General features: G+C 39.4%; 2 protein-coding genes and 1 pseudogene across 5 annotated transcripts; all 3 read right to left on the reverse strand.

Annotated features, from left to right (window-relative positions):
- Positions 1–3,787: 3,787 nt before the first annotated feature.
- LOC127624342 (isthmin-2-like) lies at positions 3,788–15,796 on the reverse strand. The gene is made up of 6 exons (XM_052099130.1): positions 15,235–15,796; positions 11,421–11,663; positions 10,344–10,668; positions 7,299–7,439; positions 7,141–7,209; positions 3,788–6,298 (listed from the first exon to the last, which is right to left on the reverse strand). Exons 1-6 carry the CDS (start codon positions 15,367–15,369, stop codon positions 5,781–5,783), a joined length of 1,431 nt encoding a protein of 476 aa, XP_051955090.1. The 5' UTR covers positions 15,370–15,796; the 3' UTR covers positions 3,788–5,780.
- Positions 15,797–17,056: 1,260 nt separating this feature from the next.
- LOC127624259 (serine palmitoyltransferase 2-like) lies at positions 17,057–53,704 on the reverse strand. 4 transcript variants are annotated; one of them, XM_052099001.1, is made up of 12 exons: positions 53,490–53,704; positions 42,897–43,091; positions 42,394–42,548; positions 40,544–40,692; positions 36,656–36,780; positions 35,486–35,579; positions 34,065–34,170; positions 30,073–30,292; positions 28,994–29,120; positions 22,010–22,145; positions 21,741–21,870; positions 17,057–20,058 (listed from the first exon to the last, which is right to left on the reverse strand). In XM_052099001.1, the coding sequence occupies exons 1-12, from the start codon at positions 53,634–53,636 to the stop codon at positions 19,942–19,944; spliced, it is 1,701 nt and encodes a 566-aa protein (XP_051954961.1). In that variant the 5' UTR covers positions 53,637–53,704; the 3' UTR covers positions 17,057–19,941. The 4 variants fall into 4 exon arrangements, with proteins under 4 accessions (XP_051954961.1, XP_051954960.1, XP_051954959.1 ...); XM_052099000.1 differs by having other exon boundaries at positions 42,897–43,094; XM_052098999.1 differs by having other exon boundaries at positions 53,409–53,704.
- A 37,590-nt stretch (positions 53,705–91,294) lies between these two features.
- On the reverse strand, positions 91,295–139,003 carry LOC127623575 (SNW domain-containing protein 1-like; annotated as a pseudogene).
- Between the last annotated feature and the right edge of the window lie 5,176 nt (positions 139,004–144,179).

Genomic DNA, 144,179 nt, shown 5'->3' on the forward strand with positions numbered 1-144,179 from the left:
GCTCTAAACAGAGAGGACTTGTGAAAAAAAGAGACATTACTTCTAGTTGTAAAACATTGCGAATGTGTTTTTAAAGGACCATCCTGTTGCAAAACATATGTCTTGTAAGGACACACCATTGGACCATGCCCAATCCAGTGAGAGAGCCTTTGCTTGGAGATGGAAATTCCTTTTGTTCCATAGCATATAAAGAGCTGATCAGACAGTCTGAACTGGCAAGTATGCTCAACATATGCATGTAGTGCCCGCACAGGGCATAACAATGCAATGAATGTTCCTCATCTGAATTAAATGGAGGAGGAAAGAAGACCTGAAGACCTGTGAGTGCTTTTAGGACTAAAGTTACGTTCCAAGTCGGGACTGTAGCCGGCCGAGGTGGGTTTAATCATCTTGCTCCTTTAAGGAACCTAAGTATTAAATCATGCTTGCCTGCTTCATGTGCATGATACGCAGATAGTTGCCACATACACTTTGAATTTCATGTATGGGGCAGTTTACTGGGTCCTTGCCATGCAAGAGATACCAATCAGTGAACACCTTCCATTTTAGTGCATAGAGGTGTCTCATGGAAGGTGCTCTGGCCTGTAAAATGCCATTCATGACTGAATGCATCAGTACTGGCGTGTGTAGTGTGCCCCGTTCAGAGGCCACACTACCAGGTTCCACAGCTGGGGCTGGGGATGCCAGATTGCGCCTGAGAGGAGAACCCTCCTCAGTGGTATTTCCCATGGTGAGCTGTACAGCATCTCCATTATTTTCGGAAACCATGGTTGGTTGGGCCATTTCGGCGTAACTAATAGAACCGTTTCCTTGTCCTCTACGACTTTGCATATGACAGAGTGAATAAGGCATACCGGGGGAAACTTACATTTGCATTTCACCCGCCATTTGTGTGCCATTGCATTAGTTCCCAGCGGGCTTGGGACTTCGAATAACAGAGGGGACATTGGGCATTCTCCACTGAGGCAAATAGATTGATTTCTGCTTTGCCAAATATTTCCCAAATCCTCAGTACAGTTTGAGGATGAAGTCTCCATTCACCCAGTATCACTCCTTAGCATAGCAGTAGGCCCTTACCATAGTTCAGGAGGCCTGGGACATATGTCGCTCTCAGGGAGACACATCAGTCTCAACAGTGGCGGTGAATGAATTCCACCTTGGCGGTTTATATATGCCACAACTGTCATGTTGTCTGAGCAAACCAGGACATGACAGCTAACTATTTCTGACTGAAAGCCTTTAAGGCTAGAGTTACAGCCAATAGCTCTAAGAGGTTGATGTGCCATGCCTTCCTTGCACCTGTCCAGGTGCCGAAAGTCAGGCGTCCATCTCACACCACCCCCCAACCTGTGTTGGAAGCATCCGTGGTCACCACATTCCGCCTGACAACTTGGGACTTCGAGAACCAGTGGGGACAGTGGGTATTTTCCACTGAGGCAAATAGATATTTCCCAAATCCTCAGTACAGTTTGAGGGTGAAATTCTGCCTTGGCAGTTTATATATGCCACAACTGTCATGTTGTCTGAGTGAACCAGGACATGACAGTTTGCTATTTCTGATTGAAAAGCCTTTAAGGCTAGAAATACAGCTGATAGCTTTAGGCGCTGCATGACAACTTGCCCCAGCAAGACATCTCTCTGGTAAAACGCAGGAGCTGTCCATGGTGCTAAAGCAGCTATACAGTGGCAGGATATAGAGATGCGCATGCACCCTTGGCACCAAGCATGTCGTGGAAACATCGTTTCAGACAGCACTGAAGAGGTCTCATGTATAAGAGACCTAATGGAATGACGGTGAATACTGCTGCCATAAATCCCAATGCTTTCTGAAACAGTTTCAGTGGAAGTGTTCTCCCCAGTTTGAACTGAGACAGACACTGTAGAATGGCTGAAGTAATAAGTCTGTGCGGGCATAACAAAGCCTCTGATTGCAGCAGTAACAGCAAATCGGCGAGGTAGTTCAAGATGCAGACGCTGCTCTGTCTCAGGGGCGAGAACTACATTGATGCACTTTGTGAATGTATGATGAACCAAAGACCATATGAAGGGCAGGACTTTGAATTGATGGGCTGTTCCCTCAAATGCGAATCTCAAAAATATCCTGTGATGTTGTAGAATTTGGATATGAAAGTACGCATCCTTCAGATCTATCGACGCAAACTAATAGTGTGGGCATACATGCGATAAGATCTGTTTCTGAGTAATTATTTTGAATGGCCGCTTTATAAGTGCGGGATTTAAATGTCTAAGATCCAGGATCAGCGGAAGCCCGGAATCTTTCTTTGGAACAAGAAATTAACGGCTGTAAAACCCTTTTTGTGCTTGACAATTTGGCACAATCTCTAGCAGTTTTTCACGTTGAGACTGTGTATTTCGGCTCGTAACACTGGTGCGTCTTGGGACAAAACCGTGGAAGACAGTATGCTGTTGAAACGGGGTGGCCGTTGTGCAAATTGAATCGTATAACCATGTTCGATCATTTTTTGCACCCATTCTGAAATTCCTGTTAGGGCTCGACATGCATACGCGTAATGGGATAGAGGGCAATCTGATTTGATATGATGCAATGCTCACTATAGGGAAGCGGTTGCGCATAATGTGTGTGCATTGAAGTGGAAAAAGCATGCAAGTGTGTGCATTTGCAATGAATCCTGTATTCATTTTTGCACTTGCGCAGTGACATTCGTAGTATATAGAGCTAAATCTGTAGTGGTGCTCTGCTCTTTGAATAGCTCTGGATTGAAGCCTTGCTCGTCCATTTGCCTGAGGAGCTTGGTTTGAAATTCCTGGAGCAACACCATTGTGTGGAGTGCTGATCCAGCTTGTTCCCGCCAATGCGGACGGTTGTCGACATGGTTTGGAAGAATGTATGGGGCTTGATTTCCATGCCCTGTTACTCGCTGGGCAGAGGTGTGCTGCTACCACCTCCTCCACAGTTGCAATTGGGCATAACTGTTTTCTTTCCCATGATCCACATTAAAGAGGATGGCGTCACTGCTTGATCGCGCCATATAAGGTCACGCGCCAGGACTTGGATAGTTCGTAATGAACTTCGGGGAAGAATGGGGCAGATTTGCGGGACACTGCCGTTTGATGGCGTCTGGACTGCTGGAACCATTAATCGAGGCGAGACTGTTCAGGTTCCTCTGGGAGAGACCACTCAAGGTGAAGCTCTTCGACCGCCCTTGTAAGGACGCAGAGCATCATCCTTTCAGTGGCACATGCACATTCCTCGTCCTCGCTGGGGGAGGGGCGGCAGAATCATCCACTGACCACTCGCCTGATGCAGCAAGAGACATAATGACATCATCATTATTATCCTCAGAAGGCCGGAGTTCGTCTTGTGCATTGTGTATCTGAAAGATTGGAGAGATTGAGGGGCTCACGGGGTGTGTTTTCCTGCGAAGATTCCGCCCGCTGACTCGTGTATATCGACGCCAAAGGTAGAGGGCTTCTAGACAAGAGATGATCACTGTCTTGAAGGAAGAAATTCTTTTGGTTTGTATACCTGTTTTATAGTGGACAGTTTCACACCAAAACAGACGGGCTCAAACACCATAGCCAATATTAGAATATTGCCGTTAGTGTAGAGAGGTTTCAACTAGGTTGTGTATGAAAGCACTCCAATATGCATAGCTATGCAATGTCAAGTGTACTGAGTCGTAAGGGATCCCAACTCCCTCCACCCTCTAGCAACTGCCTTCTGGTCTTAACCTAAATTTCTTGTCATTGACATACTACATGTACACATAAAGACAAACAAGCAAAAAGCTTTTTTAAACCCATCTTTGTATTTGTTTTAATAGAATTTGCAACTTGCAAAATCAACATAGAACATCAAGTAATTTTGTAGCTGTTAAAGAGATGTGACACAATTTCCCTTTTTAAGTTAGTGTCCACCATATGAATTCAAAGCATTAGCAAACGTGTGATAAAAATACAATAAATACTGTACAATCACATGCCTACACACTAATACCGAAAATGACTGTACATTTTCATTAATATAACAATGACCATGGGAGGTAATCCCTTCACAACAGTAACACCACAAATACAGATAACATTGCTTTATCACGCAGATATACATTTGAATGAACGTTAAATAAAGTGCCAGCCATAGCATGTGCATACACAGTCTGCATACTCTTGAAAATAATATTTTCAAATAAGAGGTCTTGAGCAAGTATAGCTCCCCTGCAACCATTCCCAACAATGCATGAGAAACAACAGCAATAACAACACAGCAAATGCACATTCGCAAAAATGTGTCAAAAAAGCACATTAGCATCATATAAGTACCACACTGTAACAATCCAAATTCTTAAAGTTATATTCCATGTTCAATACATGTAAAACTTAATTCACAGCATTTGCAACATAACGTTGGTTACAACCAAAAAACAATTTCGACTTGAAAATCTGGGTTTAAGTGAGGCACTTGCAATGGAATTGAATGGGGCTAATCCGTATATGCTAAAATACTCACTATTTCAAAAGTATAGCTACAAGACGTTAAAAAAAAAACATTTTAACATGATTTTATTTTGATAAAATAGATTACTAACCTTTTCTGTGTTAAGTTATACACAATTTTACAGCTTTGTTGCCATAAATATGTAATGCCATAAACGGCAAAACCTTAAAACGACAGTAAAATAGACATTTTAAACAACTTTACAGCTAAAATAATACAATAGTTTTAACAGAAAAATTCATGTAAGTGCTTTTATAAAATTATAAGCTTCACATTTCTGCCTTTAAACCCTACAAAAAAACTTCCATGGCAAGTGTCTCACTGTAACCTTGATTATTATTATTAAAAGGAGGGACAAGTCAAAATAATGTTTTTGTTGTAATAAACATTGTGCCACAAATTTTGTCAATTGAGCTTGAATCGTACTGAATCAGAAATACTTTAATGTTCCAATATTCTATTTATCTCTGCCTTCTAGTTTGCTATCTGAAATTATAGACTCCATTGAAACTCTATTAAAGAGCTAAATGAACATTGATTTTTATGAAGAGATTTCCCCTGAGTTGGCAGTGAAAATGTGCCCATTCACTCTCAAGCATACTCATAAGTCTCTAGAGGACACCTTCATGAAGGGGCTTTGGGAGACTAGTAAAACAAGAAAAACAGTACTAGTTTGTTTATTGATATTATTGGTCTTTGAGTAGATTAGGTGAGATTAAGTGTTTGTTATATGTGATATTTGTTGAAATGTTACACAGAAGGTGCCAGACAAATGTACCTATTGTATTTTTATACTGTAGGTTCTTTGCACTTTGGACATTAATGAAAATCTCAGAAAATTTTGCAAAATGGCTGTACCCAAATACTTTCTTGGATTTAGCTTCCAAAAACTATTTAAATTGATATTGATTTGTCACATTTTTACAGAAATAGCAGCACTGATATAGATATATAAAAAATGAAACATGCTTTACAGCTACTAAATCATTTTTTATAAATTTTTGGATACACAAATAGTGCTGTTACATCAGTCAAATGTCAAAAGAGCCTAGACTGGAAACCATTTTTAAACCATTAGCCACAAAAACTAATCAACATTAAATATGTAGCTAATTGGCAAGAAGCCATGCTTTGCAAACTCAGTTATAGTAGTGCGTCCTGTGAGACAAGACTGGTTCTATACTGCACACATATGCGGCTGGCAAAGAAACTGTATTCTTATTCGTATTTTTTTTTTTTATAAGGTTATGTTGAGCACCATAGCAGAACATAAGGGGCAGAGAAGGGACAGTAGTTTCGTGCCTCAATATTCTCTGGCCTCCTCTAATTCATTCATGAAGATGTCCTGGTGGGGGTTCTCTGTACAATGCAGGCCATTATTGGGTGGACGGACGGCATGAAACCTGCTCCAGTCTCCTTTGCACAGTATCCAGGGCAGTACATCCACCTTGAAATGCAGTTCAGGGGAGAACTCTGTGCTTATTAGGTTGGGGGTGCCTGCCCCCTTGCCTCTTGTAATTAGCTGACCATGGTCATCATAGCAGCAGTGCTGGGCAGCCAGTGTGGTGCCATCTCGTGAGAGAGTGGAGCGCAAGCAGTTCCGCGCAGAGGGCTTGTAGGTGTCCAAGCGTTCTTTTGGGCCACTAGCATCCCTCCATTGGAAGGTCCGGTCATGTCTTGCATCTAGCAGATTGACAATGTTGTTCGAGGCTTCTGATGGATAGGTACAGGGGCAGCTGGGTAATTCCGTCAAGACATGCTGCAGGTAACGCTGAAGAAACTCACTCTTGCAGTTCAACCACTTCTCACAGCTATCAACATCTGCAGAACAAACACACACAAAGAGATCGTACATTTGCTAAATTAAGTATAGGCCTATTTGAAAGCATGTAATTTGCCTAATAAAGGTTTAACCCTCTGTTATGGTGGGGTAAAAACAAAATATATATATATATATTCATTTTGTATATAAAGAATAAACGAATAAGGGAAAAAATATTAAATTTGTATGATTTATATTACAGTAATGCAGTGTCAGGGTGTTTTGGGTGGTTACTAAGAGCATTGCTAAGGTGTTGCAAGGGCATTACTAAATGGTTGCTTGATGGTTACTTATTGCCCCATTAAATAGAGAACATCCCCATATCTCTAGATATCCTGATCCGTAGATATATTTAGGGACCTTTTCAATTGAATTATATGGGATTTTTTGCTCAATTCGCAGAAATGTATATTCTGAATTGAAATCTTTTGAAATTAAAACCAGAAGAATATAGTAATTAAGATCTATGTAGAAGATAAAGAAAACCCAGAAGGTGAGCTATGTATACAGAATTACAATTAGGGCTGCCAAAGTTAAAGTATTAATTTATTAGATGAATTAAATATGTCACATTTATTCATCACATTTGATTAATTTAACATTACAACTGCTTCAGTCTGTTCTGTATGCGCTGAAAAGACTGCATGATATAGTAAATGTATGCACAACAACCGGTGCCACATTTATCATGAAATAATGGAGAAAGACCTTTTAGTGGCTTATTCGTTCAGAAATTGATGACTATTTTTCAAACTGTTTTTCTGAACATGCCCACGGTCTTCCTTTGGTCTGCCAAACTATTGACAGCTCCAATTGCAATAAACCTAAAACTAGTACTTACCCATGCCAAAAGGTTCTGTACCATTCTCCATCTCAAATGGAAAGACATCGCCCACACTGTTCAAATCATCTGAAAATTAAATATATTTAATAAATGGCTTTCAATTAGAAGAAAATAGAGATACATTCCTGAATGCAGTAAACACAAGTCAAACTAACCTGGGCATGGGATGAGGTTACAGCTTCGGGACTCAGTAGATGTGCAGAAATCTCCACAGGAGCGTGAGCGGGTCTGGTTGCCATTGCCACATGTGACACTACAGGGAGTCCATGCACTCCATTCCTCCTCCCCTTTCTCTTCTGACAGGTCAGGAATGATATATTAAAACATGTATAGCAAGCCCCACTATTGTACAGTAATTGCTCAGAATTTTGTTGCAACCTCATCCTGCATGTTTATGCTATAGACATGATGACTGATACCTCAAATCATGTTGTTTGTTAAGGAGAGGTATGCTATCAGCTTTCTTAGTGATCATACTTACATGATTTTTGCTTGGTAGATTGTAAAAAGGTGAAAAAATCAAACAGACTTAAGAAGAGACCTGAACTATATCTTGGGACCAGAATATCAGAGACTTGAGGGTGGGCTATTTTGACTTGGGTCAGTAAACTGACACCTAGCAACCACTCAAAACACCCAGACAATCACATAGCTGAAAAAGACTAAGTACACTTTAGCAACTGCATAGCAACACCATAGCTTACACCCACAATGCCCTAGCACAAACACCACTTGCATTTCCTTCAGAAATTGCAAAAAATGCTATGTTATGCTAGCTCTGACAACAAACCTAATGGCTGCAAGCTGAAAGAGAATCATAACAGGCCTACTGTATGGGTGGTACAGCACATTATCAATTAAAAGAAGGACAAAATACTGTATGTGCTCACCCACTTGTTCTGCATTACAGAGCGTAGATTAGAGACTGGCATCTTTAAATATTTGACTTAAATTTGGGTGGAGTGTTAACGATATTGCACACACACTGATTACAGACAGACTAGTGGATGATGAAAAGGAGGCATAGGCTTAGCGAATACTCTAACTGGCTTTGTACAACTCCCAGATTAAGAAGCCCACAACAGCCACAGGGCTAGTCTTAAAATAGGGGTTAAAGCAGAAATGACCAGAGAAAGGGATTTCTACCCTATCAAACTGAACAGATCTGAATGTTGAATGATGATCTTCCAATCAAGGTGGCCTATAATACTTGAAGAAAACTATATGTTACCTTTTCCATTCATCTCAATGGCAGTTGATCAGATGGCACATGACTCCCCGTTAATACACAACATATAGGCTGCCATGGCTCATGGACTATCAGTTTCAGAAAATGTTTTTCATGTGTTGAACCACATGTCAATGGCAGCTGATAGGGAAAAAGGGTGATGCTGTGAGCCAATTCCTGAACCCCTGCTTTTTACACAGAGTGCTCTATTTTCGTACATGAGTTAGGTGTAGCACAATGTCTTTTATCAAGTTTTTGCACATTTTGCAGTTTTTGTGCATAGGAAATGCGCAACTGGGCATGGTGGAAATGTTCATACTATCTGTGGGCATATACGCGCAAACAGTGGGTGTATTCACAAAAATATATGAGAAGTCCACAGTATGTGTATTTACAGTTGGGTGAATCCACCAGCAGGTGCTACTGAAAAATATGCATCAAAGTGCATGCTAAACACTAAAGTATGTCCCTGACAATTGCAGTCAATACATGATGTTATACAGTGAGCGTTTTTAATTTTAAACTAATCTGATAGAAGTTTTTATTTTTATATCATTCTGAATCATCCTTTTACCAGTCATAAAAAAAACTTTAAACTTTGCCTTATTAAGTATTTTCCTTCACTACTTAGTAGGTATTACATCCTTTTTCCTCTCGATTGTTCAGGGCACCAAACTGTAAATACATAAATCTGCATCTATGCATACAGCCCATTTACACTAACAATCAATGTCTTATGAATAGGCTGTCTTCATTTATCGCTTGGACTGTGTGTGCACGATTTTGCCAACCCACTTAGGCCTAGACTTGGCACATGCTTGTACAAAAATGCCAAAACTTCATGGCCATGCACACTTTTCACATATGACAAACCACATAGCACTGAGCTTGGAACGTAGCAGTCTTAAAATATAGCCCAGACAGTGATGGGAAAAAAAGCAGTCATTTGCCCTAGCATGTTAAAGTTTAAGACTTAAATTCTTAAAGTCTGCAATCTTGTAGGAGCAAAATTTCCCTGACATAAAAAAACTCTACTGTCATGATGATGTAAACTATGTTCTCTTCACCTCCAAGTAGTCATACAAGTGAATGTGTAAGCATGAGACCTGGTCCTAACAAGACTAGATTGAGGCCAACCTTAATCTCTGGATTAAGGACTCAATCACTGTGTCTTTCCTTGACCACTCCAATTAAACTCCCCATCCCTTTTCATTCTTGTCAGCAATGGACTGAACAGCTACAACGCAAAGTGTTCTATTCCCACCATGATACAGACAACAGCCTGGAGAGAAAGACAAAAAAACAACAGAGCATAATGTTATGCATGGCCTTGAAAAGCCTAGAATTCTTGAACAGGCTTAAAAGAATCAGCCGCTGTGGGCTGGAAAAGGGGGGGGGGGTGGGTTGCAGAGTCTGAGGCCCATCCCGCGGGATATAATCGAATGCCCCCTCTCACTCCATTTTCCCGGTCTGCGCTCTAATTGAACACAAGCATTAGCTTATTTGTCCAAAAGAACACGCTGCCATTAGTGAGCGGATCGGGCCCATCTTCAAACAGTGGCCTTCTCTGCTGAGTTGGACCAGTGTCTACTTCAAAGGTCCGGTGCTTACAAATACCCGCCGGCTGAGTGCTTGGTCAGAATCAGTGCTGTGAAACTGCCAGCTCAATGTACTCCTCCACCCCAACCTCTACATCTTTCATTCCTTCAGCCACTTTACAAATAACCTTTATCTGACAGTTCACACTTCAGCTGTCTTAAATGGAGCAAATTCCTCCAGCTATACACCCTCTTGTCTCTCAATCTTGACATCATAGAGCATCTGTGGATTGTACATCTTGTTGCAAAGTTCTGGATGTGCAAATTCTGGTCTCTCATAGCTAAAGACAGTTGCTTGTGTTCTATTCCAATATGAAAGGCTTAAAACATCTGCATTAAGGAAACTGAAATAAGATTCTGATAGCAATGCTCACCATAACGGCTTTGAGCAGGATTCCACCCCTGAGTCAATGGAGCTTCCCAATCACCACCCTCCACGCCCAACCCGCTAGGCAGTGGCTCCCCGCTGTCATACTCCAATGTGTAGTCGTCCTCTTCCTCCACTGCCTGGCCTGTGCCGTCCTCGCCTAAATCTGCATCTGTGTAACCCCAGAACAATGGCCAAAACAGCTTCTTCCCACCCAGCCAGTCCACTGTAGAGGAAGGAGAGGAGGAAGATGTGGGCCAGTCATTGTTCCATTCTTTAATCAGGTCCATCTCCACTTCCACGGGAGGGTCATCAAACACCTCTATGGTCACCTACAACCAATGATGCAAAGTACACAGAGAATTAAATCAATATGGGAGAGAACTTTTGATGTAATCTGAAGGACTTTCACTACACAGCTAATGAAGGAAATGAAGACATATCATGCTGTATGAGTAATGTCACACTTCCAGAATGGAGAACAGTTAGTGACGTAGTCTCTCCAGTGAGTCACTCATAGCGAGTCTCTCAATTTGCACTCAGGCTCAATATCAAATCAAGAAGAATTTCTTTCTCCTCATCTCAAAATGGGATTACTTATGATACTTAATTACATCCCATCAGAAGTGATGACTCTGGATGCTGTTGGAATCCATTTAGGCCAATGTCAGGATTAGACAGGATTAGACATTAGCTTCAGAGAGGAGGAACCCATAATGCCTTATTAAATCCGGCCTTGCATAAAATTACTGGACTCATGCAAAACGTTCCTGCACTGTAGATCTTTAATAAGACTGAGAATTGGAAGTAGAGATAGAGAATGAAAACACAAGCACATATCCTAAAGCATTTCCCTTCTGAAAAGACCAGAATTGTTGCCCACCAGCATACGTTGTGTTTTGAACGATGGTCCCCAGAATGGGATGCTGGTGTCCCCACCAGACTTCTTTGTTAATTTAACCAACAAGACTTTCTTGGTCAGCCAGACCAGACTAGCACCATCTAGCATAAACCAGCCAGGGTTAAGAAGATCTTTTCAGCAGGGTTCACAAGAGATGTCGGACAACTTGAGATACACTCTCACCTGAATGTTTGGGTTTTGGGAGCCTATGTCAGCATTTGCCAGGTCTGGGAAGTTGTTGAGGTCTAGGATAAAGGGTTTGGATTCTTCTTTGGGCTCAGGCTGAGGAAGAACACCTGAAGAGCGATGTTGCGACCACTTGGGTTGGTGATGATGTGAGTCTACTAAATGACTCTGGACCTGGTTCTGCTGGTGCAGGAGATTATGGTCATGGCTTATTTCTCTCAAAGCTGTCTGAGGATGTGCCTGAAAAACAAACACAAAGTGCAACAATACATTTAAACTGCACATTGCATGGCATCTTTTTTGAAAATAATATTATTCAAGGTTACCTTCACTTGTCAAATAGATGTTAATGACCAAAAAACAAATAGTGTGTTGATTTACAGTATGTCATGCATATGGTGATCTCTTGATGTATGCATCATGGATAAATAGATATTTTCTACCTCAACCAGTTGCTTAAAAGCAAGTTACATGTAGCATGTAAGCATGTTAGTAATCTTCAAGTGACAAGAAATTGGCATTCCCTTCTTATAAGTCATCTTTTATCCATTTTCCACCAAAATGTATCCATTCTCAGCCAGTGCTCAGTGTCAATCGATGACGTAATTGACTATATTACTATCTAACCTATCCACAAGCAAACATGCCACATCACAGTCTTTGTTTACAAGTCTTATTCCTCATTTTAAGACATTAATTGTTTTCAGCATTGTATTGGGCAATTCAAGTAGAGACAGCTTTGTTGATTTTAATGAGAGTGATCTAGTTTTATGTGATCTAGTTTGTTTAGTATCAGTCTAACCAGACACATTTGCTGTTGTTCTAAAAACCCACCCCTGGCCTCTGATATCATTGGTTTCTGGTTTGAGACCAGTAGTATTGAGGTGCCATTAAAAAAGCGATTTTTCCAACCCAGAACCACCTTTTCTTTGGTGGAAACAAATGAAATGGTTCTAGAATTGGCTCTGGCATCCACATCAGCACTGTGTTGTTGGAAACGAGGAGCATCTATATAAGTCATTTTCTTAATATCACTCTCCCTTTCCTTCCTGAATCTGTGGTCTTAACAAGAGAGGCCTAGTGCAAGACTAGTTGCTGTTTCCCAAACTAAGGCTCTGAACAAAGACAAACAGACTGAGAATTTAATTTAATATGTGTTCAGATTGGAAACAAAATCTCTTGTAACATCCCTTACTTCTGTCCAAGGCCATCTCATTCTCTGTCCCTGGTCTGGTCTCTCTCTGTATTGTTAATACATTATAAAATCAGCCCCTTCTCCTGGTGGAATGTGGCGAGTCCTTGCAGTGGGCTTTCTCAACATCACAAACATATGGCATGAATTCCAGAATCTGAAACAAAGCCTTATGTGCTAGCGAAAAACATCTGATTACACACAGCCTCCATTGAGCTCTCTGGTGAGACACATGCATCAGATCAGCTCACACACTTTATGTTGGAACATGGGGAAAGCAGCCGACAGTGCAGCCTAGATTTAAGTGACCTCCAATATCAAAGTCCCAGGACCACACCATTTTCAAACCAGTGAAGAAAAACAATAAACAAAGACCCCCCATTCCCTCTCCCTTTGACGACCCTCGCCCCACATGTAAAAACAAAAGAGACATTTAGATATACAAAACCGAGAAGCAGGACCTTAGGTTAGACGTGGCCCCCTTGGACACGCATAGGATAAAGGAGACCAGATTGCAGGAAATTCCACATTAACACAGAAGAGGGGCTAAAAAAAAGTAATTGAAAAGCTGAACTATGACCTTGTGAGAATGAGGGAAATTGAGTGCATCTTCTTTTACCAGTATCATGTAAGGCCTCACTATTGTACTGCTGTACTTCATGGAGTCCCTCCACTGTCCTACCCATATCATGGCCAAATAATGAAAAAAAGTGTAAATCTGTTGGTCCATAAGCAACCTAAATATAATTTTGAACAATTCTTACCCTTTTCTCAGTCACTGGTGAACCACAAACGAAATGCTTTTGGATGTACTTATTCCAACCAAAATATTCATTATATATGACTTTAACTCATGCCCATTTACACAACGGCCCGTGGCACATGAGCACTCTACATTGTATGTTTAACTTTGTGGTCATCAACACGCCAAGTCCATTAGGTTGTGGAACAGCTTGTCCTTGAAAAGAGTTTGGCATTTATTACAAACAATTAATTTCTCCAAATTGTTACAAAGAGACTGACAACTGATACTTGAAGAGTGGATACTTGTAGAAATATCGGCATTAAGTTCTGTTTTTTTTTTTTTTAACCTTAGTGTCATTACCTTGTGCACAAGCGAACCTTCAGCCCAGTTACTTTTCTGAAGCAATCGTTTTATCCCAACCAGTGTTAGGGAGAAACTTACTAAACAGCGATGCAAATAACTTAAAACTTTTCAGTTGTGTGAAAGAAGCTCAGCTATTTTTACAATAGTGGCGTTTTTTAAAGTAACAGCTACATTTTCCGACAAGCAATATACAAAACGCTAAGGGAGCCATGCGAGTAATCATACGCAAACACCTAAACAGTACACTCTCTTTCACGTGTAGCACTGGGGTATCCAAATAATTTAACTGAATCAGTTCTTTCAGACAGTTCATATAAATGAACTGGTTAAAATAAACGTTTCACTTGAATTTAGTATTGGGAACTCATTTGCTGGGAACTCATGCGGACAGTTCATGTAAATGAACCACAGTAGTTCACATATATGATTAATTTACTTGAGCCCCTTTGCAGCCCTTAAGCAGACCTTATATTTAATATAGTAACTAAATATTTAGTTAATTGCTGCTCTTTATCTCTATAATAGATCAAATAAAGGTATATGTTCAGTTTAAGTTTGTCACCCTTATATTTTTAATGTCACCCTAATTAAACGGATAACTACCAGGTGATATTATTTAATTCTGAAGTCAGAACTGCAAACTATTTAAAAAGATTTTCTTCTTTAAATAACTTCAATGTAGTTAGCAGTTGTTGTTAGTAGCTTGTAATGTAACTAATCCTGTCTGTAATGTAGTTTCACTATTTAAATAAAAAAATCAAAGTAGCTTCCCAACACCGATCTCAACACACTGTGGGTTCCAAGCCTGAAACCACACTGAAAATCAGGGATTCAGAATCTCAATTAAACCCGGAAATAAATAGAATGCTTTACAATTTTGAAAAATGTGAATCAAAGAAATGTTATGGGATAAAATGAATGAGAAATGATTCAAGAGTCTGCATCATTTCTAGGTAACTATTTAAATGTAAGCAAATTTGTGATATTGATGTAAACTCCTTTGTACTATTAAAGGTCATATTTCCATGATGCTCTTTGGAACATTCTCAAAGCATGCTGGATCATCATGTTTTGCACAAACTAGTGGAGTCCATGCTATGTTCATGTAGTCTTTAAAGCAAAAGGTTTGCCAAATTCTAAGTCATTATGAAATGTTACCGATAATATAATGTGTTAAATGTAATGTATTAAACTTTGTAACATATTAAATGATATAAATACTAAATATACGCATTTTCACTCACTGTGTTTCTCTGTAGGCTACATTGCTGTTTAAAATTTTAGTTTGAAATGGCACAATGTTAATATTAACACTTCAATACATTCTTTGTCTGATAGAAAGTGTCAAATCAGAAACTTGGCACCCACTTCATACAATGACCCACTTGCACTCTTTGGTCTGTTTGCGCATTTGGATCTTCCAGTGAGTAATCTACCCACTGCATATACGGTGCATATATGGGCAACCTGTATATGGGATGCATCAAGGATGGATTACAACACGGACTCACCTCTACGGAAACTCCGTGTCTGAATCTGGTGTTTGTGCTCTGGTGATGTCTCGTAGGGAAGCTGGTTGCTCGCTCTATCCAAACAGCCAGCAGCACGCTTACAAGCAGCCGAACACATTTACGCGCTCTCGACATTTTGCGCAGTTGCGTATCTGTCCAGTAAACACCCCTTAAATATTCTCAGTCCTGTTTATGCAATACTTGTTTAAGAAGCTCTGCAGATTTGCCTAACGGTGAAGATCTTTTGCAATGCGCAATTTTTCATCTTCATCCAAACATTATCAAAACTCGCACAGGTGTGAACATTTTATAATCCTTGCAAAAACACGTGAAATGTCACTCGAAACCCCTTGGTCCGTTGTGTCTGTCCATGTGGACTGATCGGATCTCTGTTTAAGTATTCCAGCTCTACTTACGCATTACTCTTCAGTGCGCACTGGTGCACCTTCATTGATCTGTTTCAAACTTTCTTCTGCGTTGGCGTTTTCTTTAAGATGAGCACAGAGTCATTGTCATTGGCGGTCCATTAGCCCCATGGTAAATGAAGGTATCTCAGATAATGAAATGGACAGCAAGATGCGCTTGAGCTCATAAGCTGCGTGCTTAATGACGCATCACTGGCAACAGGACTGGTGGTCTGATCTCCATAGGGTCAGTCTATGCCGTGGGAGGAGTAGGATCACTGATACTTTATTCTCACATCCTGTAGTGAAAGAGCTAGTGATGTACGTGACAGGTTCCATTTCCAGTGCGGAAGAAAAATCACTAAATACAACACACTCTTGTCTTTGTGATGCATTGTTAAATTAAATTAAATATATTTAACAAATGAAAACATACTTTCAACGTTATACCTTATAAAAGTACTGCAGCGGAACCTTGGTTGTTGGTACAGTGATGGTATAAAATGATAATACCATTGTAATTTTGGGTACATTTGGGTAGTGTTACTAGACAATAAAATATGCATGAGAAATAGGATCAATATACGTTATTACCGTAATTATGCTATCAAAACAAAAACAAACAAAAAAAAACAAGAGTAAATCGGTGAATCTCAAACCAGTCAATAACAATATCGTGTTTAAAAAATCAAAATAACCCAAAAATCAAAATAAAATGAGCAAAGGATTTTAATTATGTTGTTAAAGGCATAGTTCACCCTAAAATAAAGTCTCTCATCATTTACCCACTCATATGCCATCCAAGATGTGTATGACTATCTTTCTTCTGCTGAACACAAATTGATTTTTAGAAGAACATCTCAGCTGGTCCATGCAATGCAAGTGAATGGTGACCAAACATATGAAGCTCTAAAAAGCACATAAAGGCAACATAAAAGTGATCCACAAGACTCCAGTTGTTCAATGTCTTCAGAAGTGATTTGATAGGAGTGGATGACAAACAGATACATTCTTATGTCTTTTTACTCTCTCCACTTTCACTTCAACATTCTTCTTTTGTGCATATCGCCACCTACTGGGCAGAGAGGAGAATTTATAGTAAAAAATAACTTAAATATTGATGTTTCTCACCCACACCTATATTGCTACATGATAAAATTGATGAAATAATTTTCACTTTGAGAAAGTTTGTGATAACTTAATTTAAAAAGTAAATTTATATATTTGGTAGTAACCATGTAATAAGACACTACTATTTGTAGTAGGAATACCTGTTAGGAATTCCTGATTCTGATTGGTCACTTTTGCCATTCTGATGTCAAACATCTTTGTTGCGACCGATAAATTGTCAACAGATTTCCTACATACCCAAGCTATTTTTTATGCCTCTTGTATTGCTCCATGCTTTTTTTGTACTATGACATAAAATAATTTAAACCCAAATCAATGTCATATACATTATTTATTTTATAAGTATCTGCTTATTACAGCAAAATAAACTCCTTCAAGGCTTTACATCAGATGTGTCACAGGTTGGTTGTGCATAAACAAGCAGACTGTACATTCTTTATTCCATCATTGTCTGGTACACAAGTCTAAATCTGTGAGTGTCAAGCAAAATGTTTAATCTCACAATTTTATGGACAGTTTCCCTCAATAGAGCAATCGGAGCTGTGAGGTTTTTAAGAAAGCTCTAAAGAGGTTATAAAGGTTACTTTAACCACGGCAATGAACAGCAACTGGAACCTGCTGAAAGCTCTTACGATACCATTATTATCTAATTACTATGACATACATTTAACTTGTCTCATAAACATGAAATAAAACAACTGTATTGTTTGACACTTCCAGTTTTTATATTATTTAATTATCTTAAAACAAATGATTAAACAACCACATTCAGTGAATGCCACAATTTCTTATGCAAGTACACAGAAGAAAATTGCGATAGCGCATGTGCATTTGCTGAAAGTAACAACTGAAAATGAGTATGAGACAAACACATTGTGGAATGCCCTTTGGTTTCACAGTCGAATGCAGCTCAGTTGATTTAGTTGTGTCTGTAGAGGCTAATGCATCTAGCCTGTGTCAACGTCATATCTGCATCTCTTAACAGTCATCAGTAGCTCTGAGGTCATATAGTCCCGTGCATTCAGAGACATATATAGAGCTGCCTGTCCGATTAAGAACAAAGACTTCAGAAAACAAAGAAGATAAAAAAACAGAAATTTTCTTTTACATCCGGCATTCGTAAGCCACACCATCATACATACAGACTTAACGGAGTACATCATTTCACATCAGTGACCCGTATTTAGCATTTCTGTGAGGAACACAAGATAAGTATTCTTAAAAATAGATAACATTAACTCTCAACATAAAAATAAAAAGTCAAAAGCAGCTATATAACAATAAAAAGGCAACATGAACATCTCTACGGTGCAGTTTGTAAGCAACAGACAGAAAGAATAAAATGTGAAATATGTCAGACTATGTCTGTTTAAAATGATGCAAAAGCGTGGAAGATTTCTTGGTTAAGACGTCATACACTTAAGACTAAATTGTCAGATATGTGAATTGTCAGTGAGTAACAGAAATTCAAGTAAGACAAATCAGATTAAGATACATGTCATGGAGACATTGTTAACATGTATACAATGAAAACGGGATTTTGAAAAGATTTGCTATGAAGATTTGTGGACCAACACAAAGCTAGTATTTGACAACTGAAATGCAAATATACTATAGATCTGTGTATTAATAAATATCTCTGCCAATCTTTTGATAGATATACATATTGTTATGAATATAAATGCTCTAATTTACAGTTGAACATTAATACATTTTCTCCATAAAAGTATATTTCTCATTAAAAGCTCATTCTCAAAAGAACACAACAGTGTCTTGAACTGTGGAAAAGGTTGGACTGCCTGAAACAAAATACTAATGTATCAAGTTAGTCTTAACCCCCACCCCCTTCAAAAAAGGAATAGTTCACTAATAAATGAAAATTCTGCCATTATTCACTCATCCTCATGTGGTTCCAAATGGTACTATTTTCTTTCGTCCTTGGAATGAACAAAGTTGATATTTTAACGAGTTCATACGGCTCTTTTCCAAACAATGACAGTTCATATAAAAAAAAAAAAGCATCATAAAAGTAGTGAATATGATTTTGTGTTAAATTCCACGAGATAGCTTTGTGTGAGGAACAGGTAAAAATGTAAGGCATTATTCACTAATAATCTTACCCTCCGATGATTCAAATCTCATTTGCACTAATGATCAATTAAAAAATGATGCCTTTAGAGGCATAATACCAGGTTGTGCAAGGACAGTAGGGGTGTAAAGATTCACTCATCTCACAATTTGGTTCGCGACACTCAGCTCACGGTTCGGTTTAGTTCACAATTCTTTAAACTGTGTTAAGAAAGTTTTATTATTATTAGTATTATTTTAAAGGCACATGCAAAACAGTTCCTTTCGTTTAAAATGTAGCTAAAAGTACTGTTCTTAAAAGTGCTGAATGATCCATCAGATATTTATTGGGACTAAAAACATTGTGTGTATTGGATAGAAAAGACGCTAAAATAATAATAAAAAGTCCAATCTCTACGATGTCCATCATCACATTTTAGAACCATGATGTATCGTGCCACGCTAAACCCCTATAGGAAAGCAAAGCCATTGTGGGTCGGTTTGAAAATGATATTTAAAAGCTATTTTGTGATTATATTTAGCTGTTCTGTTCCTCACACCAAGCTAACGTATGGCTTCCGACGACTTGGAATATAGCACACAAGTCATATGAACTACTGTTATGGTGCTTTATGGTCCTTTTTGGAGCTTGACTGTAAAAATCATTGTCCTTTTTTGTTGTATGAAAAAGAGAAGTCTTAAGATTCTTCAAAATATTTCCTTTCATTTTCCATTGATGAAAGAAAGTCATTGCATTTTCTTAAAACGACATGTGGGTGAATAAATGATGAAATTCATTTTAAGGTGAACTGTTGCTTTAACTTTTATTCTGTGTCATACAGGAATAAAAACAGAGATATGAAGTTTCAATTACTGTTGATATTGCATATTGAAATTAATATTGGCTTCTGACCACAGGGGTAAGACTTGAAATTTGGTCGATAGGTGGGCTACAATCATTATAAGCCCACAGAAATGAATAACCATGAAAACGACAAATAAGTTAAACAAACAAAACAGACGAACAAGAAGAACATGTCGCTCTGGGGTGGAAAGCCAAGGTGGAAGTTAGATGCAGTCAGTCCACCAAGAGGGCTGGAAAGTGCTAGTCCTGGTGGCTCTCAAGGTATGAAAAATAGTCGGTCTCATCGCTCCTGAGCCTGTTTTTACGTGAATATTTCAGCTGAAGTAGATCCCCCACTTCACTGATGGCGTTTAAAGCCTGTGAGAGTAAAGGAGAGATGCTGGGATTATTACTGCCTGAACAAATGTTTGCTTAATGTTTATGTACTCTGGTTGACTGTGAGGTGAGTCAGTTTCGGTGACTCATAGAGGAACGTCTGTAGGAACACTGATTAGCGATCTCTGTGCTTGATGTGATTTAAAGACAGCAGTGGGTTGGGTCAGGACAGATCTTACATAAAAATACCATGTGAGCATTGCTTCTCCCTTAGAGCTAGATAGGTGAAGTTAATCAAGAACTAGTCTGAAAGATGTAATAAAATTAAACTCACTCACTCTGCTTCTACAGCTGATGTTTCTTAGTCATGTTACAATACACGGAACAATACCACTTGAGCGGTACTTTTTTAAAAATCTTTCACAAATTTTCTTCTCTCTTTCTCCCTCTTACATTTATTGATTTTTAGGCGAGTCTTACAAAGAAATCTATGTGTCAAATATCATCCTAAAATCTAAAGAAATAAAAGATTTAATGAAATATAATGAAAATCATAAATACATCAGTGCTATCAGTCAAATACTAACATATATAACGTATAAATACAATCGTACCTTACAAAAGTACTTCTTTACTATTTACAATTGTACTTTACTATGTACTATTTATCTTATAATAAATATATATTTTTTCACATTTCATGAGAATGAGATTTTGATTATTTATTTTGCATCCCGGTAATGTGAATGCATATATAGGAAGAGATTTTTATTTTTTTTATTTTAGTAATGTAAGAAAGAAAAAAAATCATAATTTTGTTAAAGGGATAGTTCACCCAAAAATTAAAATACTCTAATTTACTCACTCATGATATCCCATGTGTGTATGACTTACTTTCTTAGAAGCATTAGAAGAAAAATATAAAAATATCTCAGCTCAGTGGGTCCTTAAGATATCTCTTTTGTAGCTCCAAATATCACAGACGGTCAGCATAAATGTCATTCATATGACACCAGCTGATAAATTAATGTCTTCTAAAGTGACACGATCACATTGTGCGGAAAAGGTAAATATTTAAGTCCTTTTTTTAACTCTAAATCATGCTTTCATTCTGCAGCGATATGTGCGTGTGACGCAATTGCATTGCAAGAGCAACGCTGTTTACAAGTGAGGAGGAGGAACACTGTACAGTAGCTTGGTTATTTTTTATTTAGATCTGTATTTATCTGTTTCTTTACTCATAATGGTGTGTTTGTGTGCTCATCCTGGATGTCTCAACTGAGAGGAGAACGTGCGATTATTTCTGTATCACGGCAACAGAATATGTCACACGAGAGACCGCTTGAACTCCACTCTGAAGTGTTGGATTACAGTTAAAAAGTATTTAAATATTGAACTTTTTTTAGCACCAAAAATGATCATATCACTTTAGAAGACATTAATTTAACCGATGGAGTTGTATCGATGATGTTTATGCTGACTGTCAAAAGAGAAATCTCCATTCACTTGCATTTTAAGGACCTACTGAGCTAAAATATTTTTCTATTTTTCTTCAAATGTATACTGCATTTATATGAGACATCCTTAATTGAAATATACAGTATGTAAGTTGCCTTGGATAAAAACATTGCTAAATGATTAAATTAATTAAATTCAATAAAATTTAACACAAATTTAAATGCAGAGTTAATAGGTTTAAGGATGACTATTTTTGTGAGACTCACTGTGTCCAGCATCTCTCTGGTGTGGGCGGCAGAGACACATAAACGTGCTCGCGACTCAATGATGGGTGTGGCGGGAAACCCAACCACCACTGTACCAATGTTCCTCTTTAACATCTCCCTCCCGAACGCTCTGAATAGCAAACATACAAACAATAAATAAATAAAATACCATCAGAGAGCGTCTTGAAGTCTGAATCAATTCAATTTTCATTAAAAACAAAAAGACAACCATCTAGCTAACATTTCAGCACAAACAAAGAGACACTGACCCGATTTTAGCTGGCATATAAAGCATCAAGGGTACAACAGGGGATTCATTGTTCCCATAAATGATAAAGCCCATATCGTGGAGTCTCCTGCGAAAGTAGGTTGTGTTTTCTGACAACTGACGAAGTCTTTCCTGACCTGCATAAAAGAGAAAATACATGTTCAAACCAAATACATGTCATCTGCATGAGAGACAAGTTTCTGACACTTTCCAAAAGTAAATATGTGTGAAATCTTACTATTTATTTGAAAGTCTCTAGATCAAATAGTAGTATAAGCCAGTGATTCTCAACTGGTGGGTCATGACCCAAAAATGAGTAACAGGTCTGCTCTGATAGTCAGGGTGGAGTTTATAAATTCAAACCAAATCACATGAACTGATGCCTTGAAGACAGCATCTCACAGAGAAGGAAATCTTCCCCCTTCTTTCTCTTTCTCACACTAAAGCCTCACAAGGGCTTGAAGAGTTTCCAGATGTGGTGGGTGTGTGTTTGAGGTATAGATGCGGCTTTACAAAGGAATGCGCTGCTAAATCAGTCGAAATTGAATGTTTGGTGCCCAATCAGACAGTCAGCCGAGATGAAATTATAATATGCAACCAATCGCTGAGTCATCAAGGTTAGATTTTAAATGCTGTAAATGTTCATGCAGTCCTAGGAATTCAAAGATTTCCTATGCAAGTATGTGAACGCAAACACCTCTGGCTGTGCAAGTTTGATTTCTCATGCATTTGCATTTTGAAATGTTTCCAAAACGTTTGACGGTGTTATAAAGTGATTCTCACAAAACCTGCCAAGAAAATGCCCTGGTCCTATTTAAAAAATAAAAAAAGATTATTTTACATATGACATTACTTTCATGGCAGTTACGGACATTTAACTTCCTAATTTTCATTACTGCAATGGAAAAAGATAGTCATTTTTAAATTTTCATAACCATAATTATGTAAAAAATTCTATAGTACTCACTTGGTGCTGCCTTTTTTTTTTTATTATTTAGCTGATTTTAATAAAACATAAAATAAAAAATATATACAAATATTTGCTGAGAAAGCCCATCATATAACAATAACTCAATATATAATGATTATACATATTTATATCAATATATAATTATACATATTTATCTTTAAATATTTAAAAATGATATATATATATATATATATATATATATATATATATATATATATATATATATATATATATATACAGTGTGGAAAATAAGTATTTGAACACCCTGCTATTTTGCAAGTTCTCCCACTTAGAAATCATGGAGGGGTCTGAAATAGTCATCGTAGGTGCATGTCCACTGTGAGAGACATAATCTAAAAAAAAATCCAGAAATCACAATGTATGATTTTTTATCTATTTATTTGTATGATACAGCTGCAAATAAGTATTTGAACACCTGAGAAAATCAATGTTAATATTTGGTACAGTACCCTTTGTTTGCAATTACAGAGGTCAAACGTTTCCTGTAGTTTTTCACCAGGTTTGCACACACTGCAGGAGGGATTTTGGCCCACTCCTCCACACAGATCTTCTCTAGATCAGTCAGGTTTCTGGGCTGTCGCTGAGAAACACGGAGTTTGTGCTCCCTCCAAAGATTCTCTATTGGGTTTAGGTCTGGAGACTGGCTAGGCCACGCCAGAACCTTGATATGCTTCTTACAGAGCCACTCCTTGGTTATCCTGGCTGTGTGCTTCGGGTCATTGTCATGTTGGAAGACCCAGCCTCGACCCATCTTCAGTGCTCTAACAGAGGGAAGGAGGTTGTTCCCCAAAATCTCGCAATACATGGCCCCGGTCATCCTCTCCTTAATACAGTGCAGTCGCCCTGTCCCATGTGCAGAAAAACACCCCCAAAGCATGATGCTACCACCCCCATGCTTCACAGTAGGGATGGTGTTCTTGGGATGGTACTCCTCATTCTTCTTCCTCCAAACACGGTTAGTGGAATTATGACCAAAAAGTTCTATTTTGGTCTCATCTGACCACATGACTTTCTCCCATGACTCCTCTGGATCATCCAAATGGTCATTGGCAAACTTAAGACGAGCCTTGACATGTGCTCGGGGAACCTTCCGTGCCATGCATGATTTCAAACCATGATGTCTTAGTGTATTACCAACAGTAACCTTGGAAACGGTGGTCCCAGCTCTTTTCAGGTCATTGACCAGCTCCTCCTGTGTAGTTCTGGGCTGATTTCTCACCTTTCTTAGGATCATTGAGACCCCACGAGGTGAGATCTTGCATGGAGCCCCAGTCCGAGGGAGATTGACAGTCATGTTTAGCTTCTTCCATTTTCTAATGATTGCTCCAACAGTGGACCTTTTTTCACCAAGCTGCTTGGCAATTTCCCAGTAGCCCTTTCCAGCCTTGTGGAGGTGTACAATTTTGTCTCTAGTGTCTTTGGACAGCTCTTTGGTCTTGGCCATGTTAGTAGTTGGATTCTTACTGATTGCATGGGGTGGACAGGTGTCTTTATGCAGCTATCGACCTCAAACAGGTGCATCTAATTTAGGATAATAAATGGAGTGGAGGTGGACATTTTAAAGGCAGACTAACAGGTCTTTGAGGGTCAGAATTCTAGCTGATAGACAGGTGTTCAAATACTTATTTGCAGCTGTATCATACAAATAAATAGATAAAAAATCATACATTGTGATTTCTGGATTTTTTTTTTTTGATTATGTCTCTCACAATGGACATGAACCTACGATGACAATTTCAGACCCCTCCATGATTTCTAAGTGGGAGAACTTGCAAAATAGCAGGGTACTTATTTTCCTCACTGTATATATATATATATATATATATATATATATATATATATATATATATATATATATATATATATATCATTAATAATGATAGATATATAATGATAGATATATAAAATAAAAAAATATTCAGATCATTTCAGTGCATTACAGACATACATTCCTGTAGCAGAGGAGTTAATAATTGATAAGACCATACAAAAAGTGGCTTTAGAATACATTGCATTGTTTACTACCATATTATTGATCATAAGTCAATCATTGGCATACAGTTCACAGCAATCCATTTCACAAGTGAATTTGTCAATCAGTTCGAGATTAATTATGACCCATCAATTTACGCCTACGTCAGACATGCTTGTGTAGCGTCTCGGGTGCGTTGTGTCATAAACATAAAATGTTTAGGTCACTGTGTCACGTTAAATATAGTTTAATACTCAATCTTTAAACACATCTTGAGATCCCCTAGTTTGGATTTGCGCTCCATCAAGTGTTTTGAACGCAAGAACGTAACACATATGTGTTGTGCCTACTGAAGTGTTTTCTTCACTGTATAAACTGCGCATTGCCACACAGCTGAAATTTCACTTACTGCCCTCTGGAGTAAACAGGTGGTACTACAACTTGCATTTCTCAAGAATCTTCCTTATTATGGTCCGGGGGCATGCGATTAATTGCGTTTTTTACGCGTTTGTTTTGTAAAATTAAATCGCACTGAATTAACACGTTAAATTGACAGCCCTAATATATATATATATATATATATATATATAAAAATACAATGTCATTTGATTTGATTAAAAATGACCAGGGCAGGGGGCCTGGGTAACTCAGTGAGTATTGACGCTGACTACCACACTTGAGTCACAAGTTCAAATCCAGGGTGTGCTGAGAGTGACTTCAGCCAGGTCTCCTAAGCAACCAAATTGGCCCGGTTGCTAGGGAGGGTAGTGGTAACCTTGTGGTCGCGATTAGTGGTTCTTGCTCTCAATGGGGCACGTAGTAAGTTGTGCGTGGACCGCAGAAAGTAGCATGTCTCCACGCATGTAGCTACGAGTCTCCGTGTTGTCATGCACAACGAGCCTCGTGATAAGATGCGCGGATTGACTGTCTCAGGAGCGGAGACAACTGAGACTTGTTCTCCGCCACCCGGATTGAGGAGAGTAACCGAGCCACCACAAGGACATACTAAGTTGTGACAAATTGGGCATTCCAAATAGGGGAGGAAAAAATAAATAAATAAATGACCAGGATATCATGACATGTTTTATTGACATATGGCATTAGCGCAAATGGTCTTGTTCTACAGTCAGTTTCCTCTTTCAGGTCAAATACTATTATGGCTAAGCAATGAAATGCACCTTACTGAGCAAGTTAAAATGACATAAACAGTTGTATGTCTATAGCTAGTTATCTGAATATTATTACACAGCTCTCAGTCTGTAGTCTACTCTAATTGGTCAATGGCACCAACACATCCATGTAACAGACCGCTTATTGGGAATTGCAAAAAACACATTTTGCATGAATTTCTTTACGAAACTCTTTCTTTTTGTGTTGTATTAGACGGAATAGGGCAGGAAAAGCAGTCAACAGCATACATGTGAACTTCTTCAATACTGCTTAAAAAGCATCTCAGGATGCACCTGTTCTCTCACTGTGCAGAGCTGTGAATGTGATAAAGGGTGGCTACTTTGAAAAAGATAAAATGCATGTTTAACATTTTGTGCTCACAACATAATTCACATCCTCAAGCATTTGTGTTATTTTGATTGCTGTGATGATTTTACTATTATTCTAAAATGCAATAAAGAATAAGTAGGTGTGTCTAAACGTTTGAATTTTGATTGATAGTGTACATTAAACATTTTAATTTTAGACACCTGTAATCTTTATAGTCCCTTTTGTCATCCTGATTTGCAGCACAGAGGGAACTTTAAAGATAAACTGTGGTTGTTCAATTGTATGATAAAAAATAGAAAAAGATCTTGATAATTTTTTTTACGATCTCCACACGTACACTTAAAGAAAAAGTTCAGATTATATAACTCAAGAATGCAAAATACCTGTCATATTATCAATCACATTTACAACTCGTAATTTCCAAATTGAGGTTAAGGTGAACACATAAATAGAATATTAGTATGTTGATTGCACAGACCAACATAATGAATACTTGCAAAACTTAATTATTTAAAATAATTATCAGCTTTCTCTGAGCAATCGCCTTCTCTCTGTAAATTGTTGCTGCCATCTTGTGGCTCTTTTTGAAAATACGCTTCACAAAGGAATTTTGGAGACATGAGCTCCAAACATTACACTCATTTGATTAGAAATCACAGTACAAATATTATGTATAGCTAGAAGCAATTCTGAAGTTGAGTTAACCTCAATAAATGAGCTGTACTGAATATGATGGCACTTATTCTATAAACATGCCTTGTAACTTTAACTTTCAAGTTTTATTTAATTTCAAAATAGCAAATTCAGAGAAGATCACTAGAATGAACTTCAAATTAATCATTTATAAAATAAAGAAACGCGCACGCGAGCGGGCACATACACAGCAATCATAACGAAGACTCTCCATAGAGAATGATATTTATACTGTACAAACTATAGATTCTATCCCCTAACCCCTAAACCTAACCCTCACAAAAAAACTTTCTGCATTTTCAATAAAACATTGTTTATGTGTTTTAAGTTATTTAAATTATGGGGACACTAGAAATGTCCTCATAAACCACATTTATAGCATAATACCCTTGTAATAACCAGTTTGTAACCTACAAAAAAAAAGTCCTTTATACCACTTAAACCTGCGCACGCACACACAAACGAAGTCAGAAGTTTACATACACTTAGGTTGAAGCCATTAAAACAAATTTTTAACCACGCCACAGATTTCATCCACCCAATTCCAGTGGGTCAGAAGTTTACATACACCAAGTTAACTGTGCCTTTAAGCAGCTTGGAAAATTCCAGAAAATTATGTGAAGCCTTTAGGCCAGGGGTCGGGTACGTATGGCTCGTAAAATAATGAATTATTCGTGTGTGGTATGGCTCTTTCAAAAAAATGCATCAACCAAAAATGTAAAAATTGGCTCCTTAGTGAAAAAAGGTTCCCGACCCCTGCTTTAGGCAATTAGTCAATTAGTGTACCAGTGGAGGTATTTCAAGCCTATCTTCAAACTGCACTTCTTTGCTGCAGCCTCTTTGATTGACATCATGGGAAAATCAAAAGAAATCAGCCAAGACCTCAGAAAAAAAACCTTGTGGATCTCCACAAGTCTGGTTCATCTTTGGGATCAATTTCCAAATGCCTGAAGGTACCATGTTCATCTGTACAAACAATAGCATGCAAGTATAAACACTTCGGGACACCGTAGCAATCATACTGCTCAGGTAGGAGATGTGCTCTATCTCATGTTACATTTTACTTGCCAGTGGCTAATAACAGACGTTTATTGTCGCATAGTGCGCAATTTACTATAGAAAATATATTTAAAGTGACTACTACTAACAGAAACACGTGTTGTAATACTATATCATGTTTGGGTGGGTGGGGACAAAAAGTAAACAGGACTTAGTGCTGCCGTCTTGACATGCGATCCGGGATGCTTTCGCTTCAAGTGTGTTCATGGCGGTTGTACGGCTGTGATAAGCCATTTCCAATTTGCATATCTTACACAGCACCACGTCGTTGGGTCTCCGGCTAAAATACTCCCACGCTTTAGATCACCATGGGCAAGTTTTTTTAGCTGCAGTTTGTTCTTCGGGGAATCCATGCTTAAACCGGGTGATGCCATTTTAATTATTCCATTGCGACGCACCGACGCATGTTATGCAAATCGACGTATTTCTGTAATCGATGACGATGATTACGTCGATGAATCCTCCCAGCCTTACATACCTATAAATAGTAAATCCAGAGAAACGGATAATTTTGCAGTGGTCTCTTAATTTTTTCCTTAAACAGGTAATTATTAATTCAAAATATTTCTTTAACTTATTTCTACAAAAAAAATACAAATATATCACACATTTCAGTAGAAAGTTCAGTAATAAAATGAAGTTCAGTAATAAAATGTCACTTCTGTCCCAGTACTCAAGAATTAGTGGAGGCCAATATAAAGATTGTGCAACTGTTTTAAGGCATTAATTATTAAACTACTCAAACACGGAAATGAACCAGAATAACTCACCCAACGTTGTGCCATCCTCTCCCATAATGCACTTCATGGAAGTGATAATCTGCAGAGTGACGGGTGGGGACATTGACGTAGCGTAAACTCCACTGTGAGAGTGTGAGCGCAGGTAATCTATCAGCTCCTATAAACAAACGAACAAAACAGTATTACTACTTGCATCTGTTAAGTTCCAAATTAAAAGAGAAAATAATCAAATGAGATTAATTATTTTCATTTATAAAGTTTTTATTTCAATTAATTATGCAATGAATAAAAAAAATAGACATTACCACATGGTTATTTACTATAAATAATAAAAATTTAATTACAATTACTAATATATAAACCATTGAAATTCCAGACAAATTTTTTTTTATATTGTGATAATAGCTCATACCATGATTATGAGGTATTAATCTTGGTTAATAATTATAGATACATGAAATCTATAAGTGTGTTTCATGTTTTTGCCGGAAAACCATAATATCAATTGTCACTTCTGATAAATTGTAGTCACTGTGACTCTTATTAATAAAATACTCTCGGTTTAGAGCATGCAGACAAAACCCTGCAGAGAACTTTTTTTGATGCGCATCTAGTATTCCTCATAAATTCAGCAGTAATTTATTTTGTAATTGTGTTTCCATTATAGTTTTTGTGTATTTCTTCTTAGAGTAAAATTATCCACCTCAAGCAAGCGTATACGTTTTTATGCACATTTTAGGGAATTTTTCGCCTCAGTGTTTCCATCCAGCAGTTTTTATGTGATATCCTAAAACACCCATAAATACATAAATATGTTGCTGGAAACCCAGCTAGTGAAGAGTTGACTAGAAATCACAGCGAGAGAGAGGGAATAATGTCACAGTCCAGACTCGAACCTGAATCACCCACATGAGCACTACGGCTGTAAATTGCCCAGCATATGCACAGCATTAATGCTTATTTTAAACTTTTGATGGTTGCTGTACTTTCAGGAAAACATGTCATGATATATGCCCTCTAGAAATCAGAGCATGCTTTCTGTATTATCATACAATTATATTAATACTGGCCCTTTTTAATTTTGGACAGCAGCAGATCTGGCTGCTCACCTTCTTTCCTCCGATGTATCCTCCAGCAGCTCCGAAGCTCTTGGTGAATGTGCCCATCATGATGTCAACGTCAGTTGGATCCAGACCGAAATAGTCCACCACACCTCTGCCTCTTGCTCCTATTGCCCCGATACTATGCGCCTCATCCAGATACAGGTAGGCTTTGTATTTCTTCTTGAGGGCAATGACCTCAGGAAGTCGTACAATTGAGCCCTCCATACTAAACAGAAGAACAAAGGTGTAATATTAAACCTTATTACATGGCTCTCTGGAATACTCTATTCTGATTAATCAATGGCGACATCTAGCGGTCTGATCCTGCTCGGTAACAACCGCACATCGATGTATCAGACCATCAGCTCATCTGGCTTTTTCAAGCCATCGTTCCTGCTTCTCAGACCACTGTGCAAGCTCTACAAGATAGATAATAAAATAATTGCAACTCAAATCAACATTTCTTGTGCTTTTCCTATTTATTTATTTGGCAAGTAGCCTTGTAATAAGATGCATAATGAGCAGTCAGAGATTCATTAATTACTAAATAAAACCCAACAGAACTCAGCTGTTCGGTGATTTATTTCTTCTCACATAATTGCATAATTTCAACGCAAATGAATATTTTATGTTCATGTATTCACTTAGGTTTGTAGCAGTGCAATAAGCCGGATAACAAACTGTCAGCCGGTTGTTATCGCAAAATAAACCCCTTAAGGCCCTGATTACCCACTCAGATTTATTTTGAGATAACAACTGGCTGACTGTACATTATTCCTTACATACTATATCTAAATGTCTTAGATGGAACTAAATGTCCATCTATATATGTCCCACTTCCAATATGTGAAAACAGAGGATGGGCTTTCTGTTTTAATGCTTTTTAAGCTCTCGGACTGTTATATTAGGCATCCAGGCCCCATACGACATTAAAGAAGTGGACTCTTGTTTGTTGCGCTCACACCTAGTGGCAGAGCTGGAGCATTACACAAAAGCAAATCGTCTCAGTTACTGATGCCATTGTAGAAACAAGCAATTCAAAGCTATTCACAATGAGCCATGATTTTTTCTGTGAAGTGTGCAGTACTGGGGATAATTGAAATCTAAAAATGTCTCTACCTAAATTGAATCAGCTTTTATAAGGCCACTGATGTGACAGGAGTCTTAGTCTCATGTGACAGTACATGATTTTAAAAAAATTTCTAAGTATTATTCATTTCTATAGAGGTAACAAAAAAAAAACAAAAAAAAAAATTTACAAAAGGGAAAAATTATTGAACACACATTTTCATTCCTTTTAGTTAACACGGTTAAGCATTCCTACCTACATTATTTTACAGCTTTCTTGATTCATTATTGACATGTTTGTAATGTTGTAAAAGCAAACTTTCATAAAAAAAAAAATCTAAGCACAGCCACAAGCGAAGCTCATTAATGGTATTATGCAGGGTGTAATTAAGTAAAAAAAAAACTAACCCTAATTGAGTAACCCTAACCCCACCCAAACTTCATAGACTTGACGATGACGCGAGTCATGTGAAAGACCCATAACGTGCATAAATATCAGTCACTTTGCTCTGAACAATCACAAAAAGTGACCGATTATGGTTTCAAAATTGAGAATTTCTCCAAAAGGTGAGGAGTTTAGATCCCTGAAATTATCTTTTTTTTTTTCATGCATTTTTTTATTTTGTGGAATTTGATAATTTTCCACGGCACAACTGACAATCTTTCACCACACACTAGTGTTTCACGGCACAATGGTTGGGAAACACTGCCCTAGTAACAGTGAAACTAGTTGTGACCACCTTGACTGAATGTGATGTATTCATTAAAAAATATTATAAATGTTTTTTGTCCTAAACTTTATTCTAAATGCCACTACTTCTACAAATTGGATAGTTATGAAGTGAAAAATTATAATTCATATTGCAATATTACACAAAAGGCTTTTATGTACATGTCATTTATTTCTACACTTGCCTTCATGTTGAAATCAAATCAAAGGGGCTGGATGCTCTGACATTGCAATTCACGAGTGCTTTCTCCCATGCAACAAATATTGTGTGACTGGCAACATTTTTGCAAAATAAAATTATGTTTTATTACACGTCTCACAGCAGTTTTGGTGTGAAATGTCCACTGTGTGGCGTTAAAGCGAGTGAAATGTTCTCCCAAACAGATGATGTTTTTAAAGGGTCAGTTTACCCAAAAATGAGAATCCTCTCATGATTTACTTGCCTTTAAGCCATCCCAGATATGTTTGACTTTTCTTCTTCATCAGAACTTGAATTACTTTAAAATCATTGCTTCCTGCCAGCAGTCGACACATCAGTGACTTAAGCGTTCATGCGAGAAGTCAGAAGTTTTTTATGCATCAGAGGAATGTGAAGTGAGAGTTAGGTCATTTCAAAAAGCAACCCAGCACTGGCCGACGATTCTATAATGATGATTTTATAACATACAAATAAAATATTTAAAAACTAAAAATCCCTCTCCACTTCCCCTCCCCGAGAACCCTCGAAAAAAGCCAAATATCCACCCCACTTCCTAATAAACAAATACCATTTAAAAAAAAAAAAAAAAGCCTCCTCAAATGCCGCCACCCCACAAATCTCCCCACACCACTCCCAAAACCGAGTGTGTCCCAGCTGTCTTCCACCCCCTAAGAATAATTTGTCTGCCAACCATAACTCCGGCTAGGACCCAACTTTTTAAGTGGCTATCCACAAAATTAATGACCACCACACAACCTAAGATGCAGAGTCTAGGGCAAAATTTAAATTGTGTGTACAATACATCACACATAAATCTCTCGACCCTAAACCAAAACTCTTGTATCTTAACATCCTCAAAAAACATGGGTTGTGTCCCAGTCTTCTGAATTGGTTCACCAGCAGGTAGCGGTGTCTTTAATAGAAGAATAGAAGCTGCTGTCATTAAGTCTATACAACCTAATGGTGTCCAATATAATACAAAATCTTAAATGGCATCAGATGCACCCTTGAATCTCTAGATGTAGTCTTGATGTTTTTTAGAATCCTAGCCCACACTCCATTCTCTAATACCAAGATTAAATCTCTCTCCCATAATCTTTTGAGAGAAGTTGAAGCTCCGTCCCCCAGATTCTGAAATAACAGTGAGTAATACACTGATGCCTCATGACCTTTACCAAAAGCAGTAATCACCACAGAGTATCTGCCCCTTTAGGGGGTAGTATACTACTCCCAAAAATAGTACAGAGCAGCTGTAAACACCTAAAGAACTGAGTTATGGGAATCCTGAAATGTTGGACCATATTTTCAAATGATCTCAACACTCCACTCTCATATAGGTCACAGAGCATATTAACCTCCCTCACAATCCACTCTGACCAGCAGAAAGGTGACCTATTAATACGTAATATTGGGTTTAGCCATATGCTCGAGGCAACATTTAAATAAATGTCCGAATTAAACATACCTTGTGCAAATGCGAGATAACAGGGTGTGACTTAACTTCTCCATTTAGTTTAATAGAAAGGTTTTGCAATGGCAAAATAGGGGCAAGAATTTCCTCTTCAATAACAAACCTGAGAACTTAGAAAAGGAATGAATAATTCTTAGGTATAGATCTAGTGGGGTCGGAGATGAATAATAAAATATCATCTGTGTAAAGCAAAAGCTTATGTGCTGAAAAGGTACTTTTTTTAAAACTTAAGTACAATTTCATGTGAATACTTTTTTACTTTCACTCAAGTTTATTTTTGGCTAGATACTTGAACTTTTAATCGAGTAAAAATTTTACTCAGTATCCATACTTTTGCTTACTTTCGTACTTTTTACACCCCGGTTATTATGGTTTACCTTCTGAAATTAAAAAAAAGGACAAAATGGCCAGAAAGAAGGTATGCAAATCCTCCCATTGTATAAACTTTGCACACTACACTGGGTTCCTATCCAAACCTGAGAAAATAAGAGTGCCAAGTGTATAGTTGTACAAGGAGATTTCTGCTGTACCTGTAAATTCCCTCCACTAGGATGAGGATCTTTTTCCAGGGTCGGTGGATTCTGGGCTGACCGTGTGCGATAGCATCCCGAAGCAGCTTCTCCAGACTCTGCATATCTGAGAGTATTGTTCATGTTAACTAATGTTGTTAACTAATGTAAACTTATTGTATTGTAAAATTAATTAGTGTTCCTTGGGAATCAAACCCATGACTTTGGTGTTTCTAGCTCCATACTCCAGTTGAGCTACAGGAACCCCTTAATTAGTAACATTGGCAGTAAATTTGTTAAAGGGATAGTTCACCCCAAAATAAAAATTCTCTCATTATTTACTCACCCTCATGATATCCCTGGTGTATATGACTTTCTTTCTATACCAGCACACATTTGAAGAAAAAAAGTAAATTATCTCTGTAGGTCCTTAAAATGCAAGTGAATGGCGATTTCTACTTTGAAGCTCCAAAAATTACAGACAGTCAGCATAAACGTCATCCATGCGACACTGCTGTGAAATGAATGTCTTCTAAAGTGACACAATCCCTTTTGGTGCGAAAAAGATAATTAAGTACTGTGTTGTTGGGTGAGCAGCGGTACGCGTGTGACGTAATTACACTGGCATTTGAAAAACGGAAGAACTGACACATGTGCGTATAGCTGAGAAGGAGGGATGCTGTACATTAGCTTGACTGGTTTTGGTTTAGATCTGTATTTATCTGTTTCTTTACTCATAATGGTGTGTTTGTGTGCTCATCCTGGAGGTCTCAACTGAGAGGTGAATGTGAGATTACTTCTGTATCATGGCAACGGAATGTCACACGAGAGACCGATTGGACTCCACCCTCTCTTGAAACGTTGGATTATATTTAAAAAGTACTTAAATAATTATCTTTTTCCACACCAAAGCGATTGTGTCACTTTAGTAGACATTAATTTAACCGCTGGTGTCGTTTATGCTGACTGTGATTTTTGGAGCTTCAAAGGAGAAATCTCCATTCACTTATATTTTAAGGACCTACGAAATATATTTTTCTTCAAATGTGTTCTGTTGAAGATAGAAAGTCATACACACCTGGGATATAATGTAAATAATGAGAATTTTCATTTTTGGGTGAAATATCCCTTTAAGTGGTGGTGCTTCTGACAACTTCTCGGCAAGTGACTTTAAGCATGCTAAAACCCTCTATGAGAAGCTGCATCTCTAAATGGATCATCTTAAACATAATTGCACTAAACATATCTACTGTAGATACAAAGAAATATTCTTCATAAACTAGTTATCTGACATGGCTGTTGAACAACTAGATGACTATTCAAATATCTTGACCCATCCATAGTGTATATCAGCATCAAATTCTGCTGTGCATGTGATTTGTATGTAATATCGTTTATTGTTCTTATGTGGACTGTGTTAGTTGTCAGTAACATAAACTTACTGTTGTGTTTGAATACACGGATGGTGGAGCCAGAGAGACGAGCTCCCAGAACCAGAGAGGCATGATTGAGTTCATCACTTAAGATCAGACAGCCCTGACAGACACACAAAGGAACACCATACATCGATTTAAAAGCTGAAATGTGTAACTTTTTCTGTTAAAATACTTTCTATTATCCCAGCTCAATATACAGGGACAACGGTAAAAAAGGTCTAATCAACTAATTATTTTTTTCTTCTTTGTGTCAAAAATAGTCATACACATCATTTATGACCTTTTTATGATCCCTTAGAATCAAACAGCCCATTTTTTGCCACTGCAGCTATAAGAAAAGCCCCCTTTACATGTGAAATGAGTGACATCACTTTAAGTGACATCACTCCGCTAAGACAGGTTGTGCGTTTGCTGTCGAGATAGTTAGTTCTGGTGCTTATGAATAATGACATGAAGCGGTGCATGTCGGTTAGAAATTTTGTCCAACTTTAGCCAGGTTCATCGATGACAACAGTGACTTTTGTTTCATGGGCTGAGTTCGCAATGGCATACAGTACTTCACATACTACTACTTCTGCTATAGCAATGTTCATGTTTATGTATTTGGATTTTGATGTCAGAAAGTTCGGAATGAGATTTTTTCAATAAATGCGAAGAGTTCAGAAATAATTTTTCATTCTCTAAAAATCTAAGAAAATCAGATTCCTCGTGATATGAACCCTTTAATAAAAACAACAAAACTGGCACTATTATCACATTCCTCCCTACAACTTGAAATACTGTAAAAATATCATACATCACAAACCTAGTAACTGAAATAAAATCTGAAATTTACAGCCTGAAATGTCATCTCTATCACTAATCTGAGCAGGATTTCCAGGTTGGGAAAGAAGTGTTTTTGAAAACAAGTTGGAATGTTACTCAACAGTACCTGGATCTGTTGTCAGTCAGTGAGGCACAAAGGCATATTACGTGAATAAGTTATGACAAACTTAATGTGTGAGTCAAAGCACACACTAGAGGAACAGGCAACAAAATTATCCTCAATGTTCCTTCCCACCCTACTTTGTTTTAAAGTGAAAAGGAAAATCTTAGCATTCCATTTGACATTATTTTGAGCTTTTAGTAAAGACCAGAAACACAGCAGTTAATAAACAAGTATAAACAAACCCTTACTTTGCCTACGAGAGCAGGAATATTCATGGAGTTTGTAGCAAAGCCCATTCCAAACACCATGGATGACTCCACCCCTAAAAACCTGGCCACCAGCTTCTCCAGCTCCTCATGCTTGTCAAGATTACCTGCAAGAGAGATTTCAATGATGCAGCTATACAATCACTAATAAAAGACAAACAAAAAGCTTCTTAAAAGCAATCATACTAAGAAAAACAGGATTTTTATTGTTCTTCTATAATTAAAGTTCAGAGTTTAATAAACTATGTAGACTACACTTTAACATTCAACTTACATATATTTATTATTTAAAAAATGTTTTTTTAATAAATAACATTTTAGCAGTGGGCTGCTGGTCTAGGCGAATGAACTTCTGTTTATACACTATATGGCCAAACATGTGTGGACATCCTCTTTTAATTAACATGTGTGGCTATTTCATTAATTCCAGTGAAGACAAATCTAAATGCTACAGCATACACTGGCATTCTAAAGAATTGTGTGCTTCCAACTTAGTGGTAACAGTTTGGAGAGAGCCCTTTTCTGCTCCAGCATGACTATGCCCCTGTGCACCAAGCAAGGTCCATTAAAGGAATAGTTCACCCAAAGTTTTTTAATTCTCTTTATTTACTCACCCTTATGCCATCCCAAATGTGAATGACTTTCTTTCATCTGCTGAAGCTAAATTAAGGGTTTTAGAAGAATATTTCAGCTCTGTAGATCCCTACAATGCAAGTGAATGGGTGCCAACATATTGAAGCTCCAAATATCACATAAATCAGCATTATCCATATGAATCTAGTGGTTAAATCAATGTCTCCAGAAGTGAATTGATAGGTGTGGGAGAGAAACAGATCAATATTTAAGTCATTCTATATATTCTCCACTTTAACTTTCACATGCTTCTTGTGTATTTGGCGATTCACATTATTTGTGCATATCGCCCATAATGGGCAGATAGAAGAACTTCTAGGAATAAAACATGAATTTGTTTCTTACCCAAACCTATAATTTCACTTCTGGAGACATGGATTAAAACACTGGAGTTGTATGGATTACTTTTCTTCTGCATGCAAGTGCTTTTTGGAGCATCAAAATTTGGCACCTATTCACTTGCATTGTATGGACCTACAGATATATATTCTTCTAAAAATCTTAATTTGTTTTCTGCAGAAGAAAGTCAAACACATCTGGGATGGCATGAGGGTGAGTAAATTATTAGAAATTTTTGGGTGAATTATCCCTTTAAGAAATAATGTACAGAGTCTGGTGTGGAAGAACTTGCACTGCACAAAACCCAGACCTGAACCCCAATGAACACCTTAGGGATGAATTGGATGCCAACTGCGAGTCAGGGTCCATCACCCAATATCAGGGTCTGACCACACTAATTCTCTTGTGTCTGAATGAGAGCAAATCCATGCAGCTATATTCCAACATCAAGTGGAAAACCTTTCCAGAGGAGTATTAGACATTAAAACTCCAAGGAGTGGGAATTATTCCAATGTTTTTTTTTAAATTAAATGTTCAACAAACACATACAAATTTTGGTGTTCAGAAACTCTGGCCATTTAGTGTATGTTACTCATGTGATTCTTGCAGGTGTATTTTTCTCTATGCAAGTGGTTCCCCCTTTAAAACGAGATCAAAGCTTTCACAACCAGCCACCCAGCTAAATTTGTGGTCAATAACTACACTATTCATAATCCTGCAGAGAAAGTTCCACCAATCAGAGAATCACGGCTAACAAACAGCGGCAAAAGAGCTCGGCAGTGACCACCTTCTCCTAAGACACAGCGAATGCCACAATGGATCTTTTTTACAGCAGCACCATCTTTGATCTTTGACAGGAATGACAATGAGATGAGAGATAGACAACTTTAACCCTCCGGGGTCTGAGGGTGTTTTGGGCCCTGGAGAAGTTTTGACATGCTTTGACATTTGTGCTTTTTTCAGTTGCTTAGAAACATTAATGGCTAAAGTCTGATAACACTGTATTCAGCACAAACTGGGCTACAATAATACAGGTATGTGAGCAACAGGTGTGTACATGTTTGTATTTTTGAGAAAATAACATTTATGCATGGCTTATATAAATAAACAAATTTTAAGTCATTGAAATAAGGCCATATAACACATACTAAACATTTGTCCACAAGACTTTTGAGAACTGGATCTTATAGCCTAGAGTTATTGCTATAAATTGATCTCTCATTCATACAAAACAATATCATAATTTAACTTTTGTAAGACACTTTTAGTGTTAGAAAGGTAATGTGCAAGGAGGCGTGACTTAACGTACAATGGGTTGTACAGTTGTTTAATGCATTTTTGGGTCGTTCCTCTGAAATTTCTTGGAAAGATATTTTTCAATATTTCTTCAGTTCACAAACACTCCAGACAACATGATTTGTTGAAAATTAAATGTGATTTAGATGTCTTTTAATAACTTTATTCTGTGCATGTAATTGCAGAGACAGTAAGTCTATCCCTCACAGCCTCGTTTTCATTTCTGTTAATAAGGTCTATCGCTCTCCCAACACGGTCAAACTAGACTACTTATTTGTATAAATCTCCATGATTTCCAACAAACTCAAAACATATCATTAAAACACTTATAAATCAACAACTTTAAATTATTGTTTTTATATTTTTATATTTACATCATTACATCAATTGCAATGCTTCATGGGACTGTAGTTCATTCCTTCATGAAAAAACTATGGCTTCAAGTCAAAGTTTGTAATGAGCTGGTTGGTTTGGTTCATGGCTTAGAACTCTTTTATGAAGGACTTTATGAAATCCCTATAGAAAAAACAAAAAACAAAATTGTGTGGTCACTATTCCAGAGGTAATGTACAGTTGAAATCAGAAATTTACATACATACTTTGGTTGAAGTCATTAAAACTAATTTAACCACTCCTCAGATTTCATATTATCAAACTATAGTTTTGGCAAGTCGTTTAGGACATCTACTTTGTGCATGACACAAGTCATTTTTCCAACAATTGTTTACAGACAGATTGTTTAATTGTTTTGATTTTAATTGTGTGTCTAGCTCTCTCTCTCTATCTCTGGTGTGGTCCCTCCTTTTATCACTCTACCCACTGCTTACTGCAGTCAGAAACAGGTGTTAGACATTATAGCGCTCAGGTGTGTCCCCTTACCACTTTCTCTCGGAATGAACGCTCGATCACGCCCCTGCCGACACAGCGACTAAAATATGTATGATTTAGCCACTGGCTAGAAAATATTCCGATTTTACTCAGATATTGAGTTGTGTAGCGGTGATGAAGAACTTAAGTACCGCAATCCTTTTAATGAATAAGAAGCTGGCGATTAAGAAGTTGGATTGCAGGATAAATCTTGATAGCGGTGAATGGGAGTGAATTGGAGACCACGGCAAATATAATTTTTATATTTTCAAATTAAGAAAAAAATAGAGCGATGGATTACAACAATCAGAAAAGAGAATATGCCAGATTTACTGTCACTCTCTCATCAGCTGCATAAGAAGCCTCATTGCATTTATTGTAACTCGTTTTGGAAAAAAAAAAAAAAAAAAAATTCCAGGGTTAAATAATACAATGTACAACGTTATTCATTTGCACTAAATAATTTTTTTAAAAATTATAAAAACTTTTGCTAGATTTATGCAGCTAAATAAGGCAGAAACACACCATCACTGGTCTGTGAAATGGGTCCATTCACTTTCATTGATCCTTTTTTCCCCATACAATGAAAGTGAATGGTGACTGAGGCCATATTATGGCCCCTTAAAATTATTCAATCATCTATTAAAATCTAGCATACACATTGCCACACAGAATTGTCTCCTAAAACACCAGATAAATGAAAGTAAATGCTGTGACAGAGTAAATGTTCATTACCGATTTCCTGCCTGGTGCTGCTAACACCCACACCATATTTCATAGTGCACTCTGAAGCAGCAACAGCACATTTGCCGGAATTCTCCGCAAAGCCAAGGTAGTTATAGGAGCCCATATTAATCACATCCTTCACAATCTTCCCGGTGTCTCTGCAGGAAAAAACACAGTACAAAAACTATTTGTAACATGTGTATCAACTGAAACATCTGAAAATGTTATTTTTTTAGATCACATAAAAACCAATATCGTAAATTGCAAATAAGCAAGTAGCTACATAAAGGATGATTATGTCTTAAATGGTCTTGATAAGAACTGGGTTACTGTGACAGGGCGGAGGGCGGGGCCGGGTCGTGATTCTAGACACCCGGCCCCTTATCAGGATAATCAAGCCTCCGAGAGGGATAAAGGCTGACTGCGAACGGTGGTGGGACAGAGCGAGAGAGAGAGCGTTTATGGGCAGCTGTCATCATATGTGTGTGTTTGTGTCTTTTTTGTTTAAGTTCTTAATTAAATATAATTTATATTGTCAAGCCGGTTCTCGCCTCCTCCTTTCCATTAATCTCTTTACGGTCACTTCTTTAGATTAACTCATCAGGTTTTAAGGTCAAATAAAAAAAATATATAATTGACCCTTGCTTTCTTAAAAAAACATCCCTGTTTTATGGTTCAAGTTTCACCAGTGTATATTATTCTTAAAAAAAATAAAAAATTCAAAATGTAATAACTTTCTTCACCTCTGAAAATTATTTTCTTTGCTGATGCAATCAAGATTGTTAGAGGAAAAATACTAACCAATAATATCAAAGTCCACTTTAAATTATGCAATCAAATTTTCCTACATTACATCCTGCTGAATATTCTGTTACACTATTTGAATGTAGGGATGTTGTGAGACCGATACTGGAATCGGAACCAAAAACCGATACCATCTGACGTACGAATGTCATTCCGTAAACATTTAGTACACAAATGAATATCATGATATATCCTAGTGTGATTACTAAACCACAAAGGCTGCAATTTAATGACATAAATATGAATATATAGTTTGCACGTTACGTATTTAAAATGTAAGTGCTTGTGAATGTGTGGAGCCGGTGTTGTGCAGACGCCGGCAGCTTTTAGAGTTCTTTAACTCATACATGGAAAATACCATTATGAGCATTGCACGCTCAGTTTGTAGAAATGACAGCGTGCAGAGCACTAATTCACTTTATAGCACAAAGCACATACAGACTACATACTTAACTAATTAAATTAAAGTTTAATAATTACAGCACACTGGGTTATGTAGCGACCTGTTTTTTCAGAAGTGAGAAGCTTCCGTCAAAACAATTCAGAAACACTTCAAAATAAAAGCCTCCACCAAAATAAATGCTCAATTTAAATGGAAAGTATGACAGAAACATATCACTACAGTATAGCTGTGTAATATTCACTGTAATACTAGTACTACTACTATTCCTAATAATAATAACAAATCAATAATAATTGTGTTATATTAATCAGTTTCTCACATCTGTGATGTTCTGTTATGTAGCACTTTATTTGACAGAAGTAACTCCAGTGTTGTATTTTGGATTGTGTTATGTGAGGTTCTGTATAAAAGCACGTTATTTCATAAAATAATACGATTTTATGCCGAAATGAATTGCTCTTTTTCATTTGGGTAAAATGTAACGAATTAGTTTATTTAGATGCCATATTAATGATACATTTAAATAAAACCATTGATATGGATTTCAGGGGGAAAAAAGTACCAGAAAGAAAGTATTCATAATCATTTTCAAACAATTGGTATCGGGACATCCCTAATTTAATGTGTTGAATGTGTGACTTTTGAGACTTACTCAAAAGTCCAGTTGTAGTCATGTGTGACCCGGTCCACTAGGTCCATCTTTGCCCCTGGGACACTGCATATGGGCCTGTTCCAGTTATCTCTGATCCGCATGTACAGATTCCTGGTGTAGAAGTTTTCAAAGTCCTGGTACAGTGGAACAAAATCCTGGGAACAAAACATAATAGATTACGCGCCAGGACTAACTATAATTGCAGAAGAATGATCCTAAAAAAAATGTGATGGTATTTTGTCATGCAAAAATAATCACCATGATGCTAAGTTATATTGTGGTGGATGCTAGGGCATTGGTGTGAGGCTGCTAAGGTGTTCGCAGTGGTTATTTAATAGCCAAATACAAATAAGCCAACCCAGTCTTTATGATATTCTGGCACAAAGTTTAATACTTCGGTTTAGATATTTGTTAAAAATCCTAACCTTTAATAATGAGTTATAGTATGTGATGCTTGCCTTAGAAACACAATGAACAAACGAGTCTTGAAATTTTAACTCTACCTTCTGTTCTTCTCTCTCTCTGGCCAGGTGACACTTTTCAAACTTCCATTCCCTTAGGAAGTCTCGCAGATATCCAAAAATGGTGAGGATGCCATAGCCCATGTAGGTGAGGACGGCCACGAGCAAAGGTGTCTCCTCAAATGACTCCACAAATGGCTTGTTGTACAGCCTTGAAGTGCATGAAACATGATGGATCTGCTGAAAAAAAAATTTTTTTTAATAAATATTTGAACATACAAAACCCTTTTAGCAACTGTGATTACAAAGCACACATCAATCATCATATTAACATTGTCACTGCACTCCTAGTCCCTTGAGAGCAACTGCTGCTTATTTGGCCTTTCGTGAGGCTTCAACTATAATCTAGGTTAAAATGAAATGTTTTCGTTGTAGGTGGAACATTGATATACTGGGTGCGTTCCAATAAACGTAACTTTTCAAGCACATTTACTTTCATGTACAGGCACAACATGGGAGTGAACAGTTGGCAGACAGGTTTCAAACAATGTGACTTTACAGTTTATAGGGATGGTCCTCCAGTAGTCACTTGGCTTGCTCAAGTGTGTAATATATTATGGTTTGAGAACTTTCCAGCTTCATGGACACATTTGTGGGTGCTAAGGCAAGCATCACTATTATTGCTCATAGGGCTGGGTAAAAAGATGCAATGTGATCATCTCGATATTAATTCTTAAATGGAACATTGATATACTGGGTGCGTTCCAATAAACGTAACTTTTCAAGCACATTTACTTTCATGTACAGGCACAACATGGGAGTGAACAGTTGGCAGACAGGTTTCAAACAATGTGACTTTACAGTTTATAGGGATGGTCCTCTAGTAGTCACTTGGCTTGCTCAAGTGTGTAATATATTATGGTTTGAGAACTTTCCAGCTTCATAGACACATTTGTGGGTGCTAAGGCAAGCATCACTATTATTGCTCATAGGGCTGGGTAAAAAGATGCAATGTGATCATCTCGATATTAATTCTTAAATCCCAAAATCGATCTTTTACTCTATGTGGCAACCCTCTTCAATGAGACTAAGTCACTTCCATATGCAACCAAAATTAGCTAAAACTCTGTGATTAGCACTTTTGTGTAGTATAGTGGCAAAGAAATTTAGCACCATTCAGATCCTTGTGTTGAGAGTAAAAGTTTAGTTTGACACGTTCCATGTGTCCAAAGATGAGATCTGATGTACACAATCCATTTGTCATTGACTATACATCTCTGGCTTTTCTGTTCTTTACAGTTTGTTGATCAAAAACAACAAAAAACTAAACATTTTATTCTAATCACACATAGCACGGATGCAGTAAAGAAGCTATTCGACTCCAACATCATTAATGTACCAAAACACCTCTGTGATACATACATACAGTGCATTCAAAAGTATTCAGACCCCTTTATTTTTTTTTTTCACATTTTGCTGTTTCAGCCTTATGCTAAATGCTTTAAATTATGATATTTTTTTCACATCAATCTACACTCTATACCCCATAACGTCAATATCACATTGACTTAAGGATTCAGACCCTTAACTCAGTACTTCGTTGAAGCACCATTGGCAGCAATTACAGCTTCAAGACTTTTTGGATATGATGTAAGATTTACAACCTGGATTTGGAGATTTTCTGACATTCTTCTCTGCAGATCCTCTCAAACTCTGTCAGGCTGCATGTGGACCATCGGTGGACAGCCATTTTCAGGTCTCTCCAGACATGTTTGATTGGGTTGAAATCTGGGCTCTGGCTGGGCGACTCAAGGACATTCACAGAATTGTCCCCAAGCCACTCTTGCGATGTCTTGGCTGTATGGTAAAGTTAATGTCCTGTTGGAAGGTGAACCTTCGGCCTAGCCGGAGGTCCTGAGTACTCTAGACCAGGTTTTCATTAAGGATCTCTCTATATTTTGCTACGTTCAGCTTTCCTTCAACCCTTTCCTGTAACGCACAGCGTTGAGACTGCATACAATGACAACAAGCTCAGTCCAAAAATGCTGTGACCCTCCACCCCAGACCACGATGGACCCTCCACCTCCAAATCGATTCCGTTTCAGAGAACAGGCCTTGGTGTAACGCTCATTGCTTCAATGATAAACGCGAGTCCGACCATCACCCCTGCTGAGACAAAACTGCAACTCGTCAGTGAAGAGCACTTTTTGCCAGTCCTGACTGGTCCAGCAAAGGTGGGTTTGTGCCCATTGGCAACATTGTTGCTGGTGATGTCTGGTAAGGACCTGCCTTACAACAGGCCTAAAAGCCTTCAGTCCAGTCTCTCTCAGCCTATTGCGGACAGTCTGAGTACTGATGGAGGGATTGTGCATTCCTGGTGTAACTCGGGCAGTTGTTGTTGCCATCCTGTACCTGTGCCGGAGGTGTGATATTCACATGTTCAACTGCAAAAAGGCTACTTGGGTTTTCACACTTGAACCCTCTTAAAAAGAACCAAACTGAGACCCTTTTTTCAGTTCAACCACAAACAAATAAATATATAAACAGAGAAACAAAGTCTTCTTCATATCCAAATGTTACCATCCGCCGTGTACCTGTTTTTGTCCATTTTGTGACAAGGTCTCAGCCCACTAATCATCATCATTAGTTTTTGAAATACAGTCAACTTGAATATTAGGGATGCTCCAATCAGGATTTTAACATTCGATACGATCTTCAATTTTCTTTTCATCTCATCAATCGATGCAGATAATTTAACTTTTATTATCAGCTCTGTCAAAACTGGTTATATATAAGCTTTCTGCTCAATGTCACTGTTAACTAAATTTCCCTGTCAGTAAAACCATAGTTGTTGCCTAGTTTTTGTTGTCAGTCAATAATTCAGTATAGACAAAATATAATTTTAAAATATAAATGTTACTCTTTATTCTAGGCCAACAAAACTAGTAGGCTTATACAAACTATTCTTTACTGTATATAAGATAGTCCTAAAGAATGAGGCTTAATGTCAAACTGAAGTTGAACTGATACCCCATTGGTGTAATTAAACTTAAAGTGAAAGTTTTGGTTATTTTTTCACCATTTAATTTAATTATTTGTATTCATCATTTTATTATATTTAATTTAGAAATGCATTATATTGTAGTAACAAAATATTTGATATAGATGTATTATATGTATGCTCCTTCCTTTTCATTTTGTTGGATGTTGGTAATATTAGTTCCGCTTTCATTCGTTTCCGCGGGGAGTGTAATAAGGGCGCCACGGCCCACGCTCTCTCTTGAGGTAAACAAATGACTGGAGAATGAAAAGATGTTTCTGGACTCTACAGGTGTTACTGTTAATGCAGCAATCATTAAATAAAGATGTTTGAATTATAGCCCATCTTGTATTCTGCGTTGTTATTATTATGATACATGTGCCTTGCGGAGACTGAGATGCTGCTACCACAGATAATAATAAAAAACGCTTCACGCAGGATGCGCCAGTTTAGTGTAAATAAAGCGTTCAGCGCACGTAAGCAAACGGAACCGAACTCAGAGCACTTCTGTTACTCTAAGCATGAGAGGGAGTTGTGGAGCACAGAACCGCTCTGAAAACACTGTAACAACGCGCCAACTTATAGACTGGACAGAGCAGCGCAAATAAACTTTGAAGGGAGCAGACTATTTATTTATTTAATTAAATCGCAGCCCTTTGCAATTTAACAATCGCACAAGGTCATATTGCGGTTTCGATTTTATTTCGTTAATTGTGCAGCCCTAATATATATATATATATATATATATATATATATATATATATATATATATATATATATATATATATATATATATATATATATATATACACACACACACTTAGTTATTAAAACGCATTTAACCACTCCACAGATTTCATATTAGCAAACTATAGGTTTAGCAAGTCATTTAGGACATCTACTTTGTGCATTACATGAGTATTTTTTCAAACAATTGTTTACAGACAGATTGTTTCACATTTAACTAACTATATCACAATTCCAGTGGGTCAGAAGTTTAAATTCACTACGTTAACTGTGCCTTTAAGCAGCTTGGAAAATTCTAGAAAAAGATTTAGGCAATTAATCAATTAGCTTCTGATAGGCTAATTGGAGTCAATTGGAGGTGTACTTGTGGATGTATTTTAAGGCCTACCTTCAAACTCAGCGCCTGTTTGCTTTACATCCCGGGAAAATCAATATCATCAAAGACCTCAGAAAAAAACCATTGTGGACCTCCACAAGTTTGGTTCATCCTTGGGGGCAATTTCCAAATGCCTGAAGGTACCATGTTCATCTGTACAGTACGCCAGTATAAAAACCATGGGACCACGCAGCTATCATACCACTCAGGAATGAGACTCATTTTGTCTCCTAGAGATGAATGTCGTTTGGTGCAAAAAGTGCAAATCAATCTCAGAACAACAGCAAAGGACCCTATGAAGATGCTGGAGTAAACAGGTAGTCAAGTATGTATATCCACAGTAAAATTAGTCCTATATCGAAATAACCTGAAAGGCTTCTCAAAGAAGAAGCAACTGCTCCATCATAAAAAGTCAGACTACAGTTTTCAAGTGCACATGAAGACAAAGATCTTACTTATTGGAGAAATATCCTCTGGTCAGATTAAATAATAATGTAACTGTTTGGCCATAATGACTATCGTTATATACTACAAAGGTAGTATAAATATAGGGCTCCAGATGGTGACTTAATGGTTGCATCGACTTGCTTGTTTCATATGAGAAAAACAAAACATAACAGGACTGTGATGATGCGTTTCCGCCTTATTTAGAAGTGTAAATCTAACTTTTTTATAATAGGAATTTTTGAAATATTGAGTGTAAATGTATAACATCATGCTTTGTGTTATATTACCCTGGAATTAGTTTAAAAAAATGTGTTACCACAGCTGCGAGGGGTTTCTTATACAGCTGTTGAGAGAATGACATTACATTTGTCATAATCCACCACTCTCTATTTTTTTCCTCTGCTGGACAGTCATTGAAAAGTTTTCACTTGCTGTTGGAGCAAATGGGTACATGAAAATAATATTTGCTGTGGTCTCCCAATCACCACTGTCGAAGTTTACCCTGAAATATTTTACTTTCGCGTTCCAAAACACAGATGGTGAAAAAGGTATATTATCAGCCAGCTCAATGAACAGACCAGCTCAGAGCAGTCGCTCACCCACACAGTGCAAATCATTATAAACAACACTGTGAGAAACGTGCTGCGAGACATGAAACTCATTTGAATTTGGCTGTGGAAAAACCCTATGAATACCCTTTTGCCTTGGTGATTTAATGAGTATAAAACCAGTTTAACAGCACAACATTATAAACAACACTGACAGAGCATAAATAAGTTTGTACAATCCACACATCCCCACCCTAACAAAATTGTACCTTGGATTTACTATAGAAACAACTTCCTTTTTAAAATGTTTATTTTGGCAGATGTGCAATGTGTTATATTCATGATAAATATTTGTATATTATTTATTTAGTCATCTTAAATAATTAATTTATGACAATTGTCAGTTTCAAAAAGTTTCTATTTTGTTTTTATATTTTCTAAATGCATAGTATTTCATAACAAAAATGCCATAGTTTTATTTGTTGAAGTTACCAACTATCGTAGTGACAGGATATTATTATTATTACTATTATTAATGGAGCCATGCTTGGTTTTACCAGTAATCTCTTAAAACTATTGAAATAATGGAGGAACTATTGCAACTTTTCATAATTATCATGGACCCAGCAATCAGTTGTTCTAGAATCTGCTCTTTGATTGTAGAAAAAAGTAACTGGCTTTGTTTGCCTTCAGAAATTCAGAGATGACTGTACTAATCAGTAGCATCACACAGAATATTTCAATTTAGCCCTAAATAAATTGGGTAGGCCTAATATATATATATATATATATATATAAACTTTTTTTTACAGATGTTACTGTTGCATCGTCAAAATCAGTGCAATACTGTCTAATGTGCATTTCAGCACAAAATAATATAAAACATATAATAATGTCACAATTTTTTTTTGTTTCTATCATTAATTATTTGTATTTTATATTTATGGTTGCTACCAAATCAGGTGCTGGTGCCACCATCTGTAGAAAAAGGTTCTACTCTGATATTTATATTTTCTTTTGGTGTTTATGTTTAATAAAAATAGTGAAAGTGATTTTCAGAGCGCTTCATCTATAATGATTCTAAGGTCATTACTCCACCAACGTGTGTAAATGTGTGTATATATATGTTAGTGGTTGCAGCAAACAAGTAACCTATGAGATATTGGACTATTTCGCTTCAGGAGTTTAGGCCCATAAAGAAGCCTTTATATTCCTTCAGATTTAAGTTAATCTCCTGACCTCCTCACACTCGCGCTCTTGACAAATTTTTGTTTCCACCTTCATCTCCTGTTGTTTTGCAGGGATTACATATTCTTCAAGTGCTTCTACGTGACAGGAGTGGCTCAACGGTTAGTGTTGCCAACTTGTAGACCCACTAATAAGTGCAAATTATTGCAGGTGCATCTGCATACAAAAGGTTAGAAAAATCAGGCCACTCAGCTGATGACAAAATGTGCATCATGCATCCTATACGCAGATGCCTAGCATTCGCATCTGACAAAAGTACACTTTGGGCTTAAGATTTTAAACCCTAAACTACATATTAAGCTTAAACTTCAGTGTGTAAGTCATCCTGCAACTAAAGGAAGAATTCTGCCTGGCAAAAGACCAGAATATCATAGAAACTTGGAGGTGGTTCTTTTGTCTTGGCCATTAAGTAATCAACCAAAGAACCCTAACAACAAACTAGAAACCAAACAAAGCAACTTAGCATTATGGTATGACTTTTGCACGGGCAAGGCACGGAGAACGACCAATGAAAAACTCAACTGTTAAAACTCACAGACAGTAATGTGTATATAACGACTTTAAATCACTTTGTCACTCAACTACATACACAAGTGCAACAGTTGGTGAAATTCTTGGGTGCAGTTCCAAGCAACAGTCTTGACAGTGATGAGACGTATACCAATTTAAAATAAACATCAGATTTACACAACACAATTTACAAAATTAATATACACATAATTATACACAATACAGTATACAAACAAATAATATACAATACACACAATATAGGATACACAATATACTATACAAATAATAATATTTTATATATATATATATATATATATATATATGCAGCAACTTGGAGTTTCCTGTCGAGTTTTGAGTTTGAAACCTAGCCTAATCCATTAATGACTTTACCCAATCAAAAGAGCAAGCATTTGCCCTTAAGCCCAAAGTACACATCGGTCAAACATTAACAGGATGCATGACACAAATCTCGTCATCAGCAAAATGCTTGAGCACTAAATGCACACAGCCCGATTTTCTAACCGTGCATCTTTGAATGGACAATGCAAGAATTAGTAGATTCACAAGGTGAAAGCACTCACATTTGAGCTGTTGCTGTCACAAAGAAATGCTAGATGTAATCGCCGGTAAATTACAGGAGAAGATGGTAAAAACAACAACAGTAGATATGTATGTCAAGAGCAAAAGTGTGAGGAGGCCAAGAGACACCTGCATTTGTATAACTAGAGTCTGATGGAATAAAAAACATCTTTATGGATCTAAACTCCTGCAGTCGCAGCACGCATGCACCAACCACCTGTGTATATGTGCACAGTCAGATGGAGTATAATCTGACAGGCTTGCATTCGACTGTACACAGATGCGGAGCATTCACATCAAAACCAAAGTATACTTTGGGCTTTACACCCTCCTGCTGCTTATCAACAGCATGTGATCAAAGTCACACATCTCACTAAACTTGTTCCACTCTGAGAGAGGTCATCCATAAAAACAGCTAACAACTAACCCTGCTCCACCAGTTAGGAATGGCTTGATTAGCCTTACAGAAGAGTAAAGCTCACACACAGAACCTTTAATAACAGCATGAGGACTGGTGCTTATTTCAGCTGATCAGCCAGCTCTTGCCATATCTGTGTGCAATATTCATTGATCTGGCAGTGGATGGCCCATGGGCATACCACCTGATGCGAAGACTGAGTCTGGGTTAATACAGCTAAGATCAAATGCCTTATTGGGAAATCCCACATTGCTAAAGAAGACTGGCAATTTTTATACTTGCCCAGTGTCTAAAACCCTGAATCAGCACAATTAAACCACTCCTTCCTTTAACAAGGCAGACACAAGGCTGCTTTAATGTGGTTTGGAAATTTTAACTCAAACATGAAACTACTTTATAGGACGTGTGTACGTGTAGGGTTTTGCTTAGATCACTATGAGCTTTACAAGTGTAATCTTCAATAAATGATGCTGCAAATCCGAATCATATGAGAAAAGATCTTGATCAGGAACCCAGAACAAGAAAAACAAGTTGGACAACACACTCATATTCTTGGATAGGTTGTTGCTTCCATGGAGCTCACAAGTGCCGCTGGGGCAAAGTAAGGTTCTTGTTACATGACTGAACTGGTGGTCGAGTGATATATCAGTGAGGCCTTTAAATCGGGCGATATTCTGACATTTTTCATTATCATATTGGCTGATAAATTTTCCCATTTGGATGATTTTTTTCTTGAGGGCTCTGAGAATTGGCTGCTTGAGACGTGTAAATGACCAGTTCATTTTGTTATGTGCCATCGTGTTACTACAATAATAGACCAGTGTGCAACAGTCTCATTTAAACGGTCAGCAAATCAGAGCTGCGGCAGACGCGTTTGTGCTCGCCCGTATCATTCGCCCTCTCTCTCCTCGACAGTTTCCTGTAACTTTTAACTGTCTTGTCTAATGATTAAAAATGCAAATATCAATAAAGCTAATATCATATACCATCTGCAAATATGCACATACAGTAATTTGTTTAAACTGATGTAATAAACCAGCCTCACACAACTTCAGCAGATTCAGTGTCCTGTGGAACGCTCATAAATCTTCCTCTGAAGCTTGTATTCTATCAGTCTATCCTCAACAGTTAACTGAAACTTTTCAAATGATAAAAAGGCTAATATCAATAAAATCTGTATTATATACAGTTTGCAAATATGCAGATATTTAGCTTAAACAGATGTAATTCACGAACCTTACAAAAATCGAGAGTTTTCTTCCCGTTCCTCTCATTCTCAAATTATGAAGGTCACTCCATGACAATCCAAGCAGGCAATCCAGGCCATTTAAACTGTCAGGAGATTGAGGCTCGTGCTGGATCCGAATGAGCATGCGAGTGCAACTACAAGGCTGCGTCCGAAAACAAGGAAAATGCTGCCTCCTGAGGTTGTATACGGAAGTATAATGAAAATAAGATGCTTTTCAAACCAGTTTTCTTAAGAGTTCCATTCATTCAAAACAGTTGTCCGTTAAGCCATTAACTTATTAGGCAGGAAGTCAGCTGTCTACGTTTTCGGATGCAGCCCAAGGTTAAAGCGCTTCATGTGTGCTATGAGTAAATGTCTTATTCACTAAGCACTGTATGTACAATTGGTTTGATTTGGTATATTTTGAGAAAATGTGATGCTAACATGGATATGCCATCCATGGTTGCTGGACTACTGTGTGTACTGATATTTCCTTCTTCCTAATATATTAAAAATTTCTTCATGTGCAAATAAATAACTTAAATTTTAAATAATATCTGTCGACCACTAGACTGAACACAACACTCGAATTTTCCATGATAGTGTCAATACAAACAGACCAAAAACTGACCCCTTCACCCATGTTAACAATGAACTCATCCCTAATCACAAACAATTCATTCCATCCCATAAGCATTCATCTCAATTATATATAAAAAAAACTAAACAAAACAACAACAAAAAAACACTTAGTTTTCATTAACAGCTTAGTTCTGACTATTTGACTCTGGACTTAAAATGATCAAATACATAAGACAATGATCTTGCTATATATGATCAGTTATATATCAAGATGTGATGTTTGTTAATAATATTAATAAAAGGTTATTGTGAAGTGTTCTTTTTAGTCTATTTATTATTAAAATGATATGCCCAAGTTGATCAATAAATAGTGTAATATAGAAGTATATTAAATAATACTGTACAATTATGGTATAATTATTTACATCGTATTTTATTTTAATTTATACATTTAAGTAATTTATTAAACGTTTTCAATATATTAATACAGATTTATAGATGCACTATTTATTTTACATACAATTATATATAAATAATATATAGTTTATTCATATTATAATAAATAATAAATTATATTAATAAATATATATTTTGTATAATTAATATATTATATTTATTTCTAATTAAAAACGAAGCGGATTAAAAATAATAATGAACATGTAAAATACATCCCAATTTATCCACTTTTATTTCGGCCCTGTAAATATTTGAAGAAAAAAAAACACGATTCACTACTGGGTTTCTGTGAAACGACAGCCCACATAAATGTTTCTAACCCAAATCAAACGCATATTCACAATTACTACATAAGAGAGCCAATGTAAAACTCACAGAAACCGAATTAGCGGATCTGTTACGTGGACACTGAAGCGTGATTCCGGGTGTGTTGAGTGCCGGAGGAGGCGGCCTCACCTTCTCCGCCGGACGGCGAAATCTCTTCTGCGGCTGCTGGAACAAGCAGTGGTTCTTCACAAACCCGTTACCGGCACATTTTTTCGCTTGGCTCGTCCGGTGACAGGTCTCTCCATTCAGAAGCTTGTTACCGGAGCTTAGTGTCATGGTAAGCCGGCTGTGTCTCCCGCTTCACTCGTGTAATCTCACTGGAGTCCAGCAGTACCGTCTCCTCCCAAAACCGTCGACTGACAAATAAATTCCACACCCATTGACAGATTACAAGAAAAGACACGCCCTACAAGCCCATTTACAACCAATGAGATTGAAAAACGTCTTGCAAGGGCACGGTTTATGATTCATATGTATGATCAGAGTCAGACTGACGTCGTTAACAGGAAAACGAACAGAGGACCAACACAAACCTTCAGCCTTTACGTCATATATATCGCTTTTATTGTTGGACGTTAGATAAGGCACGTAGTAATGGAAAATCTGATGTATATAAACATTTCCTCCTCCTAGAATTTTTATTGTTTATTTTTTAATTTTATTTAGGGATCTGTGTTTTGCGAAAAGATACAAAAACAGATCGATAGTCCCTTTTTTTTACACCAAATCTCAATTTTTCTTCTGGTGTTTTTGCCGATTCACATTCTTCATGTTTAATAAAGGCATGTTGAAATATTAAACTTTTAAGCTTGATCTTGAGAAAATCACATGACTGTGGCAATATTTTCTGTTAAATGTCAAAATGTGGTTCATTACACATATCGAGGCAGTCCCAAGGTGAAATGTTCACTGTGTAGTGCAAAAAGCGAGTTCAATTTTAGGTTAATTTTCTATTACGCTTTGTCATAAGAAGCATATGTGAGACTTTTCTCCCTTTCCTAAACCTGAAATGTGCACTCTGTAATTTTTTTACTTGTTTTACTTCTAAAGAAATGAATTGTAATTTTGAAACTTTTGTATAAAATCATGAGCTTAAATGTGAGAAAATACCTAACATATCTAATAGTTCTCACTCCAAAGAGTAGGGGATATGTGCCTTTAAAGCTTAAAACCAATACAAATTTGTACCCTATTGACTCCCTTGAAAGTGGCTCTAACCTTACAGGCTACTGTACAAATTTGCAAAGCATTTCTGTTTATGGTCAAAAACAACAGTCCTTTCCTTCCACTTAATTCCAAGGTCAGGCCTTTTTGGCTGTGTAAGAAGGCAATGTTCACAGAGTTTGCTACCTGTTTAATAATAATAATAATAATAATAATAATAATAATAATAATAATAATAATAATAATAAAAATAAAAAAATCACATGCTTACTCTCAGGTGACTGGAAAGATAAGAAATACACTATGTTTTAAAGGCTTTACTGACATGTAGTAAAGCAAAGTCAATGCCATGAAGGACATACAGTGGTATCTGAAAGACTGAGACCACTGGCTAAAGCTTCTAATCTTACATTTTAATGACAAATTATATGATCAGAATACCAATTTAAGATGAGTTGAAACATAACCATTTCAACTCAACTTGAATTTCGGGTATTTCTTAATATTTGGTGTCTGTTTGCTTTAATGACAGCATGCATTTGAGCTGGCATGGACTGGTTTTCCAAGTTTGAGCAACACCTGATGACTGTGTTATCCAGAATGATTTGAGAATGTTTCAAATAGCATCTTGTGTACGTCAACAGAAGCAAGGAAATATGATGTTTTGCACAAACGAGTTAAAATGACCAATGTCACAGATTTTCTTACATTTGATTAGTGACCTAGAAATGCAGTGCAGAATCTTGCACATTTCTTCAGTTTATAATTTACATTCTGTTTATATAATTTATGTATTTTTTAATCCTAAAACTTTGTCTAATTCCAGGTTTTAATAGGATCCCAGATTTTCAGACTTTGGACCACACTGTACATTCAAACTGCAGAGAAAAAGCCAATTAGATGATGCACATTTTATTTTAACCAAACAACATTTAATTAACTTATGCCTAGATTGTCCAGTGATTAGTTTTACAGTAGGACTGTCCAAGATTCTCAGATTACATGATAAATATTTGACATTACTATAATGCAAGCACATATCTGCAGGTCTAACATATTCCACTTGTCAAAGCAAGAGATGGACCCTGCCCTGATCCCTTTATAATCTCATTGTATGTAACTTTTCTCAGATCTCACGGTGGTAAAGCAGACTGGAACAGACAATTAACATATTCTTAGCTAATTATATACTGCCGTGTAAAGCCGGCGCCACACTAGCAAACTCAAAACAGGGTGTCTCACATACGCACTGTTTTGCAGAGATCTTCCTCTCTTCAGTGGGAGGAATGTCACACTTGTTGATACAAAATGGTGGAGTGGTGACAAACATACCAACTCACCGCAACTTTCTTTCTTTGATTCCCCATCACATGGAGCTCGCCGAAACAACAGGAGGACCACGCGAGCAGAAATCAACTGTAAATGGAGTGATTTAAAGATGTTTTCAGACCTGTAGCTTGCTTGAGTTTTTCCGAATCAGGGGCTAAAACAGTTATGTTGGATTTTCTTCATGGTTTGGTTCGCTTTTACAAGGTTATATTTTAAAATGGAGCAAAACTATAAAATCTGTTATTTTTATCTGTTATTAGTTGCTTCTGCATCTAGTTGCTTTTTAGGAAGTTCACTCAACGGCCATCTTTGGAATGCTCCGGGGCAGCTATTTTTTAATGTAAACAAGCGGCATGCCATTGCAGCTCCTATCTACTTGAATGGGGAAAGATCAAAATCTACAAAACAGTTGGTCAACTTTACGATCAAAGAACAGATTTCAAATCAGTAGTAAAATTTTACTACACAAGTATCATAAATTGCACTCTGAAAGATTACGGGGAAAAACAAAAAAACAAAACAAAAAAAAAAAAAAAAAAACTTAAGGTTTGAGATTAAAATGTATATCTTGGTTACTGTAATCATTTTAAGGCAAAGTTTTGCATTTGCTAAAGTAATCCAAAACAAATTGTAAATATTGACTTTACAGATTACTTAAAAGTAAATGGTAATGTGATTACTTTTAATTAAGTTACTTGTGATTTCAAAATAACTTCTGAATTACTTCCTCATTGATTCACGCAAGTCATGCACCACAAATTCCAATGACTCATTAGTGGGTGCATGCACTTCACAGAGTTCACAGAAATGTAAACGGATGCACATATTAACATCGTTCATGTTGAATATATTCTATTAACATCTATTGGTTTGTATGGACTTATTTTGAAATGTAGTTTTGTGCATCTTGTATTGTCTGTTCCTGGTTCCCTGATTGGCAGTTTTTTGTCCGTCGTGAGGCTGTATAGTTGGTTGGATTAATTATCTAGGTTTTATAGTCTCTAGTCTAGGCATTAAAAGCTGCATTTAGACCCTACAATCTCTGCATTTCCAGACTGCTAATATTACAGAAGAACCAACAACACAGAGAACATGAGGGCATTATATGCATAATGACTAACAAGGTTAACTAGACACAGCAGGAGAACAATCAGGGAGGAAGGTTGTTTAAAATAGTTGGAGATTAAGTACTTAACGTGGCAAGATCAATTCTCTTTACAACTATAAATACAAATATAGCTGAGAGCAGCAATTTTGGGGTCAAGCACCTAAATGGCCTATAAGGCCTACAGGACACATAGTAGGCACAGAGTGGCTATGATGTATATTGCAAATGTATACTGGTTTACGAGTCATCCCAAACAGAGTTTGAACTTTTACTTTTCCGTAATAAACTCAGCAAAAAAAGAAATGTCCCTTTTTTAGGACACTATTTTAAAGATAATTTTGTAAAAATCCAAATAACTTTACAGATCTTTATTGTAAAGGGCTTAAACAATGATTTCCATGCTTGTTCAATGAACCATAAACAATAAATGAGCATGCACCGGTAGAACGGTCATTAAGACACTAACAGTTTACAGACGGTAGGCAATTAAGGTCACAGTAATAAAAACTTAGGACACTAAAGAGACTCTGATAAACACCAAAAGAAAAATGTCCAGGGTCCCTGCTCATCTGCGTGAACGTGCCTTAGGCAGCCTGCATGGGGGCAAGAGGACAGCAGATGTAGCCAGGGCAATAAATTGTAATGCGTGTACTGTGAGCACTACAGGGAGACAGGAAGGACAGCTGATCGTCCTCGCTGTGGAAGTCCACATGTAACAACACCTGCACAGGATCGGTACATACAAATATCACATCTGCGGGACAGGTACAGGATGGCAACAACAACTGCCAGAGTTACACCAGGAATGCACAATCATACCATCAGTACTCAGACTGTCCACAATACTCTGAGAGAGGCTGGACTGAGGGCTTGAAGGCCTGTTGTAAGGCAGGTCCTTACAGACATCACTGGCAACAACGTCGCCTATGGGCACAAACCCACCTTCACTGGACCAGACAGGACTGGCGAAAAGTGCTCTTCACTGACGAGTCGTGGTTTTGTCTCACCAGGGGTGATGGTCGGACTTCAGCTTATCGTCAAAGAAAAGAGCATTAAACCAAGGACTGTACTCAGGAGCAGGATCGATTTGGTGGTGGTGTGTCACATCATTATCGGACAGAGCTGGTTGTCATTGCAGACAATCTCAACGCTGTGTGTTACAGGGATGACATCCTCCTCCCTCATGTGGTACCCTTCCTGCAGGCTCATCCTGACATGACCCTCCAGCATGACAATAGCACCAGCCATACTGCTCGTTCTGTGCATGATTTCCTGCTAGACAGGAATGCCAGTGTTCTTCCATGGCCAGCGAAGAACATTGAGCATGTCTGGAACCTGTTGGATCGGAAGGTGTGGGCAAGGGCCATTCCCCCCAGAAATGTCTGGGAACTTGCAAGTGCCTTGGTGGAAGATTGGGGTAACATCTCACAGCAACAACTGGCAGATCTGGTGCAGTCCATGAGGAGGAGATGCACTGCAGTACTTAATGCAGCAGGTGGCCACACCAGATACTGACTGTAACTTATGATTTTTGATCATGTTGGGCCTCATGTATTCAGATACAAGACAAAGGCAGGCCTAACACAGTCGTAAAGCCTGACTGAGGCCCACAAAAACAAAGTCATAAATCTTGCTGATTAAAAACCACGCCAAAATCAAACAAAGGGAGTACAAAACCGACTACAAATCCCAAGAAGCCTTGCTCACTTTACATCTGTGTGATATTCCAAAGGATCGAACTCAACTCCTATTGGATGAGGCACTCAACAGAATGCACCTCAACTATGATGTCATCAGGAGTAGAAATACCTCGGAAATTGTCTGTACCTTGCTTCCAGTGACTTCACTCGCCGTGCATAGACGCAGTTAATCGAAAGAAGGATCTCCTTCCCTCTTCAATCAAGTTGACGTCGCCGATTTATCCACCAGCCTGCCGAGAATTAGCAGCCGCCCGCAGACAGAGCAAGGAAACGTCCTCCCGTCATCACCCGAGCCTCGAGGAACCGAGTCGGAGTCAAACGATGCATGAACACACGTTCTACATGCGTCCTCACATGATCCAAGTAAGAGGTTAACGTCTGGGCAGAGATAGGATATTTAGGTGTGTTATTCTTGTGGATCAAGTTTATTGTTTGTACAGTTTACGGACCGCCAAGTCCACTCATTGTTGCTATTAATACTCAAGGTATTAATGTAACAAAATGTTATCACAAATGAGATTTTGCTGTGTTGTAATCCAACCACGTTGGACTGTTGTGTTTTTACGGCATCACAGATGAGACCGGCACACTGTGTTTATCCATTAAAGGACCAAAGGCCGCGGGACGGGTTATGAGCCGTTCAACACGTCTCTGAGTGATAAACTAACAGTTGCCTTCTCTCCCACGATCGCGAAACCGGCTTCAGCGCCGCCACTCTTTCTCTGTTGTACTAACCACACACACACGTGCATGTGACCCCTCACAAACATTTGCTAGTAGATAACTTTGTGATAAAGCTCAGCTTTGTCCCCAAGTTATCGCGCAAGCGGAGACACGCTGTAAACGGGCAGACGCCATTAACCGGCTGCTCTCCGGCTCTATACTCTCTGGCCAGAAATCTAACATGACGTACTCTACATGAGAGTCACGTCCGCCATTTCGTGCACCCACACACCATCCTCTCATGTGTTATAGGCTTATTTTGGTTACCATATCTAATCACGTCACTGTTTAGTTTGTAGTTGAATGTCGTAAGTTTATTGACTGCATTGTATTGATTATTAATTGATGTTATATTTTCAATAAACTTCGTTATATTTAAAAGAGAAGTGTTTTGGTTTGTTTTGCATACACATGTGTCAAAGGCTGGCAGGGGATGCCAGTGCTCGAATTCAACCCTTTGTTGTTCCCTTTTTAATCTTGATGATCTGCGGACATCAATTTTCCTAAGAGAACAATCTAATATTGAGACTATTATACTGTCTGGTTATTAGTCCCTGATTCCAGGGTGGAGCCCCATCGACATTAATCCTAATTAATATTCTATTGATTTTGATAATTGACAATTATCTTTGATGATTGTTGAATTTGAAGGATCAATAAGCTAGTGTTAAGTCTAATCAATGTTTAATTCATTTGAATAATTAATTATTATCTTTGATACTAATTCATATTCTATTGAATTTGATGATTGTTGATTTAAAGGATTAAAAAAGCTAACATGGATTCTAATCAATGTTCTATTGATTTGAATAATTATCTATGATAATTAATAATTATTGCTAATAACCAAACCCACTCCTAAACTTTGAGCCCTACAATCACATCAATCTACACTCCATACCCTAAAAAATAGAAGCAAAAAAAAGATTTTTGATAACTTTGCAAATTTATTAAAAAGAAAATAACTGAAATATCAAATTGATATAAGTCTTCAGACCCTTTGCAATAACACTTGAAATTTAGCTCAGGTGGATCCCATTTCTATGGATCATCTTTTAGATGTTTCTACACTTTGATTGGAGTCCACCTGTGGCAAATTAAATTGATTGGACATGATTTGGAAAGCCACACACCTGACTATATAAGGTCTCACCGCTGAAAATGCATCTCAGAGCAAAAACCAAGCTATGAGTTCAAAGGAACTGCCTACAGAACTCAGAGACAGGATTGCGTCAAGGCACAGATCAGGGCAAGGCTACAAAACCAGTTTGGCTGCATTGAAGGTTCCCAAATGGAAGAAGTTTGGAACAACCAGGACTCTTCCTAGAGCTGGCCGTCTGGCTAAACTAAGCAATCAGAGAGAAGAGCCTTGGTAAGGGAGGTGACTGTCTCTGCTCACTGAGCTACCCAGGCCCCCAATGTAAATAATTATTTATGTAATGACCTATAATCAACACTATAGGCTACATGTTTGGGCCTATATTATGACAATTTTAGGGATCCACAACATTGATAATTGAAAAACATAATCATTGCAAAAAATATACATTATATTGGTTTAATAAACCACTTATTTACACAAAGGATTGAACCTTATAAATTAGCATTCACTGAGTTACATGGGCAAAGATGCAAGCCTACAACAAAATTATAATTTTAATTCTAAGAACAAAGAGGAAAAGTATGATAAGAGAGGGGGGAAAACAATACATGTGTAGGTCATTTTGGCTCACAAACATCCTCAAAATATCAATTTATGAATGATTTACATTAAGATCACCGGTTACTCAAATTATTTGTTGTTTCTTAAAGAATTAATAAAATTATGATAGGCCTATATTTTTCCCCTGATAAACACTTTTTATTGATTCACAAAATTGACAAAAAAAGCTGAATATACTATATATTCACAGAATCAACATTTAACATCCAATATTAATCCCCCTCCCAAACCCCAACTACACCCTGAAACTCAACAAACTGTGGACACACACGAATATACACAAAAAAGAAATAAAATTAAATAATAATAATAATAATAATCACACACATTTAAATCTATATTTCTCTCTCCACTGCCCCTCCCTGAGAGCCCTCCAAGAAGGCCAAATAGCTGCCCCATTTTCTATCAAATAAATTCAAGTTTCCCAGACTACTACATGTCTTTTCCTTGAATGCCGCCACCATCCCCATCTCTGTGCACCACTCTTGAATGAGGACACTCCAGCCGACTTCCATCCCCTTAGAAAAAATCTGTCTGCCGATCATAACACTGGCTAGGACCCAATATTTTGTGTGTTGATCCCCTAAATGAATGACCGCCCCATTGCCTAAACTACAGAGTCTGGGGCAAAATAAAATTTCAGTGCCCAATACGCCAAACATAAAACTCTGAACCCTCAACCGAAATTCTTGGATCTTAACACATCATCAAAAAACATGGGTTGTGTCCCCATCTTCTGATCGGCATCGCCAGCAGGTGGGTGTATCTTTCAGACCAAGCCTATACAAGAGGGGGTCCAATAGAATCAATGTAAAATCTTAAATTACATCAGATGCACCCTTGCATCTCTAGATGTAAAATTAATATTTTTTTAATCTTAGCCCACAATACCTCAACCAATGCCAAGCTTAAATCTTTCACCCATAATCTTTTGAGAAAACTTTAAGCCCCGCCCCCCAGACTCTAGGGAGTAATACACTGATGCTTCATGGCCTTTTCCAAAAGCAATAATCATCACTCCAAGAGTATCTGCAGCTTGAGGGGGGTGTATGCTACTCCCAAAAATAGTACAGAGCAGGTGGCACAGCTGTAAATACCTAAAGAACTGAGATATGGGAATCCCAAAATGTTGAGTCATATTTTCAAAGGATCTCAACATTCCTCTCTCATAATGGTCACTGAGCATATTAACCTCCCTCTCAATCCACTCAGCCCAGCAGAAAGGGACTTATTAATACATATTTTGGGGTTCAGCCATATGCTGGAGGCTACATTTAAATTAATGTCTGAATTAAACACTTTTGTCCATACCAAGTGCAAATGCGACTTAACGGGGTGTAACTTAACTTCTCCCATTAGTTTGATAGAAAGGCTTTGCAAAGGCGAAATAGGGGCAAGAACATCCTGTTCAATACAAATCCAGGGAGGGGCTCTCTCAGGTGGAAGTGACCAATGAGCCAAATGTCTGTGACAAATGCATAATAATAAAACATAATCTTGGATAGGCCAAGCCCACCTTTGTCAATCGGTCTATGCAACTTACTGAAATGTAAATCTGGGACATTTACCATTCCAAATGAAGGAATCCGCTTGTCTATCAAATTGCTTGGAATAAGAGAGGGGGACATCTATAGGGAGAGATTGAAGCAGTTGAATTTTGGAATACAATTCATTTGAATAACATTAACCTTCCCTATCATAGATAAATGTAATGAAGCCCACCTGCCCACATTGCTCAAAAACGTTTGGTTAAAGGCTCAAAATTAACTCTAAATCGCACAAATTAGCTGGGAATAAAACACCCAAATACTTAATGCCCTGTTTGGGCCACTGGAAGGCACCTGGTTGAAAAGCCATTACTAGGCAGTATGCTGTCAGAGCCAAAGATTCAGATTTAGACAAATTCACTCTGTATCCTGAGAACTTAGAAAAATAATTAATAATTCTGTGGAGGCAAGGCAAAGATCTAGTAGGGTCGGAGACAAATAAAATAAAAAATAGCACCATTAAGGTCCCTGCACACTTCCTTCAAAGGCCAAGAACAAACAGGTGAGATGTAATTTAGAACAAAATCTGGCCAAAAATAAGGTGTTTTTAAGTTTGTTTCGATGGTTTGTAATGGCTCACTAGAGTGTACTTTCAGGAAAATGTATTCATGTCTGCTAAACATGCCACTGGCCCATGACATCAGAAGTGTGACCTGGAACTCCAACTACTTCCCATCAGTCAGTTAAGATCAACCAACATGAACACAACAGCGTTCCGAGGTCTTAGGTGCTTACCTACATCTGTGCGATCGTTTGTGTAAAGACATTTTCCAAGAACATGTCGTGTGACATTTTAGTTTTGTTTAATTTGCTACAGAAGGAATCATACATAAATACTCTTAAGTGCTCACTCACACATGTTCCATCTGCAGCAGAAATCAATTCACACATCTGTCCAAAGACATACCTATCATCATTATTTTGTCTGTATTCTACCCATTAACACACTTTATACACCCATCTTTGCAGTAGTATCAGTGTCATCATACAATAACCGAGTGTAATCTGTGCATATTATTGCCACATATAGCGTGTTAACGCATTAGTGCAGTGAATGCACAAGGTAAACATTACAAATTAAATATTCTTTAAATCAACATTGAGAGTTTAAAACACCTTCTTTTACTGATTGTGTATAAATCTGCTTCTAGAATTTGGCATTAAGTCATTGATAACACATTTTCATTTTAACACATCCTCATATTTAAATGCGCCTCTCCTTCCCCAGCAGCGTGACAGCTGTGACATCACACGATTTTAGGGTTCCCCCACATCTGAAATCCAAATTGAACTCCTGCCTCTAGTGTACATTTCACCAGGAAACTGCTGCAATACACACAACAAAACATGTACAATCATTGTGAAAAAATTTAGGTATCGTATGTGATAAGGCTACAAAATAGGCTACTGTTTATCTGCATTGTAGTTTAGTATAAATCAGTTATGTTAGTTTTTTATTCGTCAACAAAACTGTTTTCATTTAGTTTACATAATGATAACAATGCTTGTTATACTGTTACATCCCTCCCCATTTAGGGTTGGGAAGGGGGTAACAAGGAAATGATAAGAATGGAAAAATGTATACAAATTAATTTAACAGGCAGCTAAAGAGTGTCCTTGCCTGTCCCAGCGACGTCACAAAGATCACTCAAATCTTAAATCAATCTAAAATCATATTTATTATCAAGTTCACACATGAAAAAGTGACGCTTCAAAAGGGGACCAGACCAAAACAACAAACATACATTTCTTCTAACTTTTTTTTAGGGAGTACTTTCTAACCTTCACAAATAAAATGAACAAAAAAAACTCTTCCCTTACTCCCTCTCTAAACCAAAAACAGGAGAAAACAGGGTCAATAACAAAAGTGGTGTCCTCCCTACAGCTTCCAAAAAAAGAAGAAGAAATAAACAATGAACTAAGGGCTTTCTATGAGTATCAATATCTTAAAATAGGAAACAAAGTATTAGCACTTACTACTGTTACTTCACTAAGCAACAGGTTGTACGATAACAACAGGCTGTACAGTAACAAATGGTAGCAACTACAATAGGTTGAGGAAACACTTAGTATGATACAACAACAATAATAGCACAATTGCTAATTGTCTGGGGCAGGAGAATACCATCTCAGCAGCTTGGAGACAAAAGGCCTCCCCCGAAGTGAGTTCACGCTCCAGCTTGATCCTCAACCTCTCCGTGCAGCAACCAATCAGATCAAGGCAGCAATCAAAGGTAATCATTGTTAACTGGTGTCCATTAACCTTTGCAATGAGGAGAGAGAGAGAGAGAGTGTAAAACACCACAAAACACGGCTACAATACAGACAACACCTACACTCTAAGCAGTACAATTATCACGCAAACAACACTAATAATTATGCTCTGGGACGTAACACCCCCATCACAAAATTTACAACCAATGGCTTGTATATAATTGTTTCATTCACTTAACTGTAACCCATCTCACTCATCATCAGCACCATAGGCTGGGGAGAGTGCATCCTCTACCTTGTTCTCAGAGCCATTCTTGTGACAAGTATCCAGGTTATACTCTTGGAGACACAGGGACCAACGTATCAAACGCTGATTCATGTTGCACATACGAGAGAGAAAAATTAGAGGGTTATGGTCAGTATGTACTATTTTATGTACTTCCCACGTAAACTTCAAAGTTAGAGACATCACTAGCGCCAGAGCCTCCTTCTCGATGGTACTCTAGTTCAGTTGACTTTTAGAGAACTTCTTATAGAAGTAACAGACAGGGTTTTCGATTCCATCTGTGTCCTCCTGCAGCAGGACGGCACCAGCTCCAACAGCACTTGCATCTACTTGCAGTTTAAATGGGAGAGAGAAGTTAGGAGATGATAAGATCGGAGCATTGCAAAAAAGATTCTTGGCAGCAACAAGAGCATTCTCACACAGATGACTCCAAACTAATATCTTCATAGAGCTAAGCATGTCAGTAAGGGGAGATACTATCATTCAAATGTTTTTGCAGAAGCCACGATAGTAACCAAAAACCGGCATAACTGACGCTTAGTACTTGGAGTAGGAAATACCACAATAGCATCAACTTTAGCTGTAACAGGTTTCACGCAACCTTGAACCACTTTCTTACCAAGGTATGTTACCACAGCTTTAGCAAACTCACACTTGTCCAGATTAAGGGTTAAGGTGAGCATTATACAATCCGTCAAACATCCCTTCTAAATTACGGATGTGGATGTAGTATTATTCTAGGTTGTGGTACTAGAATAAACCACAATGTCATCCAAGTAAGCTTCACAGGTAGGTAAACCTGACAAAACCTTTTGCATGAGTCTCTGGAATGTTGCTGGGGCAGTTTGCATCCCAAATGCCATGCAATTTGTACTGCAGGAAGTTGTCAGGTGTTACAAAGGCAGAGATTTCACATGCACGTGATGTTAACGGACTTGCCAATAACCTTTTAGTAAGTCTAATTTAATGACAAACTTGGAAGCGCCGACTATATCCACGCAATCTTCCATTTGCGGTAAGGGAAAAGAATCAGGCTTTGTAATGTTGTTTACCTTCCATAAGGGAACCTAGGTGGTTTGTGGAAATTTTCCCATTCGCTTAGGCTGCCATTGGTCGAATAGGTGGTGCGATGGACCGTAGATTGGATTTGGATCCCCCATGAAAGCTATATAATTTACAAGTCGGCATCTTCTCCATTACTCTCGGAAGGCAGGGATTAGGGGTCAAAGGCACTGTATGTACACCACTAGAGGTGGTCTTGAGTTATAACGGGCATACAGGGGGATGTCCACCAGTGTCCAAGTGTCCACTCCCCATATGCTCCATTATAAGTGTCTACAGAGTGTAATTTTGTCCCCTTACCTACTAGTCTTCCCAACAGTCTTCATCATGTCCACAAAGTGCCTATGGAGCCCCCTTCCACACTAAACTTCACCATAGTCTTCCTCACGCCCACAGAATGCCTATTTGTCCCCTTACCTATTAAATAACACTTTTGCATGCCAGAGTCCCTGGGATGCCCACCAATGCCCATCGTCGCCTCAGTTCATGACGGGCGGTGCCTGGGCATCCCCCAGAGCCATTATATGTTTTTGGTCATTTATGGCACTTAATATTTTTTGGCTGGATTTCATTTGATTTTGCCTCAGATCACACAGTGGGTGCCCGCCCAGTGCCCTTTAAACCCATTTAATTGACTTTCAACCAAAACAGCATTGAAAAGGCCATAGTATGTTGTCAAGGGGCTCTTGAGGTGTCACCGTGTCAAATTTGGGGTCTGTATGAGCCCCCGGACGAGATCCCTGGGTGCATCCCACGTGCAATCTATTTTTAATTAAAATTTCTGTGGACAGAGTATTTTTTTGGGCAAATTATGCACTTTGTTGATCTGCAAGTTTGATAAATACCACTATTTGATTGTACTGGGTGTAAAACAAGTTTTAGTTAAGAAAAGTCTGCTAGTTAGCTCAGAATCGATGTTTTTGCTGAGTTATATAGTAAGTAATAGTAAGTACCAGTCAAATAGTGGTATTTATCAAACTTGCAGTTCAACAAAGTGCATAATTTGCCAAAAAAACACAAAGCCTATTTGAATTAAAAATAGATTGCACGTGGGATGCACCCAGGGATCGTTGGAGTGGTGGTGGCATAGTGGGCTAAAGCGCATAACTGTTAATCAGAAGGTCGCTGGTTCAATTCCCACAGCCACCACCATTGTGTCCTTGAGCAAGGCACTTAACTCCATGTTGCTCCGGGGGGAACATCGGGCCGGGAACATCAGTGCAAACACAAACCTTTGATGTAAGAGTTTCTGGCATTCCTTGAATGGATCACATTTCTCTCTTATTGAATTCGCAAAGTCTGGGAACATGAAAATTCTGTGGTTCTTCCAAGAAAGCCTTCCTTTACTCCTTGCCTCTCGTAACACAAGATTTTTATCTGATGATCTCACAAATTTTGCCAGAATTGATCGGGGCCTGTCTCCTTCAGCAGATCTCCGAGCCGGAACTCTGTGAGCTTGCTCGATTTCCAGCTTATGCCCTATTATGTCGAGCAGACACGGGAAGAACTCGTCTAGGAATTTCACCATATCTCTGCCTCCTTCGTTCTTAGGAATTCCAACAATTCAGATGTCTACGTCTTTTTTTTTTTAAGTCTTTTGAATTCTTTGACATATTGTCCTCATAAAACAGTTATGGATCAGGGTGTATAGAATCTCACTGGTTTATGACATAAAAAGTATTAAAAACTTGCCCAACTTGCCGTTCACACGTCCAACCCTCGCATGGCGCCCAGATTTGTATTTTTGTGAAATTAATTTGCTACCCTGCAGGAAAAATGATCTAAACTAGTGATGGCAAAATGTAATTAGAAATGGAGACCAGTCACAAGAGCAAGTGTAAAATGTATACTTTGCCTTGTACCTTGTACATTCATTTAAAATGTTTCTAGAAAATCTTCATTTTAATTTTAATAAACTACATGGACATGTTATGCATCATCTACCCATCTATTAAAATTTATCCAGGCTCTGGCATCTTTTTTTTTTTATCTTAGAAGAGCTGTTATTATTTCAATTCTTTCACATTAAAATGTAATCTATCCACCTCGTCTCCATCATTTGGATCTCACTCTATTCAGTTTTACTCCTACCCATCTACCTTGTGTTGCCGAGTTGATTAAAAAATATAATCATCTTAGTCAACCAGATTGCATATCCACCCCTCTTTTTTAACGTCTGTCTTCTATTTCTGCACCCATTTTACGGGCTGATTAACAGATCCCTTGACTCTGGCACTGTTCTATCAGAGCTACACACAACTGCTTCACCCCAATCAAGAAAAATTGTAATCCTAAGTAATTACAGACATCTCAAATCTGTGTGAAGAATTGTTGCCTTTATAGATGATGGTTTAATCTCAAATCCTAATTTTACTATGTCAAAATGTTACTGCTGGTCCTATATATCACATTTTTGGGGAAAGTTCCAGTTGTACATTATCTCTAAATGACCTCAGAGCCCTGTCTGTATTTATTGAATGCCCACTGTTATATGTTTACAAAAATGTTGTTGCCTGTGTTCATGTAAAAAAAAAAAAAAATACCTTTCTTCAACTAAAAACAGCAGTAGGCTACATTTTGGCCAATTATTTGAAGTTTTATCAAGTATTTTCCTCTGGCATTGTAGCAATTCACCAATGATGATCAATAACCTTAAATTCAGTCTGACAGACTCATTCGACAATGCGTCAAACACTGATGTGTGATTAATGGTTATAAATATTTCTATTAATAATATGAAACCGTATTCTTCATTATTATTATTTTTATTTCAAATACATCCTAGTATTGCAGGTGCATCTCTCTCTATTATATGGAACCAAGGTCGTAACCATATCTTGAACACTGAGGGGACCAAACCATTTTGGGGGTGGGGGGTCACGGGTGTTGGGGTTACAAATATAATGGTCTGCTTTGAAGGCGCTGAGTGCATTAATTTTCTGAATAAAGGCTTGAAATATGATAAAGGCCTAAAATTGTATAATTTTGGTTTTAAAAGGTTTTTTTTTAAAAGTTCACACAGTATAAGACAAATACTGTCTGCATTTCTAGGAATTTGCCTGTTTCAGTCATCTTTTCTTTTTTGTGCTCTCTCAAAGAAAAGATGACATGGTATAATTAGAATTTATTTTCATATTTGATGTATCTGTAAAATTACATCACTATCTCAAATCAAAATACACAAAATGATTTACTGCCCTCAAGTTGTCCCTCATTGAGTTCTCCCCCCCAGTGAAATCTTAACACAATCTATGAAAAGTTCATATTGAGCATTACAGTGAAGGTCCAAAGAGAAAAAAAAAACTATAATTATTTAAATAGCATACAAGTAGTCCATACAACACCCCAGTGTTAGGGTGTTCATCCTAAAGTCCACAATTATCTCCACCGTTTTAAGTGTGTCCAGCTCAAGGTTGTTTTGACTGCACCAGCCAGCTGTCTGGAGTATAGCTGGGATGATGGTGTTGAAAGCCAAACTGAAGTCCACAAAAAGGATCCTTGCATATGTCCCTGGTCTGTCCAGACGTTGCAGGATATGATGTGTGCTTTCCTTATCTTTAGTTTTTGGAAGATATAGAACACCTCTTCTTCACAGATCTTAAGTGCAGGTTAAGTAGCTGGAGGGGGGAGGAGGGGGGTTGCAGGAGATGTTGGTGTTTGTGTGAAGTGAAGGTCAGAGTGGGTGTGGGGTGTGAGATTGGGCCTTTCAAATATACAGTAGAACACATTCAGGTCGTCAGTCAGTTGTTTGTCCACCACAGGGTTGGGGGCAGGAGTCCTGTAATTCGTAAGTTGTTTCATGCCACTCCACACTGATGCAGGGTAGTTAGCTGAAAACTTGTTTTTCAGCTTCTCAGAGTATCTTCTTTTAGCCACTTTGATTTCCTTATTCAGTGTGTACCTGGTCCGATTGTACAAGACTTTATCCCCACCTCTGTAAACATCCTCTTTGGCCTGACGAAGCTGCCTGAGTTCTGCTGTAAACGGTTTGTCATTGTTAAAAGTTAAAGTTAAGTCCTAGTAGGAATGCACATGTCCTCACAGAAACTGATATATTATGTAACAGTATCTGTGAGCTTGTCCAGATTGGTGTCTGCAGCCCCAAAAACACTCCAATCAGTGCAGTCAAAGCAGACTTATAGTTCCAGCTCTGCTTCATTGGTCCAGCTATTTAGAATCAGAATCAGCTTTATTGCCAAGTATGGCAACACATACAAGGAATTCTAGTCTACATCAATACAAACAATACCAAAAACAGCAGCAAGACATTAAATTAAAACAAAAAAGAACACAAAATAAATAATTATACATATACATACATACACTCACCTTCATACATACCAACATACACACATGTAGTGCAAATCTAATACAATCTGTATATAAAGAACAAAAAACAGTATATTACAGGTGAAACTCTAAAAATTTGAATATCGTGCAAAAGTTCATTAATTTCAGTAATTCAACTTAAAAGGTGAAACTAATATATTATATAGACTCATTACAAGCAAAGTAAGATATTTCAAGCCTTTATTTGATATAATTTTGATGATTATGGCTTACAGCTTATGAAAACCGCAAATTCAGAATCTCAGAAAATTAGAATATTACATGAAATCAATAAAAAAAGGATTTTAAATACAGAAATGTCGGCCCTCTGAAAAGTATAATCATACATATGTACTCAGTACTTGGTTTGGGCCCCTTTGCATTAATTACTGCCTCAATGCGGCGTGGCATGGATGCTATCAGCCTGTGGCACTGCTGAGGTGTTATGGAAGACCAAGATGCTTCAATAGCGGCCTTCAGCTCTTCTGCATTGTTTGGTCTCATGTCTCTCATCTTTCTCTTGGCAATGCCCCATAGATTCTCTATGGGGTTCAGGTCAGGCGAGTTTGCTGGCCAATCAAGCACAGTAATACCATGGTCATTGAACCAGGTTTTGGTACTTTTGGCAGTGTCAAGTGTCAGTGTCAGTGTACTTTTGGTGCCAAGTCCTGCTGGAAAATGAAGTCAGCATCTCCATAAAGCTTGTCTGCTGAAGGAAGCATGAAGTGCTCTAAAATGTCCCGGTAGACGGCTGCATTGACTCTGGACTTAATAAAGCACAGTGGACCAACACCAGCCGATGACATGGCTCCCCAAACCAACACAGACTGTGGAAACTTCACACTGGACTTCAAGCATCTTGGATTGTGTGCCTCTCCATTCTTCCTCCAGACTCTGGGACCTTGGTTTCCAAATGAGATGCAAAATTTGCTCTCATCAGAAAAGAGGACTTTGGACCACTGAGCAACAGACCAGTTCTTTTTTTCTTTAGCCCAGGTAAGATGTTTGACATTTGAAGCCCATGTCCAGGACCCGTCTGTGTGTGGTGGCTCTTGATGCAGTAACTCCAGCCTCAGTCCACTCCTTGTGAAGCTCCCCACACATTTGAATGGCCTTTTCCTGACAATCCTCTCCAGGCTACGGTCATCCCTGCTGCTTGTGCACCTTTTTCTTCCACACTTTTCCCTTCCACTTAACTTTCTATTAATGTGCTTTGATACAGCACTTTGAGAACATCCAACTTCTTTTGCAATTACCTTTTGAGGCTTTCCCTCCTTGTGGAGGGTGTCAGTGATGGTTTTCTGCACAACTGTCAGGTCAGCAGTCTTCCCCATGATTGTGAATTCAACTGAACCAGACTGAGAGACCATTTAAAGGCTCAGGAACCCTTTGCAGGTGTTTAGCTGATTAGAGTGTGACACTTTGAGCCTACAATACTGAACTTTTCACAATATTCTAATTTTCTGAGATTCTGAATTTGGGGTTTTCATAAGCTGTAAGCCATAATCATCAAAATTATATCAAATAAAGGCTTGAAATATCTTACTTTGCTTGTAATGAGTCTATATAATATATTAGTTTCACCTTTTAAGTTGAATTACTGAAATTAATGAACTTTTGCACGATATTCTAATTTTTCGAGTTTCACCTGTATGTACAGAGCAATGTAAGTAATGGCAGAAGTGGATATGTTGGATAATATAAACTAAAATTCAAATTAAACTGTGTATTGCACATCATTATTGCTCAATGGGGCAAATTAATTGTTCATTAGATGGATGGCCTGAGGGAAAAAACTGTTCCTGTGTCTGATGGTTCTGGTGTTCAGAGCTCTGAAGCGCCGGCCAGAAGGCAACAGTTCAAAAAGGTAGTGGGCAGGGTGAGTGGTGTCCAGAGTGATTTTACCAGCCTTTTTCCTCACTCTGGAAGTGTATAGTTCTTGAAGGGGGGGGGCAGGGGGCAACCAATAATCCTCTCAGCAGACCGAACTGTCCTTTGTAGTCTTCTGATTTCGTAGCTGCACCAAACCAGACAGTTATTGAAGTGCAGAGGACAAACACAATGACTGCTGAATAGAACTGTTTCAGCAGCACTGGTGGCAGGTTGAACTTCCTCAGCTGGCGAAGGAAGTACAACCTCTGCTGGGCCATTTTCACAATGGAGTCGATGTGTATCTCCCACTTCAGGTCCTGTGAGATGGTAGTGCTCAGGAACCTGAATGACTCCACTGATGCCACAGTGCTGTTTAGAATAGGAGGAACACCCCATCATTGTCCCCCCTCACCAAAGTCCACAATCATCTCCACCGTTTTGAGCGTGTTCAGCTCCAGGTTGTTTTGACTGCACCAGAAAGCCAGCCGTTCAACCTCCTTTCTATATGCAGACTCATCATCATCTCGGATAAGGCCGATGACAGTGGTGTCGTCTGCAAACGTCAGGAGACAGGCTTAGTAGATTTAAGTTTCTGTCTGTAGGTTGGAAGAAGATGAACCAGACAGTAATCAGAGAGTCCTAAGACTGCTCTAGGTACAGAGCGATATGCATCTTTTATTGTTGTGTAGCAATGATCCAGTATATATATATATATATATATAAAGCTATGTAAGATGCCTACCAGATTACCACATTCATTAAATTCCTTTACAATATACACAGATTATTTATTTGTCTCATGCCTGATATGCTGACGACTGCTCCATTCATGTTTTCATATTCACACTGTACTTGACATATTTTTAATTAAAAACTGTGAATTTCACCACATGGTGAATGGTTTGCACACAAGGAAATTAATGTCGGTTGGTACAACATTTCTATCATAAAGCAGTGGTCAAATATCTTATGTTCAGTTATATAGTGAAATCTTACTTGACACTAACACTTTTAATCTGAACTGCTTGCTGGGATAATCCACGAAGTTCCCGTTTAGCTTGAGTACCGTGACTCCCACCTTCTTCGATTTGATTGGCTATAATAAATTACATTGACGAGTAGTGTTAGACTACTGAGCACGGTAAAGATTTTTAAAACCATTATGTTATTCCTGCAACAACTTGATAACAATTAGACCGCGATGCTTAATGGACTGCAGCAGAACTGCAACAAGGATATCAATTATTGGAGGGATTATTGTAGTTATGACCCTTTCTAGAACTCAATTCTGTGTTTTTGTCCTTTGTACTCACATCATCATTCTCTGTCCCAACGGCGACATCTTGTGGCCAGAGTAGGTAAGTAATTTGCAGGTGGATTTATTCAGTTTCTCAGATGCAAGAGAGTTGAAAATCTTTAAAGATAACAAACACATTGCATTCTGCACCAGTGTCCAGTTTGATTTTCTCAGTCCACGTTTTTAACTTTTTCAACTGTGCTAAGGAACATACTACTGTCAGTTTCCTCGTTTTATTCAAGTGCATGCATCTTTCTTGATTGCTTTCATTAGTTTCTATACATTTTAGCAAAGTGGCTCTTTTTTGCATGCTTTACACATCTGACCACAGGCTGGTTATTTTCTCTGTTCATGTCTATAACCACACCTGCAATATTTTGTATCCTCTTTAGATTCAACCTGCTCTCCTTTTGGTTTGAACTTGCTTGTTCTTTGTTTATAACCTTGTATAAGTCTACTTCTTCAATGAGTGCTTTTACTCGGCTAGACGTGATTTCACTGGCATGGCAAATATCAACAGCTTTAGCTAATGTGAGGTCTGCCTCTCATAGGAGTCTGTCTCTTACTTGATCATCCCGTATTCCACAAACAATTCTATCTCTGATTACAGAGTCATACAGCTCTCCGAACTCACAGTTTTGCTTTGTTCTTCAGATCCGTGACATGAGCATCAATATTCTCAGACGGCCCTTGTGAAGAACGTGCGGCGAATGTAAGGTAGGTTTTTTCTTGGTTTGCAATAGTCTTTGAACTTTTGCTTCAGCATGGCAATTTTATCTTTCTCAACATCTTGAAATTCAAATGTATTGCAAACTTTTATAACCTCCTCACCTGTGACGAGCAAAAATGTGGCACATTGTACTTTTGAACAGATCTGTATCCAAATCTTCCAGTTTTTGGCAATATTTCCTTGGAGACATAAATTTGATGGTGGTTGTATCTGTGCCATCGTTCAGTCCTTTTTTCCCCCACTTCTGACACCATGTAATGTTGGAGAGCTGATGAGCCAGATGACAAGGATAGATGTAAATTATTAGTTATAATATAAATATATGATTTATTAATGATTTATTGCACCATATTACATGCTACTACTTAAACTGAAGCACTATGCATTTACGTAACCTTACATCACTTACATATTCTAACAGAATACATTACAATAACCACCAGTAGTGTAGGCAGATATTATGGTGCGTGGGACAAAAGAAATGATCAATTACATGAGATCTGTAAAGGCTTTATTTATTTTACTTTTTATGTTTAGCTAATTGTTTCCAGGGGTGTATTTAGGACCTTTAGCTACTAAAGGTTATCTGCTTTAAGAATATTAAAAGATGAAAGATGACAATGACAGATACAAATGATGGAATGGGTATTGTTGCTATCTCTCCGTTGGTTTTCTCTGATCGTGTCACTGCATCAAAACTCTACTCTCATTAATGTTGGGGACAGCTGCTGCTGCATAAAAATCATAGCTATAAATTAACACATAATTTGATTAGCAGATGCTATTTATACCCCACTATTATAATAGTGGCAGATATTATTTGCATCCCAACCCTGGTGCAAATAATGGTAGATACAAAGTGCACCCTGGTGCAAATAGTGTCAGATACTATTTACACCCATATTTAAATGTTAATATTGAGAGTACCACAGACACACTATATGAGCCCCTACCACTAAACCTAAACTTAACCTTACCTTAGAAAAAATAACCATGTAGTCTACACACAAGCGGTGACGAGCCACGTGAGTAAGATGAATGGAACGAGTGCAATCGACAGACCCTGCCTCCAGATCAAACCCTTCTCTGCACTCGTCGACATTCATCGAGAGCAAGTCACTGCGATGAAATCAATATTTATATTAATTTGTATATATTATTTTAAGTATTAAAGGAAATATTAAGAGTGACAACAGGAAATCGGATAGGAAAAAGAGTAGGACAAAACACAGATTCGAACCGCGGTCGCAAGGACAACAGGACACATTCACACATCGACTTTACACCCCACGCCACTGCAGCGACACCTACTGTTTGCTTTGTCAAATATTTCTCTGGTTCCACCAGACTATTGAGGTGCAAAGAGCTGCCCTGTGTGGCAGATGGTATTTACACCGGGATGCAAATAGACACTCTACATTTTTTTATTTTAGTTCTATAAATGAACATTCTTTTATCTTAAAAAATAAAGATGGAGCATTTTAACATCCAAAGTTATTTACTTCAGTATTGTTTTTATCTGGTTTTTAAATAAATAGCTAATTAAATAAAATTAATACAATTAATGGCAATCGATTCACATATTTGACATTTGTTACAAATATTTTATGATGGGGAAAATAAAGTGGTTGGTGCCCCTGGACGATACAGTGTAAATAGCTTTGTTATAATAAGAGTTAGTTTCACTAAGAGTTAGTTATAATAAGAGTGATCTAGTTTCACTTTTTGAGCAGCTGTTTTTTATAAAGCTTTGATACTGGCATTATCCAGCCCAGTTTAAAGGAAGGATCCAAGTGCAGAACATCAATGATCATTTATTTATTCAATATAAAAGAAAACAAACATAACAAAACTTACATGTTGGAGAAAACAGAGAACCAAAACAAACTAGAAAAAATACTAAATGAACTAGACAGGGAAGGAAGACATGACGCACGATCACTTGACCACAGGTAAACAAACGAATGAAGTGAAATAATACAGTATAGGACACAATATACTCGTGCCAATAACCAACAAGACAAGAGAATGCATGACAGCGCCAAAAGGACGAGCCATGCACTCTCACATAGACTAGACAAGACACTAAACAAGAGTGTCAGAGCCCAGCCACAAAGACAACAAAAGACAATCAACAGTAGCTGACGAATAGGGGCATGAGAAAATTAACTGAATGCCAATTGGAGGCACCGGCCCATCCAGACCCACCCTTGGCAACAGCAGTGCATTATACATTATAAAACATTACAGGGGTCATAGCCTACTTTTTTAAATACAAATAATTGTATGCTTTTCCCTGAGTTTTACTTGTAATGTTAGTAAAGTTTCTTTGCACCAAAAACAACCATAATACATTTTTTATGACCATTTTCCACATCTCATTGCATCCTCTGAATTAAAGTCTTTTTTTTTTTTTTTGCTGCTGTGCCTTTAAGAAATGCCCACTTTGTTTGTGTAATGAGAAAACAGGCCTCTTTCCAATTGCAATTTGCAACAGATTCAGAAAACCATACAGGCTGAAAGGCACCACTCAATCTGGTAAAGTTTGAGAAAAAGTTCACCCAAAAATGAAAACTTTGTCATAATTTTAAAAAGTTCCCTCATAGTGCTACATGCATGCTATTGTAAATGAACTTCTCTTATGCACTCATGAACAAGCAACATTCGTCAAGATTTCCACTGAAAATTACTTACATATTTGGTTGTTTCTCACCTATCACATGCCTTAAGAATCCCTTAAGAAAACTACTTCTGATTTACTACTTTTTGGGTCCTTTTTTAAAGCATTATTTGTTATTTATTTGGTTTTGAGCTGTCGGGACAGATTTGGTGTAAAATCACAGGTTTATGTCATTCGTTCTTGCGTGTTTATGTCATATCCGTAAGTTCAGAATGAAGGTCTGGCATGTGTGTTGGCTGCGGGAAAGCTATGTTCAGTAAGCCGCAGTTCAGGACAGCATTGGCAGGACATCAGTCTTCTAATGGATGTTTAACTTACTGAATTGTTTGGTGATGTTGTTTAGTTGCTATAATGCTTGGATTTGTTTTTGGTAGGGTTGTTGAAGCTTATTGGTTGTCATGATTTGATTACTCATGTTTACCTTTTTGTTTTGTTTACCTATTTTTTTTTTCTTTTCTTTTTTCAGTGAAGTTACTATAACATGTTTACTAATATTCATGACTTCTGAGTATTTTATATCATTGCTGCAGTTTTGAGGTTCCCTAAGTGTGTATTTGCTGCTGTTTTCTCATTTCTTTTTCCCCAGTCACAGGAATGCACTAGTTGTTGTAACATTCAATAGCCCTTTTAGCAGATAGTCTGTTTAATCAGAGTAGGTCATTTAAAATAGCATCTAATAGCCACTAGACGTACAATGTGGTTCCCCATGAATGTATGCTCATAATCATCTCAAGATGTTTATAATGTCCCAATTTCACAGCACAGTAATGTATATGAAATTGTTTAGTGTGTAACCATCTCTCTATTATAACTTCCAAAGAAGCAATTAAATAAACTGTTTATTATTGAAATTGTTATATTGCATATTTTTCCATATTATTTTCATGTTTAATAAAGTATATTTCAGCCCCATCATTACTGAATCCTTGTTTTGTGTTTTCATACAGTCTTATTGCTTGCAGTGCATAGAAGTACAATACAAACATTAATGTCTAGTGGATAAAAACGTGAATAATCATATTAAATTATGTAATAAAGAGTGTGTTTTATCTTCCTCACAGCAAGTAAAACCTTGGTTATATATGTTTAAATGAATAACGTAATATCAACGTAAAAATAGGATGTGATGACAATCTCAGGCAAAGCAGGTAACCTCAAACCATGATACTCATCCAGTAGAAGAGCAGTGCTGAATCACAACTCGCGTAACATGTTCTTGTGCAAGTTGCTTGCAGTTTTCAGGTTCAAACAAAGATGTCGCTAGAGAGCCCAAATTTGTTTAGTGCAATTTAAAGAATAAAGGTGCATTCAGTAACTTTTGTCTTTGTGTCATCTTGGACACTGACACCTAGCAGCCATGATTAATCATTGAGTGAAAGTGTCAAATAACAAGACGGTTACTGAGATTAAGCGAGCAGTATTCGGCTGGTCATGTGATTCTAGTATGGCAGTACCCATGTGAGAACCCTCTCCATGTAGAATAAAACAGCTTGTGTAATGTTACTGGTATGTTTGAAGTCTTCATTTTAATATTGAGTGCTCATGATTTTCTACATATATTGCAAAATTATAATTCATGTCTTTATGAGTTAAACTTTTTTAATGAGTAAAATAATACTGAGTGCACCTTTAAAAGCATCCTTTTGTGTTCCACATAAGAAAGACAAGTGGGGTTATGAGTAAATGATTACAGAATTTTCATTATTGGGTGAACTATTCCTTTAAGATCAGGCAGAAATCCTCAGGAACCTTGGGTAAAATAAGTTTTCTGTTTGTTTCTAATGCTGGGTTACTTCAAAAGGATATGCAGAGTATTTTTGCAGTTTGATGTTGTATAGAGGTCCACATTGTTGTCACCGTTACTGTACCATATGTGATTTTCTTTTTTATATTTGCAATTTAGTTACTTGTTATGTGGACGCTGCATCTCAAAGATTTTGCAGTACGGTACTGCAGACCCAAGTCAATTTGATTTTTATCAGCTGTTTGACAAGGAACATTATCAAAAATATAAAGGTAAAGTGTAATATTTGAAGTAACAATTACAGATTGTAAAGTTTCAGAAACTGGCAAATACGGCATGTGGGCCAACAAAAGGGGTCCTCCAAAGAGGCCCGTGCCTTGCGCCTAGGCCTTGTAATCCATAATTTCAATACATTTACTTTTTTGGACTGGGATGAAGTTTTGAATTCTGAAATTTACAGCACTGTTTCATTACACATCAAGCTCTTTAACCTCAAAAGTTCAATGAAATTATATCCCTTATGGCAAGGGCGAGTCTAGCCCCTTTTTAGGGGTGCTTCAGCACCCCTAAAAAGGAGCTCGGCACCCCTAAAACTTGGAGTAAGAAATGTTGTTATTTTAAAATTTTGTCCAAAACATACTCCGTAGTTTGTGGTTTAAAATGTATGTGTTAAGGATGAAAATGAAAACACCTCGCTTTCAGGAGGAGGAGACATCCTCTTCTCTTCTACTTCTCCTCTGTACCTGCAACGCTCAGCACGACCGTCATGCAGCGCGAAACACACGCAGAGTGAGAACCCGTTATGTAGTGTTGTGAATTAACTAAGTTGCTCCAAAGCTGTGTCTCACACTTCTTTCCTTTTACCTCGAGTTGTTCCACGGAGTGGTGGTGGTGTAGTGGTCTAATGCACATAACTGGTAAACTGGTAATCAGAAGTTTGCTAGTTCGAGCCCCACCATTGTGTCCTTGAGCAAGGCACTTAACTCCAGGTTGCTCCGGGGGGATTGTCCCTGTAATAAGTGCACTGTAAGTCGTTTTTGATAAAAGCATCTGCCAAATGCATAAATGTAAATGTTCTGATTCCGAAACCATATCGGTGAGTACTGGAGTCAGTATCCTGAATCACCATGGTACACCTGTAATAAGTGTTTATTTTTGGACTATTTTAGTCCAGCGGGTCGCCGCCGCTGTGGAGTAGCACAGGACCTGGGTGACTCATCCATAGTCATAAACGGAGAGAAGTAGCGCCGGTTACAATGTTCTTCCGCAAGACGCATGCAGTTCTGTTTATTAACTGCTAGAGCGTGAAACAAAAACAGCAGCGCGACAAACAAACTGCGTACCTGCGTAGTGCGTACGTGTGTCTCTGTTGGTAAAGTTTATCGTTAATTTGATACTCATTTTAACAATCGGGAGTCATGTAAACATGACATCACGTGCGTCTTTTCTGGTCAGTAAAACAAACATATCACTGTATACCACCAGTATGTGTGAAAACACTCACTGTGGCTTTTTAAATAAATTGTTATTCATTCCTAGATTTATATTTGTTATTTTTCAGTTGTGGCTGACTATCAAACTAGACAATAAAATAAAGTTTAATGTTTTTCTTTTGCTGTATTTATTCATTCCTCACACACAGAGGATTTAACCTGAACCAGGCTTAACTCCTGAACTCCTAGCATTACTCTCTCTCTCTCTCTCTCTCTCTCTCTCTGTGTGTGTGCGTGCGTGCGTGAGTGTGTGTGTGGGGCGCCTACCAGTGAGCAATGGACATACGACAGTTCTTTAAAAGAAAAAAGACAGATCCAGGTGAGAGACTAGGAACAGTCCACAATGACCTGTGTCTTGTTTTTTGTTTTTTTTGTTCTTCTGAAAAGTGTTAAGCTAAAGTAACAGATAATGCAAACCAGCTATCTGTTGTTGTATCAAATTACTTATCTAGGCAATGGTCCCCTGCTTTTATTTTATTTTTTTATTTCAAACCCACAATGGAGAATACAGCTTCTCTTGTGAAAGGAATTTGTGATTTAAAAATGTTTCTAAGCCCAATAATAATAAAGACATTTAAAATGGCACGCCTCTGTGTGCCTTTTGATCATATCCTTAGAATCTGAAAATGGTCTCCATAACATTTTTTGTGACATGACAAACTGACCTCAACTCTCCTGCCTACAATATATTTGTGTATGATTGTCAGTGCCAAGGGAAAGAGAGGGAGATGGAGAAGGAGAAAGGGAAAGGGAGAGCATGCAGGAAGAACCAGGTGAGGAAACAACAACAATAAATTGACATATAGTGAATAGTGGCAAGCAAAACAGTAACTACTCATACTCCTATAATAACTTATTGGCATTAAGTAGCCTATATTACATTTACTTTCTGTAACATTATTTTACACCACATTTCTTCATAATAAAGGAGGAGGAAAACAACAGGGAGAGTCCATAAGGGATGAGAGGGAATTGACTAGTGAAAGAAATGAAGAGACAGAGGGAGTGCAACATAGAGACCACCAAGTCAAAGCAGCAGAGACAGAAGAGAGCTGTTCAGACTTAGGGGATAAGGACACTGGTCCTAAACAGTTAAAGCTGTCTCAATACCCTCATACTCAGTTTGGCACACAAAAAAAGAGCCTTTCATGAACCATTTTTTGTAAATAATTTACAGAAGATGAATTACATTTTGTTGTACAAGTACCTGTTACTTTGTTCAATGACAATAAAGTTGAATCTAATCTAACCAATCTGATGACTGTTGATACTAAAGGAGGCACATGGAGTTAATGGTCAGGAAAACCAGCTGAGTGAAGAAGGTTTTGTGTTTGTTACAGGGGGCTGTCTGTGTGAACTCTCACAATTAAGCTGGTGCTCTGAAAAGGTCTCAAAAAAAAAAGAAAAACAAAAAATCTGGATTTTGGAGTTAGTTGAATCAATGTTAAAATGATAAAGTTATTTTTCAATAGACATATTGTTTATTTTTGTGTGAAAAGAGGGTGGGTGGTGGCAGTGGGGCTCATTGGGTGCTCAGCACCCCTAAAGCTCTGACCCTAGAATCGCCCCTGCCTTATGGAGTATTCTTCAAATTTAGTTTTTTTTAGGTTTTGTGCTAGTGTGTATTTATATATAGAACAACAGTATATACTGAATGTTCTTAAACAAAAAAAATACTTAACATACATTGCATATAAACAGTCAGCAGAGTAGTAAACATACACATTATCATTTATTGGTTCTTTTTTAAGGAGGATTTGTTTGACTGACACAACCATTACTGCCTTTTCTGAAACCTCTCAGACATGCAGCTAAACAGTATTTGAATGATGCTTTGGAGTCTGCTCTAAAAGAACAAAAAACTTTTTGCTCTATTGACAAAAACAAGCAGCCAGGAATGTTGCTGAATGCTCCTCCATGGACAGAAGATAAGAAACCTATTAATCTTCTCAGCTTTTGTTTGCATGCCAAAGTTTCCATTATGACACAATATAATGTGCTGACTGTTTGCTCCTCAAGCTACACAATAGCTTCCAAATGAACCAATTTCCTTAGACTGTCCTCAATGAGAAAGTCATTTTTCTTGCTTCATGCACATTAGAAACCCAGACAACAGATGAGTGAGGACTCATTATCAGCCTGTCCTGAGAAATTACACCCAAAAAAACCTGGACAATATTGGAATCGAGATGGAGGACAGAATGAGAAAGGATTTTCTGATGCATGAGTGTGTTTCTTAAAAATGTCTTTGTAAAGGGGGGTTAATGGGAAAGGAGGAGGCGAGTATGTGGAATCATGACCCGGCCCCGCCCTCCGCCCTGACACAGTCTTATTTACTCCTGGAGAGATTATGAAGCACTATGAAAATGTATAGAGCACATCTGGCCTTCACAAGACTATAGAAATAACAGTTGGGTTAAAATCATGTCAAAAATCAATAGAAAGAAATACTGTAATACAATGTTCCTTCAAAGGACAGTAATGAACAGGAGAGTTTTTTGTGAGGTTTCACCCATTAATTGTTTCATATTATAGAATCAATGCAAGATATTACAACCCAGTCAAATGCATAAAACACAAAATGTATCTTAACAGTTTGAACAACAATAAACAACATTTGAACACATTATAGTATGCATCGATGCAGTTACATCGATGACTATGAAGGTAAGAAACAATAACCAAAAATTAAAGTAACACGCAAGAAACAAAAGTATCTTATCTATGGGTTCAAGTTTTAGTAAAAAATTATAAATTAAACTAGGCTTCAAATCATATTCATTAAGCTATGTAACTTAAACTATGAGTCTTAAACACATTTTTACAGGTATTAATCTTTGATATAAGTATATGTATACAGTACATGCCATAAAATCAGTGTTGTTATTACAATTTGGGCAAACTTTATTGGCAAGAGAAACTTGTACTAAGTGTACATTGTAAGTGCATTATTAGACACTGTACATACAGATATAAACAGTGTTGGGAGGGTTACATTTGAAATGCATTCCACTACAGATTACAGAATACATGCTGTCAAATTTTATTTGTAACATATTCTGTTAGATTACTCAAGGTCAGTAACCTATTCTAAATACTTTGGATTACTTCTTCATCCTGGTACATTTCTCACTTGTTCTGACATAAAAACTCTGCCAGTACAGTAAGACAAAGTTCACATGTTAAAAATACATCATCTGAAAAACCTAAATGTCCTATGTGTATTTTCTCAAAAGATGAATCAAATTGATCTTATTTTAAGGATTTTCAGATATTTTTACAGGAAAACAATAAAAAAATTACAATCAAGAATAATTTTTTTGCCCTAATATCGAAGGTCTTACAAAAAAAATAAAAAATAACAATTATGATACCATGTGAATATTCATGATTAAAAAAATATGATCATGCCTGCTTCCCAAAATCAGTTTCTGTGCTAGGATGTGCAGTTGAGTCAAATGTATATATGCCAGTGTTAGCCACAGAAAGTGGGGGAAAAACCCAGTTTGGCCTATTGTTCAAAAGTGCCTGGGCTTGTTCCTGGCAGGCAGCAGATGACCTAACCCCGCATCCACCCTAATTAGAGCATGTGAGGCTGACTAGCCTGCCAGAACAACTCAGGAAACCTTTCTCCTATCATGTGAAGTTTCAGGAAGTAAAAAAACAGAAGGAACATTAATTAAACAAAATATATTATTCACAGAAATTAACACGTTACGTTTCCAAGCCCTAATTTAAATACATTATTATTATTATGGACCTGCACCCTTGGAACCCCCTGTGAGTTCGATACGACGCTGGGGGAATTGGAGTGCACGTTGCGGCCAACAGGCAAGGATGCTGGGCCATATTTCCCTCACACTCTTGACAAGACAGGCCACCATGGAAGTTGCTGCTCCTCGTGGGGCAGGGCGGAGGGCGGGGCCAGGTCGTGATCCTACACACCCGGTCCCGTATTAGGCTAATCAAGCCTTCGAGAGGGATAAAGGTCGACTGCAGAGGATTGTGCGGGAGAGAGAGAACGTTTACGGACATGTCCGTCGTGTGTGTTTATGTTTGTGTGCTTCAGTTTATTATTAAAATATTATTTATGTTGAAAAGCCGGTTCTCGCCTCCTCCTTACCATTGATCACTTTACACTGGTGCCGGAAACCCGGGAAGGAGGAGGGATATGCTGTAGTAGAGTTCTCGCCACTACAGTCCACCACAACGGAGCAGCCGCAGCCATCTGCCGGGGGACGAGGAGCCCAGCCGCCTGGAAGAGGACGATGGCCGCCGACCGCGAGGGGAGAAGGGGCTCCTAACCGACCGCTTGGATCGGTCAGGGCCGCTGCCAGGGGCGGAGGAGTCCCCTACCGGCCGCTGAAATGTGGTGGGGTTTGAGACCGCCGACCGCGAGCGGGGAGGGGCTCGCTGCCGACCGCCTGGAGCGGGAGAACCGCTGCCAGGGGCGGGGGAGGCCCCTTCTGTTCCCCGAGAATGTGGCGGGGCATTCTGTCCGCCAGGGGCTGGAGGTCTGCCTCTGATCCACCTAGAGAGGCGCGGCTGTCGTCCGATAGAGGGTGGAGGAGTGGCTGAGGAACAAGCTGCGGCGTATTGGAGAACTGCCGAGTAAGAGTTTTTTTTTTTCATCTCTCTCTCCTTTGGGGGGTACTACACTGTTAAAGGAAGGTACTACACTGTTACAGGAAGTACCCCCCAGTTTAATTATTTCTGTTTCCCTCTCCTTGTCCCCTCCCTCGTCCAGGTAGACGGGGATGACCTGCCAGCAGACGGGGCATAGGGCACACCCTCCCCCAGGGAAAGGGGGGGGGGTGTACGTCATGCTGGGGGCTCCCCAGCCTGAGAGAACGAGGGAGGAATGTGGCAGGGCCACACCCGGGACACGGGATACACCCGGTCCGGTATTAGGCTAATCAAGCCTTCGAGAGGGATAAAGGTCGACTGCAGAGGATCGTGCGGGAGAGAGAGATCGTTTACGGACATGTCCGTCATGTGTGTTTGTCTGTTAAAGTTTCAGTTTATTATTAAACCATTATTTATATTGTCAAGCCGGTTCTCGCCGCCTCCTTTCCAATTATCACTTTACATCATCCTTCACAAAGTACCATTTCACTGTGAGGATGCCAGATTCACCTTTTGTTTGGAAAATATTCCCTATGGACACATTTATTCCACTTTTTTTACATTTATGATTAATATTGTTTTCAATAAATGCCTCTCCGAGGCCTGACACCACACCCACTGTGTCTGCCCACTGCCCCTTGCTCACCCCGCTACAATTACGTGTTCATGTATACAGCTTTAAATTAAAAAAAGTATTAGTATACATAGAAATTAACATTAATCAAAATGAATAAATGCTGTAAAACTATTGTTCCTTGTTATTTTACATTAGCTGTTGCATTTACTAATGTTAACATATAGAAATGTATTTTAAAGTGTTACCTACAATTTGAACACAATTTACTTCATACCGCTGGTCAGCACATCCCTGCTGGCAGAGGCACACAACAATGTAAAAAGGATGTTATCTCCTGTTGCTGATTGTCTCCTCTATTGTAAAACACTCACTTTGTCTCTAACACATCTTCTATGGTAGTCTGCAAACACAGCAACATTAACTAAGCAAACTTCACTAAAGCCCCGCTCACAACCCGATCATATGTATTCTCTTTCAAGCATTCATTTCGTTGTCTCACTATATGATAAGCCCCTTATGTGTATTCATCCGTAGCCCTATTCCATTGTGCCAGTGCTTGTTGGCTGGCAGAGATGACGCTTGTGTCTGGGAGTGATCTTGCCATTCCGGTATTCAGTATTTCTGAATACATTTATGACAGTGTCACACCTTTAAGGTGTGACACTGTCATAAAGGTATTCAGAAACCTATTCTTGCTTCACTCCAGAAGCTAACATTACTGTTTGTACTGGCTATTGCCTAGCTTCCACACTGTCTGCTGGCTGCTTATATGATATGTAGTCTACAAAACGACAATCGGATCACTGGTCACCACACAATTGTTTGCAAAACTTTTGGCACAAGAGTTAATTGTTTGTATGCACTCCAGAAAAACAGCTGCAGCAATGCAGAGATCGCTGGTAAGCGGGGGTGATCCACCACAGCTGTACTCCTGTGAGAATAAAATATTGAGATAGGACACTTACCAGGCCTTTCCAGGTGGAAAGTCATGGTTCATGTGAGCACTGCACGTAATTTATGATGCCTTGTCAGTCTATGCCACAGACTAACAATGCAAGCTAGGCTGTTGGGTCAGGATCATCTAGTGTCAGCCAGCAGTGGTTTAGCTAGCAACCCAATTGCAGCCATTCCTTCAGAACTTCCGGCCACGAGCAGTGGCCTTACTTCAGGATACTTCCTCTACCCAAAGAAAGGACTGGAGCTTTCCACCTCATAGATCTTTGTGCTCTGAATAAATACTTTTAAAAAAAAAAACATTCCGAATGCTCACTCATACAACATTCCTGAAGTTGGTGTGCCTTGGTGATTGGTTCACCTCCATAGACCTGCACAAAGCACATTTTCACATTAGCATTTATCCAAACCACAGGAAATTCCTGAGGTTTGCATTCCAGTGGGTGACGTATGAATATTTGGTACTTCTGTTCAGCCTGTCTGTAAGTCCAAGAGTTTTTTTCAAATGCTTTTTTATACTGACTGTTCATACCGCAGGTTATATGTGGACAGATCAGATTTTTTTTTGCTGTTCAGGCTGCAATTGTTTTTGCTAGCACATCTACATTAGTTGTCATAGTGATGATGCAAACTTGTGTATGTTCACTATGCGTGAGTGTTTATCAATGGATGTTTTTCATTATAAAGTATACAAATATGAACACATTCTTCACAGAAAACGGCATAAAAATGGGTGAGGTGGCATATGCAATGTTTATTGCTGCCAGGATTTCCAACTGTCCCATTTTTGCTAGATGTTGCCTATTGTCCTGTATTTTAGAAGGAAGTGAAATATCACGTACTGAAAGCTTTGTGTCCCATATTGAAGCATATAAGGCTTATGAAGAGGACCCCATCCTGTATTGAAGTGCTCAAGTGTCCCATATTCACTCAAGACATTCAATATCTCATCGTGCTGTTGTGGCTCGCTCTTTGGGTGAGTAAAGCCAATGTCTGTATTATTTTAATAGAGGTTTGCACTGCTTTGGCTGGACTGTAACATATCCTGATGAGCCAAAACTTTATGACCACCTGGCTAATATGCTCTTGGTCCTCCGCGTGTAGATCCTTCAAATCCTGTATGTTGCGAGGTGGAGCCGCCGTGGATCAGACTTGTTGGAATAGCACATCCCACAGATGCTCAATCGAATTGAGATCTAGGGATTCTGGGGACCAGGGCAACACCTTGATCTCTTCATCATGTTCCTCAAACCATTCCCGAACTGTGTGTGCAGTGTGGCAGGGCACATTATTCTGCTGAAAGAAGCCACTGTCATCAGAGAATACCATAGTCATGAAGGGGTGTACCTGGTCTGCAATGATGTTTAGGTAGGTGACACGTGTCAAATTGATGTCCACATGAATGGCCGGACCCAGGGTTTCCCAGCAGAACATTGCCCAGACCATCACACTCCCTCTACCGGCTTGTCATCTTCCCACAGTGCATCCTGGTGCCATCAATTCCCCAGGTAAGTGGCACACACTTACATGGCCTTCCACTGCTCCAAGGTCCAGTTCCAATGCTCGCTTGCCCATTGTAGGCACTTTCGACGGTGAACAGTGGTCATAATTGGCACAGTAGGGTGCGATGCACTGTGTGTTGTGACACATTCCTTCCGTAACCATCATTATCATTTTCTGTGACTTGTGAGTAGGTACTTACAACTGCTGACCGGGAGTACCCCACAAGCCTTGTAGTTTAAGAGATGCTCTGACCCAGTCATATGGCCATAGCAATTTGGCCCTCGTTGAAGTCGCTCAGGTCTTTACTCCTGCTCGTTTCTCTTGCATTCAAGACGTTGACTATGAGAATTGATTGTTAGCTTACCATCTAATAAACCCATACCTTGAAATGTGGCCTTCTTAGGAGATGATCAAAGTTATTCACTTCACCTGTAAGTGGTCATAATGTTTTGGCTCATCAGTGTATATGACATTCAATTAAGAAGAGATCATCTGTTCCCCTCATAGACTTCACCTTCCACTGTTGGAGGGCAAATTTTTTATTGAAAATTCTCTTGTAACAATACAACAACCTGGCCGTCATTATTTTTGTGAAGACATCTTTTATCCCATTTGTAATGCTGTACATGCAACACCTGATGAAACTTCCCCGTCGCACACAAAGAATGGTGAAAAACAATCCTGATGGTGAATGTTTTTTTCCCCCGTACAGACAACAAAAATCTAAATGTATATGAGTCAGATTGGCAAAAAAAATATGTTTTTTTTATGCCTGTGTGAGCATAGCCATAGAGCACATAGAAGGACTGGGTTTCAAATTAAACACCAAAAAAAGTGTGTTAATCCTCACACAGTTCATCACATATCTGGGGCTGTCAGTCGACTCAGTGGCATTCAGAGTGTGACTGTCAGAGAAGAGAGTGATGAAATTCACTCCGTGTCTGACCTTGTTTAATAGGGGAAATAACATACCCTTTCATGCTGGCTTCAGACTGTTAGGACTGATGGCCTCAGCCTTCATTTATTTATTTAATCCCCTGGACCGAGCTTCAGCGCTGGGTAGACTTTCTGAAATTAGACGCCTTACGTCACTCTCTGAGGAGAGTGAGGATGACGTAAACAGCTGTGTAAATGCTTTAATTGAAAATGTCAATCTTTCTGGCACAAGGGGTGGGGGGGTTGGGACTCACAAGGGCAGAATAATAAATAGGAAAATGGGATTGGGATCTCACTAATTTCCACATACACTATTTAGAAATGATGGTGGTATTCCTAACCCTGAAACATTTTCTCCCTTTTATTAAAGGGCATTTTGTTCTTGTAAAGGCAGACTTGAATACTTGAATAGGCAGGGAGGATTCAGGTCTATCCCTCTGCTCATGTTGGCATGCAAACTGATTCTGTGGGGCAATGCCCACTTTCTATCCCTGAGGGCGACTTGTTGTGTGACTTCCGGTGGGAGTATTCAACTGTATGAAACAAGCTTTCAACTGTTTTCATGGTTCCCTCTGGCTGCTGTGGTTAGTGTGCTGTTTTCTGGTAGTATTAGTGAGGAGTCTTACCAGATCACCCTCCTTGCGGTGTGAAATGTGTTTTTAACCTTTATGATGCCACTTTTATACGGGAAGGATGGAATCACCCCAGACACAAGTGGGCTGGCGTACTGGAATAGAGCTCTTGAGGAATACGTGGGTTAAGCAAGTAACAAAAGGATCTCATTCATTTTCAATAAGCTGATATGATTGGAAGCATGCACACTCATATCACAGAAGCTCACATACGCCAAGAATGGAGCTGATAGTACTACAATAAACTCTGAAAGCATAAAAAAATAATATAAAACTACATTCATTATGGTTTATACATAGCATATTATTGTGTTACTCTTTAAAAGTGGCAACATTGTGCCATAGATAACCAAATTCATCCAATGAAATTTGACAAATTAATATTTTTTCTAATTAATATTATTGATTAAAAAAAATGGGACATTGGGACCCATTTTTCTGGAAGAGTATTAAAGGTGGTGCTCTTAATTATTGGCCCTATAAATTAATCTATATAAAAGCCCATTTGATCATCTGTATAAATTGGGCTAATGTTTCAAGAAATAAAGTGGAAGAAACAAAAAAACATCTATATAAAAGCCCTTGGGAGTTTATTCTAGCATGGAATATTCAATTAAGAAATCTAAAATCACATTGTGAAAAATAAACTACAGTCAGGTATGCACAACACATGGCATTATAGCATGCAAGAGATTTTCACATAAACTGAACTAAAATGATGGTTTAATCGAGTCTCAGCCTCAACAAATAGAAACAACATTACCTGAGACAACTATTTCTTCGGCCTGGCTAATGAAGTGATGATCAGAAAAGGGGCATCTTTGAGTTAGAGCACTGGCATTTAGAAATGATATGATGAATGATAGCTTGTGCCTCATTACATAGCAAAATTATATTGCAATGCATGTAACAACGGTGATTTTGGATGTGCCCTCACTTCACAGGAACAACTCTGCACTCAGGAACATTTCCCACATTAAATAAAGGTTTACACAAAGAAATTACTTTAGAAAAGGTTTAAAATAATCGAACACTCATATGAGACTCCAGTTATGTCAGTAGCCTAATAAAAGTGGTCAAACTGGATGAGGAAAAACAACATTAAATAATTCACACACTTCAATACGTTTTATTTAGCAAAATAGTTTTGGGATACTTCAGACCACAGAGAACAAATAAAGCACTGAATAAAGATTTACCTTCAATCAATTAAAACAAAAGTTTGTAATGATGCTGTGTCATATGAACAAGTCTTTTAGAAATGCTTTGTAGCCAATAGTAACATGAATGCAACTCATTCTTAAGAAAGAGTAAATCCACATGTATTTTGGGGTAAAAAATCTTACTGGGGAGAAAATAAGGCTACGGTTCTTTATTTGGTCAGGTTTCTGTGCATACCCTGAGATGAAATCCTGCAGGCCCTCGTGCATGCTTTTATACTTCACATGGAGCTGGTCTGCCTCATAGGGGCCGACATATTGATAAAAAAACAGCTGAAAACTACTCTGTCTCAGTAACAGCCCTGATATTGGACACTTCATTCATTCATTCAACATTGGCAACTGAGAACTTGCATCCATGATGCTAGGTGTCAGTTTAAGTCCATGTCGACTACCAAATTGACCAGAGCAACATAAAAAATAAAAATAGATTTTTCATAAAAAATGGCTCTTCGTCATATAATCAAATAACACTAATCTTTCTCTCAAGCGCAGTTGTGGAGCAGCTTCAATTCACTGCAGACTCGGCAGATGAATCCGCAGTGGTCGGAACTGGCTATATAAGACTAATGGAGATAAGTAATTTAAAATTCATTTCACCTTACACCAAAGCTGCTGAAACACTTTTAGGATTATTTTACATTCATTTCACTTTTGCCACAAACAATCTCACCCACAATAAGAAATGTATTAGTGACTTTACAGCACAAGAGTTTAAGCTTGACATTTTGAGTTATCAAAGAAAACACAATTAGCGGAAAATGCTAAACAACTAGACTTAAAGGGAGAAAATAATAATAAAAAGATTTCTTGTAGCATTCATTTTACAATAAAAAAAGGTTGGTCTTTGACCCTGCAACTGTGGATGCAGGAAATGTTCCTCACTCCCTCCTGTGCTTCTTCTCGTGGTTCGAAGACCTTAGAGTGCCCACTAGTAGATGCCCTTTTGGAGCCTCCATGCTGTTTGGCCTCCTCCAAGAACTTATCCAGACATGTCCAAATGTAACTCCTTTTTCACTGTACTAATGTATAATATAATAATTCATAAAGTATTCAGACCCCTTCATTTTATTCACATTTTGTTATGTTGCAGACTTATGCTAAAATGCTTTAAATAATTTTTTTCACATCAATCTACAATCCATACCCAATAATGACAAACGCAAAAAAAAATGATTTTTGATAACTTTGCAAATGTATTAAAAATAAAAAAAACTGTAAGTATTTGGACCCTTTGCTATGACACAAAAATTTAGCTCAGGTGCATCCCATTTCTCTGGATCATCTTTGAGATGTTTCTAGACTTTGATTGGAGTCAACCTGTGGCAAATTCAATTGATTGGACACGATTTGTAAAGGCACACACCTGTCTATATAAGGTCCCACAGCTGAAAATGCATATCAGAACAAAAACCAAGTCATAAGGTCAAAGGAACTGCCAGCAGATCTTAGAGACAGGATTGTGATGAGGCATAGATCTGTGGAAGGCTAAAAAAAAAAAAAAAATTCAGCTGCATTGAAGTTTCCCAAGAGCACAGTGACCTCCATAATTCTTAAATTGAAGTTTGAAACAACCAGAACTCTTCCTAGAGCTGGAGAAGTGCCTTGGTAAGAGTGTTCACCAAGAACCCGATTCACTCTGGTTGAGCTCCAGAGATCATGTGTGGAGATGGGAGAAACTTGCAGAAGGAACTGCAACACTCCATTGATCTGGGCTTTATGGCAGAGTGGCCAGACGGAAGCCTCTCTTCAGTGCAAGACACATGAAAACCTGCTTGGAATTTGCAAAAAAGCACCTAAATGACTCTCAGACTGTGAGAAACAAGATTCTCAGGTCTGATGAAAAGATTGACCTGCTTCAGGTCTGGAAGAATCTGCAGAGAAGCATGGCAGAAAATACCCAAATCCAGGTGTGCAAAGCTTGTCGCATCATACCCAAAAAGACTCGAGGCTGTAATCTCTAATAATAATAATTTGTAGTTTCAATAATGTCCTTTCGTCATTGTAAAGCGCATTTTACATGAGTTAAGTCGAGGCATCAAAGCTCTGTTTAATGCCAGCGTCAAGCGGCGCTTTGCCCACCACATGACAAGCGTTGCAGTAAGTGTCACGGAGAGGCAAATTTATGAGCTTGCCATGCAAGAAAGTAGGAAGTGTGCACAATAAATACTGAAAACATTTATTTGGAAGAGAAAAAAATGGCTATGATTGCAGAAAGTAAAGAGGACTCGTTTGTTTAAGTCTTTATTTAGATATTCAATATCTCTTCATAAATTTGGACAGTTTTAAAATATATATTGTAGCTTTGTACTCTCAAAGACGTGTGTGAAAAACACTTTGGTGTGAAGTTGAAGCTGAGGTTGCGCTGACGCGTCACTTCATGGACTTCAATGTATTCGGTAGCGCTGACGGTAGTCATGTGAAAGCTCAACTAAAAATTGTATTCACTATAGAAATTGAGGTAGTTATCACTTTGTGATGAAAGATTATCCTCCTTTTCTTCTTTAAAATATCTTATTTACAGTGAAGACAGATTTTTGACACTAGTAAGCTGTGTAAAGCTACTAGTTCACATCTAATGTACCACAACTCATGATTTCTGAAGTTGGTCTAATGAAATGTCTTGGGAAGATCTTTTTTTTCGTCAATGTTTCATCAGCGGAACGAAAGCCACAGATCACAATTTATTTTGGGCGGACTATCCATTTAAACCACACAAAAAGGCAAAATCATTCCATAATCTTCAATAATGTTTCGAATGTATTGGTCTTCTTACTGCAAAGTTTAAGGACTGTTACCTTGCCCTGATTAAAGAGTCTCTGGTAATACAGAGCCTCACTGGAAGTACGGGGGTTTGGCTGGCCCAGAGCAATGGCCTCACTGATGTCTCTGGAGCTTTGACCTGAAAGGACAAAAATCACCCTGACATCAGCTAAATGCACATTAATATCTCATACCGACAGCCAGACGCATCACACTACATTACACACGCCTGAAACATTGAGCTGAGGGCGGAGCTCGGGGAATACTCACACGAACATCTTTTGTGGAAAAACCTAAAATTCAAAGGATTACTACTAGAGATTAAAAGCATTTTAATTCCACTAAAAGGCACTGCGTGTAATGTTTTTAAAATATGAAATCAAAAGAGAGAAACGAACACTAAATCATGTACGATAAAGTGGAGCTCTAACATAGAGGCCCATCAATGATTCAGGAGTAGGATGTAAAAAAATGCATGTACCTCTTATCAGGCACGGCTCTGGAGATGTTCCTGTCATGCTGCCTCGCTTTCCTCCTCTCGTTACGGATCTCATCACGCTCACCGACCTCGGTCTCTTCTCCACCTAAGAGAAAAGTCATGATGTCACACATAGTGGTCTCGTTGATGGCTGTGAGAGCATACTGCTGACCCTGCACGAGGGTCATGCTTTACCTGTGTTTGTGACTTAAGCCAAGCCCACACTACAAGAATGAAGCTAGTCTCCTTTGAAGCTAGTCTCCTTTGGGGTTTGTATTCACAGAGAGATCTGTGATAAGTACCAGATGACAGAGCATGCCCGTCACACATTTTCCCCTTGTTTGTGGCAAGCAACGATTTCTGTGTTCTGTGTTAGTGCAAAGTTAGTGCAAAATGACCACAAACCCTTACTCTGTGTAGTTTGTTAACATGTTGTCAAGAATAATATTATATTGCTACGTGTAAGAATGTAAGAGATAATTTCTGGAATGTAGCTTCAGCGACGCACCTAGTCTGCTAGAAGTGTGTAGTGTAGCAAGTATATATTTGTGTGCAGGACAACGAGCGCCTTGTAGTATGGTCTTGGCTTTAACAAAGCCATTCATTCTTACAATCAAGAGCTTTCCTCACCCACACATTTTTTGTGTTAAAGTAGTAGTTCACTATGAAAAGAAAATCGAACTCATATGTATATGAATGAACCCTCTTATCCTTATTTATCAGGTTTGGATCATCATGAGGGTGGCCAAATGCCAATTTTCATTTTTGAATGAACTACTACTTTAAAGGGGACCTATTATGCTAAATTCACTTTATTTCCACAGAATAGTTTGATCTTAACATGCATTGTGAATGCAACTCATCAGGTTCACAAATAATACAATTATACAAAATCTCCTTGAACCTAAAATGTATTTCTATTTCATTATCGCTATTGTTTATATTTATCATTTTCTTTAGATCTCAATATGTATAAGTAATTTTCCACCTGCTGTTGTAGATCAATATTTGCGTGACAGAGAGGTGATAAAAATGTTTGTTTTTTTTGACCACTTCATTATTTTAATTGCTTTTCTGTTTCATTTGAAGTGCAATTTGAATTAGAAAATATCTTTGGTTTAAGTTTTTCATGATTCAATATATTAATTTCATTTTTAAAGCATAATCAGTCAGGCAAAAATATTACAGAGGCCTCAACATCGCTTTTCCACGACAAGTAGGTTTTAAAACGGCAAGTGAAAAACATTACTAGCCCTACCAGACAAGAAGCCTGATTAAAAGGTCAATAAGGAAAACATAACTGGCTATACATTTGAAGACAGAAGTTTACACACACCATAGCCAGATATAATTAAACTCAGTTTTTCCACAATTCCTGAGATTTATTTGGAGAAAACATTCCCTGTCTTAGGTCAGTTAGGATCACTACTTTATTTAAGAATGTGAAATGTCAGAATAATAATAGAGAGAATGAATAATTTCAGCTTTTATTACTTTCATCACATTCCCAGTGGGTCAGAAGTTTACATACACTTTGTTAGTATTTGGTAGCATTGCCTTTAAATTGTTTAACATGGGTCATGCATTTTGGGTAGCCTTCCACAAGCTGTTGCTGGAATTTTGGCCCATTCCTCCAGACAGAACTGGTGTAACGGAGTCAGGTTTGTACCGTAGGCCTCCTTGCTCACACATGCTGTTTCAGTTCTGCCCACAAATTTGGACAGGATTGCCTTTGTGATGGCCACTCCAATAACTTGACTTTGTCCTTAAGCTATTTTGCCACAACTTTGGAGGTATGCTTGGGGTCAATGTCCATTTGCGAACAAGCTTTAACTTCCTGGTTGATGTCTTGAGATGTTGCTTCAATTTACCCATAGAATTTTCCTTCCTCATGATGCCATCTATTTTGTGAAGTGCATCAGTCCCTCCTGCAGCATATCGACCCCACAACATGATGCTGCCACCCTCATGCTTCACAGTTGGGATGGTGTTCTTCGGCTTGCAAGCTTTATCCTTTTCCCTCCAAAAATAACAATGGTCATTAAGGCCAAAAAGTAACATTTTTGTTTCATTAGACTAGAGGTCATTTCTCCAAATAGTAATATCTGTGTCACCATGTGCACTTGCAATGTTTTATGGCACTTTGAGCAGTGGCTTCTTCCCTGCAGAGAAGCCTTTCAGGTTATGTCGATGTAGGACTCGTTTTCCTCTGGATGTAGATATTTGTCTACCTGTTTTCTCCAGCAGTTTTCTCCAAACTACGTTCATCTCCAGGAGCAGTATGATGGCTGCGTGGTCTCATGGTGTTTATACTTGCGTACTATTTCTTGTACAGATAAACGTGGTACCTTCAGGTGTTTGAAAATTGCTCCCAAGGATAAATCAGACTTCTGGAGGTCCACAAATTTTTTTTCTGAGGTCTTGGCTGATTTCTATTGATTTTCCCATGATGTCAAGCAAAGTGGCACAGAGTATGAAGGTAGGACTTAAAATACACCCACAGACACACCTCCAATTAAATACACCTCCAATCAGAAGCTAATTGTCTAATTTTCTAAAGGCTTGACATAATTTTCTGGAATTTTCCAACTTAGTGTATGTAAATTTTCCAACTTAGTGTATGTAAAATTCTGACACACTGGAATTGTGATATAGTTAATTAAAAGTGAAACAATCTGTCTGTAAACAAATGTTGGAAAAATGTCTCATGTCATGCACAAAGTAGATGTCCTAAATGACTTGCCAAAACTATAGTTTGCTAAAATGAAATCTGAGGATTGGTTAAAAGTTTTTTTTTAATGACTTCAACCTAAGTGTATGTAAACTTCTGACTTCAACTGTATTTGTAATATAGCATAGTGTGTCACTTATTACAAAGTTTATATTCTTATTCTGCTATTTTATCATTTGCTGGTGCTCTAGTAATAGCTGAACGCTTTTTGACTGACAGGCGGCTTGTGTGCGTGCGGCGTGCTTTATATCAATGTTCTTACTCAGAATACTCTTAACGTGACTAACACTAAACAGTTAAATACATTTCAAAATCTTGGAGAGGTTTTCATGTATATACCACTTAAAATGGAGTGGTGGTGGTGTAGTGGCTAAAGCACAGGGCTGTTAATCAGAAGGTTGCTGGTTCGAACCCCACGGCCACCACCATTGTGCCCTTGAGCAAGGCACTTAACTCCAGGTTGTTCTGGGGGGATTGTCCCTGTAATAATTTGGATAAAAGTGTCTGCCAAATGCATAAATGTAAATGTAAATGTAGGACTTGTAAATGCAAATATAACCTAATAGACCTGCTGCTGTCTGTGTAATTCATATTAATCAAACATCCATAAGAAAATGAGAAAATTGCTCTTGGCTGGATAACTTTAGAATTATAAAACAAACTTTAGTATAAAATAATTAATGTATTATACATACAGGGAAGACCAGTATTAGTTGTAAAATTCGGTCAGAATGTTTTATTGAATACTTGATCCTACTGTTGTTATGTTTTTTAAAAGCTGTTAAAAAGCACAGTTTTCTTAATTATTTTCGGACCTCAATCCCTTTGAGCACGTCTGAGATCCGTTGGATCGGAGGGTATATGCTAGGGTCATTCCCACAAGAAATGTCTGGGAACTTGCACGTCCCTTTTTTGGAAGAGTGGGATAACATATTACAGCAAGAACTGTCAAATCGGGTGAAGTCCATGAGGAGGAGATGTACTGCAGTACTTAATGCAGCTGGTGGCCACACCAAATACTGACTGTAACTTATGATTTTGACCCCCCTTTGTTCAGGGACACATTATTCCATTTCTGTTAGTCACATGTTTGTGAAACTTGTTCAGTTTATGTCTTAGTTTATGTTAGTCTTTTTATGTTTATGTCTTGTCAAATATTTACACAAGCTAAGTTTGCTGAAAATAAATGCAGTTGAAAGTGAGAGGATGTTTCTTTTTTTGATGAGTTTATTTACATTTACATTTACATTGATGCATTTGGCAGACGCTTTTATCCAAAGCGACTTACAGTGCACTTATTACAGGGACAATCCCCCCGGAGCAACCTGGAGTTAAGTGCCTTGCTCAAGGACACAATGGTGGTGGCTGTGGGGTTTGAACCAGCAACCTTCTGATTAACAGTTATGCGCTACTAGTCCACAAATGATGGAGATGGAGGCTTTTCTTTATTTGACCACCGTGCGTAACATAACTACCATTTCACAATAACCTGCTCCCCTACCCAGCGCAGTTTACATTTCTGTCCCAGAGAATCGAGTTGATTGCACTGGTAAAGCCTAATACTATTAGGTTGGGCATCTGTTGCAATTTTAGCACAAAAAAACACAACTAATAAGAAATTACACGTTTTTAATATGTTACTAATTATAACTAACTAAAAACATGGAGAACATAACTTCTTGCATAATCACTTAATGTGTTCCCAACAGCATTAATTTGTACCTTTGTTACCATGAGCCTTTATTCCAGCTCTCCTGTCGTGGGCCATCTTAGCCAACTCTCTTAACTTTTCCTCTTTCTTTTCCTTCTCCTTTGGGCCATCTTCTTTTCCACTTGAACTCTCATCTCCACAGCCTCTCTGGCCTGGAAACATCACAAAATCAACATCAACACTAGCTATTGACACAGGACATCACCTTGGTACAAAGCTTGGTACACATCACTGATACACTGTTAAATGGGCTAGTCATTCAGACAACCTACTAAATAGTCAATTTTGAAATAAATGAATACTTAGCTACTTTGCTTATCTTTAGAATTAATAAACTATTGAGTATTGTTTTGAGGAGTTTGCTGACCTGAGATCAACATTCTATTTAATTCTAAATGAAGATTCTAGACTCCATTTCAAAACCATTCAGACAAGTGTTGACAGTCTTTAGGATTTATATAGTATTTAAAGTAAACATGAAAAAGCGAATTATTATAGGGCGGGAGTTAAAGGCGTGTAGTGTAGGGAGTTTTTTTAATAATCTGCACATTAAGACCAGCAATGTGCATAAAGAAAACTGGGTCAATTTAGTTTTTATGTTATGTTTTTATAAAACTCAGTAAAAATCCATCTTAGCAATGTGGGATTTAGAGTTGCAGGAATTAGCAGTACACCTTTCTGTCTGTGATGTACAAGCCTCAGCCAGCTTGACAAAGTTCTCATTTATGTGATGGTCTGCAGGCCTCATCCGTCAGCAGCCAAACGCTTGTCCAGTGGAATGGTGCAACCCTGAGATGCAGAGGTGAGAAGTGTGAGAAAGCAGCATGGTTGTATTCACTGTCGGTATTTTAGACCAGAACAACAAACAGCTCAGTAACTGAATAATTCTTGGAGTGAAAAGAAGAGATCTTAGGTTTACTTTTGCGTTCTTCCAGTTGGAAATACAGGGATGAAACTTCCACTCCTGCTGTTCTTTCACTGTCATCTGAAAAGAGAAGGGGTAAAAAGCTTTGAGGTTAGTTGAGATGTTCACAGAATATAGTTTTCAGAAAGATTTCAATGGATTCTAAGAGTAAACAAGGCAAAAGTTCAGATTGATAGTTGACCGAATTCAGACTCCCACTTTTCTGCTTGGAGAGTGCATGACAGGAGCAGGAGGCGATGGAGGTCCACGGGGGATCTTTTTATTGATTCTGTTAGAGAAACATTGAGAGTTCATTTTCTCTGAGATTTCCACTCTGATGTGGTTTGTTATATTCAATGCTGAGAATAAGATGACATACTTGAAGCGTGGGGGTTCCATGGGATCTTTCTGCATTTCCACCATACAGATGAACCTCTGTTTGGCTCCAGAGTTAAATGCAAGTCCTTGCTGGAAGGGTGTGTACCTTTAAGAAATAGAAGGACATTTTATGAGATTTATATATACAAAGACTCTTAGGGATGTTAAAAATCAAGGGTGTTGATGTTAAAATCCTTGTCTTCCACAGAAGGATGTCTTGAGGTAACAAATTAGATGAGGGTGAGAAAATGATACAGATAATAAATTAACTCTTTAAGTGCATCATACAGTGAAACTGCTCTTTCCAAATTTATTGTGCTGGGGCCTGTTTGTCTGCAGCACGCACAGACATGGCAGCCGCAATTTTCTGTGACACCTGTTTCTCCAGAGCTGCTCTGGTCTTTTCTGTACACTACAGCAGGAGGAAACAAGAAACTGTGATTTCAAGCAGGCTTAACTTCATTCGAATTTACAGCCATATAATTCAGAACAAGTTATAGAATTTTCCAGTTAGCACAATGAGGTTTATTTTTGGATTAATTAGAGCACAAAGAAAGTACAAACACTTTTCAAAAGATTTTAGCCTTATTCCAGCCGAATATCGACATTTAAAGGGGTCATGTCATGAGCAATCAAATTTTCCTTGATATTTTGACATAAGAGGTCATTTTACCATAAAAACATACTGTTAATTCCAGAACTCAAAACTTTTTAACATTTATCAAAACATTTATTGAAGTTGCCAAAATGCCCCTATTTCCGTGACTTCCCTACATAACTTGGGGTACTCATTAATTCAAGATGACCTCTACAGCAACAACATCAATGGCTATTTTAAAATCATGGCACCCATGGCCCCACCCACTGGTGCTCACTTGGCTCATAAACTATGGAGGCACAAACCTGCATAAATAATAAATAAATAAATGTAATAATAAAAAATAAATAAAGAAATAAATGTCTTGATAAAACAAATATAATTAGTTTTTAATTACATTTATTCCTGAATTTATTATTGTATGACTTTATACTTTTATTATTTTCTATACTTATTTTTAACTTTATTTTTATTCTTTTTAACTTTTAACAGCTCTCCTAAAACATCAATAAGCACCTCTACTCTAAATGAAAAATACTCATTTGATGTGCAGTTATCGACTTAATTCGCAAGTTGCGCAACTCTCTAGATATATGTGAAGCGTCAGCTATAGTTGTTTTTATTTTATTTTTTTTATTGCAGAACTTATATATACATACATACATACATACATAAACGATCACGGAAATGAAGCATGGTTGTATCTTTTACAATGAACAATCATAACAACAGAAATCAATAGTATGGATTTGCGGACATCAAAATATGTTATATACGCAGAAAAAAAAAGAAAAGCATAAGGTTAAATCACATAATTTATGAAACTTGCTCATTTTGTGGTTTTGTTGAAGAAACAGCTCCCCATTTATTTTGTGATTGTATTATAACCAATAAATCTTGGCTTGACTGAAGCTCTTATGTTTTTAGCCCCACAAATAGCTATAGTTTACACAATATGGCTATGACCTAACGTCACATCAAAACAAGTCAAGAGTAATCGAGCACACGCTTCAATCTACAATAAGCCAATGGTAAGCAGGACCCGCCCACATAATTATCATACAAGAGACAGAAATGTAAGAATAAATACAAAAATAAATAAATGTTGGAATATTTAAATATAGAAATAAATACATGTGGGAATAAATAAATATAAAAATAAATGAATGCATAAATAAATAATAATAAAAAACAAACAAGTGAAAGAATAAAAAAAGTTTTAAATAATAAAAATAAAAAGAGAAAATAATAAATAAAAAGAGAAAATAATAAATAAAGGAAAAAAAGTAATACAAAAATAAATTCAGGAATAACTTTCATTAAAAACTAATTATATTTGTTTTATCAAGACATTTATTCCTTTATTTATTTTCTTATTATTACATTTATTTATTGAGTATTTATTTATTATTTTTGCATGTTTTGTCCTCCATAATAAACAGAGACCGAGAGAAGGACAAAAGGCTTACTGTCTGTGGCCTAACTACTCCTGAACTTGAAAGGGGACCCATCTGGACTATTTCAAATAATTTTTGTATACAAACACATACTACAAATACATCTTTGTTGTCATCTCTCTGGCATGCTTTTAAAAGACACATTGTCAAGTTTCAACTCTGATGATGCATTTCATCACCTGCTGTGGCTCCTTTTGTTTTGTTGCTTAAACTGCTCAAAAAACTGTTCACCTATCAGCGCTATTTTTTAATTGTTGTGTATGTAATGATGCACTAGATGAACGTCTTTGACTGTTTTGATGAAGCAGTCATAAAGTGAGACTTTGCCAAGGAATTGTCACTGGAGGATATGGGGCAGTTAAAACACTATTGGATCCAATCAAAAACTTAAGAAAATAGTTCAATTTATTAATATTTCAAATGTCATGAATGTTTATGATGCTGAAACGCTGTCTACTCCGGGCGTGTCGACACAAACTTTTTGAAACATTTTATTGTGTTGTTGGCAGTAGTAGCGCCAGGGCAAAATGGAACAGGACACCTGTTTGTTTAGAGTTGGAGTGATGCGCCAAAACAGGCGCTTCCATGGTAGACAGCATCATTGATTATATCGTCCGGTGTAGATGGTGTGAGTGTTAACAGTTGTGCTTGAGATGAGTATGTAATATATATGGATGCAATGTTTTGGATGTGCGTTGTTTTGTACTAAATATGACCTGTTAAAAAACACAAAATAGTAAGAACACAACCTCTCAGGCCCCAAGCTGTGATCTTCTGAAAATTCAACAGCACAAAAAGATGAGGCACCTTGTATTTGCTTTGATCTTGCCTGGCAATGGCATCATATTTGATCTTGCCCTCATCATCCACCTGCACGGCCAGAGCATTGGAAGTCCTCTTCTTCCTGCCCATTTCCAGAGGATACTGAGCAACATGGATCTCTGGAAAAGTGCCACCATCTCCAAGGTCCTTTAAAAAGACATTGCATCAACTAAGATTTACAAAGCCATTTATAAAACCATGGTCTACCATAGAATCGCCTGTTGTGGCGCATCACTTCAACATTAATCAAACAGGTGTCCTATTCCATTTTGCGCTGCCACTACTACTGCCAACAACACAAAGAAATGTTTCAGAAGGTTTGTGTCGACACGCCTGGTGTAGAAAGCATTTCAGGATGTTTACATACACAACAATTAAAAATAGCACTGATAGGTGAAAGAACAGTTTGTTGAGCAGTTTAAACAACAAAACAACAGGAGCCACAGCAGGTGATGAAATGCGTCATCAGAGTTGAAACTTGACAATGTGTCAAAAATGTCTTTGTAGTTTATGTTTGTATACAAAAATTATTTGAAATAGTCCAGATGGGTCCCCTTTCAAGTTCAGGAGTAATTAGGCCACAGACAGTAAGCCTTTTGTCCTTCTCTCGGTCTCTGTTTATGAGCCAAGTGAGCACCAGTGGGTGGGCCATGGGTGCAATGATTTTAAAATAGCCGTTGATGCTGTTGCTGTAGAGGTCATCTTGAATTAATGAGTACCAACAGCAGTAGATTGGGACCTCTCCTCTGCCTCCAGCTGGTCCAGGGACAGCTGGGTGGGTGTTGGGAGAAAACTACAAAATGGGGGGCAGGAGCGTTGTCAACTTCTTCATTTGACCATATGTTAGTGTCCACAAATGTAGGTCTATGATCGAGGTTCCCACACTTCATGACAAATGAATTTGCATAAGCTTTCCTGTAGTCCATGATAACTGGATAAGGACTGTGGCAGGGCGGAGGGCGGGGCCGGGTCGTGATCCTACACACCCCGGTCCCGTATTAGGCTAATTATGCATCCGTGAGGTTTAAAGGCTGACTGTAGAGGGCCGTGCGGGAGAGAGAGATCGTTAGCGGACATGTCCGTCATGTGGGTGTTTATGTTGTCTTTTAAGTTTCTCATTAAAATATTATTTATATTGAAAAGCCGGTTCTTACCTCCTTCTTGCCCATCCTTTAACTGTTACATGGACTTTTACTAATTTTGATTCAGATTTAATCGCTGATGAATCATTCAGACGTGTTGTCAAAAGTACTGTTACTTTGGCATGAAGTAACTACTAAAAAACTACTAACTACTCTGGTAGTACCGAGAATTGAGTTTAGTTCACTTGATGTTTACTCACAGCTCTTCTCTTATTAAATCTATACATCACTTTTGTAATTAAACATAGTAATGAATATTAACTCATCTAAATGTATTATAAAAGTACAGTTATGCTATTATTTCAAAATTATATTTCAATTGGAGCCAGTGATGTAAAACGGCATATTTACTGAATATAATACTTACTATTATTATTATTTCTGAAATATCTATTTTCTTTTTTCTGCATCACCCCGAGGAGCATGTTGAACATGAAAGACTCCAGCAAGCATATACACAGCCAACAGTTGCTTAAGCTTTTCAGCGGCAAGTACATTTTGGCAACATTTCAGCTGAAGCAACAAAACCGAATCAAGCTGCTGCAGAATTCATATGTATGGATCACATTTCTGTCTATACAGTTTCCAGTAAATGCTTCAACAGTTCAACCCCATGTACCAGCTTCCAAGTAGAAATTATTTAATGTACACTGAGATTCCTCACATCTATAATGAAACCAGAGACCTCATAATCCAGCATTTCAGAGAGAATCCATTCTACAACTAATTGTACAACTAATCTGTGGACAACTAGAGCTGCAGACAATTTCATGTCTATAACTCTGCAGTACATAACTGAATCTTGGGAGATGCAGTCTCGGTGTCTAGGCTGTTGTGGGCTAAATACAGATCACACAGCTGAGAGTTTGAAGGAGGCCTTTGAGGAGAAATTTGAAGAATAGAAGTTGAAAATTGCAAAGATGGCAGGCATCACAACTAGGGCTGGATATCGTTCCAAATTTTTTTATATCGATACAGATACCTTGAATTCGATACCGGTTCCTAAACTATACGTTTTTCGATACCAATTTTATGAAATCCGTTTTAACAAGATTACAAACATTACACATTACCTCAAAAAAACTTTGTTTTTATTTTTTCAGTTTGTTGACTCTTTTTTTTTTAGCCTTCTGATCTCCCCATGCCAGGGTTGGCAGAGGCAGAGGCTATAACTTTAATGTGAAGAGAAAAAAAAAGAAGAGAATTCTAAACTGTTAATTCAGCCAACCCTAAGGATAAGTACGGTTTAACAAAATAACTAGTTTAATGTGAGGTAAACTTGATCAGTTACTGTCAACCTTAAAGCATTTTTAGCATCGATTTAGCTAACTGTGGCATTCCCAACTGGAGGGAAACGTTAAATTAAACCCAACTATGCCACACTGGGGGAGAGCCAGGGAAATACTCCCAATAAAGGGCACAGGTAAGTTTTACCAATTGAAGGCAAAGAAATAAGCAAAAGGGTGATGTGAGTATCAATACAAAAATATATATTTTATTGACACTTCAGCATTACTAAAAGCATATAATTATAAGTAGTCTCTCTCCCATGAAGCACAATAAATATTTTAAAAAAAATTCTCCAGAGCCAGGCTTAGCTGGAACAAGGCAGGCCAGCCAACTTTGGAGGTCATCCAAACTCACCTCAAATTCACACCAAATTGTCTAACACCACACACACCATAAAGTTGTGTCGGCACACTTAAAACACTTGTGAAGCACAGCACTGAATCAAGGCAGCTAGCCTCCCCTGCTCCCCACAAATACCTCACTGGCTCCTGGAGAAAAGAGAAACACAAATTTGCTCAGGATTACACAGAAATAACAATATACACCACATCAAGAGTATAGTGACAGTGTGGGAAAAACTAACCTGAAATAACAGGTTTGAGGCAGAGACATGCATCAATTTAACAAACAGCCTCTCACACTATATGTGGTCACAAAACTAATATACTCAACCAAAAAAATTAAAAAAAACAAAATTGCCACAAAATAACTTGATACTATAGCAACAAATAAAGAAAACAAAAAAAGACACAGCGCAAAGCACATGCTTATCACTGACATTGATGAGATTAACCCCTTAGGTATTGAAATTTGGTACAGAACAACAAGACATTTTTTGATACTCGATAGTTTAGAGGCAATTCGGTCGGTGCCTAAAATGTATCGAACTCGATACCCAGCCCTAATCACAATAGATAATGCCACAAACAACAAGAAAGCCTTTCAGGACTACATGTGGATTCCTTGATTTGGGCACAATTGCCACCTTGCTGTGAACAAAGCAATTTAAATAAACTTGGTGTCCGCAACACTGTCAAGGCTTCGAAAAACAATATCTGCATTCACCAGATCACCAAAGCTTCCACGCCAGCTGGCCAAAAAGCAGAAAGACCTGTCCTTCCCAGACCATAAACTGATACATGAAACTGAACCCACTCGTTGGAATTCGTCTTATGATATGGTGGAACGTTTTTTGGAGCAGGCTGTGTATGCAGGGCTTGAAGACCAAAAAAATGTCATCTGATGCCAAAAGACACTGATATTACAGTTTTAGGAACTGTGAAAGCAGTTCTTGAGCCACTCTGTCCTTTCACTGATGCACTTAGTGGTGAGAAACATACCACCCTGTCCTCAGTTTTGCAATTAATTTGGAAGATATTTGAATGCCTGTCATGAATAGAGTGACTGCTTTAGCCCAGAGATGAAGGATAAGATAACTGAATACCTTAAGCATCATAATGAAGACTTGCAGCTGCAGCTTCTTTTGAACACTGCAATTGACTGGTCATGAAACACTAAAATACATTTTCTGAGATGTTATGTATGTGTTTCATATGTATGTGTTACACATGATAGAAGACAAAGTATCCATTATTTTTAATTTTAAGACGAAATTGATTAAGTTCTTTTTTTGCGCTATTTTATTTTTTCGGGTTTAAAATCAATATCGAGTCAATGTCACATGATGTGACGTGTCCCTGTACTATAGAGCATTGTCACGTCATCAATGTCTCAAAAATATTAATTAGACTGTGTGGCCTTATCCTATGAGAACAGGTTGTCTCATGATTATTCATTAAACCATGAGACCAGCACTTCATACTCTCAAGAGCCTCGTGTCAGCTGACAGAGTTGATAGTACCGACGCAAGTCCCCCCACGCTGCTGACAGAGGGACAAGATAGTTTATCAATCACTGCCAAAACCTTTTAAATGTTCATGCATCATGCATTTATTAATATGAGTGTTTGAGATATGTGGTGAGGTGGACTGTCTTTGAATGGGGCTCATCTGAGACGTGGTTTACATTGATTGTCCTAGACACAAAAACTCTGTCAATCCATCCATCCTCAATGTAAGTCTGTTAACCAAACATCTAGGAATAAGTCTCAAAAGTAATTTAAGTGTAAAAAAAACATTTACGTTTTTAATAAAGAGAACATATGGCTTGGTATTTACTTGTGCATTAAATGATCAGTGATTCTGTGTACTGTACTGTGAGCTAACAAAACAGTGAATACTTTGTGCATTCTGTTATGAGCAATTGTGAGAATCTTTGATGCTTTTAAGTGCATTAGTGAAATAATGCTGAGTGACTACTGTAGATCAGACAGTTGTGTTCCTTTTTCCCTCACTCCGATGGCTGTATCTTTTGAAAATGTTTTAAGAACTCAACTGTGCTGAAACAGGTGTTGATGTGATCCTTAAAGGGAAAAAACAGACGATGTTCAACATATTTTGCTAGACTTTACCAGCTATACAAATCTTAAAATTTGTAATACTTTATCCTGATATTTAGTAAGAGTTGGCATGGGCAACTTAGATGACAGATTGCTCCCATGCCCTACCCACTTGGGGAGGGAGGGGCCCTTGTTCGGTCCATGCCCAGTTGAGTTGCATTTTTCAAAACAGTTGCGAGACAGACTTGAGCTGAAATAGGGCTGTTTCATGACCCTTTAAGGACAGTTTTGTTTTACTTAAGTATGAAGTCAAACAAAGTCTCTGGGATGAGGTGAGGAAAATTGACCACGGGGATGTTACTTCTATGTCTGGAGAAGAAGGGTCAAGTCAAAGCAGGCCATCAAAACAATTTAAGACGGATCTTAAGCAGCTGCTCTCCAGAAAAAGATGGTGCTACCTCAAGTCAAGCAACACTTTCTGCAAGTGATAAGTTAAATTGTGAGTTTTTGGTGTACAGCCAGTTACCAGAAATCAGTGCAGAAGAGGATCCACTTTTGCTAATGGAAAACAAATATGAAAACACTGCTAGGAAGTATCTGTGCTCTGCTGCATCAAGCTGTTCACCTGAGAGTGTTTTCAGTGCTGCAGGGTATATTGCAAGACCAAGACGCTCAAGACTGACACAGGAAAACATTGACATGTTAGTGTTCCTTTCTGCAAATCTGGAAATGGCAAAACAAAAACAAAAGGTTTGTTCTAAGTACTTTAAATGGTTTGACAACAGGTAAACAGGTAATTGTTTTTTATTTGTTCTATTGCATGGTTATTTGGTTGTTTTTTAGTATTGGAAAAATCTTGAAGTAAAAACCTGAAGTGTTTGCAAATACTTGAAGCACACAGTCATGTGAAAAAGAAAGTACACTCGCCTTGAATTCTACGATTTTATGTATCAGGACATAATATAAATCATCTGGTCCTTAGCCAGTCTTAAAATTAGTTAAATACAACCTTAGATGAACAACAACACATGATATATTACACCGTGTCATTATTTCACAAAAATAAAGTCAAAATGGAGAAGCCATGTGTGAAAAACTAAGTACACCTTATGATTCAATAGCTTGTAGAACCAACTTTAGCAGCAATATCTTCAATTAATAATTTTCTGTATGACTTCATCAGTCTCTCACATCGTAGTGGAGGAATTTTGGCCCACTCTTCTTTACAACATTGCTTCAGTTCATTGAGGTTTGCGGGCATTTGTTTATGCACAGCTCTCTTAAGGTCCCGCCACAGCATTTCATTCAGGTTGAGGTCTGGACTTTGACTGGGCCATTGCAACACCTTGATTCTTTTCTTTTTCAGGCATTCTGTTGTAGATTTGCTGGTGTGCTTGGGATCATTGTCCTGTTGCATGACCCATTTTCCTCTAAGCTTTAGCTGTCGGACAGATGGCCTCACATTTGACTCTAGAATACTTTGGTATACAGAGGAGTTCATGGTCGACTCAATGACTGCAAGGTGCCCAGGTCCTGTAGCTGCAAAACAAGCCCAAATCATCACCTCTCCACCACCGTGCTTGACAGTTGGTATGAGGTATTTGTGCTGATATGCTGTGTTTGGTTTTCGCCAAACGTGGCGCTGTGCATTATGGGCAAACATCTCCACTTTGGTCTCGACTGTCCAAAGGAAATTGTTCCAGAAGTATTGTGGTTTGTTCAGATGCAACTTTAAAAACCTAAGCCATGCTTCCATGTTCTTTTTAGAGAGAAGAGGCTTTCTCCTGGCAATCCATCAAAACAAACCATACTTGTTCAGTCTTTTTCTAATTGTACTGTCATGAACTATAACATGCCTGTAGAGTCTGAAATGTAACTCTTGGGTTTTTTGCAATTTCTCTGAGCATTGCACGGTCTGACCTTGGAATGAATTTGCTGGGACGTCCACTCCTGGGAAGATTGGCAACTGTCTTGAATGTTTTCCACTTGTGAATATTCTTTCTCACTGTAGAATGATGGACTTTAAATTGTTTTGAAATGGCCTTATAATCCTTCCCAGTCAGATTGATGGGCAGCAACAATTGCTTCTCTAAGCTCATTGCTGATGATTTTCCTCCTTGGCATTGTATTAACACACACCTGAATGCTCCAGACCAGTAAACAAATTCTTCTTCGGTTTTATGGCGGGTGGCACCAACATTAAGGTGCATTATCGCCACCTACTGTGTTGGAGTGTAGAACAGAGTTTACCCATTGTGTGAAAAAAAAAAAACCCCTAATTAAATTCTCTTAATTAACTCTGTTTTCTTGAGATAATGGAATAAACTCTCTATTCCATGAATAAGTATATTTTTAAGCTTTATTTCTTGCACTCCCTCCTTTCTAAGTTCCCTTTCCATTATTTCTCGTTCATTGAAATACTTTTGGCAGACACAAATAACATGTTCTACTGACTCTATTCCACAATGCTCACACAGTCCTGTTGGATGTTTATTAATTAATTTTAAAGTTTTATTCAGCATGGTATGCCCAACTCTTAACCTTGTTAAAATATTTTCCTCTTTGGTGCTTCTTTTTCCTATCCTAGCTAATCCTACTTCTCTTTGTATTTCATAAAGTTGACTGTGGCAGCGGGGGCGTGGTCAAGCGCCCGTCCGGGAGAGGAAAGCGGTAAGGGCGCTTACACCTGAGCTAAATTATGCCTAACACCTGTCTCTAATTCCAGTGAGCACGAGGAGAGCGGCATAAAAGCAGACACCGAGCCTCCAGTTGAGGAGAGATGACAAGCCAACTCAGTGCGCTTGGTTACTATTGTGTAGTATAAAAAGAGAATTAAAAGCTTACCTGTTGCTGAACACCTGTTCCCTGTCCTCCTTCTTGTGGGAAGCGTTACACTGGTGCCGAAACCCGGGACTTTGTTCATCCAAGTATGGAGATGGGTCGCCCCGTAGAGTCCTCCCAGCTGACGGAGATCCTCCAGTCCCTCGCGGCACTACACCAGAGCCACCAACAAACCCTGCTTGAGCTCCGGCAGGACCAGGATCGCCGGTTTGTTGAGATCATGCGGGCTCAGGCAGAGGACCGGCACGCCATCCAGAGCCTCCTCAGCCAGGAGGCCGCGCCGGCCACAGCCGCGACCCCGGACACCCGCTCCACGCTGCCCCCGCCCACGTTACAGAAGATGGGGGTAGCAGACGATCCTGAGGCCTTTCTGGATTTGTTTGAGCGAACGGCAGAAATCTGGGGCTGGCCGCATGAACAATGGGCAGCCCGCCTAGTTCCTCTCCTGTCCAGGGAAGCTCAACTCGCGGCTCAACAACTGTCGGCAACTAACCTCCTGGCCTATTCAGACCTAAAAAGAGCCATTTTGCAACGGGTCGGTCGGAGCCCGGAAGAGAATCGTCAGCTCTTCCGGGGCATGAAGTTGGAAAAGTCCGGTCACCCGTTCGCATTTGCCCAACGGCTCCGGGACGCCTGTCGGAGGTGGCTGCTCGCGGGGGACCGCGACGTCGAAGGTGTTATCGATCAGGTGGTACTGGAGCAATTTAGTCAGCGGCTGCCCCAGAAAACGGCGGAGTGGGTCCAGTGCCACCGCCCGGCGTCGCTGGAGGAAGCCGTTCGTCTCGCAGAGGACCATCTGGCGGCGATCCCGAGGGCGGACGAGCCCTCTTCTTCGTCTCTCTCTCTCTCCCCTTCCCTTGTGTCTGCCACTGCCCTCGCCCCCTCCCCTTTGGTCTCTTCTTCTGTTCTCTCCCCAGGGCCCGTTCCTGCCCCGCGCAGGCGTGGAGGGTTCCAGAGACCAGCTTCCCGGCCTTGGGAGAATGTACCCTCCCACTCCCCGTCTTTCAGCCGCTCTCCTCCTCAGGTGGGGGCGCCCGCCAGCACAAGTGCGGCCGCAACGCCTGGGCCGGCCTGTTGGAGGTGCGGAGACCCGGACCACTTCCGGGATCAGTGTCCGCTGATGGAGGTGGGGACGGTGGTGCGGGTCTCCGACGTCCCGCAGGCTGCCCCCTATCGGGCTGGAGCATACCGGATTCCGGTAAGGATCAGGGGGGGTATTTACCAAGCTTTGCTGGATACTGGCTGCAATCAGACCACCATCCACCAACGCTTGGTTCAACCTGGGGCTTTGGGTTTAGCTAAACTGGTGAGGGTGAGGTGTGTGCATGGGGATGTTCACAAGTATCCCATGGTGACTTTGATGATTAAATTCAGGGAAAAGAAACATAGTGTGGAGGCAGCGGTCATCACCCATCCGCTAATCTTGGGTACCGATTGGCCGAATTTTAAAGATATTTTAGAGGGTATTTGTGCGGATGGGTCCTGCATAAAGAGGTGTGCGGTGTGCGATGCTTTGGCAGGGGAGGCGGAGCCGGGGCCGTCCTCGGCTGCTCGGGATGACGAGGAAAGGGGCGAGGTGGCCGCCCCTCCTCTCAGGGAATTCCCTGAGGGGGACTTCCCTCTAGAGCAGTCGCGGGACGAAACCCTTAAGCATGCTCTTGACCAAGTGAGAGTAATTGATGGTCAACAGCTCCGGCCGGGCATCGCCATTTCATACCCATATTTTGCCATGATTAGAGATCGGTTATATAGAGTGACGCAGGACGCTCAAACAAAGGAGGAAGTAACACAATTATTGGTTCCACGGAGCCGCCGGAAATGGTTTTCCAGGCGGCTCACTATAATCCTATGGCCGGTCACCTAGGGGAACGGAAAACACTTCTCCGTCTAATAGCCCGTTTTTATTGGCCGGGCATTGGCGGTGACGTCCGCAGGTGGTGTGCGGCGTGCCGTGAATGTCAGCTGGTAAACCCACCGGCCACCCCAAAAGCGCCATTGCGCCCTTTACCATTAATCGAGGTCCCCTTCGAAAGAATTGGGATGGACCTCGTCGGGCCATTAGAACGGTCAGCACGCGGACATCGCTTCGTGTTAGTCCTAGTGGATTACGCGACGCGATATCCGGAAGCAGTGCCTCTGAGCAACATCTCCGCACGTAGTGTTGCAGGGGCACTCTTCAAGATAATCTCCCGGGTGGGGATTCTGAAAGAAATCCTCACCGATCAAGGCACGACTTTTATGTCACGAACACTTCGCGAACTTTACGAGCTCTTGGGCATTAAATCGATTCGCACTAGCGTTTACCATCCGCAGACTGATGGCCTAGTGGAACGATTTAATAAAACGCTCAAGAACATGATTCGTAAATTCGTACACGATGACGCTAGAAATTGGGATAAGTGGCTAGACCCCCTGTTGTTTGCAGTACGAGAGGTCCCACAAGCCTCCACAGGGTTCTCCCCGTTTGAGCTGCTGTACGGGCGACGCCCCGTGGTGTCCTTGACGTCATCCGCGAAGCGTGGGAGGAGGGACCTTCTAATAGCAAAAATGAAATTCAGTTCGTTCTCGATCTTAGAGCAAAACTCCACACACTGGGGCGATTAACACAGGAGAATTTGCTCCAAGCTCAAGACCGCCAACGCCGGCTGTATGACAGGGGTGCTCGGCTACGGGAATTTGCACCGGGAGATAAGGTACTCGTATTACTCCCAACATCGAGCTCTAAATTACTCGCCAAGTGGCAAGGACCCTTTGAGGTCACACGACGAGTAGGGGATCTCGATTATGAAGTTAAACGTACCGATAGAGGGGCGCACGTCAAATTTATCACCTCAACCTCCTGAAATTGTGGAGGGAGGAGGCGGCCTCTGTGACGTTGGCCACGGTAGTTCCGAGAGGGCGGAGCTCGGACCGGAGGTAAACAAAGACTACAATCTTAACACTCCGGTTCCTTGTGGAGACCAACTCTCACCGCGGCAACTCACAGAGGTTTCCGAATTACAAAAGGAATTTGCGGATGTGTTTTCCCTCTACCGGGCCGTACAAACATCATACACCACCACATCGAGACCGAGCCGGGCGCGGTGGTGCGTTGCCGCCCCTATCGCTTACCCGAACATAAAAAGAAAATAGTACGGGAGGAATTAGATGCGATGCTTGATATGGGCGTAATAGAGGAATCCCACAGTGATTGGTCCAGCCCGGTTGTTCTTGTTCCCAAGAGTGATGGGTCTGTTCGATTCTGTGTGGATTACAGAAAAGTCAACGCGGTGTCTAAATTTGACGCATACCCAATGCCCCGTGTTGATGAACTGCTCGATCGGTTAGGTACTGCTCGATTTTATTCGACCTTGGATTTAACAAAGGGTTATTGGCAGATCCCCTTGACACCAATGTCCCGTGAGAAAACAGCCTTCACAACGCCGTTTGGATTACACCAATTTGTGACGCTTCCTTTCGGTTTGTTTGGGGCGCCGGCCACGTTTCAGCGACTCATGGATCGGATCCTCAGACCTCACACCGCGTACGCCGCTGCCTATTTAGATGATATTATCATTTATAGCAATGATTGGCAGCGGCACATGCAACATCTGAGGGCCGTCCTGAGATCGCTGTGGTGGGCGGGGCTCACGGCAAACCCTAAGAAATGCGCGATTGGGCGTGTGGAGGTACGGTATCTGGGGTTCCACTTGGGTCATGGCCAGGTGCGTCCCCAAATTGATAAGACCGCGGCGATTGCGACTTGCCCTAGACCTAAGACCAAAAAGGGGGTGAGGCAGTTCCTGGGGCTGGCTGGCTATTATAGAAGGTTTGTGCCTAATTATTCGGACGTCACCAGCCCGCTGACTGACCTCACTAAAAGGGGGCTCCAGATCCGGTCCAATGGTCGGAGCAGTGCCAACAGGCGTTTATGCAGATTAAAGCCGCACTTTGTGGGGGCCGCTTCTTCATGCACCTGATTTCTCTCTCCCTTTTATTTTGCAGACGGACGCTTCAGACAGAGGGCTGGGGGCCGTACTCTCGCAGGTGGCGGAGGGGAGGAGCGCCCAGTGCTGTACATTAGCCGGAAGCTCTCTTTGAGGGAGACTAAGTACAGCACCGTGGAGAAGGAGTGTTTGGCCATCAAGTGGGCGGTCCTCACCCTCCGGTATTACCTGCTGGGGCGGGCCTTCACCCTCTGCTCGGATCACGCCCCACTCCAGTGGCTCCACCGCATGAAAGATACTAACGCCCGGATCACCCGTTGGTACCTGGCTCTCCAGCCCTTTAAATTCAAGGTGGTCCACAGACCGGGGTGCAGATGGCTGTCGCCGACTTTCTCTCCAGAAATGGGGGAGTGGTGGGCAGGCCGGATGGTGCCCGGCCTGAGTCGGGCGGTGGGGGTATGTGGCAGCGGGGCGTGGTCAAGCGCCCGTCCGGGAGAGGAAAGCGGTAAGGGCGCTTACACCTGAGCTAAATTATGCCTAACACCTGTCTCTAATTCCAGTGAGCACGAGGAGAGCGGCATAAAAGCAGACACCGAGCCTCCAGTCGAGGAGAGATGACAAGCCAACTCAGTGCGCTTGGTTACTATTGTGTAGTATAAAAAGAGAATTAAAAGCTTACCTGTTGCTGAACACCTGTTCCCTGTCCTCCTTCTTGTGGGAAGCGTTACACTGACGTCCTGTGTTTCCTGTACGTCGTATTTCCTGTTTTTGTTGCCACTCCTTAAAAGTATATGCTTTAATAATTGCTTTTGCTTCATATTTACTAAGCGAGATATTCATGATCTCCTTATTTTCCAAAGCCTGTTTTGCTAACCTATCAACCACTTAATTGCCCTTTATCCCCCTATGAGCTGGTATCCACATAAATATTGTCATTATGTTCATATTCTTTAATCTATACAGATTTTCATATATCTCGTTTACTATATCCTGTCGACTGTGAGATGTGAATGATTGTAGTGACTGTAATGCCGAACAAGAATCTGTACAAAGAACAATCTTTTTTATTTGTGTCTCTTCTATCCACTGTAATGCTGTTGCAATTGCCATCATCTCTACTGTGTATACTGACAAATTATCTGATGTCCTGCTATTAACAGAATATTTTAAGGATGGAATACTGAAAGCAAAACCTATTCTCCCAGTATTAGGATCTTTAGATCCATCCATAAGCCACGCTGTGATTCCCTCCAGAGTTACAACATTTTGGCTGTTCATGATTGCATTGCCCATATTCATGATCTTCTCCACATCTGGCACATCTCCTTCTACCTTTACATACCTTGGCTGTATGTCCAAATCTTTGGCAGTTGTAACACCTCATTGGCTTTGGAATGTATTCTCTAACATTATAACTCAAAAACACTAACATCACTTTTTTGGGTAGCAATTCCTCTTCAAAATCAAGTATAACATACTCACTATCTTTCCTCACTCCCTCTCGAGTTATCTGAATCCTCCTAGCACCCTTTAGAATTCCTCCTTTTAGATTTGATTTAATTTCCTTCATTGAAACTCCTACTGGAACTCCCCAAATGACTCCTTTATTCCACCTATTTTCCCTTTCAACTTGACTTGTATTTATTACCTTGAATCGCCCTATCTCTTTTATTCTGCTAGCTCTCTCCCTCTGTTCTTCGTTTCTACAAACAATCAGTAGATTTCCATCTCTCAAAACCTTTGCCATATTTATATCCCCAATCTGATTTCGCAAAACAGTTGTCAATTTCACTGGACTCATTGCTGAAATTCCCTTCTCCTCACCAAATCTCAACATTATTTTTAATTCCAAACTTTCTCGATCACTCTCTTCTCCTCCTCTTTCATAACTTCCACTACGTCTCGTTTTCTTTGCCCCAATTCCTCCAAACTTATTCTCTCTTTTCTCCCATCATCACTATTAGATTCCCCCCACTCTGGTCCATTCACAACACAGCTGTGCTTACCCGCCATTGCTTTCTTCATTTCATTTGATTTTCCCATTCTTGTTGTCTCTCCACGTTTCCGACCTCCAGTTGATAAACATGCTTTTCTTTGAACACCTAAATCCGTTGTTTTCGCCAGTTATCCACCGGCTGCGAACGCTAGCACGAACTTCCTCCACGTCGAGAAATGTATGTTGATCACTCAGCACGCCAAATGTCAAACCAACCATCCACTCTCCTCTCGTCATTCAATCCTCCTTCAACTGTCAGACCAGTAAACTGCTATAACTTTGGCTTTTATAGAGGTGGACACACTTGCTGATGATCGATTAATCATTGGCATTTTATTGGCAGCACCTGGCTACTACTTAGCCTTTTAATTCCTATGGAAGCAGTAAGGATTTACTTAGTTTTTCACATAGGGCTTCTCTAATTTGGCTTTATTTTTGTTAAATAAATCATGACCTGGTGTAATATGTCATGAGTTATTGTTCATCTGTGGTTGTATTTACCTCATTTTAAAACCTGCTAAGGACCAACTGATTTGTATTATGTCCTGATACGTAAAACTAAAGGTGTACTTTCTTTTTCACATGACGCCATAACCTTTTTTGTTATAATAATTATAAAATTCAACTCTATAAATAAGAGTTGCTCAGTGGCATTTTCTGTTTTGCATACTTGCAAGTAATTTTTGTTCTTTATTTTTATACTTAAATTTCTTGAAAAATCACATGGCTTTTTTTAGAAATACTTGTATACATGATGCCATTGTTTTGTTTAAAATATTTTCATTGATATTTTACTTTATAAATAAAAGAGTGTTGTTCAGTAACATGTTTTTGTGTTTTGCTTTGGTATCAAAAATTGTAAATTTTTTGTACTGACACAACGCTAATTCGTACCCCCCCTCTGTAAAACTAAAAGAGAGGGAACAGGCCAATGCGGAGATGACAAAAAAAATACTTACTTGCCAGTTCTCCAATACTACGTAGCTTTGTCCTCAGGCACTCCTCCAGCCCCTGGCTGACGGAACGCCCCGCCGCATTCTCTGGGAACCAAAGGGGTCTCCCCCACCCCTGGCAGTGTTTCTCCCACTCCAGGCGGTCGGCAGCGAGCCCCTCCCCACTCGCGGTCGGTGGTCTTAGACCCCGACGCGTTTCACCGGCTTGTAGGGGACTCTTCCTCCCCTGGCAGCAGCCCTGACTGCTCTAGGTATCCGGTTAGACGCCCCTTCTCCTATGCGGCCAGGCTCCTCCGTCCTCGGCAGATGGCCGCGGCTGCTCCGTTGGGGTGGATGGTAGTGGCGAGAACTCTACAATGGCATATCCTTCCTCCTTCCCAGGTCTTTGGCACCAGTGTAAAGGAGTTCAATGGAAAGGACGAGGCGAGAACCGGCTTGACAATATAAATAATATTTTAATGGAAAACTTAAACAAAAGACACAAACACACACATGACGGTCAGCTGCCCGTAAATGATCTCTCTCTCTCTCTCTCTCTCTCGCACCACCATCCGCAGTCGGCCTTTATCCCTCTTGGATGCTTAATTAGCCTGATAAGGCACAGGGTGTGCAGAATCAAAAAAGCCAGATGATAACAAAATATCCGAGTCGCATTTATGGCAGGAATAAATTGGTCATCTTTTCAACAATGACAATAAATGTCTACTTTCACCAGTGTAGAGGTTATATTTGTTAAATTAAAATCACATTTATACATATAAAGCCGTGGCCAAAAGTATTGGAAGTGAAATACATTTTGTGTTTCGCAACTTTTTCTGCTTCAGTTTTTGTGGAATTGATTCACATTGTTTCTAGATTATTGTTCAGAGTGATCAGATGCATTTTAAATAATTGCAAAAAGCTTAATTGGCCAAAAAAATGTATTTATCACAAAAACAAATTTCACAGTTTTTTGCCCTGGCACAAAATTACCAGCCAACATTATTTCACTAATCATATCAGCAGCATCTGGGAAAGTGTGAACGAGTACAAGTCAGGTGTAATCACTCTATTATTCTGATTGGATTATAAGAGCAGACTGATTGCTATAAATGGATGGAAGAAGTGCTTCCAATAATTGTGTTCTAAAGAAAGACATGCAGCCATCATTGCTTTGCATCAAAATGGCCTCACATGCAAGGAAATTGCTGCAAAGAACATTGCACCTGAAAGAACCATTTACCGTATCTTCAAGAACTTCAAGGAGAGAGGTTCAGTGAAGAAGACTTCAGGACATCCCAGAGTGTCCAACAAGCGCCAGGACCGTCTCCTCCTGAGGAGTCAGCTATGGAATTGTGTCCCCACCAGTGCAGAGCTTGCTCAATATTGGCAGCAGTTTGGTGTGAGTGCATCTGCACGCACAGTGAGGCAAAGACTTTTGGACAGTGGCCTGATGTCAAGAAGGGCAGAAAAGAAGCCACTTCTCTCCAAGAAAAACATCAAGGACAGACTGAAATTCTGCAGGAAGCACAAGGATTGGACAGCAGAAGACTGGTGCAAAGATATTTTCTCTGATAACGCCCCCTTCCCGACTGTTTGGTACATCTGAAAAATCGATAGTCTGGAGAAGAAAAGGTGAACGCTACCATGAGTCTTGTGTCGTGCCAACAGTGAAGCATCCTGAGACCATTTATGGGGTTGCTTTTCATCCGAGGGAGTGAGCTCTCTCACAATTCTGCCCAAAAAATTCCAAGATTAAAGAATGGTATCAAAACATCCTGCAAGAGCAACATTTTCCAGCATGATGGAGCACCATGTCACAAGGCAAGAGTGATAATGAAGTGGCTCTGAGATCATTACATTGATATTTTGGATCCGTGGCCAGGCAACTCCCCAGACCTTAATCCCATAGAGAACCTTTGGACAAGCAGAAGCCCACAAATTGTGATCAACTCGGAGCACTAATAAATAAAGAATGGATCACCATCAGTCAGGATTTGGCCCAGAAGCTGATATCCAGCATGCCAGAATGAATTGCAGAGGTTATGAAGAACAAGGGTCAACACTCTAAATATTGACTCTTTGAGTGTTTTTGCCAATAAAAGCCTTTAAAACGTGTGAAACGCTTATCATTGTTTTCCAGTATACCATAGAAACATGTGAAAAAATAATCTACAAATACTGAAGCAACAAACTTTGCAAAACACAAAATATATGTCACTGCCAATACTTTTGGCCACTGCTGTAAGTTCACCACAACATACAGCACATTTAGTATATTAATGGGTTGGGTGGTTGTTACAAATCTATTTTAAGTATGCTTCATTTATTTAGAAAATGTGAATGTAACGGAAAACTTATATTTATAGTGTATTTGGTGTTGTGGCAAGTATTGTTATTTTTTGCTCATCCTGTGGCTTTAACATTAGCCGCTTAGCATCCACTGTGACAATAGCACAACACGAAAAGCCTGAACACGTTAAACCACATATTTTAGATAATAAAGAGCTGATAATATCGACAAATATCAGACAGGTAAATATAAACACAGAAAGCTTGATTAAATCGAGTTTAAATACAAAAGTGGAAGTTTAAAACCCTAAAATAGTTTTCAATGCAACTTACCGCGTCAGCGACATCTTGACCTGTGCTGGCCGATGTGACATCACACTATTGAGAGAACTCACAATGATTGGCGATTGAAGAGTACTGTGCAGAAACGTTTTTAATTTGCTATATGAGAGCCTGAAGAGAACATAAAAAGGGGTCCATAAGTCTGAGAGAGACCACAATGAATTTGATAATCTGGGATTTAATTTAAACATGGAAATTAAGGAAGTTTTGGGATTTTGAAATACTTGAAACAAGTACCTTTCATGAAGTCATGAAGTACCAAGTAAGACAGACACTGTGTCTTCTCCAGTGATGCAAACAGACCTATTTCGATTTCCCCAAATTGATCCCATAGCTAGCATGCCAGGTTCATCAGTGGCCATGATCAAACTCCCCCTTGGTGATTCATCTATTCCACCACCACCTTGTTGTTGGTTCTGATCAGAACATGAAACTCCTAGAAATACAGCAAGTAGTTCCAGACGATTATTGTGCCAAGTCAATTGAGCACCTGTCCAGGTGCCAAAGGCTGGGCACCATCGCACAGGGTTCCCCAGCCTTTGTTCAACTCATTCATCGTAACCACTTTGCACCTGGACTCTTGACCTAGTGCCATGCCACCTCGAAGATGAATCTCAAAAATGGCCTGTGATGAGGGTCTATGTGTATGTGAAAATAAGTGTCTTTCAGGTTGATCGATACAAACCAGTCCATAGGACGAATGTAAGACAGACTTTTTTTCTTAGTAATCATTTTGAATGGACCTCGTGAGTGCCTGTAACACATACCCCTGTTCTATCATCCTCAGCATTCAACAGCCTGCCCGGAAGATGTTGCCACTCGTCCACGTAATGAGCCAGATGACACAGGAGTGGTCGTGATTTGTGTATTGTTCTGATGCATGATTTAGAAAAGAGCTGTTTATTGTGAATGTTTGTGCCCCGAGAAATTGCAAGGCTTGAATTCTTTATTGATTCGTGACACACTCTTGGCACAAAGTCAACAACAATGGAAACATAAACACTGCTTTCTTGTTGGTCCCGGGAACCGTCCGGGACAATGATGGAAGCTCTGCTGGGACACGGCTGGACAACTCATGTCCTCTTGGTGGCCTGAACAAACATGTCCATGGGCTCTGGTCCCCGCTTCATGCCAGTGACGTCAGGAACGCTGCTTCGGTTTGGCGGGAGGCCTCCCGCTGGTACGAGAGCCTCACCAGAGCCTCCGTCTCCATTTTTCGTGGTGGCGGTGCAGCGGGTGCACTGAGTTTGTGGGGGTTTTGACCCGAGGAAGAGCGTGAGCGAGTCGGAGTTGCTACCGAGCCCCCCCGCCTTGGCAGTAGGTGCTTATAGGCTTGTGGCTACTTCTGCACCACCTGAAACCTTTCAGTGAAAGCACTAATGGTGTCACCGAACAGCCCCTGTTGAGACGCCGGGGCGTTTAACAGCATGGCTATGTCCCTGTCAAGCATCTCTGACAAATGAACCCAGAGATGGTGCTCGGGGGACACCATGATATGGAGAGCCATATCAATGGTATGGCGCTACTACGTTGAGGAGTGTGTCTATTTCCCTTGGCAGATTAGCCTGGTAGGCTTGCAGCACCGCCATTGTGCAAAGCCAAGTCAGCCTGACTCACCTACCTGTAGGCCTTGTCCAATAGAGTGGATGTCGTCCTACAGGGCCTGGATGTGTGAGCAGGCTTGAATTTCCATGCCGGTGTTGAGGAGGGGCCCAATTGGGCCGCTACCATCTCTTCAACAGGGGAAATCAACTTACAGTGCATCCGGAAAGTATTCACAGCACTTCACTTTTTCCACATTTTATGTTACAGCCTTATTCCAAAATTTATTAAATTCATTATTTGCCTCAAAATCCTACAAATAATACCCGATAATGACAACGTGAAAGAAGTTTGTTTGAAATCTCTGCAAATTTATTAAAAATAAAAAAATAAAAAAATCACATGTAGATATGTATTCACAGCCTTTGCCATGACACTCAAAATTGAGCTCAGGTGCATCCTGTTTCCACTGATCATCCTTGAGATGTTTCTAAAACTTGATTGGAGTACACCTGTGGTAAATTCAGTTGATTGGATATGATTTGGAAAGGCACACACCTGTCTATATAAGGTCCCACAGTTAATAGTGCATGTCAGAGCACAAACCAAGCCATGAAGTCAAGGAATTGTCTTTAGACCTCTGAGACAGGATTATATCGAGGCACAGATCTGGGGAAGGTTACAAAAAAAAATTCTGCAGCATTGAAGGTCCCAATGAGCACAGTGGCCTCCATAAAGGCCATCCGTAAATGGAAGAAGTTTGGAACCACCAGGACTCTTCCTAGAGCTGGCCGCCCGGCCAAACTGAGCGATCGGGGGAGAAGGGCCTTAGTCAGGGAGGTGACCAAGAACCCGATGGTCACTCAGACAGAGCTCCAGCGTTCAACCTGATGGAGCTTGAGAGATCCTGCAAAGAAGAATGGGAAAAACTGCCCAAAAATAGGTGTGCCAAGCTTGTAGCATCATACACAAAAGGACTTGAGGCTGTAATTGGTGCCAAAGGAGCTTCAACAAAGTATTGTGCAAAGGCTGTGAATACTTATGTACATTTTTTTCATTTTTTTATTTGTAATAAATTAGCAAAGATTTCAAAAAAACTACTTTCACTTTGTCATTATGGGGTATTGTTTGTAGAATTTTGAAGAAAATAATGAATTTAATCCATTTTGGAATAAGGCTGTAACTTTGTGAAGCGCTGTAAATACTTTCCGGATGCACTGTATATCCCTGTTCTTGAGCACAGTCCAACGTTGTGAAGGCCAGGGCTCCTGAGACACACTATCTGCAAATTAAAACTGCCGAGAATTTCAGGGATTGAGAATTGGAATCAAAATTTGGCAGTAGATGATGACATCGAACAAGTCCACGTTAACGTAAGAACACAAATGAACGCACATTGAGACAGTCTTTGCTGTCAAGTGGACCAGACCTGGACCATATGTCATACATTTTCAGGGTTGTTTTATAAACAAAAATCTGTGGTATATAAAGGCTTTTAATTATTATAATGAACTTTTTAAAAACATTGAAACACCTGGTTTTCTGTTTGAAACTGGCTTTTGTATTTTTCTGTAAATTTGCATGATCTGTTATTCTAATAAAGGAGTTGAAATAAAATAAATGCACACAATGTCATTTTATTTATTTAATAATTTAGCATATTCTTTACATTTGTATACTGGCTCATTTTTTGGTTCATATTTTTTAAATAAAAAATAAAGCTTATTTCTTCATAAATTCTTACAGTTCTAAAGCATTTAGTTTTAGTTTGCATTCTGATAATGGTTAATATTAAGGTAAAATTATGTATAAACATTTCTGATTAGGTGCAGGTGATGGTCATTAGTATCTGCCTTTGTGCGAATGCAGTGGCTCCTTTGGCTTAGAGAGATGATGCTGAAGTGTGTTCCGAATCACTCATATTTTTGAGCCCTACACCCTTCAGCCCTCTGAAGCTCTCACTCTGGAAAGCAAACTCTAAATGGATGAGGGCATAGTGATGAGCACTTCAGAATGGAACACACCCTCTGTCTTTGCCAGTTCTTGACATTTATAGGCTATAATGGTTGTGTGCCTATTTTTTAATTCTTGTGTTTTGTTTCCAGTGTTTCTTGTATTTGTTTTGTTTAGTTTAATTAAATCTACTCTTAGATCCACTCCCCCAACTGCCTTGACCTCATGTGGATATCTATTTTTATGTTATTGATTTATGAATGCAAAAAAAAAACAAGAACAAAAAACAGTAATTATTATTTTATTTTACAATTCATTCATTTAATTTTGATAACAGTAAACAGAAAATCCAATGTAAAAATGTGTACATAAAACATGCATCAAATTATCCAATATTTAGAGCAGGCTATAGTCAACGGTGCTTTAGAAGAATGGCATGTGTACACTGTGTCATCAAAGGATGTGAAACTGGGACTGGAAAATGGTCCATTTAATGTTAAGAAACCAACCTCAGGCAAGTCAGATGGGCATCATGTCAAGCATTCCCTGATAACAGCAATCACAGAAAAATACAACTTTATTTGTGCACTACGTCTGTTTTTATGGCTTTTGCACTATGTGGAAAAAATGTGCATCTCCAGCTGCCTCAACCTCTGTGTCCACAGCTGCACTGACCTCTGCGTCCCAGCTGCCTTGACTACTAAGCCCTCTGCATCCCCAGCTGCCTTGATCACTGCGTCCCTGACTGCCTTGTCCTCACTACCTAAGTCCCCATCTGCCTTGACCTCTCTGCCTGAGTCCCCGGCAGCCTTGACCTCCGAGCCCTCTTGTACCTTGGTCTCCTGGTCAGCCTGTTCTGCCCTGGTCTCCTGGTCCTCCCTGGTGTCCTGGCCATTTACTCCTGATTCCCCAGATAACTTTTATAATAAATGGTGTTTTGAAATTTAGTTCAGGTCTTAATTCTGTTCCTGTTTTCTTCTCTGATTGTCTCCCAACTGTGTCTAATCAGCCTTATTAGCTCCTGCGTATACAGTATATTGCCCTCATGTGCCCTCTGTCTTTGTTGGTTCTTGTCTGTTATAGGCTGTAATGGTTGCATTCCTGGTAATTCTCATGTATGTTTTCCAGTGTTTCATGTGTTCGTTTAGTTTTGTTTCATTAAAGCTGCTCTCAGATCCACTCCCTCATCTTGTAACTCTGCACGTGTAACAGTGTGACTGAGTTGGGAATCCAGCTGATTAAGTAGTTATTTCTGCCTTCAGAATATCAAAAACCAAACCAACAGTTACTTTTTCCTACAATCAAAGGGCATTTGATTTAGACAGAATTTAGACCATCACTTCTCAGTGGTTCCCACAGCACTGCACGGTTGAGACCAGTCCGCGAGTAAACACACCTATTGTGCGTTGCCCTGCCCATTGAGCCATTCTGATAATTGGTCCAGGTACCAGATAGTGCTGTTTCCTTCCGCATTTGTGCCATTTGTCATTATACGTTTCTCATGCACAACAGAAATGGCATCACTTAGGGCGGGGGACGTCAGCAGTTTATGGGAGAAGGTACGTGGCAATTTTGAAGGGAAATGCCACCTTAAACCCTGCCATGCTCTAAAGGGTTTGAAGGGGCTGACTGCAGATCACTATAACCTTTTGATTATTTTAACAGAATTAAAAAAATGTGGAGGGGTCCACAGCTGTCAGTTGGTGGCTGGCACAAACCCAACCCTTTCAGTACAGTATTTATATATTACAGTATATAATACACAATTATGATTTAAGTGTTATATTAATTTATACAAATTATTTACATATTTTAAAGACTCAAGTATTGTAAATGAAGTGCAAAAATCTTGTGGAGCACTTGCTTCTGTTTCACACATGAAAATAAAGACTGAGCACAAGCTGGTCCTTGAATAGATTATTTAATAAATTACAATAATGCTAATTGTGCATGAGCACAATTAGATGTTTTACTCTGTGCTTGTGAATTGTGGGATTTAAATTTATCCAACTGGCTCAAGTGTTTTGACTACGTTCACCGAAATTCATTCAGATCCATTTAATGATTTGTTCAGTGACCATTCTGGTGATGTCACCTGGTAATGTCTTGTGTGAAATTAGTTAGTCACGGAATCATCTCGGGTTACTTGACTGTAACCCTTGTTCCCTGATAAAAGTGGAAAAAGTGGGTTTGTGAAAGAATTTCGGGATTGTAGTTTAATTCGGGCACAAATGGTCATGTGTTTGATACAGCTGGTCGGCAAACAGTCATGTTTGTGGACTTGACGTTAGTGTATGCACTTGCGTCTTTGATTCCACATCTGTCTTTGGCGTGCACCACTGCTCTGCCGTGATTTAAACTGAAACGCTGAAAGATTTTTTCCAATGGCTCTAATATCGTCCACATCCTCTAAATAGTTGGCAAACATAATGGAGCCCAAAAGCGGGACACAGATCATTACTGGCGTACTCCACAGGCGAAGCACTCGAGGAGGATGCGCCGGAGAAATTTCTTCCTCAAACTCATCATCCCACCTTGACACATATTCATTGTATGGTCTCTCAGGAGCCACAGAAGGAGCATGGTAGGAGGGGAGGAAACCAACCTCGTCATCATGGGCTCACAGAGTGCGCAGTCTGACCCACCGAGCACCGCTCCAATCCACCAAATTTGTAAAAGTCTAGTGAAATTGAGAGTTTGAGAGAGTTATCACAACCCTGAAAAGGACAATTCTGGCGAGATAGCATTGTGTGCTACCGCATTTACGCCCGAAGATGCGCATGAAGGAGGCAGAGCACAAAGCCCTATCTGCCAATCAAAACTGGCATGATTTTAAAGAGTTTCAGAGATTGAATATTCCTTTGGAGATACCCCATAGTGTCAGCATGACGCACTGTCAAAATGACCGACTAGAAAGGGAGCACCTTGCCAAATGATCCAGTCAAAGTATTTTGTGGACTGCCCCATCTGAGATTCAGGAGCTGAAAGAGGTGAACATTGATAAACTAAAGCGCTTAATGGGTAATAAAAAATTTTCAAACACATGCTATACATATGACATTATTCAGCTATATCAACAGCATAAATAAAATATAACCACTAATATCCACATAGGCAATGAAAAATATGCACAGCTTAACTTAAGTAAGTTGCATGCTAGATGCATGACTCGTGAATAGGCAGGTGTGATAACAATGCGCTATGCAGCATTCTGAAGTCTCTATAAAACGGAAAATGTATATCTGTAGCATGAACAATCGACAACACAGTAATTTAGGATCTAATACTTCACTATACTCTTTATATACTATTATTTATTTAATCTATTTCAGGTTTGTTTTCGCAAGGTCTTATAAGTTGATACTTTTACGTGTACATCACCAGCGTTACCGCGATGGGACGGTTGTCACAATAATCGTAAAGTAGCTCTTTTTGCTCAGATATCTTTATCAGAGTGACTATTTACACTACTACACCACAATGCAGCTATTTGCACTCATATAGTCTGGTGGAAATACCAAAATAGAAGTCAAACTACACCCCCCTGAGTCTTTCCAATGTCATGGTGTAAATACGATGCGGATGTGCTTTTAGTGGCTAATCACCTTTTTTTCAAATGCATTCTATACATGACATTAATCAGCTATATCAACAGTATAAATAAAACCTTACCACTACCATCTGCACAGACAATGATGCGAATGCACAACTTTACTTAAAGTAAGTTGCACACGTAATTCCGCAAACTTGTCTTGCATCCTTGCAACATTCAAGCTTGCCACGCTGCTCCGATAACCACGAAGCAAGCATTTCTACTAACTTCTATTCATCTCTACACTATAACATGACTTTCTCTCCTCCCACCCAGGACAAACATTTCATGCAGGTGAAATAAATCCATTATTTTAATTTCAAACCGGACACCTCTATGAGACTTGAATGCTGAAAATTTTGAAAAAGCACGGGAACAGTCAGGTACACCACAGGTGAAGGAACAGTTTGGAACATTACTGTGTACTTTCATATGCTGAGTAAAACCTAGAATGGTATTGCTCTCATGCTGACACAATTTACAGTGATACATTTCTCATTTATATTTAGGTTATAATTATAGTAAGAGAACGCTAATGAATATATGGGAAATTTGAGCAGTAACATTTTTTTATCGCAAATCTTTTGCCAGTTATTTCGAAAGATACATTCATGAATCACATCAAATTGCTTCACATCCAACGTAGTTATGACCCAGGCCTCTGTTAAACACCACTTTTACATGCCCTCAGTAAGAAATTTAAACTGGCAAAATAAACGAGAAAATCGCAGCATCCAACCATGTTAACATCTTATTTTCAAATTTTTTCGTCACACAGACTGACTGCAAGTACGTATTTACCATGTAGTTTTGTCTCACAAGCACTTCAGTGGAAATGTTGTGTTCGTCAAACAGCTCTAAAATACTTTGTCTACAGCAAAGGAGAATTGCAGCATTCATCCATGTTAAAATTACAGGTACTATGTTTTTTGTCGATGTTTTCACCTTTTAGTTCAGGGTCGTCTCACCACCTGCAGTTCAGCCATTATGGCGTGCCCTGTCGCTCTCAAGCTGCCTCATCCCTGAAACAAGAACCTTAAAGTTAACAACACATTCCTAACTAACCAAACATAACGTTTCGAAAAACATTTGAATCAAAGACTTTTACATTCCACTAAATGTCGTGATGACATGCTTTTGTGAACTACAATTCGATAAAATTAATTACAACGGACATTATATGGGCTAATGTTATGAATTGTTTCTCTTCGAAATATCAATCGCTTATACCACATTAAATTAAATAAATATAATAGTGTAATTTAATATTTATGGACATAATTTAATTGAACTTACCAAAAATTGTGAGTAATTTCTCTTCTGCTCCAGTCCACCAGATTTCAAACCTAAATGCAACCCGCACAATTTTGAAAACACTTCGCTCTCATATTGGTAGTAACCACCCTCACAGGCCACTCTGACCAACAGAAAGGGGACTTATTAATACATAAATTAGGGTTCAGCTATATGCTTGAGAAAACATTAATGTCTGAATGAAACACTTTTGTCCAAACCACATGCAAATGCGAGATAAAGGGGTGTGAATTAACTTCTTCGATTAGTTTGATAAAAAGGGTTTGCAATGGTGAAATAGGGGCAAGAACTTCCTGTTCAATATGAAACCAGGTAGGGGCTCTCTCAGTTGGAAGCAACCAATTAGCTAAAGGTTTGAGACCAAATGCATAATAATAAAACAAAATCTTGGGTAGGCCAACCCCACCTTTGTCAATCAGCCTACGTAATTTACTGAAATGTAATCTGGGATGTTTACCATTTCAAATAAAGGACTTCGCTATGCTATAAAATTGCTTGAAATAAGAAAGAGGAACATATCCAGGGAGAGATTTTAGCAGGTAGTTGAATTTTGGATTTCATTTAAACAATATGACAAAATAATCTCATCTACACACAACAGTAAACAAAGAGGCGTTCAATTTTAATAAATACAAATAGTTATTTTACTCACTATAGTTCTACCAATGATCCAGACGGTAGATTCATAATCATAAATGCATTAATTAACCACACAAATTTTACACTTGACAATATTGACCCAATAATGATGACACATCATTTTTCCACAATCTCTTTTCTTTACTCAACAAATATTATAATAGCTGGAAGCTATAACACTGTCATCAATCCTACATTAGACCGTTCAATTCCTCTGGTAGCTTAAGAAACTGGCACTCCACTGACATAAGAAAACAATATATACTATGGTCTTGGCGACACTTAATCCAGGTTGCTCCGGGGGGATTGTCCCTGTAATAAGTGCACTGTAAGTCGCTTTGGATAAAAGCGTCTGCCAAACGCATAAATGTTAATGTAAAATATAATTCATCCAATTATGATTAGTGATCATGCTCCTGTTTCTTTAACAACAAATACCCAAGCCCATTTTAAGCCTCCCACAAGATGGCTTCTCAACACATCACTTTTAGAAGATCCGGTCTTCAGCTCACTAATCAGGAGAGTGGGCATCCTTCCTGGAGATGAACGACTCCCCAGAAATTTCACCATCACTCCTGTGGGAAACTGGCAAAGCGGTATTAAGAGGTAAAATCATATCATATTCATCATGCAAGAAAAAAACGCAACAAAAATTGGAAAATACATTAGAGTCTAAAATCAGCAAAAATCAGCAAAGAAATACAAAACAAATTGAGATAAATTAAAAACCAACCTGAAAGTATCATACACAAAAAAACACAGTTCCTTATCCAACAACTCAAATATGAAATCTTTCAATATAGTAATAAACCAAATAAATATCTGACAAACCAATTACAACGCAAAAAGGAGAAAGCAATTATCTCATCCATACTCAAAGCTACAGGTACAATAACCCATAATCCACAGGATATAAATAATATCTTTCACAAATTTTACAGCAATCTGTATTCCTCGAGTCACAAACCCAGCCAACTAGAAATAGACACTTTTTTGATAAATTAGACTTACCCACACTACCTAGAGAACAAGCCAACATTTTAGACGCTTCACTCACTTCTGAAGAACTCTATAAAGCCCTAAATAAAATGTCAAACAATAAATCACCTGAACCAGATGGACTTCCAGCTGAATTCTATAAACACTTTTGGGATATTCTGTAATCACTATTTTACAGAGTAACAACAGAAATCAAAGATACCTCGACCACACCCATACACATGAATTATAACACTTTTATTAAAACCTAATAAAGACCCAACACACCCCTCCAGTTACCGCCCTCTCTCACTTATTAATACTGACTTAAAAATTATTACTAAAGCCCTAGCAAACAGAATTGAGATGGTCACCACAATGACAATCCACCCAGATCAGACAGGCTTCATCAAAAATAGAAATGCTTCAGATAACCTCCGTAGACTTTTTAACTTAATCACTATATCACAGCAAAAACAAGACCAAACCATAGTCGTATCATTAGATGCCAAAAACCTTTTCTATTTAGCACCCTGTGCAAATTTGGTTTTGGAGAGTTGTTTATCCATTGGATTAAAACCCTCTACACCTCACCTAGAGCCACAGTAATCACAAACCAGGTCACTTCACCTAGCTTCACAGTTCATCAGGGAACTTGACAAGGTTGCCCACTCTCACCATCCCTATTTGCTATTTTTATCAAACCACTCGCAACAGCAATACGACAAAACAATACAATTAAGGGAATCCAGGATACCAATTCATAACATAAAATGAGTCTTTTCGCAGATGATTTATTATTATACTTACAAAGCCCACATGTGTCATGACAGGAAACATTAAACATCATTCATAAATTCTCTATTATTTTACACTACTCAATAAATTGGAACAAGTCAACTATACTACCACTATCTGTAGATGACTGGGATTCTGCAGCCCATGACTCCTTCCCTCTTTACACAGGTAACATAAAATATTTAGGCATTAACATTTCACATAAGATGTCAGATCTCTTCCACCTAAACTACACACCTCTGTTAAATAAAATAGAAAATGACTTTAAACGATGGACCAAACTTCCACTCACACTCATTGGACGAATCGCCTCAGTTAATATAAACATATTACCTCAGATGAATTACCTTTTTTCAATGCTTCCCATCACTCCTACTGACAAATGGTTCAAAATGTCAGATTCACTAACCACTCAATAGTACTGGAAAAACAAAAAACATAGAATTTCACTCTCTACAATACAAAATAGGTAATCACAAGGAGGCTTAGAAGCACAACATTTTCTTTAGTACTTCTTGGCAAATCAACTACAACATTTATTCAAATGGACCCGAAAGATCAACTTCAATAACCCATGGCTAGAACTAGAACAAAATCAATGTTCACCCACATCACTTACAGATCTTCCCTTCTTAACTTCTTAACTGTTACGTTTGAGCAGCGAGGCAGACGAGGAGATGCGGATCCAAATGCAGTTTAGACTTTTATTAAATGAACAAACGAATAAACAAAGGAAAAAACCCACAAGGGGGAAATAAACTTAAACGGAGAACCAGGGCAAACATAAACGGAGAACTAGGGCAGCAAACATTCATGCACACACATCAAACAACGACCGACAATGACTAAACAAAGAACCAGGGTTTAAATACACAAAGGAACAGACGAGGGAATGAGGGACACCTGGGGCAACAATCAGGGGAAAACCAATCATAAAAAGAAACTACAAGGGACTACAAAAACCAAACAGGAAACAGGAACTAAACTAAACTTCAACATAACAGTACAAAAAACAAAAGACAACAGGGAACATAACATAACCCCCCCTCAAAAGGACCGGATTCCAGACGGTCCTAAAAAAAACGACAAGAACAACAAACACAAATAAATGTCCAAGGGGTGAGGGACTGGAACAGGGGGAAAACAGACAGACCAAAGGGGGCACAAGGGGTACAGGGACAGTCCAAGGAGGCACAAGGGGCAATTAGGCAGTCCATGGGGGCACAAGGGGCAATTAGGCAGTCCACAGGGGCACAAGGGGCAATTAGGCAGTCCACGGGGGCACGAGGGGCAATTAGGCAGACCAGGGAGGCCAAGAGGGCAGACAGGCAGTCCACGAAGGCGCAAGGGGCCGACAGGTAGACCAGGGAGGCCAAGAGGGCAGGCAGGCAGTCTATGGGGGTGTGAGACGGGGCCAGGGTCTGGTGGCCTGGGGAGCCTCCACCGGGTAGGAACAGGTTTAGGAGGGCAGGGAGGTGGCCACAAGACAAGGACCAGTTCAGGAGGTCTGGGAGGTGGCCACAGGACAGGGACAGGTTTAGGTGGCCTAGGAGGTGGCCGTAGGGCAAGGGCTGGTTCAGGGGGCCTGGGAGGAAGATTGGACACTAGGGGAGCTGGCGGAGCCAAGGAGGACTTCTGAGGTGGAGCAGTCGAAGACTTGGGTGGCGGCGCTGAAGGAGGCGTAGGCAAGGCCGCAGGAGACCCTGGGGGCGGAGCAGAGGCAGGCAGAGCCGTGGGAGACACTGTGGGCGGAGTAGAGGCAGGTTGAGCCATGGCAGACACAGGTGGTGAGGCCTTGGGTGGACCAGGAGGCGGAACCGTGATGGACGGGGCCAAGAAGGACTTTGGAGGTGGAGCCGTAGCAGACTCAGGAGGCGGAGCTGTGGGAGGCAGAATCATGGAAAGCTCTGGAAGATCAGGGGGCAGAGCCGTGGGAGACTCAGGAGGCAGAGCTGAGGGAGGCTCAGGAGGCAGAGCAGAGGGAGGCGGAGCCGAGGAAGGCAGGGGCGAGGAAGGCTCGGGAGGCTCAGGAGGCGGAGCCGAGGGAGGCGGAACCATGGAAAGCTCTGGAGGCTCAAGGGGCGGAGCCGTGGGAGGCTCAGGAGGCAAAGCCGAGGAAGGCTCAGGAGCCGGAGCCGAGGAAGGCTTTAGGGGCGGAGACCTGGAAGGCTCTGGAGGCGGAGCCGAGGGAGGTGGCGCCGTAGGCAGCTCTAGAGGCGGAGGCCTGGAAGGCTCTGGAGGTGGAGCCGTAGGAGGCTCGGGAGGCGGATCCCAGGAAGGCTCGTGAGACTTGAGGGGCGGAGCCCTGGGAGGCTCGAGAGGCTTGAGGGGCGGAGCCCTGGGAGGCTCGAGAGGCTTGAGAGGCGGAGCCCTGGGAGGCTCGAGAGGCTTGAGAGGCGGAGCCCTGGGAGGCTCGAGAGGCTTGAGGGGCAGAGCCCTGGGAGGCTCGAGAGGCTTGAGGGGCAGAGCCCTGGGTGGCTCGGGAAGCTCGAGAGGCGGAGCCCTGGAAGGCTCGGGAAGCTCGAGAGGCGGAGCCCTGGAAGGCTCGAGAGGCGGAGCTCTGGAAGGCTCGAGAGGCTTGAGAGGCGGAGCCCTGGGAGGCTCGAGAAGCTCGAGAGGCGGAGCCCTGGAAGGCTCGAGAGGCAGAGCCCTGGGAGGCTCAAGAGGCGGAGCCCTGGGAGGCGGAGCCCTGGGAGGCTCGAGAGACTTGAGAGGCGGAGCCCTAGGAAGCTCGGAAGACGGAGCTCTGGAAAGCTCGGAAGGCGGAGCTCTGGAAAGCTCGGGAGGCGGAGCTCTGGAAAGCTCGGGAGGCGGAGCTCTAGGAAGCTCGGGAGGTGGAGCTCTGGAAAGCTCGGAAGGCGGAGCTCTGGAAAGCTCGGAAGGCGGAGCTCTAAGAAGCTCGGGAGGCGGAGTTCTAAGAAGCTCGGGAGGCGGAGCTCTGGAAAGCTCGGGAGGCTCGGAAGGCGGAGCTCTAGGAAGCTCGGGAGGCGGAGCTCTGGAAAGCTCGGAAGGCGGAGCTCTGGAAAGCTCGGGAGGCTCGGAATCTTGGACGGGCATGACCACTGGTGCTGGCCTTTGGACGGTCATGGCTACTTGCGCTGGATCTTGGACGGTCATGGCTACTGGTGCTGGCTCTTGGACGGTCGAGGCTACAGGCGCTGGCTCAGGGACGGTCGAGGCTACAGGCGCTGGCTCAGGGACGGTCGAGGCTACAGGCGCTGGCTCAGGGACGGTCGAGGCTACAGGCGCTGGCTCAGGGACGGTCGAGGCTACAGGCGCTGGCTCACTGACCTCTGAGGCGACAGGCACTGGCTCACTGACTTCTGGGGCTAAGGGTTCTGGCTCGTTGACCATGGCTGACGAGGGCCCAGGCTCGTTGACCGTGGCTGAAGAGGGCTCAGGCTCGTTGACCGTGGCTGCAGAGGGCTCAGGCTCGTTGACCGTGGGCCGGGAGGCAGACGCCTGTCTTCTCCTCCTCCTCCTCCGGGCGGACGAAGTTGGCCGTGCGGGTTCAAGGGAAGCCATAGGCGTGGGGGGTTGTTCGCTGACAGGATGGGCTGGTGTGTCAGGGAGCAGTGAGCTGCACGCTAGTAGGGTCGTTCCCAGGTAGTCGCGGAAAGTGCAGCCAGGCGCTGCCTGTGGCACCTGCTCCCTCAGCGAGGGGTTCAAGCTGCTCCTGAAAAAGATCATCAGTGCAGAGTCCGGGAAGTCAGTAGCGTTCGCCAGGAGGAGGAAGTAGCGAGCGTGGTCTACAAGTGGGTAGTGTTCTTGCTGCAGATTGAGCAGCCGACATTTGGCCCGAATAGCTGCTGGATCCATGTGTGGTCGGTCGTTCTGTTAAGTTTGAGCAGCGAGGCAGACGAGGAGATGCGGATCCAAATGCAGTTTAGACTTTTATTAAATGAACAAACGAATAAACAAAGGAAAAAAACCCACAAGGGGGAAATAAACTTAAACGGAGAACCAGGGCAAACATAAACGGAGAACTAGGGCAGCAAACATTCATGCACACACGTCAAACAACGACCGACAATGACTAAACAAAGAACCAGGGTTTAAATACACAAAGGAACAGACGAGGGAATGAGGGACACCTGGGGCAACAATCAGGGGAAAACCAATCATAAAAAGAAACTACAAAGGACTACAAAAACCAAACAGGAAACAGGAACTAAACTAAACTTCAACATAACAGTACAAAAAACAAAAGACAACAGGGAACATAACATTAACACACTTTTGCTTCACACATGATCAAGGACTGAATCCATCAATAGATTAAAGTCTCCTCCCAATATTATTTCATGAGGGGTGCCAGCGGCATGCAACATCCCTTCAAGATCTATAAAAAAGACCTGATCATTGTTAGGTGCGTAAATATTAGCCAAAATCAACCTTTGCCCCTGAATTTCGACTATAATTTTAAATCTAGTCGGCTATGTCGACATTCGTGTTGTGTGCGTTCATATGCGGTTTCGTCATCTTATGAGTTATTGAATACTTCTTTAAAGCACGCATCACCAGTGTGTCTCAAGCCGCATTTCACCCATTCTATTTCTAATGAGTTCGCTGCACCACATGCAACCAAACCCAGCATGAGAGAGTCATGAACAAATTACTCTTTTGAACCGGATCTTTTTCATGAATCACCCATAAAGAACTGAGGGTTTGAACTCAGGAGCTCAGGTTAGCAGTTTGAATAAGAATCACTTTTTCAGCGAATCCGCTGTCAGTGAGTGCACAACTGGGAGTGCAGACATTTCAAAATAAAAAGTTCTGTGTGTATTTGGGCCTTCTTTATAATTAAAAGTCACATTGTATACCATTTTTTATCCTTCTGGTAATTATTGACAGGGATTGGAGTAGCACAATAAACTGCATCTGGGATTTCATACATTCTTGTAGTCTCTGTGTTTGGGCCATCTTGTCAGAGTATATAAAGACTAAGGCAAAACTGTAAAACAATTTCAATATATATATATATATATATATATATATATATATATATATATATATATATATATGAGATCAAGCTCATAACAGGAAAAAGAAAAATGTGCCCAATGTGCCCATGACAGCACCAACCAATGTTCATCCCTCTAAACTCAGTCCATGTACACATACGAGAGTCCCTGCGACAACTTTGCCGTTGGATTACTAGTCAGATTTGCAAGTCTTCTGTACAAATTTTGTGAGACAGAATTACACAACAAAAGATAAACTATAAAACAAACTCCATACAATAGGCAGAATAAACTTTTTTTTTTAATAAACTAAACAAAATTGTGTAGATTTATTCACAAAACGAAGGTGTGTTCCTCCACAAAAAAATCCCAGCCACTAGTGGAACCAGCACAATAATAAATAAATAAATAAAGCCATTCAGTTTCCTCGGACAGTCAAATGAATGTTCAGTGAGCCGGCTGTTTCATAAGTGCAGCAAATGACATAATCATTCCAATGTCCTGCAAAAAATACTCCACGGAACACACTCCATCCAATAGGAGGCATAAGCACAAAGAACATGCAGATTCATCCACAACTGTCCCGATGGAGTGTTATTCCATAAAACAAAATCCAGCCGCTGGATTTTATAATAATAATAAGGAACAACAAAGGCACCCAGCTTCCTTGGATAGTCATGAGTATATTTAACAAGTGAGAAACATACCATGTCTTCCTCAGTCCATTGATTTTATGAAAGACATCACTTGTTGCGGACATGTTAATATTTTGGGAACTTCAGTGTAAAAGTGAAGGAGTGTTCACTTTTAAGTTTCTTGAAGGAGTGTTATTCCACAAAACAAACTCCAGCTACTAGGCGGAACCAACACAAAAATAAACTAAAATGGTTTTCTCACCCCACTGACTCTATGAAAGACAATGCTTGTTGTGGGCATGTAAATATTTTGCGCCTTAGTATCTATTCTCAGTTTGGCCAGAAACATCAGAGCAAACGCGATCTTCCATTGATGTAAGATTTTCTTGCATTCCTTGGAACGATCACGTTTTCTCTCTCTCGAAGAATTTGCATAATTTGGGAATAGAAAATGCTGTTATTCTTCTAAGAAAGCTTTACTTTGCTCCTTGCTTTGAGCAACACAAGATCTTTATGGGATGATCTCAGAAATTTGGCTAGAATTGATCAGGGCCTGTGTTCCTCAGCCGATCTGTGAGCTGGGACTCTGTGAGCTAGCTTGTGGCATGTTATGTTGAGCAGACTTGTGAAGAGCTCTTCTAGGAATTTTACCATATATCTGCATTCTTCATGCTTAGGAATTCCAACAATTCGGACATTATTTCTCCGGCTCCGATTCTCCAAATCCTCCAGTTTTTCCAAAACGTGTAGTAAATCTGCCTAGGTCACTAGCGAATTAGCAGCTAAACCCCTCTCCGATGGCTCCAGATAATCGGCACGTCACTCGACGTCCCTGATTCTTGTAATTAACTCAGAGAAGTTAGTTTCGTTTCCATCGCTGTATTGTATTGATGTATTTTTGATCATTTGGATTCTTTGCCATGTTGACTTCAAAGAACAGATATGTAGCAGGGTGTATGGATTCTCACTGGTTTATGACATAAATAATTAAAAACTAGCAAAGTGCACAGAACTCGTTGTTTACACGTCTGATCCACACATGGCATCACGTGACTCCTCGTAAATTGATTCTTAAAAGATCTGCACTCCATGCTCGAACAACATTTCAACATATTTGTGATATTATTTTCTATGACCATGAGAATAGTATTAATCTAAAGAGTTAACAGATGTGTCATATCAACTTGATGTGTCATTCATTTTTATTCAGACTTCTAATCTAATCATTTGTCATTTATCCTTCATATAATGGTGGTCGAACGTGGCCAAGATTCCTAAACTAATTTACCTATAAAATCCTACAGATGAATCCTGGCAGTTGTAAATATATCTGCCACAATGCCGCTAATTTCCTAAAATGGGCTCACCAGTTTATATCACAATAAGAGCTCTCCTTTTCAAATGCAGCGAGAATTATCACGTGCAGGCCATGGGCTCTCCTGTTCCAATCGCAGTGAGGGCTCTTCTGTTTGAATGCGGTATACGTCCCAGAATACGTGCAGAATACGCTCCCAAGTTAAATCCTCATGCGACCTGCCCTTCGCAGACAAAAAAAAAAGTTTTAAGGGTCCCGGGGTGGTTTGGCTCACTTCAAACTGCCTTGTCCTTGCACATGGAGGGCCCTCCTCTTTGGATACTGCAAGCCCCCCTCCAACGCCCCCACCCCCAGCTAGACCAGAAGCCCTCCCGTTCATAGCGCTGTCAAGTTCCTTCCACTTTCATGCATTCAAGGGCTCTCCCATTCGAATCGCAGTAAGGGTTCTCCTGTGCGACTACTGTATGTGCTAGCCCACGTTTATTTGTATCGTGGGCACTCCCGTTCATGCTGCTGTGAGCACTCCCCCGTTTTAATGCATCGAGGGCTCCCTTTTCGATCACAAGCCCCACACCTGAGACCAAATATTTTTTATCGGAGTGACTATTTACACTAGGTGCAAATAGCATCTACCATATAATGCAGCAATTTGCACATAGTCTGGTGGAAATACAGAAATATAAGTCAAACTACACCCCCATATGGGTGTCTATACGGTGCAAATACGGTGTGGGTGTGCTTTTGCATGTGGATAAACAGGGTCTCATCCCTCTTTTGCCCCACAAATGTTCCCATCCTGTTTCCTGTCTCCACTCTTAATATTTCCTTTAATACTACTTATAATAATAAATAAAAATGAATTTAAAATTGATTTCTTTGTAGTAATTTGGTCACGGTGATGGTCGAGGAGTTTGATGTTTGAGAGAAATGTTTGATCTAGGTAAATGAACCATGGTTTTTTCTAAAATAATATTGTTTAATCCGTGGCGACAAACAGCTGGTGAGGTGATTTTAACATCTACCTTCCTGCAGGGGCTTGCTGATGAGGTCAAGGATGAGCTCTATTCCTACAATCTCCCTACTTCTCTTGATGACCTGGTAACCCTTGCTATTCGGGTGTAAAATCGGCTGGACCTTCGCTGCCGAGTTCGAGATTCACTAGCCCATTAGGTTTGGCGGGAGCCATCCCCCTCAACGTTTGCCCAGCACCCCTTAACCCCTTGTCAATTGTCAAGCCCATGCTGGTTGGCAGAATCATCTTGCCCTGGAGAAAAGACAGCGGCATACTTTCAAAAGCCTTTGCCTGTACTGGGGGAAGCAGGGACACTTTGCCGCCACCTGCCATTTAAAAGCTATGGCACATCAGTAGTCAAGGGGATACAAGTGTGACCCCTCTTACCTGTTCCCCTGATGACCACACCCTTCTTCTGGCCATCCAGCGGTTGAGGAACCGCTCTCACCATTGCTCTGTATTGGCTAAATTCTAGAGTGGAGGGCAATTTCATTTACACTACCTTGGCAACCAATTGGGGGCTTGAAGTGAAGCTCTCTGCCCCATTGATCAAATGAAACTCAAGACCAGCCCAGGGCCCGGTTGCAACAAAAATTAAGAACGTCCTTAGTTTTAATTGTAAGAGTACTATAATTAAGTGTTTTCTGAACTTAGCTGTTATTGCAACTGGTCACATAGCCTTAATCACTATGCTACCACCCCCAGCATCTGCCTCTGTCAAAATCAAACTAAAATCTGGTCTTGGCGACAGCATGTTATGGCTAAATGCATTTATGCTTCCTGAAAGGTGTTTTGTTGTTTCAACTTGAAAAAGAGCATTACTATGACTATAAAGCAGTTTAGAGTCACAAGCAGTGTTGTGTTAATACATCATTTCCTCTACACTAACGTCTCTCCTATCCATCTGAATGTTAGCCTTTTCTGATATTTTACTGGTTGCAGTTGAAAGATTGAGTGCTAATTCACAGAGCTGCCAAGCTGTGTGTAGCCTCTGAATACTGATGTGCTGGACTCCTACACCCTGTCTTAGCACTGAGCAATGAGGCAGTTAAACTAAAAAAGACAGTTATAATTATCTCAGCAAAATAGCCACAAGGGACTCTTCCAGCCATGCCAAATGTCAAATTTTTCATAGCTTCCCTCTTCCAACGCTTCATCTTGAGGGTTAACGTTACCTTTATTGTACAACATGTACAATGTTAACAGAATATAAAGCTAACTATTGAATCCAAGCTACTACTGAAACCAATCCTTCTGTCCATCAGTCTGCATTGTTCTGTAACTTCCACAGAACATGTCCCAGTAACATGGAAACAGAACTGACAACTGCAAACTCACAGGGCTGACAAGGAGAGAAAAAATAAAATAAAATGAAACGTCAAGACATACTAACTAAACATTTAAAAAAAAAAAAAAAAAAAAATATATATATATATATATATTTCTAACAGTTGTCATGACTGAACTGAAGGAGTCAGTTAGGCAACAGGAAAACATTTACAGTACACAAATGTTCCCTTTGTTAAGGGTTTATTAATGACAAAAAATTATTTACAAAAATTATTACATTACATTATAATTTTACATTATAAATCATTGATATGCAGTTAAAACAACATGAAGTTACCCATTATTTATGTAAGATTGTTATATTGAGAATAAAAGGAGGAATTTGCTGACTACTTTCCTTGGATGGTGCTACTCCCAGTGTTGTTCCAACTTACTTGAAAGCACTTTTCAAGGTCTTCATGCTCATTCACAGCATAAAGTATCACATTAAATACTTTATGTACATAGTTTTCTGATGTAGGCAACTCCTTAATAAGTGCTTCATATGTGTCCACTTTATATTAAGGTACATTTTCATAGGTTACTAATGTTGAATAAATGTTATTAAGGATTTATAACGTTAGGTAAAATGCTTACAATTTGGTAGGTATTATATAAAAGTCCCCCTTTTTATCCATGTTGTTATAACTGCTTCTCAATGATTTATAATGCATTTGTAAATGACTTATGAGTCATTAATGAAAATTTTTAAAAGCCCTTTACGAAGGGAACAATAGTTACCAGAAACTGCAAGCAAAATTCCTGACTGATCAACAAATACAGTAGCTCATAAAGTGATCACTAAAACTAAAACTAGGCTGTTGATTAATTAAACCAAACAGTAGTTTACAAAAGGACCACATATCCAAAATGCATTTTTTTTCTTGGGTTGACAGATGCCCAATTTTCCTTCTATAGCCTGCCCTCTTAGACCTGACATGGAAAGGAATGTCATGTGTACTGTAAAAGAAGAAAAAGCTTTCACAGCATTGAAAAGATATGGGTCAAGTCTTATCTACTGTCCTGACTCCCATTTAATGTCCATATACTGAAGTATCGGAGACATGACCTATATTAAATATCCTTTCTCCGGATATCTCAAAGCAATTCCATGGTACACCACTGTGTGTATATAAAAAAATAACTAAAAATCACTATAAATTAACCTAATTTACTCAACAGGACCCAGAACACAGAAGTGACAGAAATAAATGTTTATATTGATATTAAAGTGTATAATTTATGCACTGGTAGTGTCACCAAACAGCAAATTGCAAAGAAAATTAAAGAAAAAAAATCAGTTCCTGAAAACTACAAGTGTTTAATGTAATCTGATTACAAAGTAGTTACTGTAATCTAACTACTTTTTTGTAGTAGTGTAACACTTTACATTTTTAATTCTTCTAATTAGATTATAGTTACTGAATTGCAATTAAATTACTTATAAGTACATTAGTTGTGTTACACATATTTCTAAAATTAAATTATTTATGTAGAATGCATCTAAAACGTTAATATGAATGTCTGTTTGCATTTCTACAACATTGGATGGTGTGCACCCAGTGGTGTAGTAGTGTCTGAAGAGGTGGGAATACTGTGAATTTATGAAAACGGTTTATCCAAACGGTCTCTAAAATGTATATATATTTATATTTATATACAGTACATATGTAAAATGTGTATGATATATATTTGATCCCTAAAAAATATATTGTCTGTTTTAATCATTATCCCACATGAACTTACAAAATGCACATCAGAGTAAGTTTCTTTCTGGCATGGTGTACTGTACACTACTAAGAACCATGGGATGGTAACTTAGTGTTAAATATGTATTTAAATTAATAGGTCACATAAATGTTGCATTCATAAGGCTACTGTGAAAATTGTTAATACTTTATAATTCCTCTAAATAATAAACTAATACATATGCAATAAACTGTTAAGCATTGTATAGCTCATATAAGTGTAATAATGTTCACTTTAACTCTTTATCTTGTATAACCATATATAGCCTACATAAGAATGAATGGTTATTTGTTTTATATGTGTACTATAATGTTCTTTTCTGTGTAAAGTGAAATTATTTCCTACTTAGAAATATAAATTGGCAGATGCTATTTACAAGTGTAAAAAGGAACAAAAAGCATCTTTGTGCACTAAGTGCAAATAGCATTAGATGCTATAGTGGCAGATACACTTACACCCCTTTTAATGTCATGTCTAGATGTGTTTTTGGTCATGTTTTGTTTTCTGGTCTTTTATTTTGAAAAATGTTGTTCCTGTTTCCTAGTCATGTGATGTCCTGTTTTCCCACCATGTTTATGTGTCTTGTTTTCATTGGTTCGTATTCTTGTTATTGGTTCTTTCGTGTAATTGGTTCATGCTTATTGTCTTGTTATCTTGTTTAGAGTTCTGTTTGTTCATTGGCTTATTTTCCCCCATGTCCATGTATTTAAGCCCTCATGTTTGCCATTGTCCTTTGTCGAGTATTGTTGGTGTAGCATCATGTGTAGGCATAGTCAAGTCCAGTTTAATCTTATAGAGTCAAGTCCATGTTTATGTTTTATTTATGGTTTACGTTTGGATTTATGGTTGTTGGAGTTCACTATCGTAAATAAACTGCACCTGGGTTCGTTATCACATCATCGTCTGCTCCTGTGCCATTGCCTGCCAGAAACATTACAGAATACTCAACCTCACAATGGACCCTGCAGTTCAGCTTCTGAGCCTCTGTCAGGGGAGTCGTCTCCTGGAGGATTACGTTGAGGACTTTTGTGCCCTAGCCTGTCAGGTGGCTTTTAATGAACTCGCCTTCAAGGAAAGTTTTCGGGTTGGACTTAATGAGCCAATCTCTTCCTTGATGCCTAGCGGTCGCAGTCCCCTCAATCTGGCTCAATATATCGACCTCGCCCTACTGATCATTGGTTCCACGTTCACTGTGGGGGAGGCGGATGCCAAGCCAGAGTTCCACGACATGGCCGCCGCCGAGCCAGTGTTCCACAACATGGCCGCCACCAAGCCAAATTTCCTCTACATGGCCGCTGCCGAGCCAGAGTTCCTCGACATGGCCGCTGCCGAGCCAGAGTTCCTCGGCATGGCCGCTGCCGAGCCGGAGTTCCTCGGCATGGCCGCCGCCGAGCCAGAGTTTCACGTCATGGCCGCCAAGCAAGCATCCCACGTCATTGCCAACAAGCCAACGCCCATGTCTGCCACAGCCAACGAGCCAACGTTGAAGCCTCATCTGTCCCAGAGTCTGCACTACCAACTTTGGCCTCATGGAGGAGGAGGAGAAGGGATTTCATCTCTGAGTCTCAGCCTGTGTTCATGACCACAGAGGTTGTTCCCGAGACTCTGTCCATGCCAACGACCACAGAGGTCGCTCCCGAGACTCTGTTAACACCCACAACCACAGAAGTTGTTCCCAAGTCTCAGTACATGCTCCTGAACACAGAGGTCGTTCCTGAGACTCTGTTCATGCCCAAGACCACAGAGGTCACTCCCATGACTCCGCTCTTGTTCACGACCACTGAGGTCTTTTCCCAGTCAATTAGGACACTTCGTTTTGAGCCACCCACAGCTCCAGGCCATGTCACAGCCACGCCAGAGTCATCACCAGGCCTTGTCACATCCACGTCAGAGTCAGCTCCAGGCCATGTCACAGCCATGCTGGAGTCAGCTTCAGGCCATGTCACAGCTGCGCCAGGGTCAGTTCCAGGCCTTGTCACTGCAGCACCAGAGTCAGCTCCAGGCCATATCACAGCCGCGCCTGAGTCAGCTCCAGGCCATGTCACAGCCACGCCTCAGCCTGCTCCATACCATGTCACAGCCACGCCTCAGCCTGCTCCATGCCATGTCACAGCCATGCCTCAGCCTGCTCCATGTCACAGCCAAGCCCATGACTGTTCATGCAATGCCACAGCCGAGCCCCAGACTTCTTCATGCCATGACACATCCGAACATCAGACTGCTCCAGGCCATATCACAGCTGAATCTCAGACTCTGCCTTGATCCCATGCTCCATGCCCTACTACGTCAAGTTGCCACAGCCCCCCCCATATTCCTCTTGTTCCCACTTGAACACTGTGTTTTTGTTTTGGGGTATCTGGAGTTTATTAGTATAAGTATATTATGGGAAATATTAAGACATTAGAAAAAGTATGCCAAGTATGGCCTGGTTAGCTCAGCAAGTAAAGACACTGACTGCCACACCTTTGAATCCAGGGCATGTTGAGAGACTCCAGTCAGGCTTCCTAAGCAACCAATTGGCTCGGTTGCTTGGGTGGGTAGAGTAACGT

The sequence above is a fragment of the Xyrauchen texanus genome, chromosome 30 (genome assembly GCF_025860055.1).
Source record: "Xyrauchen texanus isolate HMW12.3.18 chromosome 30, RBS_HiC_50CHRs, whole genome shotgun sequence".
NCBI classification, from domain to species: domain Eukaryota; kingdom Metazoa; phylum Chordata; class Actinopteri; order Cypriniformes; family Catostomidae; genus Xyrauchen; species Xyrauchen texanus.

Excerpts from the sequence above, each read along its gene's own strand:
- LOC127624342 (XM_052099130.1), bottom strand. The coding sequence starts at position 15,369 with ATGTCGAGAGCGCGTAAATGTGTTCGGCTGCTTGTAAGCGTGCTGCTG. Across the intron at positions 10,669-11,420 it reads CCCAAAACCCAAACATTCAG|GTGACCATAGAGGTGTTTGA; the intron begins GTGAGAGTGTAT and ends CATTGGTTGTAG. Across the intron at positions 7,440-10,343 it reads TCCTGCTCAAAGCCGTTATG|AAGAGAAAGGGGAGGAGGAA; the intron begins GTGAGCATTGCT and ends CTGACCTGTCAG.
- LOC127624259 (XM_052098998.1), bottom strand. The coding sequence starts at position 53,636 with ATGACACTAAGCTCCGGTAACAAGCTTCTGAATGGAGAGACCTGTCAC. Across the intron at positions 42,549-42,896 it reads GAGAGAGAGAAGAACAGAAG|GATTTTGTTCCACTGTACCA; the intron begins GTAGAGTTAAAA and ends TTTTGTTCCCAG. Across the intron at positions 40,693-42,393 it reads GACTACAACTGGACTTTTGA|AGACACCGGGAAGATTGTGA; the intron begins GTAAGTCTCAAA and ends TTTTTCCTGCAG.